This window comes from Corythoichthys intestinalis, chromosome 2 (genome assembly GCF_030265065.1).
Source record: "Corythoichthys intestinalis isolate RoL2023-P3 chromosome 2, ASM3026506v1, whole genome shotgun sequence".
NCBI classification, from domain to species: Eukaryota; Metazoa; Chordata; class Actinopteri; order Syngnathiformes; family Syngnathidae; genus Corythoichthys; species Corythoichthys intestinalis.
The window spans coordinates 50634154-50754089 of record NC_080396.1 but is presented as its reverse complement, the minus strand read 5'-3'; the positions used below and the strand labels follow the sequence as shown (position 1 = coordinate 50754089).

General features: G+C 39.5%; 4 protein-coding genes across 5 annotated transcripts; 2 read left to right on the top strand and 2 right to left on the bottom strand.

The window, feature by feature from the left end:
• Window positions 1-4156: 4156 nt before the first annotated feature.
• Window positions 4157-33022, top strand: LOC130912208 (dynein axonemal heavy chain 12-like). The gene is made up of 73 exons (XM_057830114.1): window positions 4157-4282; window positions 4374-4464; window positions 5395-5521; window positions 5645-5671; window positions 5776-5965; window positions 6091-6160; window positions 6260-6418; window positions 6503-6698; window positions 6918-7106; window positions 7209-7362; window positions 7444-7535; window positions 7614-7792; window positions 9543-9678; window positions 9766-9891; window positions 9976-10110; window positions 10191-10384; window positions 10460-10700; window positions 10775-11227; window positions 11307-11501; window positions 11612-11733; window positions 11826-11961; window positions 12045-12191; window positions 13107-13226; window positions 16318-16474; window positions 16596-16768; window positions 16857-17009; window positions 17088-17327; window positions 19074-19319; window positions 19411-19530; window positions 19639-19748; window positions 19875-20058; window positions 20141-20281; window positions 20366-20449; window positions 20605-20793; window positions 20898-21017; window positions 21102-21290; window positions 21372-21523; window positions 21605-21743; window positions 21816-21982; window positions 22060-22315; window positions 22410-22706; window positions 22892-23070; window positions 23258-23450; window positions 23532-23693; window positions 23879-24073; window positions 24164-24297; window positions 24509-24671; window positions 24745-24825; window positions 24904-25080; window positions 25160-25291; window positions 25363-25452; window positions 25526-25666; window positions 25743-25984; window positions 26070-26217; window positions 26319-26464; window positions 26648-26862; window positions 26958-27150; window positions 27246-27438; window positions 27526-27698; window positions 28049-28189; window positions 28283-28441; window positions 28540-28835; window positions 28906-29159; window positions 29236-29376; window positions 29465-29602; window positions 29740-29973; window positions 30056-30244; window positions 31315-31418; window positions 31505-31709; window positions 31777-31914; window positions 32037-32128; window positions 32266-32333; window positions 32491-33022. The coding sequence occupies exons 2-73, from the start codon at window positions 4376-4378 to the stop codon at window positions 32679-32681; spliced, it is 11901 nt and encodes a 3966-aa protein (XP_057686097.1). The 5' UTR covers window positions 4157-4282; window positions 4374-4375; the 3' UTR covers window positions 32682-33022.
• A 2670-nt stretch (window positions 33023-35692) lies between these two features.
• On the bottom strand, window positions 35693-48384 carry asb14b (ankyrin repeat and SOCS box containing 14b). The gene is made up of 10 exons (XM_057829692.1): window positions 48330-48384; window positions 47792-47976; window positions 47659-47711; window positions 41490-41621; window positions 41244-41402; window positions 40908-41153; window positions 40573-40741; window positions 39963-40497; window positions 39707-39860; window positions 35693-37064 (listed from the first exon to the last, which is right to left on the bottom strand). Exons 2-10 carry the CDS (start codon window positions 47944-47946, stop codon window positions 36874-36876), a joined length of 1794 nt encoding a protein of 597 aa, XP_057685675.1. The 5' UTR covers window positions 47947-47976; window positions 48330-48384; the 3' UTR covers window positions 35693-36873.
• Window positions 48385-49097: 713 nt separating this feature from the next.
• LOC130911988 (dynein axonemal heavy chain 12-like) lies at window positions 49098-90084 on the bottom strand. Its single transcript, XM_057829693.1, has 74 exons — window positions 89743-90084; window positions 89469-89542; window positions 89257-89383; window positions 89119-89145; window positions 88837-89026; window positions 87534-87603; window positions 87127-87285; window positions 86840-87035; window positions 86447-86635; window positions 86184-86337; window positions 86008-86099; window positions 85748-85926; window positions 85528-85663; window positions 85291-85416; window positions 85063-85197; window positions 84519-84712; window positions 84196-84439; window positions 83922-84107; window positions 83640-83840; window positions 83333-83527; window positions 83140-83261; window positions 82910-83045; window positions 82662-82808; window positions 82371-82490; window positions 81313-81469; window positions 81045-81217; window positions 80810-80962; window positions 80490-80729; window positions 80040-80285; window positions 79839-79958; window positions 79599-79708; window positions 79283-79466; window positions 79075-79215; window positions 78899-78982; window positions 78575-78763; window positions 78312-78431; window positions 78037-78225; window positions 77799-77950; window positions 76614-76752; window positions 76371-76537; window positions 76035-76290; window positions 75649-75945; window positions 75281-75459; window positions 74903-75095; window positions 74652-74813; window positions 73333-73527; window positions 72956-73089; window positions 72724-72886; window positions 72484-72564; window positions 72216-72392; window positions 72006-72137; window positions 71719-71808; window positions 66473-66613; window positions 64262-64503; window positions 64030-64177; window positions 57620-57765; window positions 57216-57430; window positions 56928-57120; window positions 56647-56839; window positions 56388-56560; window positions 55852-55992; window positions 55603-55761; window positions 55188-55483; window positions 54864-55117; window positions 54647-54787; window positions 54425-54562; window positions 54056-54289; window positions 53780-53968; window positions 51872-51975; window positions 51581-51785; window positions 51371-51508; window positions 51153-51244; window positions 50236-50303; window positions 49098-50095 (listed from the first exon to the last, which is right to left on the bottom strand). Exons 1-74 carry the CDS (start codon window positions 89896-89898, stop codon window positions 49905-49907), a joined length of 11979 nt encoding a protein of 3992 aa, XP_057685676.1. The 5' UTR covers window positions 89899-90084; the 3' UTR covers window positions 49098-49904.
• Window positions 90085-95030: 4946 nt separating this feature from the next.
• tasorb (transcription activation suppressor b) lies at window positions 95031-115813 on the top strand. Of its 2 annotated transcripts, none has more exons than XM_057830050.1 (23): window positions 95031-95478; window positions 96608-96753; window positions 96950-97042; window positions 101021-101093; window positions 101186-101277; window positions 101343-101477; window positions 101550-101674; window positions 101757-101788; window positions 102257-102362; window positions 104153-104256; window positions 104338-104447; window positions 106565-106637; window positions 106751-106825; window positions 108084-108893; window positions 110981-111291; window positions 111373-111472; window positions 111566-112428; window positions 112731-112853; window positions 113017-113176; window positions 113266-113374; window positions 113475-113653; window positions 113774-113908; window positions 114083-115813. In XM_057830050.1, exons 1-23 carry the CDS (start codon window positions 95175-95177, stop codon window positions 115327-115329), a joined length of 5505 nt encoding a protein of 1834 aa, XP_057686033.1. In that variant the 5' UTR covers window positions 95031-95174; the 3' UTR covers window positions 115330-115813. The 2 variants fall into 2 exon arrangements, with proteins under 2 accessions (XP_057686033.1, XP_057686032.1); XM_057830049.1 differs by having other exon boundaries at window positions 114080-115812.
• Window positions 115814-119936: the final 4123 nt, after the last annotated feature.

The window sequence follows — 119936 nt, the reverse complement described above, 5'->3', positions numbered from 1 at the left end:
GTAATGTCCTTTAAATAAGACAAAATGAAGCTTAGTAGTGTGTTTGATCTCCATGCAACACCTGGGCATGCTCCTGATGAGGTGGCAGGTGTTCTCCTGAGGGATTTCCACCCAGATCTGGACCAGCCTGTCATCCTGTAGTAGATACCAGGAGACAGGTAGTTACTCCAGGAGAGCTGGACAGGGCCGTAGAAGATCCTTAAACCCTCAGCAGGATCGTATCCACTCCTTTGTTCAAGGAGGAACAGGATGAACACTGTCAGAGCCTTACAAAATGACCTCCAGCAGGCCACTGTTGTGAATGTTTCTGACCAAACAATCAGAAACAGGCTCCATGAGGATGGCCTGAGGACCTGGCATCCTCTAGTGAGCCCTGTGCTTACTGCCAATCACCATAGAACTTGATTGGCATTTGCCATAGAACACCAGAATTTGCAACCATGCCACTGGCTCTGTGCTCTTCACCGACGAAAGCAGGTTCAACCTGAGCTCATGCGACAGACATGAAAGGGTCCTGAGAACCAATGGAGAAAGTTATGCTGCCTGCAACATTATTCAGCATGTGAGTGTGGTGGTGGGTCAGTGATGGTCATGAAGGCATATCACTGAAAGGACACACAGACCTCTACAGGTTAGATGATGGCACCCTGACTACTATTAGGTATCCGGATGAAATCCTTGGACTCATTGTCATGAGCTACACTTGTGCAGTGGGACCTGGGTTCCTCCTGGTCCATGACAATGCCCAACTTCATGTGGCTCTAGTATGCAACAGTTCCTGAAGGAAGAAGGAATTGATAACATTGACTGGCCCCTACGTTCGCCTGACCTAAATCCAATAGAACACCTCTGGGACATTGTGTTTAGGTCCATCTGGCAAAGCCAGGTTGCTTCTCAGACTATCGAGGAGCTCAGTGATGCCCTGGTCCAGATCTGGGAGGAGATTCCCTAGGACACCCTCCGTACTCTCATTAGGAGCATGTCCAGGGGTGCAGGGAGGTCATCCAGGCACGTGGAGATCACATACACTACTGTGCCTCATTTTGACTTGTTTACATGAAAGTTGAAATAGCCTGTAGTGTGTTTTTCCACTTTCATTTTGAGTATAACTCCAAATCCAGACCTCCTTGATTTGATTTTTTTCATTGATAATTTTTGTGTGATTCTGTTGTCAGCATATTCAACTATAGAACGAACAAAGTATTTAATAAAAACATTTCATTCATTAATATCTACAATGTGTTATGTTCCTTTTATTTTTTTGAGCAGTATAATGAGTTCAGTTATATAGGTAATTTAGATGATCTTCCCATATGTTGTAAGGTTAGAATATGTTCAGACTTACATTTACCCCTTTTCACTTGCTAAATGTGCCGGTGCCCATTTTTTTTCTCCTCAAACGCACGTTTGATTGGCTGATGACTAGACCCTGCAGACACACACGCACGCTCACATAACCTCGACAGATATACATGTCAACATGACGCCTTCTCCGCCCCCTTCAAAGAGGAGGGATATTAGAAGTTGTGTTTTTTTTTTTTCCGGCAGCAGCAGCCACTGTAACTAATGTAAAAAGACGTCAATGTTAAGGTGGTGGGGACACGCTAATATTTTGCTAAGGAAAGTCCAACCCGCGTCAGAGTTAGCATTAAAAACTGTGAACTTCCTAGGGGGAGCAGGAAGCTGCTTAAAGAGAAGTGTCTTCCTGTATTTGTTTTAGTGTTAAAGTTAATTAAAATCTATTGAAATGTATGAAATGTATTGAACTCTGCTGGAAACTATGGAACCAGCAAAACTTGAGCAAGAAGCTGCTTAGAGAGACAGCTCCCATTCTATGTTTCACAGGAAAGTGTTGGGGGGAAAAAAAAGAAATAAAAATATACTTGATGCTGCTTTTCTACTTGTAAATTTGCCTGGCTCTGCCAGACTGTTCTCCCTGTATTTTTCAAACACTGAGAGTATGGTCTGGGAACCAGCCCATTAACGGCCTCTTGAGTAGGTACAAAATCAATCGACAAATCAGATTCGTTTATCTGCGTGACGTGTTCTTAACGAGCAACGTCACTCTTGCGCGTCGAAAGTCGTCTCCACAACACAGATGGTGAACGGGAGAGCTGAGAATATGTTCCAATCCATGGTAAAATCAGTTTTATATTACCAAAAACACATGGACACGAGTCATTGACAACAGTCTGTCTCGCGCTGGCCATGTTGAATAAACTCCGCTCTCTTCGTATGTTTACTTACGCGCGCAAGTCCCTCGTCATTTTACTAACGTCACGTCTGCCCGTCGCTGATTGGTCCACTCCGCTGTCTGTTTGCTGTGGCTTGCTCCGCCCTGGAAATTGTATCCACGGAATGGTGGCCAGACTCAATAGCTGGAACAGCGGTGAGTCTGGTGTACCAGGCAACTTGTAAATGGCCTAGTTTAGAAGGAAAAAAAGGGTAGAGCATGTTGTGACTTTACACTTTTGAAACTAAATACCTATAAGAGCATTTATTCATTAATTAAAATGTTTTTATTTTTTACGTTATTTATTAAAAAAAAAAAAAAATGCAGCCTAAGCAGACATTTTCAGACCATCATATATTAATTGTTATGGAGGTAAAAAATTTAATTAGTCCCGATTTAGATTTTTTTTCCAGAATTGCTCAACCCACTAATGCACTTTAGAGATGAAAATAAGGGGAAAGTAGATGAAAGGGACAACCAATTAAATCAATATACTAGCATTGTCCTTGTGGAAGGACAATGTAAGCTAACATGTATAGTTCGATGTATAGGTTAACAGGTTAAGTTAAAATGACTCTCTGCATGAAAATAACAACTTTTTTCATTTTTAGGTAGGAAACACATCAGCAAATTCAGGAGAAATGTCTTATTAATGTCTCGTCCCCTGCAAAAAGTGTACATGCAGGTTATGCCGTTATAGCGGCCCTACCAATGTTGAGACCAAACTTACGCCCTTGCTAACAAACTTGGGACATTGTGTAACGACTTGATGCCTTGAATTAAAATAAAAAAGCACTGGGGGAACACATAAGTAAATGATTATGATAATGAAAAATATTTATAGAGAAAATTAAACTGTAAAAATAAAATTAAAAAGTGGGTTGGGGGCCTTAATCTAAAAAAATCTGTATTTTTAAGCTTAATAAAATAGAAGACAATAGGGGAAATCAATTTAAAATTAAAATGAAGAAAAAAAACTAAATAACAATTAAAAAAACAAAAAACAAAACAAACAAAAAAAGAATGAAGAAAATAGATGCTGTTGCATGTTCTTCTTTGGACTCCTATAAAACCCCAAGATTTTAACCTGTTTAATTAAAAATGTCAACCTGTGTAATTTCTTTCTCCTTCTTTTTTTAAATTGTTCTTATGTTGACGAGGTTAAAACAAGTAACGTCAATTTTTTGTTCAAGTTTTATGTATCTATTTATTTCGATTTATTTATTTTACAAAGCAAGTACAGCAGTCAAAAAAATATATGTTCATTTTCATTGGGGCAAGTAAGTACAAATACAGGTATCTTTAAAAAAAAAAAAACATCTGATATAAAGTATGAGTATTTGTACTTTGATTTTGGACACCAAGTGTGACATACTCCACCTTTTAAGTAGAAGTAACGCTAATATAATACTGCACTATAGTCTATAAATATATACAGTATTTCTACTGCATATACTGTACTGCGTAAATTTACCATATATGGCCTATGAACATGAACAAAGTATTTGAGCTTTATTGTATTTATTTCATTATTATTTTTGCCCAGACGGGATATAGCAAATCACCAGCATTGTATTTACATTTCGTTTGTATATTTACATTAAAGAGCATTCAATTCGTAGCCTATACAGCAGTTGTGCTGTCCACGACTGTATGAGACTCCAAAATTTAAATGCAAAAATGCATGCATGTTTGAGGACCCCTGCTGTTAGCAATGTGTAAGACAACAAATTGTGCAACTCTTAAATTGTGTTGTGTAAACAAAAGTCCCATTTCGTTGCTGCAATGACAATCTAGGAAATAGCATGTCATTAATTTTCACAAAAACGTTCTGAAGTGGTGAACGCACAGGGAAAAGGCTGGGGAAAAGACGACAAGCTCCGCCTTTTTCCTGAGTTTTCAGTGGTGCTGTGTCTATGGAAACGACGCGAGAAAACATGCCGCAAAATTTTTAATGGGGACGCAGCAAATACAGGATTCCATTAGAAGAAATAAAATAGTCAAACGGTGCAAGGATTGCACGGACAAAAAGGCGCAATATATCAAATGGTAAGTAGATGTTTGACAAACGTTTTCATTTGACATCATGTTTAGTCATCTATTTTAAATAATAATAATAATAATATTAAATTGTTGACAGAAATGTCGGCCAAGCAGAAACATACAAACCATGATCATCTTTTGGAACAACGTTGGAGGAAAGTGCAACAACAGCGACTACACTTACCAATGTACTGTATGTTTTGTTTTCTGCTCTGTAATGAGATCAGCAGCCGAAAGTTAAAGTAAAAATACTTGTATGGATTAAAAAAAAAAAAAAAAAAAAAGTGTATAATAGTTTTGAGTACTGTCATGGGATATGGGATAAAATTCATGCCAGAAAAAGCTCATGGTCACAAAAAAAAAAAAAAAAAAAAAGAAAGAAAGAAAAGAAAATCATAAAAACTCACTTGTAATAAAATTGTTTTGTATAAAACCATTGCGCTCCTATAGAAATATATGCACCACCCCCACCCAAAAAGGGATTGTTGTATGGTCTGTCAATTCTGATAAACTGGCCAAAAAAAATCTATGAACAAAAAATTTAGATATTTTTATTAGTGTCCTGGCATGAGTAAAAAAAAAAAAAAAAAAAAAAAAAAAAAGCTAGTCAAAAGGAAATACATTTGTTTCTTTTTTTAGATACAACTATTTTTCTTTTTAAATCTGTGAAAAAATACATTAGATTAAATTAAATTAAACACTAACATGTTTTTTTAGATAATTTTTCAACAGCACACAAAACAGCTTTTCAGAATATGTTACCATTTATCAAATCAATCAATCAATCAATCAATCAATCAATCAATCAATCAATCAATCAATCAATCAATCAATCAATCAATCAATCAATCAAAATTTTAATACTTTACTTTTTCAGATTGCTGTCTTTTTGGCATCTCAATAGGCAAAGATTGTACAACAAATATTCAGATATTGCAAAAAGTTACAAAATGATACTGTTGGTGACTGTTTTCAAATGAAGAGACTATAAAACTCTTGCCAAATAAATGCAGGAGTAAAGTAGAGATACCTGAAAAATACTGTTAGTAGCAGAAACATGCCGAACATGTAAAAAAAAACTACAAGTATTGAGTCGTTGTTCTGCAAACATTTTGCAGGCCAATTGGCTTTCTGCAAAGTGGCAACTCCATGGCTGTGTCCCAAGCAGTGGACGCCTACAAACAGAACATAGAGAGGGCTAAAGTTGTTCACAGCACATCACCAGAGCCCAACTTCCCTCTATCTGTAAGTCAAATCTCCCTGTCACATTCTTACAATGTACCAGTGTTCACACAACTTTAACAAATTATGAATAAAAATAAATAAAATGGCAATTTATAATGTTGTGGTGTAAAATTTTCATTATAGATGCAAAGTGATGATCGGAAGCAAAGAGTGAGTTTAATTTTAAACTTTGAGGATTAAGAATTTGTTAGGGAAATTTTGATGCCTTTTTTTCTCCATGCCATTCCATTTTTTCCAATTTTTTTTTTTTTCAGATGAATTACATCTTTTTGAAGCAGTGTGTCGAAAGCCGCCCAGTCACTCCATTCCCCCAGGAGTGGATTAACTCCATAAATGGTCAAATCCCTTCTTATCTAAAAGACAACCCAAAGAAAGCTAAACTGCTGAAAGATCTATTCACAGAAGTCAGTGACAACTTCCATGATGTCATTATCAAACATACAGGTACAGTTTTGACATTTATCAGTCTTTGTGGTGTGTGTGCATGCATGTGTGTGTTTGTGTGTATGTGTGCTGTATACCAACACTTGAATGTTTACATTTGATAACACTTCATTTATTCTTTTAAGTGTACATGTTCCTAAAAGATCCAGAACATGAAGAACCTCCCCTGGAAACACAAAAATCTCTTCCACCTGAGTGAGTGTTTTATGTCGGCATACGATTTTTCTTTTATGAGTATAACATGTATATATGTAAGTTTATTTGGCTTGTCTGTAAAATCATCATTTGTTGTAGTATTCATAAATTTTCCCAAGCACGATGTGAAACCTTTGTCAAAAATCGTAACTTGATGGAGGCAAATTTACACATTCTACACCCCACAATGCAAACCCTTTTGGAAATTGGCCACACAACCTTCTCTTCAATGGACTTGATTGATCTTACAGGATATAGGTAAGTAAACTGGCTAGAATAATCCTCAAAAAAGTACGCACCCTTGCTGCTGTCAGAAATGAAAAAATGTGCACAATTTTTTAGGGCTTTCGACAATGTTGATAGTAAAGAGTTGCAGAAAAAACTGGCTTTAAAATGTGAGACAACAGAAGAACAAATCATGAAGACCTGGTTCCCTAAAGTCATCAATTTATTGACAAGTCCAAAAACATTGGGCTCAGTTAAAGAAGATGTACTAGATGCCTTCTATAAATCTGCATGTACACTCATCTCCAATCAGGTGAAGTCTAACCACTGTGGATAATCCAACACACTTTTCTTTTTCTTTTTACAGTTATCATTAGACTTAGGTGTTACGTGTATTCATTATTTACTCAACTGACATAGTAAAACAGAACTGACATAAAAACAAAAACGAATGGAATATAAATTATTCATGAAAGCATAACTTTCATGACAAATTTATATTCCATTTGTTTTTGTTTTTTCCAATTCACAGCTGAAAGCCTTAAATCAGAGGAGTGTGGAGGCATTTGTCTATCCATTTCAAAAGAAAAACCACCACTTTTTACCCAGCTTTCATATGGCTCTTACATTTGATGATGGAAAAATGGGAATAAACCCCACCTTACTGGAACTTGAGGAAGATGTTTTTGAAATTCTCAATACAATAACAAATACACTGCAGGTGGGATCATATGAAATATTTTCTCTTGCCATGTCCACTCCCTCTCCCTGTTTTCGATATGGTAAATGCAGACGCAATTGATATCTTCAATATGATCCACAGAAAGTGCAGACAGTTCAGTCATGGCTAGCAGAATCCACAACTGCATTTGTGGATGCCAAGGCCCCTGATCACACGCTTGCTTGGGCTCATGCCACTGTAAGGGCAACTGTTCGCACAAATCTAGAAGAACCTGCTCGGTACTTTCAAAATTATGGTAATGGCCAAGTTTTCTGAAATGACTTCATCATAAACCCAAATGTGTTGGATGTTTTTCTAACATCCCATTATTTTGTAGTGGAGAACTATGACTGGCTGGTCAATGGAACTGCCCAGACTAGAGTTGAGGCCTTTGTGGAGGAAACCCACTCATTTGCTGAATACATTAAGGTAAGAATGCACAACTTCAGATGTAAGCTGGGTCGCATTTTCTAGTGATTATTGGTGTGTGATCTGACTGTTTTTCAGCAAGTGGAGGAGTTTAGTAGCTTGTCAAGGGAGCTTGAAAAACTCCCATCCAAAGTTCTCTTTCCAATGGTCCAGTTGTATTGTGAGCAGCTGAACCACGGACTGGCTAAAAAAGCCAAAGATTATGCAGAAATACTTATCAGGAACATGAAAACCAAGCACAGTGAACAAAATCTACAGTGAGTCTCATTTTGAAGGTGCACTTGCCTTTGATCTTTTTTTAAATTTTACATTATTTTTCACAACATTTGATGCCATTTTACCAGGTTTTGCGTTGAAAGTGCCTAGAATGTCATTTTCTAAGCCATTTTATGTGATCCTTTTCTGGCTTCTCTGCAAAAATTCTGTTTCTCAATAATATGCAATTGACTGGAGCTAATTTGCATACTCTTTGCTCTGATTAGCCCTTGGTCAAGAAGGAGTGTCGGTTGAGTCGTTCATGGGCCATGGTAATGCATCCGGTGATTTACATATCATGGAGGCAAGGACTACAATCTTCTGAGAACTGACACCAAACTTTGCTATTTCACAATTATACAAAAGTCAAATATTTACTCACTTTACACTCCTGGTTTCAACGGGATTCTGTGTGCGCATGTGCGCAGGGAGCATACGCGGAGTTTAAGGGGGGGAGGCTAGGGAGGCATGCCCATCCCGGTGGCCAAAAAGTGTTATTGCATGTTATTGAATTTCCTATATATGATTTTAAAATTAAGATTTTTCCAGTATAATGTTGTCTATAAAAGTTGTACAGCAATAAAACAAACAACAAAAATGAATGAAATGAACAAAAAAAGTTTTTTCATAATGGGTCAAAATTGTTTTTCGAACAGATCATATGATTAATACTCTAGACGGTCATTTGCTTTGGTTAGCCAAAACCACATGAGGACCGAAAAGGCAAGATGGATATACATTACATAATTTTTTTCAAACCTAAGCTTTCAAAAGCAACAACAACTACCGAGCAGGAACAAAGGATTGAAAATGTGGACCATGAAACGCCAGAGAGCACCGCCAAAATGGTGAGTGGAGTTTCAATTTGCCCCACTAAAGACACTTCAATGGATGAAGGTCTTGGCGAAAATTATAGCTGTCCTAAGCAGTCTGATTTAGAATTCCCCTAAAAAATGATGGGATATAAAAAAAAATGCTCATTTTCAATTTGTTATTATAAATATTCTTGTAAGATAATTGTACTGCTGACACTGCGTTTCGAGTTCATCAAGATTTTGTGCCCCCCCCCAATTCATTATTGTCTTACAAGTGTAGTGAGACAACGAACAGAAGTATGGAGTCACAGGAGTGCCACATTGAATAAGTACAGAAGATGGGGGTGTTAAATGGAATGGCAACTTTTGGTGGTGAACAGAAGTGCCTTTTAGCCGGCTAAACCATGACGAGCATTGCGGAGGGAAAACCATCGCGCGAGAACCATTTGAGGAGGCCCACTTTAGGTGGTGAACAAGCCGGCAAAGGTGCCTCTCAGCCATGTAAACAGAGAGCGTTGCGAGATGGCGCTCGATACCATATCAAGGAACTGACAACCTCCAGACGGCTCAGTGCTCAGCACTCCTGATAATAGTAGGCGTGAAAGATGAATGAAGAGGGCGGGTACTTGCCTAAATGTCTTAAGTGTGATGTAGGACTTCACACAATTTCAAATCCTACCGTCTGCAGGAATATTTACCTTTTTTTTTTTTTTTTTAAAATAAGAATTTAACTAACCAAACACGATTGCAACCAAAAAAAAAACACACTTGGATAACACACTCCAACCAAGGGTAGACTTCCATTTTTACCTATTATATACATGAAACAGTTAAAAACTATTCAAAATTGAGTATAGTGCCTCTTTAAGTGGAAAAGTCTCTTCTTGGTGAGCAGAGCTACATGCAACATGTTTAATTGTTTTGTTTCTTTTGAAAGGATCTGTTCAGAATTTGAAACCATTCAAGAAACAGCTTTACATGTGCCAGAGACTACGGAGGACATGGCCAAAATGATTGACTACATTGAAATAACTAAGACACAGAATATTGCACTTCTTCATGAAAAGATAAAGGTGCAATTGACTGATGACTTTTCCAATGCCTTAAGCATTTTTATTTAATTTAGATCTTCTGATGTTGTTGCTCTTATGATTTCATAGAAATCCCACCAAAGACTGAGCTACCTTCTTGATGTCCACATATTTGAACCTGAGGATCTAGACCTTAATTCAACTGTTTTAACTTGGCCATTGAAAATCCAAGAGGTCTTTGAAATTAGCGACGAGGTAATGCTACTGGCTAATCCAACACGTGTGTTATGAAGGTTCTGTTTGTTTTGAAAAAGATCACAGCAGTCATGTACTATTCAGGTTTTGCAGGAGGCCAAAAGAAAAGGGGAGCAGGAGATGCTTGCTAAGAGAGAAAGGGTCACAGTTCATCTGGCCAAGTTGAAACGAAGGGTTGACGAGTTCCCGCACTGCTCTGAACTTGATATGATGCAGCAGGTACAGGGAACGTTTTAATCAACTATACAGCATTTAACATTTAAAATTAAAAAATAATAATAATAATGTTTTTTTAACAGTACTTGACAGAGGTCCGAACAGTTCAGAACTTTCTTCAGCAGGCTGAAGAAACAATTGTTGACATCCACAAAGACGAGGTGTTTCATCAATGGGAAGCAACAAATTTCCCAGAAGTGGAGGTTATGAGAGACAGTATTGAACAATACCAGAATTTGTTTGGCCTGCTACTAAAATGGCAACGTGCTCAGAGCAGGTAACACATGACTTTAGTAGTATGTTACATTTTGTAACTATTTTTAACCATACCTTCTATCTTCCCTGTGAATAGCTGGATGGATGGTTCTTTTGTGGATCTAGATGGTGATGGAATGGAGGCAAAAATAGATGAATTCTTCAGGGAGATCTTCAAAATGTTGAAATACTTCCAGCAAAAAACAGGCACGAATAAAAAGGAAGCTCAAAAGATAACTGCAATGTCCAGACGACGACACAGAGATAATGATATAAACGACGAAGAGGGTCCTTCAAAATTGTGTTCTACTGTACTCGAGCAAGTCAAAGAGTTCAAGGTTAACAATTATTTTTAAAAAATAATAATTAATAGTTTTTTGGTCTTACTTTCAAACTTTGTATTATTATCTAGGAGTACGTCCCTTTAGTCTCTGTACTGTGCAATCCGGGCATCAGAGGTCGCCACTGGGAGCAGATGTCGCAAATTGTTGGGTATGAGCTCACTCCTGATGCTGGAACAACGCTACGCAAAGTCCTCAAGCAAAACTTAACTCCTTACCTGGAAGAATTTGCATCAATCAGTGCCGCTGCTAGTAAAGCAAGTATTCTCTTACAGAAGTTTTATGTTACTGAGGAAAAACAAGTCTTTGTTTTCACCTTGCAGGAGTTCTCGATGGAAAAAGCACTGAAAAACATGGTTACTGTTTGGGATGGTATTTCTCTCAACCATCAGCCATACAGAGACACTGGTGTGTCCATTCTGACTGCTTTGGATGAAATTCAGGCCTTGCTAGATGACCAGATTGTGAAAACGCAGACCATGAGAAGCTCACCATTCATCAAGCCCCTTGAAAAAGAGATAAAGGTTATATAATCCATATGATAGAGAGATATAAAATCAGAACTATTATTTATGGCTTTCACAAAGCTGCTCTGTGATTTAGATTTGGGAGGAAAATCTTATTCGTATCCAAGAGACCATTGATGAGTGGTTGAAGGTGCAGGGTCAGTGGCTGTATCTTGAGCCCATATTCTGTTCTGCTGACATCATGCAGCAGATCCCAGAAGAAGCACAACTCTTCCAAATTGTTGACAAAAACTGGAAAGAGGTCATGGAGCATTGTGTTAAGGACTCAAAGGTAACACCCAAAATCATTTCTGCTAACAATGTAGCCTGTCAAATACCTTTTGTGTGTTCATGTGTGTTGTGTGTCAAGCATGACAATTTCATACTCTTTATTTGTACCAGCTTCTAGAGGCAACCTCCATGCCCGGTCTACTTGAGAAACTACAAGAGTCTAACTGCCACCTTGACACCATCATGAAAGGACTAAATGACTATTTGGAGAAAAAGCGACTCTTTTTTCCAAGGTAAACAAAAAAAAATATTTCTCTATCAATTGTTCAATTTTTATGAATCCATAATGTTGTTGATAATTATGAAATGTTTGCTTGTCATTCAGGTTTTTCTTTTTGTCCAACGATGAAATGCTGGAAATTCTTTCAGAGACCAAAGATCCTCTGCGTGTACAGCCCCATCTAAGGAAGTGCTTTGAGGGTATTGCTAAACTGGACTTCCTACCAAACCTCGACATTCAGGTAGCCATTTACACAGTGTACATGGAAGAAGTGTAATTGGTTCAGAGACTTTCCTCAGACTGACAGCCCCCCCTCCCCCACAGGCCATGTACAGCAGTGAAGGGGAGCGTATTGCCCTGATTCAACTCATCTCCACAGCTGAGGCTAAGGGAGCTGTGGAAAAGTGGCTGGTAAAAGTGGAAGACCTGATGATTCGTAGCATCCGAGATGTAGTGGATCGCTCCAGAACGGTGAGAATAACTAAAAATAAATCTCAACTAAGGGATAAATATTTCTACTACCGTAATTTTCGGACTATAAGCCGCTACTTTTTTCCTTCACTTTGAATCCTGCGGCTTATAGTCCAATGCGGCTTATTTCTTGATTTATTTGGGTTAATAGGTAACACTTTATTTGACAGCGACATCATAAGACCATCATCATTGTGACATGACACTATCATGGCCTTACCTAATCCTAATGACAGATGTCATTAGGTGTCATTCGGCAAATTATGTCACTAACTCATTTTATGTCCAGTTCGGTTATTTTCCATCCATTCAAAAGTGAGCTAAGTTGCCGGATAACACTAAATGACATCTGTTATAAGCATTCATTAATGCTCATGACAGTGTAATGTCATAATAATTATTGTCTAATGACAGTCCTATGGTGCCACTGTCAAATAAAGTGATACCAAATACCATAACTAGTAATCAATGAAACAACTGGAATAGTAACTGAATAAATAATTAGCACAGAATATGAATTTTGATTATTATTTATATCATTAGCACTGCAATGCATGCTAGGAGGCATGTTGGACAACATCAGTGTTGACAGCAGGTGGCATCAGAGGTTGACTGTCTTCCCCAAGGGAGCAATAATGACCAAATTAAGCTTCTTGAAGCAATGAAGCTTCGCATCCAATTGGTTCAAAGCTTCCTGGTGGTTCATTTGGTCTTATGACAGTTTTATGATGCCGTTGTCAAATAATGTGTTACCGGTTAATATCTTTTGGTGTAAATATCCCATAATACAGTGAGGACAGCTGCGGCTTATAGTCCGGTGCGGCTTATAGTGAGAAAATTATGGTATATTGGAATCAAATGGAGTGAATGCATGATACATACAAGTTAGATTAAGTGCAATGATCGTGTCAACAGGCCTATGCTGAAACCCCACGGAACCAGTGGGTAAAGGAATGGCCCGGTCAGGTGGTGATATGTACCTCACAAATGTTCTGGACCTCGGAGGTACATGAAGCCATTAGAGGAGGAGCTGAAGTAAGTAAAGTACTTTTAATACCCAGAAAAGATGTTGCAGATTAATTTGTGCTTTGTGTTAAATTAGGGTGAGCACCCGTCCGGTTTTAGGACGGACACTCAGCCTTTTCAGTGATGTGTCCGGCGTCTGGCACAAATCATCAGCCAGTCATTAGTCAAAAGTAGTAACAGTCATTAGCTTTTAAAGATAATGGTCGGCGGTTCAATTTATGTGACGCAAATGAGACCCACGGTTGTCACAACTGGTCTGTGATTAGCCATGAGTGGCTTCAGTTAAAAACGTCTTTTATCATTGGTTGAATAAAATGTGTGGCTATCTGACGACATCATTTCCTCGCCGAGATTTTACAACAGTGTTAGCAAACATGCTAAAAAGGCTAACACAATTTCCTCGCCGAAACAGTCGAGACTGGATTCACGGTTTCTGCACGCTTTGCCAGTGTGATGTGGACGTTTGTAGTAGGGCCAAACCAGCCGTAGAACGTCACGCGGAAAGCGCGAAACATAAAAAAATAAGACGAACAGCAGGTGTGTCGACATTGAAATTTTTTTTTGAGAACCATCATTGCCTCTGGATAACAAAATAACTGCAGCTAAACTGTGTAAAGTTGTTCCTCTTATAAAGGGTTCACTTCTTTTGAGCAGTTCAATGCTCACATTGTTTTTACGGGAAAAAATATTGTGCTCAGTGGTAGGAGTAGTTGTCCCCCAACCCAGAGGTTGTTGGTCCGATTCTCCGTCCTGATTAACGTGTCTAAGTATCCTTGAGCAAGATACTGAACCCCACGTTGCTCCTGGAGCTGTGCAGTGTTGTCACAGATTACTTAAAAAAGGTAATTTATTACTGATTACTAATTACACCTCAAAAAAGTAATCTAGTTGCTTTACTGATTACTTTATTACCAAAGTAACTAAGTTAGTTTAAAAGTAACTTTTCCTAATTTTTCTCCTTTTGCTGCCTCAACATAAAAATAACAGAATGTCATCGCTTGTAGTTGAGTTTTTCACATAAGGCTTAATCTTTGAGTTAACGGGGGTTTAATTAGTCGATGGGTTGATTTCAACCACCATTGACTCGCCCTAGCTTAGCCCTTCCGGAGCCTTAAAATTAACAAATAACTGACAAACTGCACGAAATTTGTTTAAATCAACTCCAACGACTAATTAAACCCTTGCTAACTCCAAGATTAAGCCTAATGTAAAAAAAAATCTGAACTTCCCCTTTGAAATAAAGACCTAGCCCTTAAAATGTTGTCAATAAAAGTTGTAAAGCAACAAAACAAACAACAAAAATTTATGAAATGAACAAAAATCCTACAACGTAAAGTTTTCATAATGGGTCAAAATCATTTTTTAAACAGATCATGTGACTAGCACCTTGGAGACTATCCTTTGCGTTGCTTAGCCAAAACTACACTAGAGGAGGCAAGATGGATATTTAGAATTTCTTTAAACCTAAGCTTTCAAACGCTACCAACAACAACTTGAACAGTTGATTGAACACCAACGGTGTCAAGATGTGTATACAGTATTGGCCAAAAGTTTGGAGACACCTCAAAGGTGGATACTTTGAAGAATGTAGAATACAAAACCTGTTTTCAGTTATTTCACTTTTTTTTTTTGCCATTCCACATGTTTGTTCATAGTTTTGATGTCTTAAGTGAGAATTTACAAGAGTAGTGAAAATATATAAAACGCAAAAATGATAAAGTGTGTCCCAACTTTTCACTTTTGTTTCAGCGTCTTCAACATGCTTTTCCCCCAGTCCCACAAATGTAAAACTCCGCCTATAATTACAAACTTTAACTGTAAAATGTACATAATTACACATATTATAAAGGCTGGTTACAAACTTAGTTTAGAATTTTTTCGCGTTGTGCTGTAATTCCAAGTGCTTCCTTGTTGAATTAGATGTCGAGTTTTTAGCGGTCGACAGTCTTTCTGAGCCAGCGCAGAGTTTGCAACGCGCGGATATATTTTTGTCATTTTTACTGGACGGATATGTGAAGTAATGGCTGTATCTCCAGTGAGCAAATGCAGCCGTTTGCTGTATCTCTCCGGCTCCTTTACTGTTGGCATCCTGATAGGTAGCCAGACTACGTTGTTGAGCGCCGTGGCAGACGGCACACAGCATGGTAATACACATCACCCGTTTTTTTCCGATGAGAAAACGTGAGATGTGATGTCACTCCCAAACTCAAGAACAATACATCTATTCAAATGCTCTTCGTACATGACTAAAGTATTCTTCACTCTACATACAGTATGAGGCAACAACAAAATAGTAAAGCACAGACACTGGGGAAACTAACTTTAATCAGATTACTGGCTTGGAAAAATGAACGCGTTAGATTGCTCGTTACTGAAAGAAAGAAATTACAGTAACAACACTGACAACACTGGTGCTATGTCACCAGTAGGTGAATGGCGATGTAGTGTAAAGCGCTTTGAGGGCCTAGAAAGGTGGAAAAGCGTTATACAAGTATAACACCATTTACCATTAAAGCTACCACAAGAAGACACAATGCTCAAAAGTTACCAGTGGAAAACACATGCCAAATATATTTTGAGGCAATGGAAAGGTAAAAAAAGACTCAATTAAAACAAAAAATAATAACTACTCGCTGATTTTAACTGATGTGCGCATGCGTGTGCAAGCGCACTGTGGATTAGTAGTATGTTTAGCCGTGTAGCATATTTTGGCAGAACACCGTTTCAAAATACAATTTGTTCTTGGGCACGTTGTAATTTCAAAACACAGTACTGTAAACTAAATAGATTGTCAAAAAAGGTTTGACCTTTAATTGATGTTTTTGACTATTTAGTTACACAAATATGATCTATAAACAGTGCAAAACTTTATTGTTGATGAAAATACGCTGCAGGTCTAATGTTTTTAAAATAAAAAAAAATAAAAAAAATTATTACTAATATTTTAAATATGCCGTCCATTCATTTTGACCTTATGGAAGTGGTCACCCTATGTGTAATGAAAATGATATTCAGCTTTATAAACCATGAACAATTGGTCTGACTTTCTTTATCGACAACTTTGAGATAATAAAACATCCCGTAATGTATTTTACTACAGGGTGTGAAAAATTGTCTCCATCAACTCCAAAAACAGCTCAGTGACATTGTAGGCTTGGTGAGAGGGAAATTACCCAAACAAACACGGATCACTTTGGGAGCACTGGTGACAATTGATGTCCATGCCAGGGATGTGGTTTTGGAGCTCATTGACCACGGTACCTCATGGCACAAAGCACTACATTCACTCTGCTATTAAACCACAATCACGTACTCTGTGGAATGAAAATGCACGTGCATTTACTGCAGAGGTTTCTTTTTTTCTTTCTTTTTTTCCAGGTGTAGTAAATGAAAATGATTTCCGATGGCTAGCCCAGCTTCGCTATTACTGGAGCAACGGTGATGTTCGAGTTCACATCATGAACTGTGATGTTCGGTATGCTTATGAGTATTTGGGCAACTCTCCTCGGCTGGTCATTACCCCACTGACTGACAGATGCTACAGAACTCTGGTATAAATGAAAAAGTGTTCAGGTCTTCAGTTTACATTCGTACACTTGTTTTAATTTCAGGCTGAAACTCTCCTGGATGTGTTTGCAGATTGGCGCTTTCTTTCTAAATTTGGGTGGTGCTCCTGAGGGCCCAGCTGGAACTGGAAAGACAGAAACCACTAAGGATCTCGCCAAAGCTTTAGCTGTGCAATGTGTGGTCTTCAACTGTTCTGATGGGCTGGATTACCTTGCTATGGGAAAAGTAACCTTCAACATGAAAGATACAACCTATTATGATTTCAGATTGCAACAGTTCTTTTTATGTTGTACGTTTTCTTAGTTTTTCAAAGGTTTGGCTTCATCTGGAGCTTGGGCTTGTTTCGACGAATTCAACCGCATTGAACTTGAGGTCTTGTCTGTTGTGGCCCAGCAAGTCCTCTGCATCCAGAGGGCTATTGAAATGAAATTGGAGTACTTTGACTTTGAAGGAACCATGCTTAAACTCAACCCTAACTGTTTTGTTTCAATCACAATGAATCCCGGTTATGCTGGGCGCTCTGAACTCCCTGACAACCTCAAGGTCTTCTTACTTATTTATCTCCATATTGTGTACTGTACAGTGGGGCAAATAAGTATTTAGTCAGCCACTAATTGTGCAAGTTCTCCCACTTGAAAATATTAAAGAGGTCTGTAATTGTCAACATGGGTAAACCTCAACCATGAAAGACAGAATGTGGGAAAAAAAACAGAAAATTACAGTGGAAAATAAGTATTTGGTCAATACCAAAAGTTCATCTCAATACTTTGTTATATGCCCTTTGTTGGCAATAACGTAGGCCAAACGTTTTCTGTAACTCTTCACAAGCTTTTCACACACTGTTGCTGGTATTTTGGCCCATTCCTCCATGCAGATCTCCTCTAGAGCAGTGATGGTTTGGGGCTGTCGTTGGGCAACACGGACTTTCAACTCCCTCCGCAGATTTTCTATGGGGTTGAGATCTGGAGAATGGCCAGGCCACTCCAGGACCTTGAAATGCTTCTTACGAAGCCACTCCTTTGTTGCCCTGGCTGTGTGTTTGGGATCGTTGTCATGCTGAAAGACCCAGCCACGTCTCATCTTCAATGCCCTTGCTGATGGAAGGAGATTTTCACTCAAAATCTCTTGATACATGGCCCCATTCATTCTTTCCTTTACACAGATCAGTCGTCCTGGTCCCTTTGCAGAAAAAACAGCCCCAAAGCGTGATGTTTCCACCCCCATGCTTCACAGTGGGTATGGTGTTCTTCGGATGCAATTCAAAATTCTTTCTCCTACAAACACGAGAACCTGCGTTTCTTCCAAAAAGTTCTATTTTGGTTTCATCTGACATAACAAATTCTTCCAGTCCTCTTCTGGATCATCCAAATGCTCTCTAGCGAACCGCAGACGGGCCTGGATGTGTACTTTCTTCAGCAGGGGGACATGTCTGGCAGTGCAAGATTTGAGTCCCTGGCGGCGCATTGTGTTACTGATAGTAGCCTTTGTTACTGTGGTCCCAGCTCTCTGTAGGTCACTCACTAGGTCCACGCGTGTTGTACTGGGATTTTTGCTCACCGATCTTGTTATCATTTTGACGCCACGGGGGGAGATCTTGCACGGAGCCCCAGATCGAGGGAGATTATCAGTGGTCTTGTATGTCTTCCATTTTCTATTAATTGCTCCCAAAGTTGATTTCTTTACACCAAGCGTTTTACCTATTGCAGATTCAGTCTTCCCAGCCTGGTGCAGGTCTACAATTTTGTCTCTGGTGTCCTTCGACAGCTCTTTGGTCATGGCCATAGTGGATTTTGGAGTGTGACTGACTGAGCTTGTGGACAGGTGTCTTTTATACCGATAATAAGTTAAAACAGGTGCCATTAATACAGGTAACGAGTGGGGCCTCGTTAGACCTCGTGAGAAGAAGTTAGACCTCCTTGACAGTCAGAAATCTTGCTTGTTTGTAGGTGACCAAATACTTATTTTCCACTGTAATTTGGAAATAAATTCTTTAAAAATCAAACAATGTGATTTTCTGTTTTTTTTCCCCCATCTTCTGTCTCTCATGGTTGAGGTTTACCCATGTTGACAATTACAGGCCTCTCTAATCTTTTCAAGTAGGAGAACTTGCACAATTGGCGGGCTTTTTGTAACAATGACAATAAATATTCTGAATCTGACTAAATACTTATTTGCCCCACTGTATATGCAGTGTGCATTTGGCATTACTAACAAGAATGGGAAATTGTTCAGCATTATATGATGATCTTTTTTTTTCTTAATTTAGAAGTGTCTTTCCGCGTTCCTCAGGTGTTGTTTCGAACAGTGACCATGATGGTGCCCAATTATGCACTGATTGCAGAGATATCTCTCTATTCTTGTGGATTCCTAAATGCCAAGCCTCTGTCAGTCAAGATTGCAATGACTTACAGGCTCTGCTCTGAGCAGCTTTCCTCCCAGTTCCATTACGATTATGGCATGAGGGCTGTCAAAGCCGTTCTTGTGGCTGCAGGAAACCTCAAGCTCAAGTATCCCGATCAGAATGAGGACGTACTGGTATTTGTGCTGAGCTTTGTTCAACTGTTTTTTTTTTCTCTAAACGTCTTTGGTCTGTTTATTGATGAATGTTTTTTGTGTCAATGTTTAGCTTTTGAGGTCGATAAAAGATGTTAACGAGCCTAAGTTTCTTTCGCATGATATTCCACTGTTCAATGGAATCACCAGTGATTTGTTCCCTGGTATCTCCCTTCCTGAGGCTGACTATAAGGTAAAATGTGCCAATATCATATTTTTGGTTTTACCCATTGAAGATTCATTTCTGGCATACAACGTTTTTGTCATAAACTGCATAGTAGTTTGATCATGTCTTCTGCAGCTGTTTTTGGAAGTTGCTGAAAAGTGTTGTAAAAAGCACAATTTACAGACAACAAAGATCTTCATGGAGAAGATAATCCAGACATATGAGATGATGACTGTTCGGCATGGGTATACTTTTGAATTTATTTATTCATTTTTAGGAGTCGAGGTGATGCCATTTTTGTCTTGAGAAAGTATTCTTTACACTCAACTTAGATAAACGCAACATCGCTATTTACAACCTTTCTAATGTAGGTTCATGTTAGTGGGAGAGTCATTTGCAGGAAAAACAAAAGTGCTGCATGTTCTCGCTGACACACTGATTCTGATGAACGAGAAAGGGTATGGAGAGGAAGAAAAGGTCATCTTCAAGACATTAAACCCAAAGTCTATTACCATGGGACAGCTCTTTGGGCAGTTTGATTTTGTTTCTCATGAGGTTGGTCTACCCCTCGGATATGTATTGAATCCACATTTTATTCATGTCATTCACATTGTCGGCTGATCTTTTTCCCTTGTAGTGGACCGATGGGATTGTGGCCAATACATTTCGGGACTATGCATCATCTGTAACACTGGACCGTAAATGGGTGGTGTTTGATGGCCCAATAGATACACTGTGGATTGAAAGTATGAACACTGTGCTGGATGACAACAAAAAGGTCTATGTTTAACAAACATTACTTGTATTGTGGCACTAATTCATTTCACTTATTACTCGCAACTATTTTATACCCACACAACAGTTATGTCTCATGAGTGGAGAAATTATCCAGATGTCCAATCAGATGAGTCTAATTTTTGAAGCGATGGATTTGTCACAGGCCTCTGTAAGTTTGGAGTTACTGAATAACTTCTGAAAATGCACAACTATAATCTAATATTGTAACAACTACTATTAAGTACTATTCAATGAGAATGAGCACTCAATGTCAAGCAAGATGTAGTAACATTAAGTTCTAAAAATGCATCTCACCATTGGCAGCCTGCAACAGTCAGTCGATGTGGTATGATTTACATGGAACCTTCTCAATTGGGCTGGGAGCCTTTGGTGATTTCCTGGATGAACACACTTCCTGATGTTCTGAAGAGTCCTGAGCATAACTATCTGCTGCAAGAACTCTTTTACTGGCTGCTTCCACCTTCCTTCGGGATAGTGCGTAAACACTGCAGAGTGAGTACCAGACCCTTTAGTTTTTGAGATGGAAAAAGTATACACTGACTGAAAGCAATCACATGCAAAAATGATTTTTTTCACACTATTACTTTTCCTAACAGGAAGTTGTCCCCACAACCAACTGGAATACATCTGTGTCCTTATGTAGACTGTTTGAAATGCTGCTTACTGAACCGCTGAAGACAGAGAAAAATGATAAAACGATTCGCACCTGGATTATGGTATGAATATTTGTCTGTCATATTATTATTTACAACCTTGCACTTTCACAACACACATTATCTTTGTATTTATTATTATCGCAGGCAGCTTTTTCCTTTTCCCTAGTGTGGTCTGTGGGTGGCAGCTGTGATTCAAAAAGCAGAGAGAAGTTTAGTGAGTTCATCAGGGATATAGTGTCTGGAAAAATACCATATCATCCAGTTCCAGATGTTGTGGGCAAATGGGAGTGCCCAGTAGATGAAAAAGGCCTGGTGTATGACTATTTCTACAAGGTACCACTGAATTACATTAGTCAGAAACTTTTGTCTTTGAAATCATTCCTTTATAATCACCGAATGTGGCATTCTGTTCAGTTTGAAGGAAAGGGCAAGTGGATTCACTGGAATGATGCCATCAAAAGTGTCAGCTTAGGAGACAAAAACACCATGGTGCAGGACATCATTGTGCCTACCATCGACTCTGTTCGATACACCTACCTAATGCACATTTGTATCAGCTATGGAGTGTAAGTGTTCTAGTTCCATCTCTTGTATAATAAAAGTAGGAGTTTTTTCCAACTGTTAGTTTTCAATCTCTCGGTGTTTAGGCCTTTGCTGTTGTCTGGCCCTACTGGCACTGGAAAGTCAGTTTATGTGAAGCAGAAGTTGATGAACGGTCTGGACAAGGAACTCTTTTTACCCCTCTTAGTCAATTTTTCAGCCCGCACCACTGCCAACCAAACCCAGGTCAAGTTTAACTACTGATATCAACGTTCTTGCATCTTTGAAGGTTCTCATTCTTCACATTGTGTCCTCCAGAACATTATCATGGCAAAATTAGACAAGAGACGGAAAGGTATATTTGGTCCCCCCATTGGAAAGAAATACCTCATATTTGTAGATGATGTGAATATGCCAGCGCTGGAGCAATTTGGAGCTCAGCCTCCCGTGGAGCTTCTTCGACAGTTTATGGATCACAAAAAGTGGTATGCAACGCAACATTACCATCTCAACACTTAACAAAGATATACATTGAATGAAAGAAAATCCCATATTATGGCAGGTATGACCTGAAAGATACATCTGGCATCAAATTAGTTGACATCCAGATTATTACAGCCATGGGTCCTCCTGGTGGGGGGAGGAATGCGGTGACATCTCGTTTTCTGCGCCACTTCAATATTTTTAGCATAAATTCTTTCAGTGATGAGACAATGGTTCGGATCTTCTCCAGCATGGTGGCATTCTACCTCAAGAACAATGACTTTCCGCCAGAATATTTTACAGTTGGCACTCAAACTGTGACAGCAACAATGGAAGTGGGTATACTTACATTATTCCAAACAAATCCTTGTCTTTTAAATTAAAAAAAAAAAAAAAAAAAAAAAAAACTTTCCAAATGGCTTCTCTTAGGTCTACAAGCAAGCAGTGGAAAACTTGCTTCCGACACCAGCCAAGTCTCACTACACTTTTAATTTGCGGGATTTCTCACGTGTTATACAAGGGTGTCTGCTTGTGAAAAGCAAATCTCTGGAGAACAAACACACCATGATACGTCTGTTTGTCCACGAGGTTTTCCGTGTCTTTTACGACCGCTTGGTGGATGACCTGGATCGAGCATGGTTTTATCAGCTGATGACCAAGATCCTCAAAGATCACTTCAATGAAGCATTCAACCAGGTGTTTGATCACCTAAAACAAGGCAGTAAAGTATGTTGATTTTTGTTTTTGCTGTCTTGATTTTGTATTATTTTAATGTCAGACGTTAGAATTGCTCAGGCCTGTCCTCAGTCATGCTGGCAGAGATGAATAAAACAAAAACAAAGAAACAAGTTGAATGTCTGTAAAAATGAAACCGAAGACTGAATGCAATTTATATTTGTATTTCATGTCAGTTGGTCGAGCAAGACATGCAGAATCTACTTTTTGGAGACTACATGAACCCTGACTTCGAGGCAGATGAACGCTTGTATGCAGAGGTGCCTTCTGTAGAAAGCTTTGCTGAGGTGGTAGAGGCATGTCTTGTTGAATACAATCAGATGACCAAGAACCACATGAATCTTGTCATTTTCCGGTAAATAACAATTGTAATCCTTTCAAAGGGGAGTGTTAAGCCCAACAATTAAACAGCAATAAAATTATAAAGTAACTTTGTACATTTGCTTTTGTATGTTCAGCGTTCTTGACAAAACGTATTTTTGATAAATGCACAACCAAATGGTGTTGACTCAGCAAACTCAATTGAAATTCTGTTTTTGCAGCTATGTCTTGGAGCACCTGTCCCGTATAAGCCGTGTGTTGAAGCAGCCAGGAGGAAATGCCTTGCTAGTAGGAGTAGGAGGAAGTGGGCGCCAATCCACCACTCGTTTGGCTACGTTCATCGCTAAGATGAAACTGTTCCAACCTGAAATCTCCAAAAACTACAGCATGATTGAGTGGAGAGATGACCTTAAGGTCAGTGATGTGTTCGTCATCTCCATTTATGCATACACTACAAGTGGGTGTTTGCGTTTGACTTTAACTCATCCGTTACAGAAGCTTCTCAAGGATGCAGGAGTGAAAGGTCAAAAAATTGTTTTTTTGCTGACTGATGCTCAGATCAAGGATGAGGCTTTTCTAGAAGATATAAACAGTTTCCTAAACACAGGAGAGGTACCTAATCTGTTTGCTACTGATGAGAAACAAGATATCATTGAGGTAGGTACATAAGTGAAAGTCCTTTCAACATTTTTGCTCCGAATTTATGTAGTTATTGAGAGCTAGTTCTTCTCATCTCCATTTGCCTGATTAATTAATTGATACAGCAACAAGTGGATAATGTTTACCATCTACACACCTACATTTGTTTGGTGTTAATAATCTAATTCCTTTCCCATTTCCAGTCAATATGTCCTATCGCCCAAGCGAAGAATAAAAGTCTAGAGTTGAGCCCTTTGTCTCTGTTTGCCTATTTCCTGGCACGCTGCAAGGAGAACCTTCACATTGTTGTGGCTTTTAGTCCTATCGGGGAATCCTTCCGTACTCGCCTGCGCCAGTTTCCATCTCTAATTAACTGTTGTACCATTAACTGGTTTCAGGTACGAAATATTCATGATCAGCTGAAGTGTTGAAAATGGCATTTATTTGTTGGCAAATGGATTCAATTTTTTACATGCGCACTCTGACAGCCCTGGCCAGAGGAGGCTCTTGAGCGGGTAGCAAACTCTTTCTTAAAGCCACTGGAGTTAAAAGAAGATGAGAGGAAGGAGGTCATACTTATTTGCAAAACATTTCACACCTCTGCTTGTCAGCTTTCAGATAGGTATGACTTAACCATGAGGATTACAAGAAAAAAAAATAAAAAATTATATATATATATATATATATATATATATATATATATATATATATATATATATATATATATATATATATATATGAAATCAATAGAGAATTTAAAACAAGAGAAAATATCTCCAGTAGTAGTAGTACATACATTATAGAAGCAACTGGCTTGAACTTTTCTTTTGCAGATTCTTCTCTGAGCTTGGTCGTCATAATTATGTGACGCCCACATCCTATCTAGAGCTCATGTCAGCTTTCAGTGATCTCCTCACGATGAAAAGAGATGCCGTGATGAAGGCAAAGAAAAGATACACTAGCGGTTTGGAAAAACTTGCCTTTGCTGAGTCTGAGGTCAGTCTTTTCTTCTCTATCTCAGTATGTAATGGTTTCAAACATTTTGTTTTCTAACTTTTTCCTTCTGGAGGTTGGTGAGATGAAACTGGAACTGGTCAAATTACAGCCCAAACTGGAAGTGGCACAGATGGAAAATGATAAAATGATGGCGGTAAAGAAATGAAGTAGTATCAACGGAATCTCATAAGAATCTAAAAATGCGTGCAAATTTGACTCTGATGACCTCTAGGTGATCGCCGTGGAGTCTGTGGAGGTGGAAGCTAAAAGTAAACTAGTTCGTGTTGAGGAGGAGGCCACGGCTGTTCAAGCTACTAAAGCGCAAGCTCTCAAGGATGAGTGTGATAGTGAACTGGCTGAGGCCATACCAGCCCTAGAGGAGGCAATTGCAGCTTTAAACACCTTGAAGGTGGGAATTCTCCAAACAGCTAACTTTTCCCTTGCATGTGGCCTCCCTCTTTGATCTTTAGTTACCTTTTTGATTGCAGCCTGCTGACGTCACTGTTGTGAAGTCCATGAAAAACCCTCCTGCTGGAGTTAAGTTGGTGATGTCAGCCATATGTGTAATGAAGGGAATGCCTCCAGACAAGGTGGCAGATCCCAGTGGTTCTGGAAAAAAGGTGTGGAAAAACAACAACAACAACTGTCAAAAGCTGTTGTTTTATCATTACTTTTATTATTAATTGCCTAGGTTTTGGACTACTGGGGTCCAAGCAAGAAGCTACTTGGTGACATGAACTTTTTAAAGGATCTAAAAGAATATGATAAGGATAATATTCCAGTAAGTTTCAATAAATGATCACTTCTCAAAGAATTATGAAGCTAACGTCATCTTTTGCTTCTCTTTATTACAGGAGGACTCAATGCTAAAAATCCGTACTATCTACATGAACAATCCTGACTTCAACCCTGCTAAAGTGGCAAAAGCCTCCTCGGCAGCAGAGGGCCTGTGCAAGTGGATCAAAGCAATGGAGTCCTATGACAGAGTGGTTAAGGTGTGACTTTGCTTCTTTTGCTCCCCAAAAATTCAGTGCAATATTCTCTCAGGTGGACTAACATCAATGCATTTAGATTGTGGCACCCAAAAAGGCGAAACAAATTGAAGCTCAGACAACCCTAGCATCGGCGATGGCTGAGTTATCAGAAAAGAGAGCCCAACTAAAAGAGGTTGAGGACCGTTTAGCTGACCTGAAGAGAACATCAGAGGAAAAAAGAGAGGAAAAAGTCAAACTTGAAACCCAAAGGGATTTGTGTCAACAGAAGTTACAGAGAGCTGAAAAACTCATTGGTGGTCTGGGTGGGGAGAAAACTAGGTGATAAATAATTTGATACTGGATTTTGCAATAAGAAGAATTGCCTCATTGCAATATGTCAATAAAAATAAACAACTTTTCCCAGATGGTCGAAGGCTGCTGATGATCTGCAAAACACATATGACAACCTCACTGGAGATGTCCTTATTTCTGCTGGTGTCATTGCCTACCTGGGTGCTTTCACTTCCAGCTTCAGACAGAATTGCACCAGTCGTTGGATCAAATTGTGTCAAGTAAATATTTGGAGTCCTTTAATGAAAAAGACATTTGTCTTTTATCTGTGACATAAAGAATGTGAACATATGATCTCGTCAACATTATTTTATCTCTGTAGTCAAGGAGCATCCCATCGTCGGATGATTTCGCTCTCAGTAAGACCTTGGGAGATCCTATTAAGATTAGAGCATGGAACATTGCTGGCCTCCCCACTGACTCATTCTCGATTGACAACGGTGTCATTACCTTTAAATCACGTCGCTGGTGAGAAGCTTTCTACCGGCAATTGTAACACCGGTGTTGCTTTGCTGAGCACTTCTACCTTTAGTCACAAAGCCAGTCTGAAAGAATAGTATAAATATCCTATCCCTCACATTCTGGCGATCTGTATTAAATTTTAAAAGTACTCTGTCCCTAGATTGACCTCATTTATCCCTGCTCATATAGGCCCCTGATGATTGATCCCCAGGGACAGGCAAACAAATGGGTGAAGAATTCAGAGAAAGACAACAATTTGCACATTATCAAATTAACCGATGATGATTATATGAGAACCGTAGAAAACTGTATACAATTTGGAAGCCCAGTACTACTTGAAAATGTAGGAGAAGAATTGGACCCCTCACTGGAGCCTCTACTCCTGAAACAAACCTTCAAACAAGGTGCCAGTAATGGGGCAAGTCTGCAAAAAGGGTATATGAGTTTCTAACCTTGATGTGAAAATGATAATTGCAGCTTTGTTTTTTTTTTCGTTTAGGTGGTGTGGAATGTATAAAACTAGGGGAGAGTGTGATTGAGTACTCCTCTGAATTCCGCTTCTACATCACCACCAAGTTGAGGAATCCGCATTATTTACCAGAGCTGGCCACCAAAGTGTCTGTGCTGAATTTCATGATCACTCCTGAGGGCTTGGAGGACCAGCTGTTGGGAATTGTAGTTGCCAAGGAAAGGTGCTACTACTGTACACAAAATTGTATTGATCCTTCAGTTAGAGCTTTGGTCTCTTCATTTTATTCTATTACTCTATTCTACTTCTGGTTTGTAGGCCAGAGCTCGAAGAGGAAAGAAATGCACTCATCTTACAGTCAGCTGCAAACAACAGGCAACTAAAGGAAACTGAGGACAAGATCCTTGAGACACTTTCTTCCTCAGAGGGAAATATTTTGGAAGATGAGAGTGCAATTCAGGTCTTGGACTCTGCAAAGATCATGTCCAATGAGATTACAAAGAAACAAAAGGCATGTATTGTGTTTTAAGATGTGCAGTCTGGATTGCTGATATAATGGACTTATTCTTTGACAGCATTGTATTAATAAATTCTACAGATTGCAGAGGAGACTGAGATTATGATAGCCGAGTCGAGGGAGTGTTACAGATCGATTGCCAAACACTCCTCTGTCCTGTTCTTTACTATTGCCGATCTAACCAACATTGACCCAATGTATCAGTACTCTCTGAGCTGGTTTGTCAACCTCTACATAAACTCTATTCAAGACAGGTGAGTGATGCACACGTTAACTCTGTTAGGAACATCCTTTGATCAGATGACGGCATTCATGAGCCTGTCCAATGCTGACATTACATGATGCTTATATACTGGGGTAACATAAATTGTTATATACGTGACGTATCATAATTACTTTTGGGTGTTTGATGTTGGTGTTTGTTGGTTTTGAACATTAACACATGAATACTATTTGAACTCGAGGAATATTATGTGTTTAATTCTTAAGTTGTGTTAAGTTTGAAGAAGCCAAATGTACAATCGTTTTTTAACCAAATACATGAAAACAAGCAACACTGAACTGGGGTGTATCGTACTGAGAAGTCTCTCCTGTCTTTGATTAGTAAAAAATCCAAAATCCTGGAAAAGAGGGTCATGTACCTGGTTGATCACTTCACCTATAATTTGTTTTGCAATATCTGTCGCTCCCTATTTGAGAAAGATAAACTTCTATTCTCCTTCATCCTCTGCTGCAATCTGCTTCTGTGAGTGTCAAAAACTAAATTGGGATGGAAGAATTAGGGGGGGAAAGTCTCTTTAACTGTCCTGCCTCACATCGAGACTCACATTTCCATCAGGGCTAAAAAGGAGATTGAGTACTCTGACTTGATATTCTTGATGACTGGAGGAGTGGGCCTGCAAAATACGCTTGCAAATCCTGATCCAAGCTGGCTGCAAGACAAGAGCTGGGATGAAATTTGTCGAGCCAATGAGCTTCCTGGCTTGAAAGGATTTAAGTGAGCAAATCACGTTTTTAAATTGTTCTGAAATCTTGGCTGAAAAGTAAGCGTAATGTTCAACATTTTTATTTTTTTTTAATTCACTGATTTCACAGAGACGCTTTCATTCGGGATCCAGAACTTTTCAAGCCTATTTTTGACAGCAAAGATCCAAGCACAGTTCCTTTGCCCTCCCCTTGGGATGAAAAACTCAATGAACTGCAGAAGATGATCATTGTACGCTGTCTAAGGCCTGACAAGATTGTGCCGGCTGTGAATCGTTACGTGGTAACTAAGCTAGGGAAAAAATTTGTACAGCCCCCTCCTTTTGACCTAAGCAAGAGCTACATGGATTCTAATGCCACCATCCCACTACTGTTTGTGCTTTCTCCTGGTGCTGACCCCATGGCTAGTAGGTTCTCCCATTCACTTCTGAAACTTTATGTAACGCTGACACTCAATGAGCCATTAACTCTTCACAGGTTTACTGAAGTTTGCTGCTGACAAGAACATGGGTGGTAACAACTTCCAGTCCATTTCTCTGGGACAGGGCCAAGGACCAATTGCGAACAAAATGATATCTACGGCCATGCAGAATGGGACCTGGGTGTGTTTGCAGAATTGCCATCTGGCTGTGTCTTGGATGTCCACATTGGAAAAGATTTGTGAGGAATTCAGTCCAGCAACATGCCATCAGGACTTCAGACTTTGGCTCACAAGCTACCCTTCGCCCAAGGTAAATTGATACATGTCTTCAAAGATGATCTTGGTTTTGTTGTGTTTGGACCTGAAGCTTCCCTCTCTGAAACCAGTTTCCAGTGACCCTTCTTCAGAATGGAGTGAAAATGACAAATGAGCCCCCGACAGGACTTCGATTAAACATACTGCAGTCATACATGTCTGATCCTGTTTGTGACCAAGCCTTCTTTCATAATTGTACAAATAAGGAACTGGTGAGTTAGAGGGCATGTATAGCATGATTTGATCACACCATTGTAAGTATTCAAAGTATTCGCTTATTATTAATTCAACTGTATTTAGGTCTGGGAAAAGCTCCTGTATGGCCTGTGCTTCTTCCATGCACTTGTTCAGGAGAGAAGAAAGTTTGGCCCACTTGGCTGGAATATTCCTTATGGTTTTAATGAGACTGACCTTCACATAAGTATCAGACAGCTCCAGGTAATACTGTAGTTCTAAGATGCAATTGCAACAGCCTATTTCTGTACTTACAACCTCGAAGAGCAGAATAAGTGGTATCGAAAAAGGAGAAATGGCCATTTATTTAAAGGTGTGTCCTCTGTCTATTTTTTTTGTAGTTGTTTATCAATCAATACGAAGATGTGCCCTTCGAAGCCATAACTTACCTGACCGGAGAATGCAACTACGGGGGCCGTGTAACTGACAATTGGGATCGGCGCCTCCTCAACACCATGTTGGCTGACTTCTATAATAAAGATGTTGTGGATAAACCTTCTTATCCCTTTTCACCCAGCGGTGACTATGTTGCCCCACCTAAATTGTCCTATGATGAATACCTTCAGTTTATCAGAGTGAGTATTAAACCATGAATAGCAATTACTTAGTTTGTAAGAACTTCAACTCAACAGAGTTACAATGCCTCACTGCTTCCAGGATCTTCCACTCAGCCAGCATCCAGAAATATTTGGGATGCACGAAAATGTGAGCATTTCAAAGGACCTGCAGCAGACCAAGGTGTTGTTTGATTCACTGCTTCTCACCCAGGGAGGAGGTGCTAAGGGAGGAGGTAGCTCTGGGAATGACAGTGCGGTGTTTGACATAGCAAATGACATCCTCACTAAGGTACGGTAGGAAACTAACTGATATATGGCGGAAAACACTCAGGTGACTTGACGTTCCGCTCTGAGACCTCTGATTTGGCCAAACTCAAAATTGTCCGATATGCATGTGTGATACATTATTGGAAAGCTGAAACCCTCAATTTTCTAAATTTTTAACAGGAGGGCATTTAAAAAAAAAAAAAAAAAAAAAGCAAAACCCTAACTGGAGGTGAGAGCATGGGAGAGCATAATTAAAAACGTCACGATTTTAACGAGATATTATCACGTACTTTCCTCTTTTTGATCAAAAAACTCCCTGTAACTAGCATGTATCACAGAGTGTGATGACACAGCTGTGAATGGGCACAGATGGAATTTTGGGGGATTTTATGGGTGAAACATGGTAATATAACAAGGGTCGCGATGCAGAAATCACAGACATAAAGGAGTGGTCGAGATTTTCTATTTCATATATTTACCCTTTTAAACGTTTTATTTTTTTTTTATTTTCCTTTGTTTGCATTGATTATTTATCATCAAAAATACAATTAAGCAATAATTATGAGGTAAATATCCGTGACTTTTTTTATAGAAGCCATTTTTTTCATTGTGACATAATTTGTTTAAAAAGTTAAAATATGCGAGTAAATATTTTTTTAAAGTCTTTTTTTTCTAAACAAAATATTAGACATCAATTAAAGATTCTAAGCTAAAACCGACAGGCATTTTGAATAATGAATATAATTACGTACCTTCTTTTTACGGCTAGGTTGAAACAAAAGCGGTTGCGCGACGTCTGTAAATGGGGGTTCCAGGGTAAAACGGACAATTATTAATTAAAAACAGTTCGGGGGCTTAATGTGCCATGAATCTGCAATGGCAGCATATAGACATATTGTTCTATCAAACACAACAGTTCTTTTAGCTTAAAATACAGCAGTTTATTTTAAAGAGGAGTGCAAGAGCAGAAACTGCTTTTTCAGTCTTGTCTGTATTATCCGCCATATATTACTTTAATGGACAGATATAGATTGAAAAAAATAACTTGAAAAATATTGAATGCTTTTTGTTATAATTAATTCATCTCATCAGCTTCCAAACAATTTTGACCTTGAAATATCGCTCAATAAGTACCCAGTGCTTTACAACGAGAGTATGAACACTGTACTTGTCCAAGAAATGGAGCGCTACAACCAGTATGTAAAAATACATTTTATATAGAATTTAATATTAAAGTTGAGCACAAATAAACCAGTTTATCCGACTTGTTTTCCTTTCTCAGTCTGAGCACTGCCATCCGTGTGAGTCTTCAGAACCTGCTTAAGTCCCTCAAAGGCTTAGTGGTTATGGATGCTGAGTTGGAGGGAATTGCAAATAGTCTGGCAGTGGGCAGGGTTCCAGAACAATGGGCCAAACGCTCATACCCCAGCCTCAAGCCCCTTGGCAGTTACATTAATGATTTTCTCTCAAGGCTTGGGTTTTTGCAGGTGAGTCACAATTGCCTCGACATGATGATATCCAATCCACTGTCACTTGTTTTCTGTGCGGCTACAGGAATGGTTCAATTTCGGTAAGCCCAGTGTGTTCTGGCTGTCGGGATTCTTCTTCACCCAAGCCTTTCTAACAGGGGCTACACAGAACTACGCCAGGAAATACAACATTCCCATTGACTTGTTGGGCTTTGACTTTGAGGTCAATAAACACCATTTACAGTTTTTCAAAATCAATGTCTTTTAGTTAGCTAATATGATTTTTTTTTTTCTCAACAATATTTATAGCCATTTGATATGTGATTTTGTGATTGTATTCGACAGGTTTTACCTATTGATCAGTCTGACATGCCTCCAGAAGATGGTGTCTTTATTAATGGTTTGTTTCTTGATGGAGCTCGATGGGACAAGCAAAGGTAACGTTGCTTATGGAAGAGTGTTTTACACTAATAATTATTATTTAAAGTCCATGATGACCATTTAAACGCCCCCCCCCCCCCCCCCAAAAAAAAAAAAAAAAAAAAAAAATTACTGGTATTGCTTCTGTTCTCAGTGGAGTATTAGTGGAGCAGCATCCTAAAATCCTCTTCGATACAGTGCCCATTATCTGGATAAAACCTAGTAAGTATGTATCGATGCATTTAGTCAATACACTGGCATTGGAACCACACTCACATTTATGACACCACAATATTTACTGAGTTTCCAAGATTATTATTATTGCTTCACTTACAGTATTTTGTCGAAATGTCTTTTACTCTTTTTCTGTACCCTGCAGCAAAGGACATACCAGATGAATCTGACGATCGCTACGTCTCTCCTCTCTACAAGACCAGTGAGAGGAGGGGCACTCTTTCTACAACAGGACACTCCACCAATTTTGTTGTTCCAATGTTGTTGCCCACTACCAAGCGCCCTCAACACTGGATCAAGCGTGGTGTCGCGCTACTCTGTCAGCTAGATGACTGAAATTGTCCAAAGTTTTTGCAAAATAATTTTTCTGGCCATCCATTCAATATGAATTGAATCCAAATGGCATGCAAACAGTTGACCCACGTGTTTATCGTAACTTTCCCACTTAACACTGTTACTGTTTTTAAGAATGGTAAAAGTTACTGTAATTTCCGCATGCTAGGTCACTTCTGACTAAAAGCAGCACAGCTTAATTTTACAAAAAATAAATAAATAAATAAAAATCCTGATACACTGCACCTGACGATAGGCCACATGTGTTTATGTCTTAGTATAGAATATTTACTTAGGGCGGAAAACACTCAGGTGATTTGAAGTTCCACTCAGGGACCCCCAATTTAGCCAACTTTCAAAATTGTCCGATATGCATTTGTACATACATACGCATACATCATTGGAAAGCTTAAAATCTCACATTTCTGGGGGAAGAAAATTTTTGAACTGGAGGGCATTTTCTGAAAAAAAAATGTTTTTTAAACAACAAAACCCTATCTGGAGGTGAGAGCATGCGAGAACAGAATTACAGACGCCATGACTTTAACGAGATATTATCATGTCCTTACTTAGTTTCGATCCAAAAACTCCATGTAGCATGTATCACTGAGTGTCAAGACACAGCTGTGAATGGCCACAGTTGGATTTTGGGGGGATTTTATGAGTGAAACACGGTAATATAACAAGGGTCGCGATGCAGAAATCGCAGACGTCAAGGAGTGGTCGAGATTTTCTTTTTCATATATTTACCCTTTTAAACTTTTTTTTTTTCAACTTTTTGTGTGTGGGTCGATTATTTATCATCTAACATATCGGAGAAAATGCGACGGTAACAAAAAAATACAATTAAGCGATAGTTATGAGGTAGATATCCGTGACTTTTTTACAGACGCCATTTTTTTCATTGTGACATAATTTGCCTAAAAGTTTAAAATATGTGAGTGAATAATTTTTTAAAGTCATTTTTTTTTAAAACCCAATATGGGACATCATTTAATGATTATGATCTAAAAACGACATATATTTTGAATAATAAATATAATTAATTACCTTCGTTTTATGGCTGGGTTGAAACAAAAGCAGTTGCGGGTAAAACGGACAAATTAAAAACAGTTCGGGGGCTTAATGCGCCATGAATCTGCTATGGCAGCATATAGACATATTGTTCTGTCAAACACAACAGTTGTTTTAGATTAAAATACAGCAGTTTCTTTTAAAGAGGAGTGCAAGATCAGAAACTGCTTTTTCAGTCGTTTCTGTGTTTTCCGCCTTAGAGAGATGCTACACAGAAACGTGATTGATCAAAAGTATAATTATAGCTATTATTAACACGCTGAGTTCGTACTCCACATACAGCAATGCAATGCAAGAGAGATATGCTACCCACTTTCTGTCTAAACTTTGATTGAGGACAATGTACAACTTTGGCCTTGATGTCATCACACCCTTTGATCATGAATGAACTTTTGATTTGATGATTTTCCCCAGACGTGTCGTTGACCCAGTGCCATTTACCCGGTATTTTCCTTGAATTTGCTGGATGTGGTATTGTCATTCACCTTAATTGGGTACAGCTTTCGTCACTCAAATATTTAAAAGAGGATGGATTTCTTTTGTTCTTAGTGTTTGACTGGTTTTGTAGTTTTTGCAACAAAAGAATATAAAGGGTTATAGATGGTTTTGATTGGTGGAAAGTTTGGAATGGATGGTTTTTAAATGGAAAAAAAAAAATCCACCAGGTGTGTAGAAATCCTGTTTTTTTTTTTACACTGTAGGGATAAAATCAGGGGAGGTGCATGATGACATAATGAAAGTGCAGTAACCTACCACATTAAATGGCAAACACAAGCCAAAGGTTTGTACGAGCATTATTTTTCAACATGAAGTTTAAAAATATGTTATGCATTGTTTTTAAATATATATATATATATATATATATAAATAAAATATAAAAATATAAATATAAATTGGCACGTTCTTTTTTAATCACCCTGTATTTCTAATCTAAATGATCAATCTATTCCATGAAATGTTTAAACTGTATCATGATTCTGTTTAAAAAAAGGTTTCCCATAACCTCTTTCCCGGGAAAATCTGTTCAGCCTACTGCGTGAGTTTGTAATTTCATGATTGAATTGGGAGATATGACCAATATATATACAGTGGGGAGAACAAGTATTTGATACACAGTCAATGGGAAAACCCATTGGCAGTGTATATTTTTATTCTTTGTAATGGTATTCAAAATAATGACTGCCATCTATGTGTTGTGGTAGATAGGAAGAGGTTAGCTGCGAGTAGGAGGTTTTTCATGTCGTCGATGCGGCACAGTGACGTCATTCAACAAACCTTTGACAATTTTACAGCTCGAACTTGGTATATAGCCCAAGACCAAAGCCATCCACCAAAAATATTTGACTGAAAGTGGTTTCATAACCAACAAACATGCCAAGACGATTACATTCAATTACAAGACCATTAAAAGACCTTACATTCTTGAGTGACAACTGCTGGTCTCAACTAAGGTGAATGACGGTACCACTTCCTGGAAATCCAAGGTCAATGCTGAGTCAACAGCACTTCAAAGAAAGGTCAACCAAGATCAAAGTGGGTGATGATCATTAAGGTCAAAGGCGTAAGCATCAAATTTTGACAGAAAGTGGATAGTATATTTCTTATCCAATTGCGCCAAATGAGTTTTCATTTGTCGCTGACGACCCTTGAGACTGACTATTTCTTCCTATTAAAAAAAAGTATGCTGCATTAAAAAAGTATGCTACTGTATTATTTCAAAACAGAAACAACAGACAATTTTATAATAATAATAATACATTTATTGTATATTCTTCATATCTGGGTGTTGTTTTGCTGTAAAATTTCCACTCTAACCATCTGATATTACAAATCACGTCATATTGCATTTACATCTACAAAACAAAAATGAGCAAGTTTAACAAATACCGTAATTTCCCGAATATAACGCACACTTCCCCCCCCCCCAAAATCAACCTGTAAAATCATGGTGCACATTATAAATGGGTACATGGATGGAGACAGAAATATACATATATATAGTATATAAACCGATTTTTTTTTTTTATTGACATAGCCAGGTTGTGTTGAAGAAACGTATGCGGCGATCCTTTGCCGACCATTACGGTACGTGATGTCACCATTTTGTTTTGGTAATACTTCACTCTGATCGGCCGAATGATTTCGTCTGTGTTAAATTCTGCTTTTTTCACTCTTCATAAAGCGTAGAATTTAGTTTCTTGAACTCATTTGAGGCAATGTTTATTGCAGCTCCGCAACTCGGACCATAACAAACGTAACAACAGACTTCCTGTGTGTGTCCGTCAACTATATCTGTCCCTCGGGAAACTCAAACCCAAATAACAATTGTTCCTATTGTTACTGTCGTGTCGACATCGATGAGCGCTCTCAGATTTCCGACTTACGTTCTCACTTTCATTTTACCGTATCAATCCATGGAAGAAACATTTATTCATCATGATGAAACGAGCAAGTTATACAGCAGCCTTTAAAAGAAAAGTCACATCTGTTTTGTTTTCTCCTAGATTCTGGTGAGTTGGAGAAGTTGTCAAATCATATTATTACCGTAAATATTGTCAGTTTATGGTAATGTTTTGAACTACCAATATGCTATGCTTGTGCTGTGTTTCACCATTCAGTAAAATGACATTTCTGTATCTGTACACGAGCTCTGTTTTCTTGTGCTCTTCTATTTATTGGTGCTAAAATTAGGGTGCGCGTTATAAACAGGTAGGCTACAATAATATTCCCTAGATTTTACAAGTAAGTTTGGGGTGCGCATTATACACGGGTGCGCCTTATATTCGGGAAATTACGGTATTACTCGGTCAAGAGTTCTAATTAAAAGGGATAAATGATGTGTTCTTTGTTAAAAGTGTAAATGATGAAAAAGTGGCGGCACGGAGGCTCGATTTCGCGATATGTAGGCAAAAAAATACTAGAAATTATGCATAATGTTAGTGGTTTGTACTTTTAAAACCCCGGACATTAGCAGTATTTGAATAGCCAGTTCTGTGAGTGTGTTTCAATGTGGTAAATTTTAAGAACCATTGGTATAGAGGGAACATTTTCTAAGACACATTGAACCGCACTGGGAATGATAATGTCACGCAAATTACAATAAAAACATGTTCCGAAACACTTATGATATTACAGAATAAACAGTCTCTATGCTGCCCCTGTTGTACACATCAAACTCTTTGTAACGCAGGTACTCTTTCAGTCTGGGTGGAAGAGGGAGATAGCTGATGAAAACAGGCGCTCTCAAACGTAGTCCATTAAGGTGCTCTCGAATCTGAAGCCGGCACAGGTGCTTTAAGCTCCGAACATTTCCTGCCAGACAATCAAATCAGGATGGTCACGGGACGTACAGTGGGGCAAATAAGTATTTAGTCAACCACTAATTGTGCAAGTTCTCCCACTTGAAAATATTAGAGAGGCCTGTAATTGTCAACATGGGTAAACCTCAACCATGAGAGACAGAATGTGGAAAAAAAAACCTAAAAAATCACATTGTTTGATTTTTAAAGAATTTATTTGCAAATCATGGTGGAAAATAAGTGATCAATACCAAAAGTTCATCTCAATACTTTGTTATGTACCCTTTGTTGGCAATAACGGAGGCCAAACGTTTTCTGTAACTCTTCACAAGCTTTTCACACACTGTTGCTGCTGGTATTTTGGCCCATTCCTCCATGCAGATATCCTCTAGAGCAGTGATTAGTGATGGGTCCAGTGACACTCATGCGCCGGCGCGCTCGCCGAGCTCATGGAGCAACCCCTGCGTTGGTACGCGTATCGCTACAAGAAAATCACGTGACCGATGCATGAACTCATTGAACTGTGTTGACACAGTCATGACGCGGCAAACTGGTTCAAAAGGAAGACCATCTGTCAACGCGATGGAGCTGCTGAAACAATCCACATCTCACGGTTACTTCCTCGTTGTCTACATGCTGTGCAAATGGACGTAACACAGGGAAAACGCACTTGTCATCTTCCATTCCAAATACAATTAATTTTAAGTTAACTCTTAGTGTTTTAGTGTGACGGTTACACGCGGGTCCTTCATTTGCGGTGCGTGGAAATATGCCTTTTGATGCCTTCAAGAGAAACCGATGGCCATCAACCTCCAAGCATAGTGGTCAGAGCACTCGCCTTTCGTCCTCGACGCGTCGCGCGCGCAATTACCAGTCCTGGTCTAAACGTGATGAATGGATCACGTTGCACGGCGCGGCTCGAAAAATACCGGATATTTTATTAACGTTATTTTGCAGGTGAAATGTCGCATTTGTACGATCAACCTGTCATATACAAACAGTAGCCACCTCCTCAATGCTGAAGCATTATTGGGCCAAGCATGAAAATGAAGTTTCTGATAATCCCAAGTCAACACAGGCATAGAGCCATTCCTTTACTTTCCCACAGTAGCTTTTTTGGTAATTTATTATAAATCGGTAATTAAGCTATAATTTATTTATTTTCCACTTCAGTTTTTTTCTGATGGGCTATGGTAGCACTTAGATGACAAAGTGGGGAGTCAAGGAGGCAATGCAACTGTAGATGAAATTGCAAAAGTGCAACGATGAATGACTGAGCCGAACATGGCATGCAATGCAGATTTTCTTCAATACTGGAGGAGCCAATGGACATCTTACCCAAACCTCTTTCAGCTGGCTAAGAAATTCTTGTGCATGCTGGCATGGTTGGTTCCATGCAAGTATGTGTTGTCCACAGAAGGTGAATTTGAGATTGAAATTGAGATCTGGAGACTGGCTAGGCCACTCCAGGACCTTGAAATGCTTCTTACGAAGCCACGCCTTTGTTGCTCTGGCTGTGTGTTTGGGATCGTTGTCATGCTGACAGACCCAGCAACATCTCATCTTCAATGCCCTTGCTGATGGAAGGAGATTTTCACTCAAAATCTCTTAATACATGGCACCATTCATTCTTTCCTTTACACAGATCAGTCGTCCTGGTCCCTTTGCATAAAAACAGCCCCAACGTATGATGTTTCCACCCCCAATGCTTCACAGTGGGTATGGTGTTCTTATGATCCAATTCAGTATTCTTTCTACTCCGAACACGAGAACCTGTGTTTCTACCAAAAAGTTCTATTTTAGTTTCATCTGACCATAACACATCCTCCCAGTCCTCTTCCGGATCATCCAAATGCTCTCTAGCGAACCGCAGATGGGCCTGGACGTGTACTTTCTTCAGCAGGGGGACACGTCTGGCAGTGCAGGATTTGAGTTCCTGGCGGCGCATTGTGTTACTGATAGTAGCCTTTGTTACTGTGGTCCCAGCTCTCTGTGGGTCATTCACTAGGTCCCTGCGTGTGGTTCCGGGATTTTTGCTCACCGTTCTTGTTATCATTTCGACGCCACGGGGTGAGCTCTTGCATGGAGCCCCAGATCGAGGGAGATTATCAGTGGTCTTGTATGTCTTCCATTTTCTTATAATTGCTCCCACAGTGGAGTTCTTTACACCAAGCGTTTTACCAATTGCAGATTTAGTCTTCCCAGCCTGGTGCAGGTCTACAATTTTGTCTCTGGTGTCCTTTGACAGCTCTTTGGTCTTGGCCATAGTGGAGTTTGGAGTGTGACTGAGATTGTGGACAGGTGTCTTTTACTTAATGAGTTATAACAGGTGCCATTAATACAGGTAACGAGAGGAGCCTCGTTATACCTTGTTAGAAGAAGTTAGACCTCTTTGACAACCAGAAATCTTGCTTGTTTGTAGGTGACCAAATACATATTTTCCAATCTAATTTGGAAATAAATTCTTTAAAAATCAAACAATGTGATTTTCTGGTTTTTTTTCCACATTCTGTCTCTCATGGTTGAAGTTTACTCATGATGACAATTACAGGCCTCTCTAGGAGAACTTGCACAATTGGTGGTTGACTAAATACTTATTTTCCCCACTGTATATATTGTATAACATGACTGAGGAGGCAACAAAGAAGGGCAAACTTTGGATGTGGCAGATCTCCAGCCATTGCTTTTGATCCTGTAAGGCATCCCTCAGTTTGGCGCAGAGGGAGACATTGTTGGTGTAGTCAAGCATGATTCGCACCACCTGAGCAGATAAGTGCTTGAGCCAGGATACAGTTATCACATCACAGAACTATGCGGGGGGAAAAAACAACAACAAAAAAAGCTACTAGCATTGAAGCATTCAGAAAATGTGTTTTCTGACTTGTAATTGACTATTTATGATGGGTCTTACCACCATATCTTTGATGACTGACGTTGTCCAGGGAGCCACGTCATGGCAACTGTCACCGTATGGACAGTCGAAGCAACGTTTGACATCATAGCCATGGTTCAGAATCATTCTCAGCATGACTTCATCTTTTAATGCATACTGCAGGGCTGAGGGAAAGTGTGTGGTGTTGACTCGAGAGTAGTAGTTGACGTTCGCCCCAAACCTCAGTAAAATATTGATAAGCTCATAGTTGCCCTGTCTCATTGCTACTTGTAAACAACTGATAGGGTCCTGGTTCACCATTGCCCCAGCCTCAAGCAGCAGGCGAGTACACTGAATATCATTGTTGGACACGGCAAAAAAAAGGGCAGACTTGCGTTCATCATCATAGTTGCGGCGCACCCTTGGGTGTAGCATTTGGTTCGGGTCAAAGTCTGCTTTGAGCAGCAACTCCAAGCAATGTGCATGTCCCCCGGCAGCTGCAGAGTGAAGAGGACTCATCCCACTTTCCTTTATTGTACACAATTTAGTCACAGGTATTAGGTGCTGCAAGGATCTATCGAAAAAGAAGTGAGGTTAGAACAAAGTAGTGGGTTCAACAGAAGAAAGCTTAATTGTGGACATTTCTTACAGTATGTGGCCATGATATGCCGCACGATGAATTGGCAGATGACCACTGTGAAAGGGCAAGTTGGCATCTGCTCCGTGTTCCAACAATAGGGATATGACATCAGGGTTTCCTGATTTTGCTGCATCAAACAAGATACTGCCAGACTCTGATTCACATTCAACATTTGCTCCTGCAAATCAAAGATTCATTTTCATTATAAATGGACAAAATATAAGAGAATTCATAAGGGAATTAATAATCGAAACAATTGCATAAACACTGACAAAAGGGGCATTAAATACATTTAAAACATCTTCAAATTCAGATCCTGTAGTGAGCCTCATCTAGTACAGTACCTTTCTGTATCAAATGCTCCACCACATTTAGATGTCCATTTTCTGCAGCCAGAGCAAGTGGTGTTTTCTTTCTTATGTCACATGCATTTGGGTTGGCACCAGACTCAAGAAGCAGATAGACAAAGTTCTCCAGTCCAAGGAAGGCAGCCTCATGGAGTGCGGTCCTACTTAGTGGGCCAAGCTGATCTACTTGAGCGCCATGGCGAATCAATAATGTTGCCATGTCATACTGGTCATTAAGAATAGCTTTGAAAGAATAAGCAAAAGAAAAATTCAGAATATATATAGTATATTTTTTAAATGTTTTTTTTATCTATGGGAATTATGTACACTTACCAGCCATTAATGGGGAATCTTGCTCATCATCCTGGATATTAGGGTTGCAGCCATTCTGTAAAAGAAATATGGAGTTTTGTCGGCGGCCATAAACTACAGCTAAAAACAATGGTGTCTCCCCTTTGAATGTACGACACTGGGCAGCCCCAAAAGGTGATGCTGCAACACAAACAACAGTTGTTATCAGAACAACAGTTTTTACGGTCCAACATTAGAGACATACTTGTCTAAAGAGCATAAGTATACCTGAAAAAATTATTTCAAGTATCTGTTTGCTCTCTTGCACTGCAGCTGCATGCAATGGAATCCATCCATGCTCGTTAATTCTAGACAGGGTCTCTGGTTGAGCAGTCAGTCGCTCAAGTGCACCCTCATCACCTGTACAAAGATATTTAAAACATTTATAGATACTGTATGTATGAAGAAACAGCATTAAAATCATCCTCCTGTGATTTGATACATTCTGTATAGACGTTTTGACACAGTATAGAGACCCAAATTATATGTAAAGCCAAAAAATTCACAAATTCTTGATGAGAGATGATAAGCAGGTATTGTAAGTGAAAGAATGGCCATTTCCTCAACTCATCGACTGCCATTGACAGCGCTAGTGAATGACTGTTTCTTGCCCTCCCTGTCAAAATGGATTGGCCTTCTAGTGCTGTCAATGAAATGAAAGATGAGCATTCACAGCCAGTCCTCCCATTTTAAATGAATTCGACATCCATCGTTTTCAATGGCAAGCAATGACTAAATGACCTTTAATTTCCCAGACCTAAAACTGATCGAGCACCATTGCTGCATTGATGTCCGGGTTCACATTTGAGTGGGGATGTGCCAGAATTATTTTACCAATGTTCACTTGTTTCATATTCAATGATGATTATGAAAATATTTTGTTGAAAAACAATTTTTTTATGACGATGACCAGACGATAAGCTAGAAACGTGTTTTGGGAGAGTAAAACATAACCAGTGACAGTTTCTGTCATATATTCAAAATATGTGACATTTTTTATTGTACGTGTACAGTAAACGTGTTTTACTGTCTCACTGCCCCGCCGCCGTTGCGCTCAATTAGTTCATGGCTTCATGCACAACATATGTGGATGCTGCCGCGTTGTCTGTCATTGTTGCCAGTGGAGAGACACAAAACCTATATGGGGAGAAAGTGGCGCTCCCGGAAGTAGTTTGATAGCCTAGCTAGTAGGCACATGATACACACATTATCCTTAGGCACATTATATGTCTTGATCCCTGATTTAAGAACTGCAACCTGTGTTAATTTTCCATTGATTATCTTATTTCGCTGGAAGGAATGACCTGTTGGGAGAATGTTGTTCCAGGGACCAGCTTAAGTCTCGCTAGTCCATGAATCAGTTCATGATTCAGCTGCTGATGTCTGATTAAGCCCTTGCTTGCTAATAAACCAATTACATCAGGATATCAAGCCAATAGTCCTCAAGTAAGCATTCAAATTGGGAAGGTTTTAAACTCCTAGTTTTAAACTTCCTTGAATTTGTTTTATTTTATTGCATTTTTGCATTACTTTTTATCAGAGGGTTTTGGGTGCAAACATAAACAGCTGATGTTGTGTGTCTGTTTTATTTTGTTTACATATGCAATTTCTGAGAAATAAAACCAGTTGTTAACCTAAGTGTGCACTTGTCTGTCAATGTTCATTTGGAATTGTTAGAAACCTTTTTCACGGACAAAAACCTGTGAAATTTTCAGTTAGGGCTGTCAAAATTATCGCGTTAACGGGCGTTATTTATTTTTTTAAATTAATCACGTTAAAATATTTGATTATTGACAATTAACCCAGATGTCCCGCTCAGACAGATTTAAATGACAGTACACTGAAACGCTCACTTGTTGTTATGGAGTTTTGCCGCCCTCTGCTGGCGCTTGGGTGAATGACCATCTCGCATATTGCCTCAAACAGATTACAATGAGGCCGTTTATGGACATTAAGAGTGAAGAGAATGCCACCGGCCGCTTGGGGGCAGCGCCGTTCCATACAAATTTTATTAAAACAAAAACATGAAGAGGGGTTTTAATATAAAATTACTATAACTTGTAACTATAACATTTATCGTTTAAGAACTACAAGTCTTTCTATCCGTGGATCACTTTAACAGAAAGAACGTTAATGCCATTTGTGGATTTATTGTTACAATAAACAAATACAGTACTTATGTACAGTATATTGTATGTATATGTCCGTCGTGTGTCTTATGTTTCCATTCCAACAATAATTTACAGAAAAATATGGCATATTTTAGAGATGGTTTGGATTGCGATTAATTGCGATTAATTACGATTAATTAATTTTTAAGCTGTAATTAACTCGATTAAAAATTTTAATCGTTTGACAGCCCTAATTTCAGTTGAACGTTTTTAAAAATTATCGTCGTCTAAAACGACACTTAAACCGGACAAATTTTCAATTTTTTGATCATGCTAAAACTTACTTTGGCTACTTTACTATGTTGAGGCAGCGTGACAAGCGTGAACCTGACTGGCTGCTTGGCGCGACTCATTATGGTTGTTTCCGAACATGTTTGAATGAAAGTACAGCAATAAACCTACTGGCGCTTATGGCAGCTGTCGCCGCCGCCCGAGGCGGGCACAAGCACTTTATCAGGCAAAACGTAACTTTCCTTTTTAGCCCAAAATGTAGCACTCTGAGGTGGATTGTGGCATTTACTGTCATTTATTGAGCTGCAATTCACACATAAACTAAATGAAAGTGTAGAATAAAAGAAAGTACGTTTTTGAGCACCAAAAGAACCTCCAGCATGGAGGCTCCAGGCACTTCATGCTTTTGTTGCAGCTGCCCCAAACTCATTATTTTTGGTTACAAAGACACGGAGGTTTGGCGTGAAAGCCACGTTCTCAGGCAAAACATGACTTTGGCATTTTAACCCAAAATATGGCGCTCTGAGGTGGATTGGCGGGCGTGAACCCACCTGAAATGCACAAATGAAGTGTATACTGTAAGTGCTTGGGAGACAGCCGTTTTGGTGAGTTCAATCATTTTGTCTTTCACATTTCATTTTTATTGTAAAAAAAGAATTGATGTTTAATTAATCTTTACAAGAGTTAAGTTGCCTAACTCGTTTCTAATTGGGCTTAAATTTGAATTATGTAAGTTAAGCACATTGGTCAATTCCTGTGCTAATAAGTGTATTTAAAAATCATATATTATATATATTGTATTTAAAAATATATAATAATTTTTGCATTGTTAAAAAATGCTATTACCGTAATTTCTGGACTATTGGGCGCCCCTGATTACAAGCCTCACCCAGTATATTTTTAAAGGAAATTCCATTTTGTACATACATAAGCCTATAAGCCGCGTGTGCCCACTTAGTAACAAGAGACATTGACAAGATACAGTTTTCAAAATTTTAATAACACACCTTAACTTTTCATTCCAAACAGCACCAGCAAACACGGCAGTTATATAGCAGCGGCACGGAAGTTACATAGCATCAGCATGGCGGTGCAGCACTAATTGTGCTGGTTAATAAAAACATAAAAGTCTTTGTTAGCAATCTTCATCTTCCTCCTGTGCATTCAAACCATGGAAGTCTTCACCCTCAGTGTCGGATATGAAGACGCTCAGATGCACTTCGTCACGCACCTATTCAGTATGGTATATCCATAACTCAGTCCCTCCTTCGCTGTCGCCTTCAATGTCTCCCATAGTGAGGCAAATTCACTCCTAGCCCGTGCTGTCCTCGTCACGCAGCAGAATGGCCCCTTTGAATCCCGTTGGTGATGGCGGACTCTTTCACAGCGCTTCACGCTGCCAGGCTCCCCCGGCAAACCTGTGCAAAAGCTGCTCTTTGCATGCGGCGAGTGTTGGCAAACGATCTCTCGCCGCTCGTCATCAAAGCTTCCCATACAACTCGGATGGCCAATTTAATTTCTTCGAGCATTTTCCATGATGCAGGTATGCTAATTCTACTCGTGCACAAAGGCGGATGCACAACGCACAGTTAAACTACCGGTAATAGTGCAAACTAGCGTCTTCCTTCACACATATATTCCACGTGTCTCACTCCCACATTCCATGCTCGAGCGCCTCTGGCGGCCGTCAGAAAAATACACAAATTGGCCGCATCGTTGCACACGCCGCAGGACCCAAAATGAGGGAAAAAAGTAGCGGCCTGTAGTCTGGAAATTACGGTAATCTTAAATTAGCTATGGACAGCATGCGATTAATTGCGAGTTAACTATGAATAGCATGCGATTAACTGTGATTTTAAAAAATTTCAGCACAATTATAATTACATTATTCCAGTACAGTAGGTATGATATGAAGGGTGGGCTGGTCTGTGGTATGAAACTCCAGGGCTGAAAATGAGTCCCACTCCAGCACTGCTCAACATATAACTACACTGGCAAAGAAATATCCCACTTGGTAATACGTTGATCAGTATGCCCAAAGACAATCTTTTTCCATTTTCCATTTTTTTCCCATCCATTTTAATTTGGATTACATGGCTATGCAAGAAGATAGCACCGTCAGTTTGTTATGGAATCCTGAAATCAAAATACTATAACAGAGATCCCTTGGCAATTCACGCTTCGAAATGTGCGGTTTCCACTGTAGTCTAATGTGTTATTTTATTTTAAAATGTTAAGATATGCATGTATACATGTACAAATCATTGTTTTCTTTGGATTAGATGGGTGGGTGTCCCTCATTAACTGCAAAAAATGAGGGATCACTGTATTCTACTGAGACATCATCTAGTGGAAGGGGCACAGAATTGCAGTTAAAAAATCATTTGTCATGTTTTTTTAACCCTGGCAAAAGGTTAGTTATTCTCAAGAGCAACACCCGAGGGCGAAGCCGTGTTTTGCTGGCACATTACACTACTCACATCACACTTGGAAGTGACGTAATTTCCTGTTTTAACGCTGGCACTTCAGACCTTAAGTGGGTGAAATTCAAGCTCGTTCATAAAATAAAAATATAAAAATCAGACTTAACAGAGAAACCAACTGCTGCTGTAGGGTAGTGCTCTTTTGTTGAAATTTAAGGTGAATTCTGTGGAATCTTGTTGGAAAAAAATTCCAAGCAAAAACCACTTGTGCATTATGTGAAAAAGACACACGCTAATCAGCTAATGCTAAATGTTTAACATGTGGCTAACAACTATACGAGCAACCTGTTTATGCAGGCCAACCCTTGTCTGAGCGGTGGTGGTCCAGATGTTGACATTTCAATATCTGAATGCAATTCGACGAGATATTTTTGTTGTTAAAATGGGCTGTTTTGTCAAGTAATTAGTGCCATTTGTGCTGTATTATAACAAAACGCAATATTTATTTTGTTGTGCACTAAATTGTTCAACAAGATATTGTCATGATTGTTTGTATTCTCAGTTCATTTTCCTGTATTCAGCACCTGATTGAGCCAGCTGGGCGGGGTAACGTGACACACCTGTGCTGCATTAGGAAGGCTCAATATTTAAGGAAGCCTGTCACCATCTGCAAGTGTCGGATTAATGCTTGCTACTTGCCTTGCTTACCGCCTGTGTGTTCATCGTCAGCCTTCGAGTTTCCCGACGTTCTACGGTCGTATTTTGGTTTGGTCATCTTTACGTTAGTGCTCTTTTGGGCTTTGTAGTTAGATTCTTGTACTCTGTTATATTCATGCATTCTAGCGTGCTCTCTTAGTTGTACTTGTTAAACTCGCGTTTGTTAGCGTGCTCTCTTAGTTGTACTTGTTAAACTCGCGTTTGTTAGCGTGCTCTCTTAGTTGTACTTGTTAAACTCGCGTTTGTTAGCGTGCTCCCTTTGTTGTACTTGTTAAACTCGCGTTTGTTAGCGTGCTCCCTTTGTTGTACTTATTAAATACAAACATTTACTCTACTGATCTCCTGGTCTGTGTTTTGGATCCACATTAACGGCTTGCCGTTCATAACAGATATAGGCTAAAAAATATGATAAACAAATGGGGGAAAATGGAGTTCTAATTTTTTCTTTGAGTAACTGCAGGTTCAACTCTGTAGATTTTTTGAAAAATGAAAAGTACAACTGATAGAACTATAAAATGTCATTTTTATTACTTTCTCCTTTTATCTTGCATGAATGATTAAATTGTACATAGTTTGACAATTTCAGTTTGCTCAAAACAATTGCACTGCACTCTTATTTTTCTATTTTTAATTGAAGTTTTTGGTTGTGGTTGTGTGGATTGTTTACAAAAAAAAAAATAGCTTCCTATTTGCCACAGATGGGTGAGGTGGTCCTTCAGTCTGAACTTTTGCCTGGGGCACCAATCACCCAGGGCGGCACTACTAGTACACGTCCAACGTCTTGGAAGCAATTTTCTAAAACAACGGAGGATTGATTTAAGGCACTGGAATATTTAAGCGTAAATAGCAACTTACCTTCTGCAATGGCTTTGAATATATCATCAGTGTCGTCAGTGACTTTCACATAACTGGAGCAAAAAAAAAAAAAAAGTGATTTTAGTAAAAAAGTTTGTAAACAATAAATAATTAACCCTGCACCAACAGTCACCTTGGATGCAGTCCCTTGAGCTTTCTGTATTCAATTAGACTTAGCTCTATGATATTTTGGGTAGCCTCATCTTCGTCTGAGTCATCCTCAGATTGAAAAATGTTGTTTTGCAATATGTCTTTTGCTTCACTTGTCATCCGTCCAGGAAGAGTCATGTTGAATTTGTTGTCATTGGAAGGTATAACCTGCAAGTAAGCATATGCCATCACAAACTTGCAGTCACACGGGGAATGACCCTTTACCGAAGTCAAAGAGGCTATTATTGCTCACAATTTAAGTTCCTGCTAGTAGGATAGATTACATACGTACATACTACACCACAAAAACCTTCCATAACAATCAATAATGAAAAGTGGGTCAAATGAACACATGCACCATTTCATGAGTTCAGCATAAGTCAACAGAGATAAGCATGTCTCCTCTAAAATTCATGTACACTATACGGTATTTTGCGATTAATGTTAGTATGACAATGGCATTCAACAGAAAACATTGTTCCATAATGATCGTGTTATTCTCTAGATCGAGTTGTGTTTACCTTCTGTCAAATGGTGGTGCTTCTTCTGGGGCTTGAAACAGCAGTGTAGTTGGACACCCTTGCACCCACACACTGACGCTATTTATAGCTTCTCTATTATAAATAACATCATGGAGCCTACCATGTAGATTGCATCTGGTTTTGAGGCATTGCTGAGGTGAAAACTCAAATCAGGATTTGCTATTCTAACAAAGTAAAATAAATTAGGGGCCTATCATTTTGCACACCAGTGTTCTAAGATATTTGTAATCTATGGTCTTTTTTAGGGTCAACAAATGGGAGCTAAATATAAAAGCTCACAACCTCCTAACGACAATCACTACAATTAATTTGGATAACAATTTATCTGAATGCTTATGACATTGTCATAAGACTGACATAAGCTAACATGACACCTGTCATGAACGTGAATACTTACGACTGACTCAGACATTTGAATCAATGTCAAGTTTGCATCAAAAATGAAATCATTTACTGAATGACACTTAATAACATGTATCATAAGCCTTCGTTTATATCCATGACTGGTGAAAAAAATATAAAATATGAATTGTGATGCAAGTAAAATAACAGCTAGGAAGTTTACTAAAGTTAGCGTTACATCAACAGCATTGGATGCAATATTGCAGTCCCTTGAGCTTTAAGTTGTCAAATAAAATGTAAACTTAATTTGTAATTGATTGCTACACCAAACCTTGCAGAGGGAAAACTACCACTGAGCATGAAGTGGTTTTAATTTACAAATTTAATTTGATCCCTGGCCATACTCTTGATTCAAAACACTTGTAGCGAAAACATTTTTTCCCATTGATATGAATATACTACAATTACAATTAATCCATATCACACCCAAAACATGGCAACAAAAAAAGTAGTAAATGTTTAATGATAAAACAGTGCTTAAAAGTATTGCACTTGATAAAGCACACAGTGGTCACATTGTTAAAAATGTAAAGATTATGTAGTTCAGTCACATCTAAATATAATCTTCCCAGGGCCTCCAGAACCTTGAGGTTGGGTCATTTGATATACAGTACGCACTATAATGGTAACTGATTAACAATCAAATTTTTAAATTAACTAGTCGCCCAACTTCACTTGGGTTTAGACAGATTCACATTTTCCAGTCCTCTGGTTGGTTGTACAAAATAAGACTTTTTGTGTGTAATTCTAGGATCTTGATTTATTGGGAGAGGGGTGCAATGTCAGACACAAAAAATGAAAATGACATTTCATGGAGGACTTTCAAGAGAAACAGGAAATTGTGGGGATAGGTCAGCTGACAGCATTGCTGGCCGCCTGTTTTTTAACCCGTTGGGATTCATCCCGCACTTTCAGTGTGACTATGACAGCTATCTTAAAGGCGGGACAAAAAGACATGTACACAGTAATATGGTCAATCAGTATCTCTATTGTCTTATCATGTTGGAATTATTCACCACTGAGGGCCCAGTTTCCAATTACACTGCACACCAATGCCTTACACAAAATTTGCCAAATCTTGTGTGACAACAGAACTTGTATTGGCTTTTTCATATTGTTGAAATACATAACCCATAGTGGCCTGTGCCACTCTCAGTCATCTAGCTGACACAGTAACGCCACACCACGCTTGATCCAGTGTTGAGGGCGCTTGTTGGTGGGCAATAACATTGGGATGACAAAATTGGTGGAGTGTCCTGTTGTAGAGAGAGTGCCCCTCCTCTCACTGGTTTTGTAGAGAGGAGAAACATAGCGACCATCAGATTCATCTGGGATGTCTTTTGCTGCATGGAAAGGAGGCAAATAAATTTACATGACATAAATAAAGCAGGAATAGTGAACATTAATAACTCAGTAAAGATTCTGAAGTCATGAAAACATGGTTGGAATGCCAGTTTATGATCCCATCAAAATGCATACGTACTAGGTTTTATCCAGATAATGGGCACTGTGTCAAATAGGACTTTGGGATGCTGCTCCACTAAAACTCCACTGAGAATAGAAGTAACACCAGTGATTTGTTGTTTTACGGCTTTAAAGTGGTCATTCTAGACTCAGAAAAATAAGACCAATAATAACACTGGGGAACACAATTTTTGTTGACTTAGGTCTAACAGCTTTTTGTAAACAAAAATGTTGGTATGGAATGCATGACTGAGTCCTGGTTTTCTCTTTCACGTAAAGTTCTTGAACTATAGCAGGGTATCTGCGGGGTCGTAATAAGTGCAAAAATGTCTTAAATCCAATAATTTGAATTTAAGGCCTTAAAATGTCTCAAATTCTCCTCAAATCTCACAAGAGGTCTTAAATACATTTTTGAAAGGTCTTAAAAATCTATTGATGTTACTTTTATTTAGAAAATGCATATATTTCAGTCTCGCTTTTAAATGTTTCTATTTTTGACGACGCCAAAACGTAACTGCAAAGTCGAACGAACTGTGCTGCTTAGTTTCCTTCAAGTTTTTTTTTTTTTTTTTTGGGGGGGGGGGCGGTATTGATGTCAAATGGGTCTTTAACTGTATTCAACATGGTCTTAAAAAGTCTTAAATTCGGCCTGTTGAAACCTGAAGAGACCCTGTATAGATCCCTTTTTTTTTTTTTTTTGTATTATAAAAAAACCCTGTTCTCAAAAATGGGGTTATTTTATTTATTTATTTATTTTAAATCTAATATTGACATTTAATGAAATATGAAAGAAACACAACACGAACACTTTTATGTCTTTACTGTGGATATTGATTTTTTGTTTTAATCAGCATATAAGTCAAATCTACCCAATTTTTCTCCAACTTGTTTCCCAGTGTAATTATTGAAAAAATACTTTTCTGTGTACCATGCTACCTTTGCTTGTCCCATCGAGCTCCATCAAGAAACAAACCATAAGTGTAGACACCATCTTCTGGAGGTGTGTCTGACTGATCAATCGGTAAAACCTGAGGGATCATATCACAACGTCACATGAAATGGCTTTTAAGATTGATGAAAGATAAAGTCTAAAAGCAACTGAGCTAAATAAAAGGCTGATTGTGTTAAAAATACTGTAAAAGATGTGGATTGACCTCAAAGTCAAAGCCCAGCAGGTCAATGGGAATATTGTATTTCCTGGCATAGTTCTGTGTAGCCCCTGTTAAGAAGGCCTGGGTGAAGAAGAATCCCGACAGCCAGAACACACTGGGCTTACCGACATTGAACCATACCTTTAGGCATAGAGAGATCATGTGAAAAACTAAGTGGAAGAACTTCTCCATGTCGAGACAATTGTGACTCACCTGCAAAAACCTAAGCCTTGAGAGAAAATCATTAATGTAACTGCCAAGGGGCTTGAGGCTGGGGTATGAGCGTTTGGCCCATCGTTCTGGAACCTTGCCCACTGCCAAACTATTTGCAATTCCCTCCAGCTCGGCATCCATAACTACTAAGCCTTTGAGGGCCTTTAGCAGGTTCTGAAGACTTACACGGATGGCAGTGCTCAGACTGAGAAAGGAAAACAAGTCGGATAAACTGGTTTATTTGTGCTCAACTTTAATATTAAATTCTATATAAAATGTGTTTTTACATACTGGTTGTAGCGCTCCATTTCTTGGACAAGTACAGTGTTCATACTCTCTTTGTAGCGCACTGGGTACTTATTGAGCGATACTTCGAGGTCAAAATTATTTGGAAGCTGGTGAGGTGAAATAAACTCTTTAGTTATGACAAAAAGCATTCAACGGTGTTCAATATACTGTGGTTGTTTCAATACATACAGTGCCTTGCAAAAGTATTCGGCCCCCTTGAATCTTGCAACCTTTCGCCACATTTCAGGCTTCAAACATAAAGATATGAAATTAAATTTTTTTGTCAAGAATCAACAACAAGTGGGACACAATCGTGAAGTGGAACAACATTTATTGGATAATTTAAACTTTTTCAATAAATAAAAAACTGAAAAGTGGGGCGTGCAATATTATTCGGCCCCCTTGCGTTAATACTTTGTAGCGCCACCTTTTGCTCCAATTACAGCTGGAAGTCGCTTGGGGTATGTTTCTATCAGTTTTGCACATCGAGAGACTGACATTCTTGCCCATTCTTCCTTGCAAAACAGCTCGAGCTCAGTGAGGTTGGATGGAGAGTGTTTGTGAACAGCAGTCTTCAGCTCTTTCCACAGATTCTCGAGTGGATTCAGGTCTGGACTTTGACTTGGCCATTCTAACACCTGGATACGTTTATTTTTGAACCATTCCATTGTAGATTTGGCTTTATGTTTTGGATCATTGTCCTGTTGGAAGATAAATCTCCGTCCCAGTCTCAGGTCTTGTGCAGATACCAACAGGTTTTCTTCCAGAATGTTCCTGTATTTGGCTGCATCCATCTTCCCGTCAATTTTAACCATCTTCCCTGTCCCTGCTGAAGAAAAGCAGGCCCAAACCATGATGCTGCCACCACCATGTTTGACAGTGGGGATGGTGTGTTCAGGGTGATGAGCTGTGTTGCTTTTACGCCAAACATATCGTTTTGCATTGTGGCCAAAAAGTTCAATTTTGGTTTCATCTGACCAGAGCACCTTCTTCCACATGTTTGGTGTGTCTCCCAGGTGGCTTGTGGCAAACTTTAAACGAGACTTTTTATGGATATCTTTGAGAAATGGCTTTCTTCTTGCCACTCTTCCATAAAGGCCAGATTTGTGCAGTGTACGACTGATTGTTGTCCTATGGACAGACTCCCACCTCAGCTGTAGATATCTGCAGTTCATCCAGAGTGATCATGGGCCTCTTGGCTGCATCTCTGATCAGTTTTCTCCTTCTTTGAGAAGAAAGTTTGGAAGGACGGCCGGGTCTTGGTAGATTTGCAGTGGTCTGATGCTCCTTCCATTTCAATATGATGGCTTGCACAGTGCTCCTTGAGATGTTTAAAGCTTGGGAAATCTTTTTGTATCCAAATCCGGCTTTAAACTTCTCCACAACAGTATCTCGGACCTGCCTGGTGTGTTCCTTGGTTTTCATAATGCTCTCTGCACTTTAAACAGAACCCTGAGACTATCACAGAGCAGGTGCATTTATACGGAGACTTGATTACGCAACGGTGGATTCTATTTATCATCATCGGTCATTTAGGACAACATTGGATCATTCAGAGATCCTCACTGAACTTCTGGAGTGAGTTTGCTGCACTGAAAGTAAAGGGGCCGAATAATATTGCACACCCCACTTTTCAGTTTTTTATTTGTTAAAAAAGTTTAAATTATCCAATAAATGTTGTTCCACTTCACGATTGTGTCCCACTTGTTGTTGATTCTTGACAAAAAAATTAAATTTCATATCTTCATGTTTGAAGCCTGAAATGTGGCGAAAGGTTGCAAGATTCAAGGGGGCCGAATACTTTTGCAAGGCACTGTATCTAATCCTTTAAATAATACATAACAGTTAATGAGATATCTGCCCAGCATCAATCTTGAAAATGAACAAAGTACAACATATTTTCCTTCATACCTTAGTGAGAATGTCATTTGCTATGTCATACAGTGCATTGTCACTCCCAGAGCTACCTCCTCCCTTAGAGCCTCCTCCTTGGGTGAGAAGCAGGGAATCAAACAACACTTTGGTCTGCTGCAGGTCCTTTGAAATGTCCACATTTTCATGCATCCCAAATATTTCCGGGTGCTGGCTGAATGGAAGATCCTGGCATGCAGTGGGATGTATTGTCACTCTATTAAGTTGAAATTCTTACAAACTAAGTTGTTAAAACTTTAATGGAGTCACGCTTACTCTGATGAATTCAAGGTATTCATCATAGGACAATTTAGGTGGGGCAACATAGTCACCGCTGGGTGAAAAAGGATAAGAAGGCTTATCCACAACATCTTTATTGTAGAAGTCAGCCAACATAGTGTTGAGGAGGCGCCGATCCCAATTGTCAGTTACGCGACCCCCGTAGTTGCATTCTCCGGTCAGGTAAGTTATGGCTTCGAAGGGCACATCTTCGTATTGATTAATAAACAACTATAAAAAAATATAGACAGTGGACACACCTTTAAATGAATGGCCATTTATCCATTTTCGATACCACTTATTCTGCTCTTCAAGGTTACAGGTACATGAATATGATGCAGCAATTGCGTGTCTTAGAACTATTACCTGGAGCTGTCTGATACTTATATGAAGGTCTGTTTCATTGAAACCATAAGGAATATTCCACCCTAGTGGGCCAAACTTTCTTCTCTCTTGAACAAGTGCATGGAAGAAGCAAAGGCCATACAGGAGCTTTTCCCAGACCTAAATAGTTGAATTCACTCAAGAAAATGAACCTGTACGGACAATGGTGTGAACAAATCATGCCATCAATGCTTTCTGACTCACCGATTCCTTATTTGTACAATTATGAAAGAAGGTTTGGTCACAAACAGGATCGGACATGTATGACTGCAGTATGTTTAATCGAAGTCCTGTCGGGGGCTCATTTGTCATTTTCACTCCATTCTGAAGAAGGGTCACTGGAAACTGGTTTCAGAGAGAGGGCGGCTTCAGGTCCAAACAAGACAAAACCAAGATCATTTTAGAAGACATATCAATTTACCTTGGGCGAAGGGTAGCTTGTGAGCCAAAGTCTGAAGTCCTGATGGCATGTTGCTGGACTGAATTCCTCACAAATCTTTTCCAATGTGGACATCCAAGACACAGCCAGATGGCAATTCTGCAAACACACCCAGGTCCCATTTTGCATTGCTGTGCATATCATTTTGTAAGCAATGGGGCCTTGGCCCTGTCCTAGAGAAATGGACTGGAAATTGTTACCACCCATGTCCTTGTCACCCGCAAACTTCAGTAAACCTGTGAAGAGTTAATGGTTTATTGAGCGTCAGCGTTACATGAATTTTCAGTAGTGAGCGAGATAACCTACTAGCCATGGGGTCAGCACCAGGAGAAAGCACAAACACTAGCGGGATGGTGGCATTAGAATCCAAGTAGCTCTTGCTTAGGTCAAAAGGAGGGGGCTGAACAAAATTTTTCCCGAGTTTAGCTATTACATAACCATTGACAGCCGGCACAATCTTGTCAGGCCTTAGACAGCGTACAATGATCATTTTCTGCAATTCGTTGAGATTTTCATCCCAAGGGGAGGGCAAAGGAACTGTACTAGGTTCTTTGCTGTCAAAAATAGGCTTGAAAAGTTCTGGCCCCTGAATGAAAGAATCTCTGTGAAATAAGCACAATTCAGGTAGAATAATCTCAAAAATGTTGAGCAATAGTCTTATTTTATAACTAATAGAAGTTGGAACAATTGACAAAAAAAAAAAAAACAACTAATTTCTCACTTTAGTCCTTTCAAGCCAGGAAGCTCATTGGCTCTGCAAATCTCATCCCAGCTCTTGTCCTGAAGCCAGCTAGGATCAGGATTCGCAAGCGTATTCTGCAGGCCCACACCTCCCGTCATCAAGAACATCAAGTCACCGTACTCAATCTCTTTCTGAGCACTAATGAAAAAAGGGGAGTGAATGTTTTGTTTGCATCATGTGGATCAACAAAAGAGACTTTTCTTATCCCAATTTAGTTTTGACACTCACAGAAGCAGATTGCAGCAAAGGATGAAGGAGAACAGAAGTTTATCCTTTTCAAACAGGGAGCGACAGACGTTGCAGAACAAATTATAGGTGAAGTGATCAACCAGGTAAATGACCCTCTTCTCCAGAATTTTGGACTTTTTACTAATTGAAGACAGGAGAGACTTCTCAGTACTCAGACATTTTACTAAATTAAAGCAAGACACGCTCCAGTTCAATGTTACTTGTTTTTATGTTGTAGTAAAATGTTTTTTTTTTTTAACTTTAAGTGATTTCAAAAGACATAGTTGTTGACTATTGCTTTCATTTTTTTGAGTTGTTTAATTTAATCAAATTTAAATAAATGTCCAAGACAGCGGTGTTACATCTACCAATAAAAGTTGTCCTGACACCTCACAGGCTCACACAGTCAAGCAATTTATAATACACCGGTATGGAAGCATTGTTTACTTTCAGCAGTAGCTATCAATGAAAAAGATTTATAAATGTAATAAATTGATCTCATGATGATCCTAACAGAGTAATAGTGCTTCACTCACCTGTCTTGAATAGAGTTTATGTAGAGGTTGACAAACCAGCTCAGAGAGTACTGATACATTGGGTCAATGTTGGTTAGGTCAGCAATCGTGAAGAACAGGACAGAGGAGTGTTTGGCAATAGATCTGTAACACTCCCTAGACTCAGCTATCATAATCTCAGTCTCCTCTGCAATCTGTAGAATTCATTAAAACAACTCAGTCAAAGAAGAAGTCCATTATATCAGCAATCCAGACTGCTGATGTTGAACAGAACACATGCCTTTTGTTTCTTTGTAATCTCATTGGACATTATCTTCGCAGAGTCCAAGACCTGAATGGCACTCTCATCTTCCAGAATATTTCCCTCTGAGGAGGAAAGTGTCTCAAGGATCTTGTCCTCAGTTTCCTTTAGTTGCCTGTTATTTGCAGCTGACTGCAAGATGAGTGCATTTCTTTCCTCTTCAAGCTCTGGCCTACAAACCAGATGTAGTATAAAGCTTGAATGGTGAGACCAAAGCTCTGACTAAAAAATCAATACAAGTATGTGTACAGTAGTAGCACCTTTCCTTGGCAACTACAATTCCCAAAAGCTGGTCCTCCAAGCCCTCTGGCGTGATCATGAAATTGAGCAAAGACACTTTGGTGGCCAGCTCTGGTAAATAATGAGGATTTCTCAACTTGGTGGTGATGTAGAAGCGGAACTCCTTGGAGTACTCAACCACACTTTCCCCCAGTTTTATACATTCCACACCACCTACGTACGTGAAAAAGCATTGCCACAATTATGATTTTAACATTAGGTTTGCAAACTCAGATGGCCTTTTGGCCACCTTGCCCTATTCCCGGCACCTTGTTTGAAGGTTTGCTTGAGGAGTAAAGGTTCCAAGGAGGGGTCCAGCTCTTCTGCTACATTTTCAAGCAGCAAGGGGCTCCCAAACTGTATACAATTTTCCAAGGTTCTCATGTAATCATCATCTGTTAATTTGATAATGTTCAACTTGTTGTCTTTCTCTGAATTCTTCACCCATTTGTTGGCCTGACCTTGAGGGTCAATCATCAGGGGCCTGGAAGTGCACAAATATGTGAGGACAAACATGGGACAGAATGATTTCAATATAATTCACAACACCACAATGTAAGAGAGAGAATATTTGTGCGATTCTTCTTGACTGGCTTTGCTATTGACTGATGGTAGAAGTGCAGAGCAATTACGCAGCAATACAGCAAACAATAGTTTGTTGAAAACTTCTCACCATCGACGTGAATTACTGGTAATGACACCATTGTCAATGGAGAATGAGTCAGTTGGAAGCCCAGCGATGTTCCATGCCCTAATCTTGATGGGATCTCCCAGGGTCTTACTGAGAGAGAAATCATCTGACGATGGAATATTCTTTGACTAGAAAGATAAAACAGGATACTCAACTTATGGAAATTGGAGTGAGACATATATTCAAACTTTATTCATAACACTTGGTCCAATCCACTACAATTAAAACATTATTTTACATTTTTATAAACCTCTACATATACAGTACATTCATATATGTGTACATATACAGTATACATATAAAGTGTATATTAGAGGTGTGCGAAATTTCTGATTCTTAGATTATTCGCGATTTGGCCGTGGAAGATTCGAGAACGATTCACAAACATTCAGATTCCGATTATTGAAATATGTCAAGTAAAGCTGAAGTAAAACACACTCAGCGCGCCGCGCGGTCTTCAGAACACAATGAGGAACGGAGCGAGAGAAGCTAAACATTACTGGTGTCAACAATAATCGATGCGGCGATGCATGCCGATGCGGGCCATGGACGATGCGATTGGATGCGGGCAACAAGCCGAATCGATTCAGCACATATTAAAATATATAAGACCGTTCAAAAATCTTCTGGTGATGCAATGGATTTGGTTTCCCCATTTGTATTATTATTCTCATGTTAACCTGTAGAGGGAGCTACTGTACAAGCAATGCACTTGTACTTCCTCACAGGAGTAACGTCACAGACATGCGCAATTGCGCAGTGGCACTCGAGAAAGCAGAGTGATAAGACATAACAACAATGGCTGAAGCGGAGAAAGAGGGAGCGCGAAAGATTATTGACGCACCAAAGACATTGAAAGCAGGCATATGGAGACATTTTGGCTTCTATGAGGTTGGTGGGAAACTTGACCAAACTTATGCGGTGTGTAAAAAATGAAAGGCTGCTACTGTGTGTAAAAAAAAATAAATAAAAAGAAAGCCCTGGTCTCATTCAAAGCACTAATTAAATGCTGTGATGGTTTTTTTTAATTTTTATATATATTACTATTTTCATTTGACTACAACCAGGAATGACACAAGAGCCTATAAAAAGGTGTTTAATGTCTGACCACTTGTGTTGCCTCATGATTCACGAAAAATATGCTTTGCTTTAGCATTTTAATGCATCCCAGGCATTAATGCATCGTGATGCATTGCCGAATCGAACCGAATCGAATCGTGGCCCTCTGAATCGAATCGAATCGAATCGTGAGGGCAGTGCCGATGCACACCTCTACTAAACATCATGCTTGTCATTACCCAGCCCCTCGGGTAATGCCAATGCTCAACTCACGGCTCTAGCTCAACTCATGCCGCAAGATAAAAAAAAACAACAACATACCCGACTGCTGCCGACAGCTGCTACAAAGTACGTCCACATAATGTTACGGTAGATATCATATTTATATAGGACTAGATGCAATATAGACTCGGTAGCGTTAGCAGCACATCTACAGAAAGCTAGATGCGGGCGTTAGTAAACGGCCGCTATCTTAAAGCAGTAAACTTCCCTGCAAGGCTGTTGTAGGGAACCTTCCAAGCGAACCTAATTAACTTTTTATCTAGAATACTCCTAAATCGGTAAAATATCGACTTGAATCTATCTTTAAAATAGTTTTAAAACTTTCACATGTTGAAAGTAGACAAAAGGGAAATTATGGAATAACGGGAGCAATTTTAACAACTTTAACGGTTGATTCACAACATTAAATTAATTGAATGTAGTTTAAAGCTGCTGATACAGAATGGGGATTTGAGTATTGTTTTTAACTGTTAACTTGATACTAAAATAGTCGTTTATTGAAGCCTTTTTTTTTTTTTTTTTAATACAGTTTTTGTAACTAATGTACAAAACATTAAAAGCAGCTAATATGGGGGGGGGGGGGGGGGGTCATCAATAATCGATTTATAATCGAATCGCAGCCTCTGAATCGTAATCGAATCGTTCGGTGCCCAAAGATTCCCACCTCTAGTGTATATACTGTATGTATGGCAGAAAACACAGACAAGACTGAAAAAGCAGTTTCTGCTCTTGCACCCCCTCTTAAAAATAAACCGCTGTATTTTAAGCCAAAAGAACTGTTGTGTTTAATAGAACAATATGTCTATATTGTTGCGCCAGCAGATTCCTGGCGCATTAAGCCCCGAATTATTTTTAATTTGTCCATCTTACCCTGAAAACCCCCGTTTCCAGATGTCGCGCAACCGCTTTTGTTTCAACCCAGCCATAAAAACAAGGGAAGTAATTATATTTATTATTCAAAATGTCTGTCATTTTTAGCTTAGAATCATTAACTGATGTCTAATATTTCGTTTAAAAAAAAAAAAAAAAAAAAAACACTTAAAAAAATTATTCACTCGCATATTTTAAACTTAAACAAATTATGTCACAATGGAAAAAAATGGCATCTGTGAAAAAGTCACGGATACCTACCTCATAACTATCGATTAATTGTATTTTTTGTAACTATCGCATTTTCTCCGATGTTAGATGAAATAATCGATCCAAACAAAAATTGAAAGAAAAAAAAAACGTTCAAAAGGGTAAATATATTTAAAACAACATCTCGACCACTCCTTGATGTCTGCGATTTCTGCATCACGACCTTTGTTATATTACCATGTTTCAACCATAAAATCCCCCAGAAATCCAGCTGTGGCCATTCCATTCACATCTGTTTCTTGACACTCGATGATACATGCTACATGGAGTTTTTTGGATGGGTGATGTATTGATCAATAAATCTGTTGCTGATTGGTTGTAGTGCCAGGTGACAGCAACAGAAATAGAACCATTTCCTATTTTCTTATATTTTTTAGCTTTCGAGCTCATCATAGCACTGAAACTGCATTAGTCAAAGTAATTAATGACTTGTTACTAGCTGCTGACGGTGGATTAGATCCTGGTTCTGTTGGACCTGAGTGCAGCTTTTTACAAATTCGACCATAATATCTTATTGCAGAGACTAAAATGGGACATAGGCATTAAAGGAGCAGCCCTCTGCTGGTTTAAATCCTATTTATCTAATAGGTACCAGTTTGTCAATGTAAACCAGCAATCATCACCTTATTCCAGAGTCAGTTATGGTGCGCCGCAAGGGTTGGTCCTCCGGCCCATCTTTTTATGCTGTATATGCTGCCTTTAGGCAATATCATCAGAAAACATAGCATTAATTTTCATTGTTACGCTGGCGACCCACAATTGTATTTATCAATTAAACTTAATCAGATCAGGTAAGTGGATAAAGTACCTGCATCGAGATTTAAATATCTGGTTGAGCACTAATTATCTTTTACCTAACCCTGAAAAGACAGAAGTCCTTTTAATAGGCCCTAAAAGTGTGAGAGACTCTCTAACTGCCCAGATAGTCACTCTGAACAACGTGAGAATAGCCTCCAGCACCACAGTTAAAAACCTAGGAGTTCTATTTGACCCAGACCTATCATTTAAAGCTCATATTAAACAAACCTGCAGAACAGGCTTTTTCACCTGCGCAACACAGCCAAAATTAGAAATATTCTTTCTAAAAACAATGCAGAGTAAATAATTCACGTATTCGTTACATCTAGATTGGATTGCTGTAACTCCTTACTCACAGCTTATCCTCCAAGTTCCCTAAAAGGTCTTCAGTTAGTCCAGAATGCAGCAGCAAACATGCATTTAGCTCTGAAGATTGGGAAGAAACATGGGAAGGCGGCTACGAGACTTACATCCCCGAAGGAAGAGATTTGGATAGTGTCTGTGGAACAATTATGTCATTTTCCAGCAAAAACCTTCAACTACGTATTCCTATATATATACAGTGCCTTGCAAAAGTATTCGGCCCCCTTGAACCTTGCAACCTTTCGCCACATTTCAGGCTTCAAACATAAAGATATAAAATTTTAATTTTTTGTCAATAATCAACAACAAGTGGGACACAATCGTGAAGTGGAACAACATTTATTGGATAATTTAAACTTTTTTAACAAATAAAAAACTGAAAAGTGGGGCGTGCAATATTATTCGGCCCCCTTGCGTTAATACTTTGTAGCCCCACCTTTTGCTCCAATTACAGCTGCAAGTCGCTTGGGGTATGTTTCTATCAGTTTTGCACATCGAGAGACTGACATTCTTGCCCATTCTTCCTTGCAAAACAGCTCGAGCTCAGTGAGGTTGGATGGAGAGTGTTTGTGAACAGCAGTCTTCAGCTCTTTCCACAGATTCTCGATTGGATTCAGGTCTGGACTTTGACTTGGCCATTCTAACACCTGGATACGTTTATTTTTGAACCATTCCATTGTAGATTTGGCTTTATGTTTTGGATCATTGTCCTGTTGGAAGATAAATCTCCGTCCCAGTCTCAGGTCTTGTGCAGATACCAACAGGTTTTCTTCCAGAATGTTCCTGTATTTGGCTGCATCCATCTTCCCGTCAATTTTAACCATCTTCCCTGTCCCTGCTGAAGAAAAGCAGGGCCAAACCATGATGCTGCCACCACCATGTTTGACAGTGGGGATGGTGTGTTCAGGGTGATGAGCTGTGTTGCTTATACGCCAAACATATCGTTTTGCATTGTGGCCAAAAAGTTCAATTTTGGTTTCATCTGACCAGAGCACCTTCTTCCACATGTTTGGTGTGTCTCCCAGGTGGCTTGTGGCAAACTTTAAACGAGACTTTTTAAGGATATTTTTGAGAAATGGCTTTCTTCTTGCCACTCTTCCATAAAGGCCAGATTTGTGCAGTGTACGACTGATTTTTGTCATATGGACAGACTCTCCCACCTCAGCTGTAGATCTCTGCAGTTCATCCAGAGTGATCATGGGCCTCTTGGCTGCATCTCTGATCAGTTTTCTCCTTGTTTGAGAAGAAAGTTTGGAAGGACGGCCGGGTCTTGGTAGATTTGCAGTGGTCTGATGCTCCTTCCATTTCAATATGATGCTTGCACAGTGCTCCTTGAGATGTTTAAAGCTTGGGAAATCTTTTTGTATCCAAATCCGGCTTTAAACTTCTCCACAACAGTATCTCGGACCTGCCTGGTGTGTTCCTTGGTTTTCATAATGCTCTCTGCACTTTAAACAGAACCCTGAGACTATCACAGAGCAGGTGCATTTATACGGAGACTTGATTACACACATTTGGATTCTATTTATCATCATCGGTCATTTAGGACAACATTGGATCATTCAGAGATCCTCACTGAACTTCTGGAGTGAGTTTGCTGCACTGAAAGTAAAGGGGCCGAATAATATTGCACGCCCCACTTTTCAGTTTTTTATTTGTTAAAAAAGTTTAAATTATCCAATAAATGTTGTTCCACTTCACGATTGTGTCCCACTTGTTGTTGATTCTTGACAAAAAAATTAAATTTCATATCTTTATGTTTGAAGCCTGAAATGTGGCGAAAGGTTGCAAGATTCAAGGGGCCCGAATACTTTTGCAAGGCACTGTATATATGTATATATATATATATATATATATATATATATATATATATATATATATATATGTGTGTGTATGTATATATATATATATATATATATATATATATATATATATATATATATATACATATATATATATACATACACATATATAACATATACATATATACATTTATTTATTCATTATTTTTTTAAACACAGGAACGTGTGCCACAAACTAGGTACATGGCTTGATCTTGAACTTCAGAAAATAGTTTTTAGCAGTCCATGCCTTTTTGAAAATTCTGAATTATGTATCAACTTTTTTTTTTCCTAAGATTGCCTGCCTACTCTCTGTTGGCAAGTGTGTCACATGTGAGCACATGCATATCCGTTTGGCTTTTCAAATTGAAAGCAACACATTTGTATTGCGTGTGCAGAATAAATACTTAAGAAATACAGAGTAAATTGTTCACTTTCAATTTTAAGCAAGCTACACAGAAAACCTTAGCTGACACGTACAATGGCCAGGTCTGGTGTTGGCAGACAGGTGTATTTTGTCCCACTGTATTTGCTGTCGTTTGCTATCCAAGCTAGCCATCGAGTTGTGGATGCATGCAGACTGAAAGCTGATAAAGCATCTTCTATAGATCAACAAAGGACGGCTGAGAGGAAATGTATATGGCGTGGTTGTGAGATCAGGTGACTTAAGTTTTATTTTACATTATGACCACGGTTGAGTTTTTTGTGGGCGGGAGGAATGAAAGTTGTGTTGCAGGGCATGAAAATGGTCTGAAATGCGTTAGAGACCATCTCAATCAATGTGTGAGAGTTGAGAACCCTGGATGTTATAATGTTGAAGAGAACACACAGTACGTGCCTATTGTGTATTCTTTATGTTACAGATAAAAGACAAATATTTTGTGTCAATCAAGGACTTCAAACACTTACCTGACACAGTTTGATCCAATGACTGGTGCAGTCCTGTCTGAAGCTGGCAGTGAAAGCGCCCAGGTAGGCCATGACACCAGCAGAAATGAGGACATCTCCAGTTAGGTTGTCATATGTGTTTTGCAGATCATCAGCAGCCTTAGACCACCTGAGAAAAAATATGAAATTATGGGCATATTGCTATTATTGTAAGTCTTCTGATTAAATTAAAATTGTTTGGCCATTTAATCACCTAGTTTTTTCTCCACCAAGGCCACCAATAAGTTTCTCAGCTCTCTCCAACTTCTGTTGACACAAATCCCTCTGGGCCTCTAGTTTGGCCTTCTCTTCTGTCTTCTCCGCAGATATTCTTTGCAAGTCAGCCAAACGGTCCATAACCTCTTTTAGTTGGGCTCTCTTCTCTGATAGTGTGGCCATGGCAGCAGCCAGGGTTGCCTGAGCCTCTGCTTGTTTGGCTTTTTTGGGAGCCACAATCTAAAAACATACAGGTGAAAAAACATGGAGACAATAGCCTTATAAGGCCTATTTTGGTGTGAATACGAAGCCACTCCAAAATATTCTCAACCCCGTCCAAATAATTCAATGTTTAAATATTTCAAACAACACAAAGAGTAGCCCTGCGATTAATATTGAAATTTGGGCACGCTAGCCAAATAGGCCTTGTTGGACAAACATGACATAAGCGTAGCTGGCCTGTAGCGAAGGTGTTTTGAAAACTGCAAAGTAGCAAAGTTATTACATTGTGCGGTAACGTTCCCAGACGCTACATTTGTCTGGGAAATTGTATGCTATCTCTTTCATTTGATCTCTCAATACATTGCATTTCTGCTCATTGAAGCAGTTTTGGGAGATGGAGGAACTTTACCGGATATGAGTGCGGAGTGAATGATATTGGTGATGAGGGGGACAACTGAACGAAGACAGGTTTTCAGGAGGGCAGTGAGAAGAGGATCAAGACGTCAGGTAGTGGGTTTGGATTTGGTGATGATGTCAAGGATAGCCGGGATTGAAGGAAGGGTAAATCTGGAGAGGGGGCTGATGGGAGGAACATGAAAGGGAGTTGGGTCAGTCCCAAAAACTGCAGCTTCTTTGTGAGTCAGGGATTGGTGAATGTCAGTAATTTTTGTGGAGAAAAATGACAGGTTTGCTTCACAAAAATTAGCAGAGCACATGAGGCGATGGAGTGGATAGGGGGCCTTAGTGATTTTGGTTAGGAGTGAGAAGAGGTTTTTAGAATCTTGCTGACTAGCTGTTATGAGCCCGGAATAGTAAGTTGATTTGGCTGCGTTGATTTGGTCCTTGTATAAAGTGAGTTGATAACTGTACATTTCTTTGTGTATTGATAGTCTAGTTTTCTTGTACAGACGTTTGAGCTGACGGTTTTGTGACTTAAACACGCAGAGAGTAGGGGTGAACCAGGGCATGGATCGGGTGAAGGAAGCAGAACGGGTTTTTAGGGGGGCGTGGTGGTTCAGGAGTGAGTGGAGATGGGTGTTGTAATGGGACACTAAATCGGCAGGTGAACTGGTCGAGGTTGTGACGGCAAGGTTGTTGATGTCACGAGAAAATGCTTGAGTGTTAATGATCTTGGTCTTGCGGAACAAAATTGATCTGAGGAGGATGGTCTTTGAAAAAGTGATCTTGAGAGTAAAAGTTACTTGAGAGTGGTCAGAGTATGTTAATTGGAGGGCGGGGCATGCAATCGGAAGGGGTGGCGCCAAAGCTGCAAACCAAGTCCAAAATATGTCCCTTGTTGTGAGTGGGAAAATTGATGCATTGTGTTAAACCAAGGCTATCTAGGCAGGAAATTAAATCTTTTGTGAGGGGATTATTTTGATTGTCAGGATGAATGTTGAAGTCACCAACGATGAAAATGGTTTGACAGAGAGAAGATGGATGACTAGTTGTGAAAAATCATTTAGAAAGTCCTTGTTAGGTTTCTGCAGTCAGTAGATAGTGGTAATTGTTGTGGGAGAAGGACCAGGCAAGAGTGAGATTCAAAGTATTCAAAAGAAGTGAGAATGGGGCTAGCAGGTACAGGTAGCAACCTCCAGTTATCACGGTAGATGGCTGCAATACCGCCACCCCAACCAGAGTTGCGTGGTTGACACATGTAGGTGAATCCAGGTGGCCTAGACTGGTTCAGTGGGGTGAAATCATTGGGCTGCTGCTATTTTTAGGTTAGACAGAGAATATCCAGTTTATGGTCACAGATGAGGTCATAAATAAGATGGTCTTTATTAATAATATATTGTATATTATACAATACAGTATATATTATATTATATTATATTATATTATATTATATTATATTATATTATATTATATTATATTATATTATATTATATTATGTTGTTCAATCAGTTACATTTCACTCAAAGTAATAAAAAATTGCTAAGTCATTTTGTAAGGGGAAAAAAATCAGGAAAAAAGAAAGACGAACCTTCACCACCCTATCATATGACTCCATTGCTTTGATCCACTTGCACAGGCCCTCTGCTGCTGAGGAAGCTTTTGCCACTTTAGCAGGGCTGAAATCAGGGTTAGTCATGTAGGTAGAACGGATTTGTTTCATTGATTCCTCCTGTTGGAAAAACAAAGGAAGAGATTTTTCCATCCATTCATCCTTTTGTACAGTCCTACCCATTCACCACATCGCGAATGGCAAATTAAAACGTGTGGTGACTGGTGAGGAAAATATTTTTCAATCTTGCCACACTGGCAAAGCTCAAGTTTGTCGGATGGAAGTCGCCTTGTGTCAAAACCTTCGGTCGAAAGCCCTCACTTTGAGGATTGTCCGTATTGCATGCGACTGAGTACAGTATAAATAGAACAACACCTGCCAATCCAATCATATTGCTTACAGTACATATACTGGTGGCTGAAAGGTAGCGAGAATTAGCATTTAGCCTTATGGGTATCTGAACCGCGAATGAAAAGTATGAGAGAAAACAAAACAGTATTTCAACAACCTCTAGGCCACTGAGAGATGCAAAACAGCAAACAACTGAGTTTTTCCCCACCCATGTATAAAAAAAAAGCAAAGTAGATGAACTGTCAAAATCATTCATCACTCATTTCGTCAGATAAAATATTGTGGAATGAAAAAATCACCCTAGCTATGACATGACGGGGAGATGATGCTTTGGTGTTTTAACTGTGTGAAAATGTGTGGAAAACGGTTCTTAAAACACAAAGATACTGAAGTTCACAGGTAGACATGTTACTTAATTTTGAAAATTGCTTATATGTTATCATGACTAAGACAATTACCAAAAATCAAAAGAAAAAAATACAAAACTCAATGGGCAGACTGTGATCAGGACTGAAACAAAAGTAAAAAAGTCATTATTTCCTTAATATTAAATGTCGAATTGTGCATCATAGACAATATCTGCTAGGCCCCGGACAGGACGAGTGTGTGGATGTGTCCGTCATCCCATTACAGCATAGGTGTCAAAACACTTCCACAAAGGGCCAAGAGGGTGCTGGATTTTGTTCCAACCGATACTGCGCAAACAGTTTAACCAATGAATTTTCTGTTGAAACAAGAAGCACCTGACAAAGTTTAACTGATTACCCATGTAAGAGATCAGATTGGTCAAAAGGTGTCCTCTTCATTGGTTGGAAAGAAAACCTGCACCCACTTGGCCCTTTATAGAGTCAGTTTAACACCAGTGCATTACAGGATGAGCAACTGACGGGTGGAGCAACTGCAGGTGTCAGCAATCATTGTCAACCGCCCACATAAGCCAGCCAGTACTCCACTACCTTGCCGGATTGTCTTTTTCACTTCTCACGTTGTGAATATATGTGTGCATCTGATCATCGACTGTTTCATAGGCTCTTGTATGCACCTCTTGTTTATGGTACCTTCTCCCTGGCTCTCCACCCACCCCACGGCTCTTTACCCCCGCACCTACTTCATCTCTCTGCTTGATCCACACCTTGTACCCAGGCTCGCCATGCTACATTCCCCCACGGCTTTGTAACAGTTTTACTTCCTACCCTCACCATCTCACATGCCTGTTTTGGGGTTCTCTGCCCACGATCATAACAATATCATTTATGAGGATATTTAAAGGGCTTTCTAATGCATACACAAAAAAGGGAATTAAACAATTATTTGACTAAAACATTAAACAATTTATTTATCCAAACAAGCTCCAATGACAGTTACATTGTAGACCAGGAGTGACTGAGTCCGGAACTGGAGGTCACCTATTGGTAGTGGTAGCAAGGGTCCCCGGGGGCCCCAGGCAACAAGCAACATGGGGCCCTTCGAGCGTGTGCAAGTAAGGGGGACAGTTGGACTTGGAGCAATAGCATATTTAATAAAAGTATAATAATGCCTCGGTCTCATAGAGCCCTTTTTAGGACACTCAAAGTGCCCGGCTTCTACTACATTAGGACATAAAACAACAGTAACATAGTACACTCACCGCTGTCTTGCTTCCTTTTCTCCTCTTCTGTTTTTTTTTCTTTCTTTTGTCGCTTCCAGAAGGATAACTTCTCTTCATTTTGGATATACGCCAATTTTAAAAAAAAGCCAAATGGCAGCTCACTCTCACTCTGAGTCACGTGAGGGAGGGGGGGTTGAGTGTAGAGGCCAAGTGAAGGGGCCCCTTCAGGGAACTCAGAGTCTCAGGGAGTCTTCAGGGAACTCAGAACTCATGGCTTTCACTGGCACTGTCGCACTTGTCGCTGCGACAGTGCAGTAAAGCTGCATGTGCTAAATGTGTTGGCCCTCTGGGGGCCCTTGCTGGCTGGGGGCACTAGGCAATTGCCTGGTTTGCCCAATGGGACGCGACGCCTCTGGTAGTGATGGCAGCTTGAAACTGAAACTTCGAAACGTGCTCCGAACCGATGATGTATATTTATATTGTACCACTGCTCCGGAGCTTGCTTCAAACCACGTGACATATGACATATGACACAGGAACTGTTTCAGTTCTTGAATGAAACACCCCTATCGGTCCATAATCCAATCAGTAGGGTCACAGACACTGGCTATCTGCACTCTGACAAGTGATTGGCTGAGGTGATTTGAGTTATAGTGTCTCATTATTTCATAACTGCGCTAACAAATGTTAAATTTGCGGGTCAGTGTCATCGTAGTTCGTGTGCGTTTTTGCGGTTGACTTGCTGAGAAATCTATTTTATTTGATCATTAACGAGCAGGCTAGGAATAGAGGTCGTAATGAAATGTGGGAACACAACAGTGTATGATCTGATCGCTCCTGATAAGGTACGTGCGCTGTCTATAAACACTTAACATAAGTAATGTCATTTTGAAAAGTTACATTCATTCATTGTGCTAACAAAATTAAAGTTCAGTATCGATACTCTAGCCAGAGATGAGTCTGATCCCAGGAAGGTATCAAGGAATGCCTCAGCAGATGCAACGAAGGAGGTGCAGCGATACTTTACTGATCCACCCCTGGGAAGAGCTGAAAACCCACTCATTTACTGGCAGAACTATCAGAACATGTACCCTTGTTTATTTCATTTAGCAAAACATTTTTTATGCAAACCAGCCTCATGTTGCCTGTGAGCAAGTATTTTCTAAATGTGGAGAAGCTGTAAGCAAAAAAGAAATTCACTCAATGCAAAAACTATGCTGATAATAATGTACCTCAATTAAAATCTAAATGTTCCCCATCCCACATAATGACCATAGTTACACAAGCACACTGCAATATTTCTCCCCACATCTCTCACATCAGTGACACAAAACACATTCATAACTCTGTATTTGTAAATAGCCACCCTCTTAAAATATTCGCCTATGCCACATTTGAACAAATATTTACTTTTTTCTAGGGCTGTCAAACGATTAAAATTTTTAATCGAGTTAATTACAGCTTAAAAATTAATTAATCGTAATTAATCGCAATTAATCGCAATTCAAACCATCTCTAAAATATGCCATATTTTTATGTAAATTATTGTTGGAATGGAAAGATAAGACACATGACGGATATATACATACAACATTCTGTACATCAGTACTGTATTTGTTTATTGTAACAATAAATCCACAAATGGCATTATTAACATTCTTTCTGTTAAAGTGATCCACGGATAGAAAGACTTGTCGTTCTTAAACGATAAATGTTATAGTTACAAGTTATATTAATTTTATATTAAAACCCCTCTTCATGTTTTCGTTTTAATAAAATTTGTAAAATTTTCAATCAAAAGTAGAGTTGATATAATAATAATAAGAATAAAAATAGAGTGAAAAGTTTTACGTGTATTTTGCATAGCTAAATTGATATGGAATGCCAGTTTATTTAGCATTGTTGTTTAACTGTGTGTCAGAATAGGGCCTCATTACTATAGACTGAAGTGCTTTTCTTTTTGAGAACTTTTTTTTTTTTTGAGAGAGAGATAGGAATATTATTTTTGTTGTGCTTTCACTAAACGATACTTATGTTTGTTGTGAAGGAGAAGCTTATGCCAATAAACGGCGCGCCTGTGTCCACTCGCCTTTACTGTATAACATATACAGTGGGGAGAACAAGTATTTGATACACTACCAAAACCCATTGGCAGTGTATCAAATACTTGTTCTCACCACTGTATCTGTACATATCTTACCCAAAATAAAACAAGAGACACATAATTGCCACTAAAAGAAAGAAAACTTACCGAAATATGTGTGGAGCACAAATAGCACTTTGCATTGCATTGTGAACACAGCATAAACGTCTCACAACTACTAATTCTCCCACGTTTAGAAGACATAACATGAGTATGGAACGGCGCTGCCCCCAAGCGGCCGGTGGCATTCTCTTCACTCTTAATGTCCATAAACGGCCTCATTGTAATGTTTGAGGCAATATGCCAGCGGATGCGTTAATTGCGTCAAATATTTTAACGTGATTAATTAAAAAAATTAATTAACGCCCGTTAACGCGATAATTTTGACAGCCCTACTTTTTTCCCCTCTTGAACATTTCATCAGGATGCTGGCTGGTCATCTCTGCTAAAATTGGCAACATCCAAATGGATTACTCAATTCTGCCCCTGAAATGGAATTAATCATCAATACAGTATAATGAGGATTTGGTTCAATATTTCATGTTTCCTACAATAAGAATAAAACCCAAAATAAAGTGATTTGGGCGATTACTGTAAGAGAATGACGAAATAGCACATCAAAATCAGCTTTCCTGTGTGCCTCACACTTCGGGGGAAAGGGATTGTGAGCCCCTGCAGTTCCAGATTTTGCCAGGAGATGTCACTGGTAATGAAGTTTCATGAATTGAGGCTATTTTCGAATCAATTTGGCCAAGTTTCGGAACTTCAAAAGAAGCCTTATTGGCCATCACTACCTATTGGGCCTGTTTTCCATGTCTCCCTCCTCTTACACACCTTAATCAAATGATCAGCTCATGAGCAAGCTCTGCAGGAGCCTGATAAAGACCCAGTAATGCAGTACTGCAGAAATAACAACAAAATCACAAAACAATATAATTACATTTAAAACACAAATGTTGAGTGGAATCAGAAGGCAACTACAATTTTGAACAAGTGACTTGTCAATCTAGATTTAATTAATTAGTCTGTGATTCCTTGTTGCTTAAGGGAGGAATGTTCCAAAGATTAGGTTCAACAACTGAGAAGGGATAAACTAAATGAATGTTCTTCATTCATTGAGAACAACAATTTAAAGATACTCACAGGAATATTGTCTTTGTCATATTCTTTAAGCTCTTTTAAAAAGTTCATGTCACCAAGAAGCTTCTTGCTTGGGCCCCAGTAGTCCAAAACCTAAGCAATAGAGAAAAAAAGATAATGGTAAGACAAATGCCATACGTGCAAGCAAATGCCACTTTGTGAATGAAATGTTTTATAAATATATATAAATACCAACATTTTTAAACCACAAACTGCTACCCTTTCATCTGCTTTGAACCCTGCAGTGTCTTTTTTTTTTTTTTTTTTTTTTTTTTTTTAGTAAGACCAACCTTTTTGCCAGATCCAGCCGGATCTGCCACCTTATCTGGAGCCAATCCTTTCATTACACACACAGCAGACATCACCAGCTTAACTCCAGCAGGAGGGTTTTTCATGGACTTCACAACAGTGATGTCAGCAGGCTGCAATCAAGAAGGCATCCGAACGTCAAAGAAAAGGTCATATGCAAAGCAAAAGTTGGCTGTTTAGAAAGTTCCCACCTTTAAGGTGTTTAAAGCTGCGGTCGCCTCTTCCAAGGCAGGGATGGCCTCAGCCAATTCACTATCACATTCATCCTTCAGAGCTTGTGCCTCAGCAGCTTGAATGGCTGTGGCCTCTTCTTCAATACCCACAAGTTTACTTGTAGCTTCTACCTCCACAGACTCCACTGCGATCACCTACAGGTCATCAGAGTGGAATTAGAATATTTTTGTAGATTATTTCTGCTTATAACACACTGCAATTTTGATGCTGCTCAATTTCACTAACCTTCATCATTTTTTCATTTTCTATCTGTGCCTGTGCCAGTTTGGGCTGCAACTCAACAAGCTCGAGTTTCATCTCACCAACCTTCAGAGGCATAATGTTAAAAAGGAAATGTCAGGGAAATAGACATTTTAATATTTTGTTCATAAACTTAAAAGGGAAAATTTAGTTTGGAATCATTGCATTCAGTATTAACAAGGGGGAAAATTATCAAAGAAAAGCAAATTGTAGCTAATATAGTACCTGAGATTCAGCAAAGGCCAGTTTTTCCAGACCGTTTGTGTATCTCCTCTTTGCCTTCATTACTGCATCCCTTTTCATTGTGAGGAGTTGACTGAAAGCTGCCATGAGCTCCAGATAAGATGTAGGTGTAACATAATTATGGCGCCCTAGTTCAGAGAGGAATCTGCAAAAAAAACAAGTTTAAACAGGCTAGTGGATATACATACTTTTGAATTGAATAATTAAAACACACCTCACTGAAAGTTGACTGGCAGAAGTGTGAAATGTTTTACAGATAGGTATGACCTCCTTCCTCTCATTGTCTTTCATCTCCAGGGGCTGAAGAAAAGAGTTGGCAACCCGCTCAAGGGCTTCCTCTGGCCAAGGCTGTCATCAAAATAGAAAAATGAATATAAATGTATATTTTTTTTAATTCCATTTTTAATACTTGTATGAAACCCCACATATTTACAATAAGAACAATCTAAATTTGCTAATATTGACAATTTTTCCCGAGAGCCCAAATGAAAACTGCGACACAGTACATGGTAAAGTGTTGTGTACCATGACTTTTGTTTATACAATAGTTAAGAAAAAAACAACAGCTAATTGATAGTGCCTATTTAGTACCTGAAACCAGTTAATGGTACAACAGTTAATTAGAGATGGAAATTGGCGCAGTCGATTACGGAAGGCGTCGCCAATAGGACTGAAGGCCACAACAATGTGCAGGTTCTGCTTGCACCTCGCCACAAAGTAGTTAAAAAGAGTTAAAGAGCTCAACTCAACACTCTTATTCTTTGCTTGGGCAATAGGACGTACAGTCTGAAAGTGGAAAGAGAATGGCAATATTTTTACAAAGCAAAAAACAAACACAGAAAGCAGGACAGAAAAAACAGGGAGCACTTGATGCACAGTAGATGATATAGGATATAATCTTTTAAATTTAAATAAATCATAATTTAGAAGTGTTATATTGGGTGTGGTTGTCTTTATAAGATACAGTGGTACCTCTACGTACAAAGTTAATTCGTTCCAGGACCTTGATTTTAAGTTGAAATGGTCGTATGTCGAGCAGGATTTTCCCATAAAACATTATAATTCCATTAATTAATTTAACAGCAAAACAACCTACACTAAAATCTTAATAAATACTGATGTTACTATTGCTTATATCGTTTACAAAGAGAAAAACAAATCAATTATGAATAAAAATTGGAATAATAATATAATACTGGTAATAGCAATAACAACACCTGTAATAATGTAGCAAACTGGGTTCTAATGCGGCGAATGTTTGCGTGGTGTAACTGAACGCATTGCTTGGCTGACTTGACGGAGTGAGCATTTTTACTTTTTGTTTACTTGCTGCAGGGGACACTAGGCGTGTTGTGTTGCACAAGTTGATGGAATAAATGATTAGAAACCTGATGAAGCTGGCGATTTCTTTGGCAATGTTACCACAAGAATAATTGTCACCTTAAATAATAAAGACTGGCAAACAGAGGAGGACCGCGGAGATAGACAGTCTACGGCTGTATTGTTGAGCCATATCACGGATGCGCACCCCACGCTCATATTTTTCAATCATATCCATCTTCATGTCAATGGTGAACATCACCTTTTTCCTTTTATTCACCACCTGCTCTAACATTTTTGGAACCCATGTTGATTTCTCTCACAATAAAGTATGCCGTGCGTCCATCTTGCGGGAAAACAAAGAAACTGCGGTGCTGTCATAGATCGTCGTATTTAGAGCATGTCGTCGGATGTAGAAACAAATGGCGAGTCAAATTTTACGTTGGATGTCGAAAACATCGTGTATGGAAGCAATCGTATGCCACAGTACCCCTGTATTCAAATTAATTTGACGATTTGATAATGTTTAATAAATTCAGTACATTGAACATACACTGTATATGCAGTACGTAATAATTTCAACATTATACCTCAATGATATCCTGTTTCTCATCCATAGCAAACATATTGGGCACCTCTCCCGTGTTGAGGACACTATTTACATCTTCAAGAAATGCCTCATCCTTGATCTGAGCATCAGTAAGCAAAAAAACAATTCTTTGACCCTTCACGCCTGCATTCTTGAGCAGCTTCTGTAATACGTTAAAATATGATACATCACATTCAGAACGCAAATGTTCATACACTGAAGTATTATGTAGATAACAAGCACAACACTGACCTTAAGATCTTCTCTCCACTCAACCATTCCATAGCTCTTTGATATCTCAGGCTGGAAAAGGCTCATTTGGGCGATAAATGTGGCCAAACGTGTGATGGACTGCCGCCCACTGCCTCCCACTCCGACTAATAGGGCATTTCCCCCTGGTTGCTTCAAAACACGGCTTATACGGGACAGGTGCTCCAAAACATAACTAAAATAGGACACAATTTTAATTTGCATTGCAGGATTAAAGCTACTTTGTTGTGCATTCATTACAGCCATGCACATTTTACTGAAATAAATTGATATTTAAAAACTAAATCAATGTAGTTGTTTTTAAAATACAGTCTATAATGTAAATCTTTAGGTTAAATTGACTGGCGATTCGCAATTTACCGAAAGATGACAAGATGCATACGACTCTTGTTCATCTGGTTATATTCAACAAGACATGCCTCCACCACTTCAGCAAAGCTTTCTACAGAAGGCACCTCAGCGTACAAGCGGTCATCAGGCTCAAGGTCAGGGTTCATGTAGTCTCCAAACAGTAGCATCTGCATGTCTTGCTCGACCAACTGACATAAGAAGAAGAAACAATTGCATTCACTATTCTGTTTTATTTTTAGAAACATTAACTGTTTTGTTCTTTTGTTGTTGTTGTTGTTTTTTTTTTAAACTCAAGCATGACTGGGGATCGGCTAGAGCTATCCCAACTCTTTTTGACATCAAATTAATCAGAACAACAAAACCAAAAGGCAACATACTTTACTGCCTTGTTTTAGGTGATCAAACACTTGGTTGAATGCTTCATTGAAGTGATCTTTGAGGATTTTGGTCATTAGCTGGTAGAACCATGCGCGATCCTTGTCATCCACCAAACGGTCATAAAAGACCCGGAAAACCTCGTGGACAAACAGGCGAATCATAGTGCGTTTGTTCTCCAGAGATTTGCTCTTCACAAGCAGACAGCCTTGGATAACACGTGAGAAATCCCGCAGATTAAAAGTGTAGTGAGATTTGGCTGGTGTCGGAAGCAAGTTTTCCATAGCTTGCTTGTAGACCTAAGGGAAGACATTTGGAAAGACTAAATATTGAAAAGACAAGCATGTAAAGGACAATCCTGTGTTTGAAAAAATGTAAGTATACTCACTTCCATTGTTGCTGTGACAGTTTGGGTGCCAATTGTAAAATATTCTGGTGGAAATTCATTGTTCTTGAGATAGAATGCCACCATGATAGAGAAGATGCGAACCATTGTCTCGTCACTGAAAGAATTTATGCTAAAAATATTGAAGTGGCGCAGAAAACGAGATGTCACAGCATTCCTCCCCCCACCAGGAGGACCCATGGCTGTAATGATCTGGATGTCTACTAATTTGATGCCAGATGTGTCCTTTAGGTCATACCTGCCAGAAATGAGTCATATATATTTTATCCTCTTTAGTTGCCTGTCTTTTTTGGTTGTTGAGCTGGTAATGTTATGTACCACTTTTTGTGATCCATAAACTGCCGAAGAAGCTCTACAGGAGGCTGAGCTCCAAACTGTTCCATTGCTGGCATATTCACATCATCTATGAATATGAGGTATTTCCTTCCCATTGGGGGACCAAATACACCTTTTCGTCTCTTATCTAATTTGGCCATGATGATGTTCTGGAGAACACAAAGTAAATAATGATCACCTTCATAGGTGTGAAAACATGCATACTCATCAGTGGTTTCACCTGACCTGAGTTTGGTTAGCAGTCGTGCGGGCGGAAAAATTGATTGAGAGGGGTAAGAAGAGGTCTTTGTCCAGACCGTTCATCAACTTCTCCATTACATACACTGACTTTCCAGTGCCAGTAGGACCAGCCAACAGGAGAGGCCTGATCAGAGAAAGAGATAATGAAACAGTGAACATTTCTTCTTTTCCTTTCAATTTATCCAATTAAGTGTTGTGCTGTACATCCCCCTTTTCCATGTAGGCTACTCTAAACCTAATTTCGGCATCTTCTTCTTGAAAACCAATTGCATACATTTCTTGGATTACATTACATGGCTCTAGGTCTCTTGCCTTCCAGTGCCATTGTCATCATCCCTCCAACAAAACACGATCCATCCTCCTCAGGATGTGTCCAAATCATCAAACTCTGCTTTCTCTAACATTGTCTGAAAAAATATAAAATCTCTGTTGTGCCTCTGATATGCTCATTTCTAATCCCATTTGAACTCAACATCTTCATTTCCATCAAATCCATCTTTCTGGTTTACATTGTCGTCTGGATTTTTGTCTCAAATACAAGGAGTAGAGGTGACAGCACAATTGAATACTACACACAATTAAATTATCAAACACGGAAGCAGATGGCAAATGCGGTGTGGCATTTTCTGTTTAGTTGGGTAAATTTGGATTTTTGGAGATTTAATTCTTCAATGTGAAAAATAGGCAGTAGTATTTTATTTGAAATTAAGCACCAACCAAGTGAAAAATGAGTGGGGTTTTTACATGCAGTAACAAAATTCTGTGTTCTCTGCAGCTATTTGTCGTTTACATAAATGTAACACATTTTTTGGGACTTAGCATACGATTCATACACTATACTGTACATATACTGTATATGTGTGCGTGCGTGGATGTATTTGGTGCTGGCAGAGAGATTCTAATACTTAAATGCTATAATATAGCTATGCACATCACCTTACGTTTGTTTTAGCCCCTCCCCTCACCAAAACCCACCCCCTTTATTTTGCCCGCGAACCGGGCCCCTTAGAGGCCCGAGCCTGTGTGTGCACCCCCAGCACCACCCCTAGCTCTGCACCTGTCCAAAGACGATGTGTATGGAGTTGGGATTCGTGGTGGAACAGGCGTTAACACAACTGAACAAAATATACAATCTAATTAATATGTCTATGGCAATACTAACATACTCACATCCCATAGGTGATGCAAATGTCCATTAGGAAAGTGTAGCGAACAGAGTCAATTGTTGGAACAATGATGTCCTGCACTTTGGTGGTTTTGTCCCCAAGGCTAACACTTTTTATAGCATCATTCCAGTGAATCCACTTGCCTTTTCCCTTAAACTGAACAAGATATTACATAATACTGAAATCCAATGATTAGAAACTAGCAATTTAAATGGCTTCGGAATTACATAATTCAGTTGTACCTCATAGAAATAGTCATAAACCAGCCCTTTCTCATCTACCGGACATTCCCATTTGCTCACAATAAAAGGAACTGGACTGTCTGCTATCCTTCCGGCCACTATGTCTCGAATGAATTCACTATACAGCTCCCTACTTTTATAATCACAGCTACCACCTACAGACCACACCAAGGAAAAGGAAAAAGCTGCCTGCAATCATAAGAAAGACAAAGACTGTAAATGCACCAAAGCCATGTGAAATATATTTTGAGAAACTGCTGTTCAATTATTTGTACCATGATCCAGGTTCGAATAGTTTTATCATTTGTCTCTTCCTCTAGTGGTTCCATTAGCAGCATCTCAAACAGTCTGCATAAGGACACAGATGCATTCCAGTTGGTTGTAGGGACAACTTCCTGTAAACAAAAAAGAGTAAAGACATGACAACATTAATGTTTGCTCTTAACCAGTGCAAAATTCTCTGAATGAGCTAGAATTAGTATATCAGTGACAACGACAGGGTTTTTGCATCTCATGACTCTCCAATGGTCATACTTACTCTGCATTGTTTACGCACTATTCTTAAGCAAGGTGGCAGCAGCCACTGAAAGAGTTCTTGCAGCAGATTGTGATGCTCAGGGCTCTTCAGAATCTCAGGAAGCGTGTTCATCCAGGAAATAACTAAAGGTTCCCAGCCCAACTGAGAAGGTTCCATGTAGATCATTCCACATCGACTGACTGTGGCAGGCTACCATTGAGGGATGCTTGTTTAGAATTTGCAGTTGTTACATCAGACTTCGAAGTGAGTGCTAGTTCAAACTGGACGATTTTATTTGTAACAATGTGAAAAGGTTCATAAATGATTTAGTAACTCTAAACTTACAGAGGCTTGTGACAGATCCATTGCTTCAAAAATCAGACTCATTTGATTAGACATTTGGATAATTTCTCCACTCATTAGACACAACTGTAACGCGAAAATAAAAAACAAAGATTGTTAAAATAAGCAACAATAAAGTTAAATAAAGTTCATGACATTTATTTCTTTGTATTATAAACCTTTTTGTTGTCATCCAGTACAGTGTTCATACTTTCAATCCACAATGTATCTATTGGACCATCAAACACCACCCATTTACGGTCTGGCGTCTCAGCCGATGCGTACTCGCGAAACGTGTTGGCCACAATACCGTCTGTCCACTAAGAAGAGGGTAATAAGAGTTTTTAAGGTGATATGTGCTTTAAGAATGGGGATCCAAGGTCCCACCTCATGAGAAACAAGATCAAACTGTCCAAAGAGCTGTCCCATGGTGATTGCCTTTGGGTTCAATGTCCTGAAGATAACCTTTTCTTCCTCTCCAAAGCCTTTTTCATTCATCAGAATCAGCGTGTCAGCGAGAACATGCAGTACTTTGGTCTTCCCCGAAAATGACTCTCCAACCAACATGAACCTCAATGAAAAAAGTTATTCCTTAATGCAATGCTCTGTTGACCCAGATTTTGGGAAATACTGTACTTTCTAGCCCGAAACATGAAAAAATACTTAGAAAATTAAGTCATCTGAAGTATTTAAGGTAGCATACCCGTGCCGGACTATCATCATCTCATATGTCTGGATCATCTTATCTAAGAAGATCTGTGTTGCCTGCACATTGTGTTTTTCACAGCACTCAAGAGCAGCTTCTAAAAATAACTGCAAAAGACAAGATTGTATCATGTACCACATCCTACAAATACGTATATGAACAGGCTAATAAGAATATGCAAGCTTCATGTGATTAAGAAAAATGTACGTATGTAAGTATGATAGTGACATATCTTACCTCATAGTCAGCCTCAGGAAGGGTGATGCCGGGGAACAAATCACTGGTTATTCCGTTGAACAGTGGAATATCATGCGAAAGAAATTTAGGCTCATTCACATCTTTTACAGACCTCAGAAGCTGGACGTTAACACACCAAAAAAAAAAACAATTACAAAGAGCCTAAATGGGCTTGGAACAAAACAAGGGATGCACAAATACCAGTATGTCCTCATTTTCATCAGGATACTTGAGCTTGAGGTTTCCTGCTGCCACAAGCACAGCTTTGACAGCCCTCATGCCATAATCATAATGGAACTGGGAGGAGAGCTGCTCTGAGCAGAGCCTGTAAGTCATTGCAATCTTGACTGACAGAGGCTTGGCATTTAGGAATCCATATGAATAGAGAGAGATCTCTGCTATCAGTGCATAATTGGGGACCATCATGGTCACTGTTCGAAACAACACCTGAGGAAAATAAAAAGAGGCCACTACATTAAGAAAAAACATACATACATACATACATACATACATACATACATACAACATACAATACATGACAATACATTTTGATCAAATTATGTTGATTAAACTCACTTTCATATGTTACATATGTTACAAACTACAAATACTCAATTCAGACACACAATTTAGGGATAAATGAGTGAGAACCTTGAGGTTGTCAGGGAGTTCAGAGCGCCCGGCGTAACCAGGATTCATTGTAATGGACACAAAACAGTTGGGGTTAAGTTTAAGCATGGTTCCTTCAAAGTCAAAATACTCCAGTTTCATTTCAATAGCCCTCTGGATGCAGAGGACTTGCTGGGCCACAACAGACAAGACCTCTAGTTCAATACGGTTGAATTCGTCAAAGCAAGCCCAAGCTCCAGATGAAGCCAAACCTTTGAAAAACTGAAAACATGTATCACAACGCAAACAAATTTGTTAAAACCAGAAATCATAATCGAAAACACCTGTTTCTCAGATATTACTTTGCCCATAGCAAGATAATCCAGTCCATCAGAACAGTTGAAGACCACACATTGCACAGCTAACGCTTTAGCAAGATCTTTGGTGGTTTCTGTCTTTCCAGTCCCAGCTGGACCCTCAGGAGCTCCACCCAAGTGGAGGTAAAATGCTCCAATCTGGAAAGGTATCAAATGTATTTCATACTAAAATAGAGAAAAGTACAAATAAAACCATCTCTTATCACTTTCTTAAGTATACCAGAGTTCTATAGCATCTGTCAGTGAGTGGGGTGATGACCAAACGAAAAGAGTTCCCCAGATACTCATAGGCATACTTGACATCACAATTTATAATGCGAACTCGAACATTGTCATTGCTCCAGTAGTAACGAAGCTGTGCCAGCCATCGGAAATCATTTTCATTTACTACACCTGTATGAAATTGAAATACAGTAGTATTTTATTGTACAGTTGGTGATTAAAAGTGCAAAAGCATAGTGAATGTCATCCTTTGTGCCATGAGGTACCATGCTCAATGAGTTCCATAACAACATCTCTAGCATGAACGTCAATTGTCACTAGTGCTCCCAAAGTAATGCGTGTTTGCTTGGGTAGCTTCCCTCGCACTAGTCCCACGATATCAGCCAGTTGATTCTGGAGTGTCTGGTAGTAGTTTTTCACACCCTGCAGAAGTCAGCAAAGAGACATCAATTGTTTTCATTTGAAATTATTTTCTATGTTATTATAATTATCTTTAAAAAATCACAAGGTGAAACTGTCACGGATTACACAGTATTTGGCTGGTTAAATACTGTGTCCTGTTTCCCTATTTCTAGTTCTTGTTTTGTACTGATTAGGTTTTCTTTTCCACCTTTGTTTGTCACGCCTTTCCTTTTGTTGTTGTTTTTTTTTTTTCTTTTATCGTACCAGATCAGTTTATCGTGTTCACTCTTGCCCTGTCCAGTTGTTCCTCGTTGTTTCATCACTTTGTTTTAATTACCTGCCGTGGCGCAGTTGGTAGCTCTAGTTCTCCTGGGACCGGAGGGTCTGCGGTTCGATTCCCGGCTACATCTGACCACTGTCGAAGTGCCATTGGGCAAGGCACTGAACCCTAATTTGCCTCCAATGAGTTGGAAGCGGCACCATTGCTGTATGAATGTGTGTGTGTGAAAGGGTAAATGTGTGCGAATGTAAAGTGCTTTGGGCATTGTAACAATGTAGATAATTGTTCTATATAAGTACTGTCCACCTGTTTTGATTCGGTCTTTGTCGGTTCATTATTGCTGGCACGTCTTGCTTCGTTCCTGTTTCTAGTGTTTGTTGTTATAGTAATTTTTTTTCCTCCAAGTGTCGTATTTTTCCTAGTACTGTATTTAGTTGTCTCCAAGTATTTTTGTTTTGGTGTTTTTTCGTTTGTTTCTTTTTTTGGCCCTTGCTCCTACCTCATCCAATAACACAACAGAAAAAGGCTATTTAATAGCACTTTTGAGATACATTCTGTAGAGACACTTTAACAAAAAATATTTTAAGTAATATGTCTTTATTATTCTTTATCATGAATAAAAATGATATAACTAAGGTTTACCTCGGCCCCCCCCCTGATGGCTTCATGCACCTCCAACGTCCAGAACATTTGGGAGGTACATATCACGACCTGCCCAGGCCACTCCTTCACCCACTGGTTACGTAGAGTTTCAGCATAGGCCTGCCAAAATTACCACTATGCTTATTACCCTATCAGCAGTAACTACACTAGAAAAAATAGAAAACATTGTACGAATACGGAGACGACCATTCAAACAAACAAGGATATCCTCACAAATTTTTCCAGAGTAAAAGCTATGACAGGTGTTCTATTTCAGTCGGGTTATCTCACCGTTCTGGAGCGATCTATTACATCTCTGACACTGCGAATCATCAAGTCCTCCACTTGGACCAGCCACTTCTCAACCGCTCCTTGAGCCTCAGATGTAGAGATGAGACCAATAAGAGCAACACGCTCTCCTTCACTACTATACATGGCCTGAAAGAAAAAGAAAATAAATAAGGGGAAAAAATAAGTGAGCATCAGAACAAAGTGCTTTAACTAATGCAATATAGCAGGTGCACTGTGTTAATGCCAACCTGGATATCAAGATTTGGTAGGAAGTCTAGCTTGGCAATACCCTCAAAGCACTTCCTTAGATGGGGCTGTACACGCAGTGGATCCTTGGTCTCGGAAAGAATTTCCAGCATTTCATCATTTGACAAAAAGAAGAACCTGGATGACAAGAAACGATGCAACAATTATTAAAAATTTGACTTACGGGTTTGAATAAATGCACAATTGATAGAAAAAAAATTGTTTCGTTAACCTTGGGAAAAAAAGACGCTTCTTCTCCAGATAGTCATTTAGTCCCTTCATGATGACATCCAGGTGGGCGTTGGACTCGATCAGTTTCTCTAGTAGGCCTGGCATTGAGGTTGCCTCCAGAATCTGGAAGAATTTTTTTTTAATTGTTGTATCATCACAGACAGGATACAATTTTGGTACACATTGCCATCTACCTTTGAGTCCTTGACACAGTGCCTCATGACCTCCTTCCAGTTTTTGTCAACAATTTGGAAGAGTCGTCCTTCTTCTGGGATCTGCTGCATGATGTCAGCAGAACAGAATATGGGCTCAAGGTACAACCACTGAGCCTGCACCTTCAGCCACTCATCAATGGTTTCCTGGATACGAAGAAGACGCTCCTCCCAAACCTATTACCACATAGAGTTCAATATCTTTGATAAAAGCCAGATGTAATAATTGCATGAATCAAACAAATAACTATTAATCTTGTCATTATGCTGATGCAACCCTGGAACTAACCCTAATCTCGTTTTCAAGGGGCTTTATGAATGGTGAGTTCCTCATTGTCTGTGTTTTCACAATCTGATCATCTAGCATTGCCTGGATATCATCCAAAGCAGTCAGAATTGACACACCAGTGTCTCTGTATGGCTGATGGTTGAGAGAAATACCATCCCAAACAGTAACCATGTTTTTCATGGCTTTCTCCATGGAGAACTCCTGTAACATGAAAACAAGAGGATTTATTTTTGTCAACCTCTTTGATATTCTTTAGCAATGTAAAACTGCAATAATACTTACTTTACTAGCAGCTGCACTGATTGATTCAAATTCATCCAGATAAGGATCTAAATTTTGTTTGAGGATTTTGCGAAGTGTTGTACCGGTGTCGGGAGTGAGGTCATACCCAACAATCTCTGACATTTGCTTCCAGTGGCGATCTCTGATGCCAGGATTACACAGGACAGTCAATAAAGGAGTATGTTCCTATTAACAAAAACATAATGTCTAAAAGTTAGTTAGCAAAATGACCATGTAATCTGACAACACATTCAGAGTTAAGGATAGACACTACCTTGAACTCTTTGACTTGTTCTAATACAGTGGAGCACAAAACAATTGTAGGACTCTCCGCTTTGGCTTCTTCTTCACCACGTCGTCGTCTGGTTGTTCCACTAGATATCTTCTTAGTAGCCTGTTCACTCTTACTCTTTTTCTGCTGAAAATACTTCAGCGTTTTGAAGATTTCCCTGTAGAATTCATCCACTTTCACTTCCATTCCTTCACCATCGAGTTCCAGAAAAGACCCATCCATCCAGCTGTTCAAAGAGAAAATATTAGAAGGCATCAATAGAAATTTTGTAATTAAATCACAATTAAGTACGACAAAATTCCGACCTGCTCTCTGTGCGTTGCCATCTCAGTATAAAGGAAAACAACTTTTGGAATGGCTCAATACTCTGTCTGATGATTTCAACTTCTGGGTAACATGATTGGTCCCATTCATGAAAAGTTTCATCTTTGTGGATGTCTTCAATTGACTCCTCGGCCTCCTGAAGAAGGGTCTGCACCATTTTGATATCTGACATATACTGTCCAGAAGAGAAAAAAAAAAAAAATAACCCTCAGCAATATTAATCTTACAGGTTTATAAGGCTTATACACCGAGTCTTTCAAAACACAATTTTCAATTTTTGGACGCTGTCTACTTTAGCCACACTTTACCATGTGATTTTGTTTCTCTTTATCATATATCAATCCACCAACCAACAGGTAATTCTGTTCAACTTTTTCTCTTAAAAAATGCTTTTCCTTTCCTCTGTTCCATAAATGCTCTTTCATATTGTGTTCCGTTCAGATGTCTTTTCCATGCTTACCATTGTGTGAGAAGTTCAAGTAATTATACCAAATGTACTCTGGGAGATCAAATGAGTCATTGTACCTGCTGCATCATATCAAGTTCAGAGCAGTGAGGGAACTCATCAACCCTTCGTTGCAATTTAGCCAGATGAACTGTGACTCTTTCTCTTTTAGCAACCATTTCCTTCTCTCCTTTCATCTTTGCCTCCTGGAAAACCTAAAAAAACAACAACAACAAATCGTACATACATCCACGGTCATACTCAAAGGGAACACAACCATAACACACACATTGAATCAGGACTTTTACCTCATCACTGAGTTCAAACACCTCTAAGATTTTTAATGGCCACATGAAGACAGTTGAATTCAGCTCAAGGTCTTCAGGTTCAAATATGTGAACATCTAGAAGGTAACTCAGTCTACTGTAGGCTTTCTGTATGGTCATATGAGCAAAGATTGTTAAAATTGTAACCCATTTGTGTCAACAATTTGCAAAAATGTACAATTTGCAAACATGTATGTACAATGAATATGTAAACAATACCTTTATCCTTTCATGAAGAAGTGCAATACCCGTTTTCTTAGTTTTTTCAACATATGCAATCATTGTTGCCATTTCATCTGTAGTCTCTGGTACATTCAAAGCAGTTTCTCGGATGGTTTCAAAGTCTAAGATGATCCTTTCAACCGAAAAAGAAAAATTCCAGTGACTAATGGAGACTTCTTCAACATTAAAGGTAATTTAGAAATATGACCATGCTCACTGAAGATTTTGCTCGGTGTGTTTAGCTTTCATGTTGTTGATAAGAAATTCAGCACACATTTTTGCTTTTTTAGACAGACCCTTGTTCAGATCCTCACAATATAACTGGACCATTGGAAAGTGAACTTTTGTTGGGAGGTTGCCAAGTTTTCTTGACAAGTCACGAAACTCCTCCACTTGCTGGAAAGCATTGCCAGATCACACACTGATAGTCACCAGGAAGAAATGGTCCTGTAGACTTCAGAGGTTATGCATACTCACCTTAATATATTCAGCAAATGAGTGGATTTCTTCCACAAAGGTCTCCACTCGAGTCTGGGCAGTTCCATTGACTAACCAATCATAGTTGTCAACTACAAAATATTTTTGTGTTAGAAAAGAATGCTCTAAAACATTTGAGTGGATGATGAAATTATCTGAATTAATGTTAATATCACCATAATTTTGAAAGTATTTGTCAGGTTCTTCTAGATTCTTGCGCACCGTTGTCGATACAGTGAAATGAGCCCAAGCGAGCGTGTGATCAGGGGCCTTAGCATCCACATATCCAGAAGTGGATTCCGTGAGCCATGACTCAACTGTTTGCACCTTCTGTGAATCAGCAATAATGATATTAAAAACAGTTTCTAATTATTCTTAAATGCGGTATGTAGGTAAGGAAAATGTACTTGGCGAAATAAAATACTTCATGTGAGCTCACCTGTAGTGTATTTGTTATGATATTAAGAATTTCAAAAATATCTTCCTCAAGTTCCTGTAAAGTAGGGTATGTTCCCATTTTTTCATCATTAAATGTCAGGGCCATATGAAAGATGGGCAAGAAGTGGTAGTTGTCTGGGTGAAAGGGGTAGACAAATGCCTCCACGCTCCTCTGAAGCAGGGCTTTCAGCTTGGAATTTAAAAAGACAAATGCAAAATAAATTATTTGGAATGTAACATTTTTCATAAAGGAGGAAGAATTAAAAAAAAAAAAAAAGTGTCAATGAAATAGATATTGAATCCACGGCTATTGGAAGCCAAATTATACTAGTAAAAATATTTTTTTAAAAAGAAGAAAAAAAAGATTACGTTATGTATGGTGACAGGACTTCACCTGATTGGAGATGAGGGTGCATGCGCAGTCAAAGAAGGCATCAAGTACTTCTTCTTTTACTGAGCCCAGTGTTTTTGGACTTGTTAATAAATTGATGACTTTAGGGAACCAGTTATTCATGATTTGTTCTTCTGCTGTCGCACATTCCACAGCCAGTTCTTTGTACAGTTCTTTGCTATCGACAGGTCCTAAAGCCCTAAAGAGCAATAGTGCACAACTTTTTTAATTCTGACAGAGAAGGGTATGTGCTTGCTTTGATGTTCTTTGCATTCTGTCTGTATACTTACCTATATCCTGTAAGATCCACCAAAGCCATTGATGAAAAGGTTGTGTGGCCAATTTCCAATATAGTTTGCATTACAGGATGTACAATATGCAAATATGCCTTAATCAGTTTCCGACTGATGACAAAGCTCTCGCGTCGTGTTTGTGAATATTCAAGAATACTACAAAAGATCATTACTTTACAGAAGGACTGGATAAACTCCATTGATTACCTAACTGTACACTGAAAAAATGAAACATTGTACAATGTACACAATGTGAAAAAATACATTTATTTACATTGTATTAGCAGTAAAATTTTAGGCGTGATGTATTAGCCTTTATTTTTTAAATTGAGCCAATGTTTATTTTTTTTCAGTGTATTTTCAATGACAACCAATTTAGATGTAGCTGTAAAAAAAAAACTCACTCGAGTGGAAGGGACGTCTTCCTTAGTGGAGGAGGTTCTTCATATTCTGGATCCTTTAGGAATGTGTCCACTTGAATGAATATGTGTAATGTTACCAAAAATACAGTAGTTTAGTGTATGTAACAAGTGTTTGTGTACAGGGTACACACACAAGCATGCACAAAGGGATGCGGCACCAATTTCAGCTACCCTGGCAAAAGCCTACTGGAGGGCCCCCTTTATTAAGTTAAAAAAAATATTAATACAAAGTTGTTTTACAATAGATTGTTTTTTTTTACCTTTCAACTGACATGATCTAATATCAAAGCACAGGCTTATTAATGACTCCCAAAGTACAAGAAAAACAAAACACAATCATAGTTCCTTCCTAAGGTTATGCCTTATGGTCATTTATAATTTAGTATGGACCGCTTGTATTCTTTTAACGTGTGGATTCAATTTAAACTGATTGAAACCTACTAAAGATATATATTTATGCTGTTGAACGTTAACAATAATAATCATTTAGTAATGTGTTGTGGATCTAATTTACCGGATGCTCTTTTCATTCACTACATCTTACTCCGTCACACTGGTAATGCTACACTATCCTGTGTGTTAGATGGTTGCTGACGAAGTAGGTCTTTCCCTTCATATGTCGGAGACCTTTTAGACAAAACTGTGAGGTGTAATGATTTGAAGAAGTAGTATTCGCGGCAATTTGCACACTGAACGCACTCTGAGAGCAAAGGGGTGCGCAACAAGTCGATAAGTGGCAGCAGATATCAACGGAGGGAAATAGCTGCACTGGAAACGCCAGTGAGTGGGTGTGTGTGGCTGCCTACTGTTAACCTTCTCTCCCTCTCCTGTCTTGCCTTTCTCTTCTCCCAGCCTCATTTTTTCCTTGCACCTGCGGGGAACATGATGCTATGTAGCTCAGAGACGCAGTAAAGTGGGCATATATTTTTAGCATCACCCTGTCCCTAAGGCTTTTTCCACCTGGGTGGACTGTACAGTGAACCGTTCTGCATCTTTGTCAGGTGGGACTAAGTCGTCTCAGACAGTTTTAATTTGATCAAAACAACCGGTTTGAACAATAAAAGCAACATTTATTTTATCTAAATATTTCTTGCGTCTTTTTTTTTTTTAAACTTCACTACCGCTTAAATATATAAGGCTTTTAAAATAATAATAAAATCCAGGACCCATCAAAAGATATTTTAGCCACAACCCCCACCCAACCCACTACCACCAAACTTGGGCCGCTGGTGCAAAATTCCAACTTGTCCCTCCAATGCAGGTTAAAATAGATAATTATCCATACCTGTGTATTTGGTGATAACATCATGGAAGTTGTCGCTGACCTCTGTGAGTAGCTCAAGCAGCAGTTTGGTCTTTTTTGGGTTGTCTTTTAGTTGAGAAGGAATTTTACCATCCATGGAGTTCAACCACTCCTTAGGGATTGGAATGACTGGGCGACTTTCTACGCACTGCTTCAAGAATATGTAGTTCATCTGTAGAAAGTGGCCACAAAGATAAAGCTGCCTCAATTTTCCAAGTATCCAGTTCTACACAAGTTGAATTCACTTTCAAAAACTACGCTCACCCTTTGCTTCCGATCCTCACTTTGCATCTGTAATACCAACGGTTGAAATATAACTAGTTAATATTGTTGCATTTATTTTGCATTATTGATTTGTCACAATTGAAGTGAATTGGAATACAGCATGGAGATATATCTTACAGTGGAGGGGAATTGAGGCTCTGGTGATGGGCTGCACACAACTCTTCCCCTCTCTTTGTTCTGTTTGTAAGACTCCACTGCTTGGGTCACAGCCATGGAGCTGCCACTTTGCAAAAAGCCAATTGGCCTGCAAAATGATTGACAGTCTGTGTGGCATATACTGGGCTTGCTGCAGATATGACAGAACATTTAGGATTTTGCAGAAAACTCACAATGGTAAATGGAGTCGCTGTTGTTGCACTTTCCTCCATCGTCGCTCCATAATTTTATTGTGAGATGGCGGGTACTGGTTAAACATTCATTCACAATGCAGTGATTTAAGTTAATGTCTCGGGTGAGTTATTAGTTAAGCGTTGTCATTGATAACAATTAGATTAACACCTAAACAATCTATTTACATAAATTGACACGATTATATTTACGCTATAGATATGATATTATTCCATATTTAAAAAATAAATAAATAAATAAATAAATATAACTCACCCCTTGCTCTGGCTCATCTGGTTCCATTTTTTTTTTATGGATTTGGTGTGTGTGTGCATTGAAAAATAAGGCGTTCAAGAACGTATAGCTGCACTTGGAGTGTTGCAAAACGCAATTGCTGAGAGTTTCATTACCAAAACATGTTCGAGTAAACATTGACGACGGATTAATGATTCGCGTCTACATAAAGGTACGTCTCGTGGCTCGTTGATGATGTCAGACGTAGTTGTTCTCTGATGTCGGCACTTGCGCTTGTTAAAATTGGTAATGGTTAGCTGTCTATAGTTGATACACTTCAGTTAGTGTCATATTGATTCTTAATGTCCGAAAATTATTAATGTATTTGCAATAAAACTGACCGTAATCTATTTGCTTTACCGTGTAGCGATCTGTTTTCTGCAATAGCTCTCTCTCTCTCTCTCTCTCTCTCTCTCTCTCTCTCTCTCTCTCTCTCTCTCTCTCTCTCTCTCTCTCTCTCTCTCTCTCTCTCTCTCGACAATAATCAATACCACACGCTGAAAAGTAATTTACTGGGAGGACTCTACTTACGGATTTTTCAGTTATCTTAAGTATACAGTATTCGTCTTAGTGATTAATAATCATAATAATAATTTCATTCCTATACAAGTGCTACTTTCTACTCCTAATTAATTAAAACGGGCTAGAAAAGGCAATGACGACAAAAGTATGAAGGCATTCCCGGCATTCAAAAATGACCCGGTGGAATGTACAGTATATTGCATGTGTGCGTAGACTCTATAAAGGTTAAGAAATTTGTGTTAATGTTTTGGTCCAAAACTTTGTCCAAAACGTTTAAATACAAGAACAAGTCCTTGTAAATGCATTTCTTCTGCTTTCTTGAAATTCTTTTCCTTATATTTTCCCAGGAGATCGGGGCCAGCCTCATTGGAAGTGTTAAAAACGTGTACGTACCGTACAAATTCAATGAGGGATGGTTATACTAGTCCTTCTAAAAAAATTAGCATATTGTGATAAAGTTCGTTACTTTCTGTAATGTACTGATTAACATTAGACTTTCATTTATTTTGGATTCATTACACACAACTGAAGTAGTTCAAGCCTTTTATTGTTTTAATATTGATGATTTGGGCAAAAAAGTAAAGAAAAAACAAAAATCCCTATCTAATAAAATAGCATATTTCAACCGACCAATACAAAAAAGTGTTTTTTAATACAAAAAAAGTCAACCTTCAATTAATTATATCAGCTATGCACTCAATACTTGGTTGGGATTCCTTTTGCAGAAATGACTGCTTCAATGTGGCGTGGCATGGAGGCAATCAGCCTGTGGCACTGCTGAGGTGTTATGGAGGCCCAGGATGCTTCGATAGCAGCCTTAAGCTCATCCACAGTGTTGGGTCTGGTGTTTCTCAACTTCCTCTTCACAATATCCCACAGATTCTCTATGGGGTTCAGGTCAGGAGAGTTGGCAGGCCAATTGAGCACAGAATTGCCATGATCAGTAAACCATTTACTAGTGGTTTTGGCACTGTGAGCAGGTGCCAGGTCGTGCTGAAAAATGAAATCTTCATCTCCATAAAGCTTTTCAGCAGATGGAAGCATGAAGTGCTCCAAAATCTCCTAATAGCTAACTACATTGACCCTGCCCTTGATAAAACACAGTAGACCAACACCAGCAGCTGACATGACACTGGACTTCAGTCTTCCTCCAAACTCTGGCACCTTAATTTCCGAATGACATGCAGAATTTGCTTTCATCTGAAAAAAGTACTTAGGACCACTGAGCAACAGTCCAGTGCTGCTTCTCTGTAACCCAGGTCAGGTGCTTCTGCCGCTGTTTCAGGTTCAAAAGTGGCTTGACCTGGGGAATGCAGCACCTGTAGCCAATTTCCAGCACACGTCTGTGCACGGTGGCTCTGGATGTTTCTACTGCAGACTCAGTCCACTGTTTCTGCAGGTCCCCCAAGGTCTGGAATCGGCCCTTCTCCACAATCTTTCTCAGGGTGCAGTCACCTCTTCTGGTTGTGCAGCGTTTCCTGCCACACTTTTTCCTTCCCGCTGAGGTGCCTTGATACAGCACTCTGGGAACAGCCTATTCGCTCAGAAATTTCTTTCTGTGGCTTAGCCTCTTGCTTGAGGGTGTCAGTGATGGACTTCTGGATAGCAGTCAGGTCGGCAGTCTTGCCCATGATTGCGGTTTTTAGTAATGAACAAGGCTAGGAGTTTTTAAAAGACTCAGGAATCTTTCACAGGGGTTTTGAGTTAATTTGTCGATTCAGATGATTAGGTTAGTAGCTTCTTTAGAGCACCTTTTCATGATATGCTAATTTTTGCCAAAATCATCAATATTAAAACAATAAAAGGCATGAACTACTTCAGTTGTGTGTAATGAATCTAAAATATATGAAAGTCTAATGTTTATCAGTACATTACAGAAAATAATGAACTTTATCACAATATGCTATTTTTTTTCGAAGGACCAGTGCATATTCTTTATGCGCCACCTGCAGAAGGCGGGAAGGGAAAAGCCATGTTACTTTGCAAAAAATCTGTCCAATACTTGTACGTTAAATGTAATGAAAGAAAGAAAAAAATTGCATCTCAGTTTGGTGTTATTGGTGGCAAAACATAATGTTATTAATTATATCAGTGCGCTATATGATTCAAAATGTATCTCGAACAGAAAATTAGAGGAACTTCAATTTTGAAATATCTTATAATATTATTCTTTTTATGAATAACAGTGTTTTTAAACTAAAGACTAAAGGTTTTTGTACTAATCCAAATGTATTTGTTTTATTTAGAAAAGAAAATCAAAAAAGTATCACACAATACTCAACCTCACTTTGATTTGAATGCTCTTCGTTTGTTATTTCTAGTATTATTTTTAGTATCATAAATGACTGAATGTTGTTAATTTGTATTACAATTTCCAGGATATCTAGCACTGTTAATGACATTGAAAGATTAGCATTCAAAGTCTTCTAAGTTTAAATGAACTGAAAGTCTATTGTATTCAATTGAGTAAAATACTGTACATTTTTTAAAATAGTTATTGGGGGGCATAACCAAAGTGTATTTCTGTTTTTTTATTATTTTAACTTAATTTTGTTTTTGTTAAAATGTTATCAATTCATAATTGTAGGCGGCAAGTTGGATGACGTATAGCCTCACAGTTTTGAAATCAAGTGTTTAAACCTGGGCTTGGGCTTTTCTGTCTGGAGTTTGTGTGTTCTCACCATGCCTGCATGAGTTTTCTCAGGGTACTCCAGTTCCCTCCCACAACTCAAACACATGCATGGTAGGCTAACTGAACACACCAAATTGTCCGAAGGTATGACTGTGTGCATTCTTGTGTGTTTGTCTTGTTGTTCCCTGCGATTGACAGTGTCAAAGGAGTGTGAGAATGAGTGTTCGGAAGGGCCAATGGCGCGGATTGTGTGCCCCAGGACAAACTTGGCTATAGTAGTGGGTTACCACCATCGAGTGCGGAGTGAAAGAATAATGTTATGTAAAGCGTCTTTGAGTGTAAAAAAAAAAGTGCAACTGTATATAAATCCAAGATATTATTATTATTTTTAGGTGACCAATCAGGGTGTACCCTGCCAACCCTACCCTACCATAGTTAGGTGGGATAGGCTCCAGCACGCATGTGACCCTTTTTGTTTGGATAAGTGGAATGGAAGATGAATAATTCATATTGGTTTTTGTTGTTGTTGTCTTTTTACCGGCCATGTTTAGCTGCTTAGACGCAGTGAATGGGAATCTGCGTGTCCTAATGGTCTGAACAGTTTTAATGTATCACAGAGAAGTTTGATATACTCCCATTGTGGTTGTTCTTTTTTTTTTTTTTTTTTTTATTAGGAGAAAGCTGCAAACAGGAAAGGCTATATGGGGGACAGAAAGAAAAGCTGCAAACAGGAAAGGCTATATGGGGGACAGAAAGAAAAGCAGACAGAAGAGGAAACAACAACAAAAAATATATCATTAAATGCCTATGCTACCCATGACCATAGTGGTGCCATTGTTTTCTAATTATATTTACCTGTGGACACCATGTGGGGGCCTTGATAACCAAGGAGAAAGATGAGGGAAGGTAACTCAAAAGAAAACCTGATTCGGCGAGGTGAGGGGTACACAATTCTGGCAATGCGACGTGGGGAACCCAGTACCATGAAAATCACCTGTAAGTGTTGTAAGGTCGACATCTTATTCTACGCTACCTGATGGCTAATCCTGGCACCGACAATCTCATCTACCTGAGTGTGCCTAATTGCACCGAGTCATGCGTGAACTCACTCCGACGTGTGATAGTCCTGCGGAAAAGTGGAAATGCTACGCGGGGGCTGTCACTGGGCCCCTGTACTGCCCCTAGGGGGTGAGCGCGACACATGACTGCCTCGAAAAGGGGCCGACCTCATCCTCCAAGGACCCAGGGCGGTCCCCTGGACCATCCATGCCCCAAGCCCTCAGGGAGAGGACAAGGAGAAACAGCACCATCCTCCCCAACTGCCCCCACCCAGACCCCCAGCCACTGCCACAAACTCCCGACTGGCGCAGAACACTGCGGGACCTCCACTAGGCCCGGGGCAGGAGAGAATTCCCACTTGGAGGGGGTGACACCCCACCGGTGTCCAGCCGGCAATCCGCGCCAGTGCCTAGGGTAGGGGAAGGTTGAAGCAGGAGAATGCAGAGAGGTGGGGCGGGACCAGAGCCCCAAACCCCCATCCCCTGCAACCGACAACCCAGGCGAAGAGGAGGCTCTACACTGGGAGCCCAGCCATACAGAAAAGTGCGGGACCCAGGGTCACTAACCTATCGAGGCATTAATTCAATAATAATAATAAAATATTAATATAATTTTAATAATTCAATAGAATAATTCATATTGTATTTATTCTTCAAAAAAATCTACAAAAGTACCTTATTCATCTACGCTTATCGTCATGAGGGTCCTGGGGGTGCTGGAGCATATCCCTGGTAACTATGGGCAGTCAGCATGGTACACACTGAGCTGGTTGCCAGCCAGCCGCCGGGCACACGGAAACAAACATTCATTCAGTCATATTAAGTTACAAATTTGGAGCGCTCAGTCATTCTACTATGAGCTTTTTTGACATGGGAGGAAACAGGAGAACCCGGAGAAAACCCAGCAACAGCAACCCTTGGACAGGCGGCCGGACAACGCCCCCGTGCCGATGTTCGGAGACACCGGGTCCAAAGCCTGTGGTGTCATTGTATTTCGCACTACGTCTTTCTGACGTTAGGTGGCGCAGATTTTCTGGTATGTAAACACAGTGACGCTGGCGTAATGCAGTGGAGAAGAACGTCTACGTCATTTTCACAATGGCGGAGGCAGGCTGAGGAGCAGTGTATGTGTGTAAGAGAAGCGGCTCGTACTCGTTCGAGGCTAACGTTGCATCGCCCCTAGTCGTGCACGGTGCCCTAAAATGGCCCTTAACCCCATCACAATGGGGAAAAGGGAGTCGGATTTTTCCGATAAGGGCAGCCTACACCATGAAGGCGGCGAACCTCAGAAGACTTCGGCCGCCACCTCGGCCACAGCCAACCAAAATGGCGATCAGCCTGGCTATGGAGACAGTGTAATGCCCGAGCAAGAAGCCCCTGAGCGGCACGGCAGTGTGCAAGCGGATGCCCGGAGCTGGAGCGGTTCACCCACGCCGGGCCAAAGACGAAGCGAGGAACGGCCTCGGAAATCTTTTCAAATCCCGAGGAAGAAGAAAGAACGGAAAGGTGGTGCCATATCGCTGCTATTTTTCCAACAGAGCGTGTCCTGTCTTTCGTGTTTGCTGTCGCTGCATGTTGCTAGCCTGATAGCTAGCCACCCAGCCGCCTGCCCGCGCTAATCGACAAAATGCTAGCGTTGGGAATTGAAACTGCTTTTGGTGAAAAGCTCACGTTAGCTGTGGCGCGGTGTAACCTTACAATGGCGGCCCTTATGTCTCACGTAGACAAGTTGGTGCAAAGACTAGCATCGTTGCTGTAAAGGTGCCTCAAAGTGTCTTTTTGTTGTTGTTGTTGAGAAGTGGCTTTCCACATCAACCCACTTAGTTTTGGTTGTTGACCTTCTATTGGCCTTCATGACCTGCCAGGTTAAATAATCCAACTGCAGGTGTCCGACATTGACCCAAGTGATTGGCATGAATTGGTCTCTCCAGCAAGCAATTTGTGTGTTGTCATCAATGTGCATCCCATTCCCTTTTCTCAAGTTTTTTTACCTTCCCACACCACATAGTATACACTGCCAACATATAAACATCAGGTTTCCCCACTGTTCCTACAGAATATCAAAGTGTAACTTAAGTCACAAAGCATTCTTTGAAGCAATAGCTCTTTCATATACTGCATTGCTAATACTAATGTTAATAGACATTGCCACCAAATTTTTTTGGATCTAGAAAAAATAATGATAGAGAACCTCAAGTGCTTGCTTCTTGTGTTTTGTCTAGCGCTATGTAAGAGGATAATGTTACAATTACTACTACGTAAGATAATTTTATTTGCATGGAATTTTCTAAGCTTTTGTCCTTTGGTTAAAGATGTTATACGTTACTTCTGGCAATTCCATATTAGGGGGTTAGGGTAAGGTTTTTGGGTGTTTTTTAGCGTTTTGTTCTCTTCAGGGATTAAATGTAATGTAAATGAATTTGATTTGAGATTTTCCTATACAATAACCAAGATGGAAGGCTGATTTTTCATTTCACATCTCTGCATTTGTTTAATGGAAGAGCAGGTGACCTGTGAATATAAAGACCCCACTTCACCCCAAAAATATTTTATCCTGCAAGGATAAAATTTAGGAAGATGCTGTTTACCTCACTAACTCAGTACTTATCATTTTGCTTCCTACTTATTTCCAAAGGCTTATACCAGCTTCTGCCACCTGGTAGCCGTGAGTTTGATGACCTTGTGAAGCTCATCTCGTCTTTCTACCTGGATGCATCATCTAGAGGAACTTTCACCTATTGCAAAGCCAGGCTCCTTCACAATGAGCTGCTGGAGAAGGAGGTTGGTCCATATTTGTGATAAGGTTTTACTGAAAAAACTTATCTAGTGCAAACATGCATTTTCAAATTATATGAAAAGATGTGAAAACCGAAGGGAAATCAGAATTATGAGTCTTGTAATCTAAAATTGATTTTGCATTACTTATATTGTTTTAAAGTTGTAATGTTCTGACTTATTCATCTTTTAATTATGGCAGTTCATCGAGAAACGGCGAGAGATGAAGCAAGAAGGGCGGACGGAACAAGAACTGACTGAGTCGTATTGCTTCTTATACCCAGATAAAACAAAGGTGAGTTTTGCTTCAGATCCTATTTCACACGTCGTAAGCTTCAGACTTGAGTATACTGTCACAAGAAAAGTACCATAATAGCCCAGTGTCAAAAATGAAAGATGTTTTCATTACAAATAATTACACGCAGTGTTGAGCAAACCAAGAGGCTAAATGTGCTTGCTCCAAACTGATTACTCGGTAGTCAAAATATTTATCCACAAAAAAAAAATCTAGATGATCACATTTCACTACTGTGTACAGTAGAGCAAGCGCAGACATCACGTCAAGCAGCTGTCGAAGACAAAAGTTGATTCCGTAATTAATTGCAATGTGAAATCTTGGCCATTCTAACCCACTTTACTTAGTAATGAATATTTGACTGTGGGAAGATGGCTACGATGAGTACAAGAAAAAAAGAGAAAAGACAATGACAAAAACAAGGACGTGTGTAATGCAGGGGAACACAGTGATGTGTACCGTAATTTCCCGAATATAAGGCGCACCCGTGTATAATGCGCACCCCAAATTTACTTGTAAAATTTGGGGAAAATTATTGTACCCGTTTATAACGCGCACCCTAATTTTAGCACCAATAAATAGAAGAATACAAGAAAACAGCTCGTGTACAGATACAGAGATGTCATTTTACTGACTGGTGAAACACAGCACAAGCATAGCACATTGGTAGTTCAAAACTTTACCGTAAACTGACAATATTTACGGTAATAATATGATTTGACAACTTCTCCAACTTACCAGAATCTAGGAGAAAACAAAACGGATGTGACTTTTCTTTTAAAGGCTGCTGTATAACTTGCTCGTTTCCTCATGATGAATAAATGTTTCTTCTATGGATTGATACGGTAAAACTACTGAACTATTGTTATTTGGGTTTGAGTTTCCCGAGGGACCGATATAGTTGACGGACACAGGAAGTGTGTGTCCTTACATTTGTTATGCTCCGAATTGTGGAGCTGCAATAAACGTCGACTCAAATGAGTTCAAGAAACTAAATTCTGTGCTTTATGAAGAGTGAAAAAAGCAGAATTTAACACAGACGAAATCATTCGGCCGATTAGTGTGAAGTATTACCGAAACAAAATGGTGACGTCACGTACCGTAATGGTCGGCAACGGGTCGCCGCATACGTTTCTTCAACACAACGTGGCCGTGTCAATGAAAAAAAAATCGGTTTATATATATATATATATATGTAATACATATATATTTCTGTCTCCATCCATGTACCCGTTTATAATGCGCACCATGAGTTTACAAGTTGATTTTGGGGGAAAAAAGTGCGCGTTATATTCGGGAAATTACGGTAATTGTCGTAACCCAGAAGAGGAAAGACAAAAGTAACGTAACGCAATTGAGTGAAATTAATGACAATCTCTACTGCAGAGGGCAAGGCCTGTGTTCATCATTACAATAATGTGTGGTTACTACATTTATATGACATTACTACGTTCACAAATAAAGTCGATGCCTGTGATTGTAATAGTAATTGCGACATAACAGATTATCAGTAAGTTTTTGTCTTATGCTGGCATATACATTATATTCTGACCCCCCACCCCCCAAAAAAAAAAAAAAAGAATAAAAAGAATAAAAAGTTTTGCTCCCCTTAAAGCAGGGGTTGGGAACCTTTTGGACGAGAGAGCCATGAACACCACATATTTAGAAATGTAAATCCGTGAGAGCCATACAATATGTTTAAAAATAAAATGCAAGTAATGTGTGGATTTTATGTAATTTCAACACTTTTAAAGTACAACAAGTCTCTGAATTCTTTTTAATAACATTGCTATGCTGTTGCGAATCATTTATGAGTCTTTCTTACCATTAATGCGACTTCTGGTAATGCATGGTTTTGCTGATGGCTTTGTAGTTTGGTTGATACTTAGTGGGGTTAAGCTTCATGCAGGCATTGAGAAACTTAGGATGTGTCTGTTTTCATGTTCAAGAAACAAGTTTATCAATCGGTAGATTTTTTTGTCTTTAGCGAACTCAGTGAAAGACTTCAATAAATCCTCCCCTCTTGTTGTCATTTCAGTCAAAACCTGGCAATCACGCTAAACTGGGAGAAGTTGCTTACGTCTGTTGACTCATCCAAAGCGAGAGAACAAAAACGGTGCCGCATTTATGTCCTTATGTTCTGCTGCTAAGTACGATACTCCGCGTCTATTTTTCTTTTTGCCATCTTCTCAAAAGGGTTTCTAAACTGGCTTTCTGGTCGACGGCTACCGTTGCCGTTTCGCGCAACGTGCCTTTACCAATCTGCACTGTTTTGTAATGCGGTGCTTTCAACTCCGAACCGTTGTCAGGAGTGGACTGGCGATTTCCGTGGCTCGTTCGTCGTACCTCCTTTGTCTGGTTCTTTCTTCGGAGAGGTGGCGTAGTGTATAAAAACATACAGTATAGACATGTCGGATGTTTTTTTATCGGAGACTTTATTAACACAAACAAAAACCAGCGGGGTACACCCAGCAACTCAACATAGCGCTCCAGCGCAACTCTCTGTCTATACCTGTCTCTCGCTCCCCTTGCGCTCGCCCACTATTTCTTCTGCTTTAAATTGGCTATGCCGGTCATATTGAAACGGGACATCGGCCCCCTGGGGATGCCGGTAAACAATGCAACGGGGTATCATAAAACTTGAAGCTTTCAAAAGAGCCAGATCTGGCTCGCGAGCCATAGGTTCCTGACCCCTGCCCTAAAGCAGTAATGGAGCAGACTCTAGCTAAGTTTAGCTCAATTTAAAGCAAAAATGTAGCAGCCTTTAGCTACAACGCTGCATTGATTTCAGTATCCATTAAATGTGGTATACATTTATACATTTGTTTTATAATGACAAATTGTTCTAGTAGTGAAGAAAACTTGTAATTAGGTGTTTTAACAACAAATGGGTTATAATATTTTATAACGGAAAGAAAATAATATTTACATTTTAAGCGACACGCCAGTCATATTGAGGATTTGTTTCTAAATATATAAAATATTATTTGCACACGCTAAGAAAAATTTAGCTTTGAATCTCTGAGTTGTAGCAAGAAAGCTTCTGGGATTTTTTTGGGGCAGGTCTAAAAAGAGGATAGGGCGTAGTCACCCAAAACTCTTGCTTTCTGACCCTCACAAACTACTTTATAGGAACTCTGTGCACATTTTTTACTTCGCCATCAAGGTCGGCCGCCAAGTTATGGCCCCTCATCCCTCAAGTTGATCATCTCTCGCATATACTGTATGTGTTTTATGTTGTTGTTGTTTGGGCCGCAACCAACGACCCAGAGTGGTTACCATGCAGCTGCGTCTTGTGCGGTAGCGGTCGATATTGACAGAATTTGAGCCAATCACAATGCCAATTAACCACTGAATTTCTAGCGTTACTTCTGGGGACACCAACGGAACAATTGTGACCATGAGCAGCACCACAGGGTTCCAGTGGCCGGGAAGTTGTTCCCTTGGCGCCGGCTGGCATTGGCGGCGTACAATCTACTACAATACTTTCAAGGGCCGCAGAGTATCAACCAACTTTTAGCCGAACATACTTATTTACTGATGACAACAGTTGCACGAGACGTTGCTTATATGCAGGCTTCCAAGGGCTGCTCCTTGTCATCGGCCGGCTGTTTGGCTCTTGCAAAGCGGATGAGAGAGAAGCTTGTTGCATTTACAAAGCCTCACTGGCATGGTCGATGAGTTCTAAACAAAGTAAAGACACACTTACCGTGTCTAAGACTTGATTGCCTGGCCTTGGTTTTCTCTGTTTTAAAGCCGTTTTCAACATAATTGGCATTTTTTTAATATCAAATTTGGCGGCGTTGTTAACAACACTTTGACCCAATCAAAGTATTTATTAATGGTGACATCCAAGTGAAAGTTCCATGTGAGGGTAAGCGGTACAGATTGATGTATGCGTGTTTTGTCAACTTAATGCAGGCATTGTATCAAAATGCGTGATTTGCAATTGTGACAACATGTCCTTGAATGTTTTAGCTTCAGTGGATCTGCGAGAAGGGTTTGTCAGTGGGACACTCGAGGATAACAACAGTGGGAAATCCATCAGTGGGTGAGTTCATGACTGCATTATATATAGCTGTTACAAATGACCGTTATTTGACTTTAAAAATGTTTCTCAATCCAATTCCTATTTCGTTATAGGCGTGTATGTTTCGAAGTTCTCTGATTTGTTACAAATGAATCCATTTGAAGTTGGTTCAGTTGGAGACATGATCATTTTTAAAGTTATGAGGGTAAGTGTTTCAGTTTACATCGCATCATTTTCCGTCACCTCAATGTAACTGTTTTGTCCCTTCAGGGAAGAGTGAAGCACATTCATGAGAATATGCCAAACAATGCTAAGGAACCGGCAACCAAGTTTGACTGTCATTTGTCCAAAAATGTCAATCGTGTAACATCTTTGCTGTCATACAGAGCATTTGAGCTAACGCAGGTACATTTGATCGACTAAATTCTTCAGTGACTCAGATTTTTGCATTTGTAACATAACTATTTTGTCTTTCAGCAATATTTTTTTGAGTTTGCATTTGACGAAATAAAAACACGCCCCAGGCACTTGTGCCCCTACGCTGTAGTTTCCTTTCAGTACAAAGGGAAGGATCCTGGAGCGACCTCTTTAACTACTCACAGGTAAACCTTCACGTTGTAAACAGCTGCACCAACTTGCCTTGGGTCTGTGTTTCCATTAAAATTTGGATTCGCTGTTTAACAGGCTTGGCGTTATTTCTCCTGAAGGAAATAGAGGTAAAATATTTGATATTCACGAATATGTAATCAAAATCGGTTATGTTCCGATCAGATTATTAGAACAAGTTATTTCTGATTATCTTGATGTTTAAGCATTTACTTTTGGCAATGTAATGCATCTTTAATGTAGCAGCTGTTACCAGTGTTAAACTTGAATGCGTACTGACTGTGTGTTAAATATAATTGATTCGATTAGTTGTAGATGACATTGGTTGTCCTTTCGACCAAGTGACAAAGTTTATAGAGGCTGCATGATAGGCTGCCAGTTGTGTTTTGTAAAGCAACACAATCTAGCCACACTAAGAAATGGGCTCCCTTGCTCTATATTTTTGGGGAGTGACAAATCAAATGGTCTATAATCAGCTGTTGTTGTTGATGGTAGCTTTACACGTAATACAAAAGCTAGCACCTATAAAATTCCTTTCTTCATTATTAAGCTTATCTGCATTTAATGTGATATTGCAGGGCGGCGCTGCTATTCCATCTGGAGTGGTCCACTGGTAACCAAGGGTCAGGAGTTATTTCCAATCCGTTTACGATCATCCTCGCGGTCCTACCTTCCTTTCAAACTGTGAGTATAAAGCACTTAAATACAGTGGAACCTCAATTTACACATTTAAATTAGCTTTGTGATTTCTTTTGTGAATTTACACATTCCCAAATATTTCCCATTTTAATTAACTAAAATACAGCTAATCAAATCAAGCAGCAGAGTGAATCCGTATTTACCTGATTTATCGGTGTGTTTGAAAATAACGACAAATGGTTCTAAAAGCTTAATCATGAGGCAATGACAAATTGTTTGTAAATAAATATTGCACAATACAGAAATGTTTCTAAAAACTTAATCATGAAGTAGAAGCAAAAAATAAGAGGTGTAACTCTTTCTTCGCCTTTTGATTCGATTTTTCTGGGGTCACTATTCAATTCTAAATCTTTTTTTAAATATTATTTTTCCATTTTAATTCCAAAAACATGCATGTTAGGCTGATAGAACTCTCCAAATTCTCCATAGATGTGATAGTGTGACAGGTTGGTTGTTGATATGTGCCCTGCTATTAACTGGCAACAGCCGCAAAGAGTGAAGGGTTTAAATATAGACTTTAAATATTCAAATTTTATGTATAATATGTATGTCTTATATGTATAGTAGGGCTGTATAAATTATCGCGTTAACGCGCGGTAATTAATTTTTTAAATTAATCACGTTAAAATATTTGACGCAATTAACGCACATGTCCCGCTCAGACAGTATTCTGCCTTTTGGTAAGTTTACAGCAAGGCTTTTTGTGCTGTCTAACAGCGAACTCTTGTGGTCGCTTTGCGACATGGTTTATTTTTTTCTTGCCAGTTCAATATGGCTGCACGACGTCTCGGGCTGACGCCTACGTTGTAATGTTGTGCTTATATGATCCTTGGACAAGATTTGTCCGTAAGTATGGTTGTTGTAAAGAATGTACATATTATGTTAGTAAGCGAAATGTTCTATTTTTTGTATGAGACGCTTTTTTTGTTTGTTTAGTGAACCTGTATAGCGTGCTAAGCTAACGTTGTTGCTAATGCAATGCTTGTGTACTTTTATTTTTGTATTTTTATGACAGTCTAATGAGGACAATGGTTTGAGGCTATTTTATTAATAAATCAGATGAAAAAGGAAGACGTCTGATTATTAAGGCGTCGTTCACTAGCTGTCTAGCTTTGGAAAAAGTAGACACTTCGGAGTGAGGACAGCATAGACAGATTTAAATAACAGTAGAGTGAATTGCCCACTACGTCCTTATGTACCGTATGTTGAATGTACAGTGGGGAGAACAAGTATTTGATACACTGCCAGTGGGTTTTCCCATTGGCAGTGTATCAAATACTTGTTCTCCCCACTGTATATATCCATCTTGTGTCGTATCTTTCCATTCCAACAATTTATTTTACAGAATATATATATAATTTACAGAAAACATGGCATATTTTATAGCTGGTTTGAATTGCGATTAATTGCAATTAATTACGGTTAGTTAATTTTTAAGCTGTAATTAACTCGATTAAAAATTTTAATCGTTTGACAGCCCTAATGTATAGTAATGTGAGTTACTTCTAAAAGCTAGCTGCACCCCACTATCCAATGTGGTCTTTGTGTTGCTTTTCAGGAAAGCAGATTTCTGATTTTTGGAACATAGAAAGCCCATCATGTATTATATAAATACAAACAGTGCTGTATGATTACGCAGTCAAATATGGCATGTTAACATTTATGGCATGGGGGTTCATTTAGACCACGAAGCCTAGCGAACACTATTACCATCGCAGTTTATGCAATTACCACTTCTGTCTGTAAAAATAGATTTTTGTTGTTTCATTCCACAGTCCTGAGAAGCTTGAGATGAATCAAGGCATGCAGCTTGATCAGGTGAAGAGGAAGATTCCTGCAGTGCTCTTCTCTTGGGACACCTACAGCGCATCACGGGAAGGTCAGTAAGGAAGGCTCATGAGAAATTGTGTGACAGAAAGATTACTACTTTTCATCCCGTGTTCTTTGATTTTTTTTGCAGTAATGAAGTATGGGATGTCATGCAGCATTTTTGAGGTCGTGGAAGGAAAAGGAAAACCAACCAGTGGCAGTCTGTTAGCACTGATAAACAAACTGGAAAAAGACAGAATGGTGAGCCACTGTTATCCAACTGTAAGAGCCTTTTATGCTACAAAGCACAAAAAGGGACAGCTTTAAAATCTGTTTCCAACTTAGATTATCAAGAAAATTGATAAATATTTCATAATGGATGAATTGTTAAGGGATCATCTTTTACTTAAAGTGCCTACGACAGGATAAAAAGTCTTAAATAGCATTAATATGTGAATTAGAATCATATTTTGAGCCGATTCGACTATAAACAATAATTTGGCAAAGCGCAGATGACGAGAAATTAATCTTTTAATCTTCCGGTTAGCCCCTGCCTGTCATCATAGCGCTCTAGCGTCCTCAACAGGAGGATGACGTCGGCCGGGTCATGGTTTCATCTGATTTAAAATTCAGTCCATTGAGGGGGAATTATTCAGAACGTAGAAAATGTGACAAAGAGAGCCGGAAAATGTCATTGTTTCAGTCTCTCTACTCCAATATTTTTACAGGATATTCTTTTTATCGAAGTATTTTTCCCCAATTGCTAAATAAATGGTATGGTCATGTCAAATAACAGTCTTGTGCTAAATGGTATATGAAATATTAAAAAATGCTTTTATTCAGTACGACATGGCAAAATTACTCCATAATGGTCAAAACTGTCCACTTCTTGCACCTCCCAAACTATATTTTAAGCCACCGGAGTTAGTCTGGCTTTTGTCATTTCCCTGCCCGAGGATTTGGAGAGCCTGAACAAACCAGGAAGCGTGGCAGCTAGCCGACATGCTAACCCGAAACAGAGTGATGTTTCGAAGTCTATTCTCTGCTTTCCAAGCGAAAAATCCCTCAAAACTACCCGGGATCATTTCACACGACCGCGAGGTTGTCGATTGTCTTCGCCGATTAGCAACCTACCCGGCAGCGAGCAAGTTACAGTTTGTCCCATGCTGCGGGTAGGAGAGCATGTCTGCCAGGGAAGCAGCTGGAGAATTACCGCCGGAGAAACTGGCTGACGTCGGAGGAGTGCGTCGATGCCACGTGGTCAACACGAATATGGCGTAAACTATGCAAGGGGTGGCATGGCTCAGTGGTAGAGTAGTTGTCCCCCAACCCAGAGGTTGTGGGTTCGATTCTCTGCCCTGATGAACTTGCCTAAGTATCCTTGAGCAAGATACTGAACCCCACATTGCTCCTGGTGCTGCGTCACCAGTAGGTAGATGGCAATGTAGTGTAAAGCGCTTTGAGCACCTTGAAAGGTGGAAAAGCGCTATACAAGTATAAGACCATTTACCAAGCCACCTCCGTATTAAAACGTGTGCCATGATCCCAGTATTTGACATAATACAAAACACAATGTTTACTCACTTCCTCATAAGTCCAATGGTTCCACAGTAGTAGGGCTTTTTTTGGCCAATACCCGCCGGTTAATGGAACCTTTTGAAACCCCAAAAAGGTTTTCACGCCTCTCTCCCTGGTGCAGCAACAATTTTCTGCGGCCGTTTGGCTGGCCTGATGCGAAAAATAAACGAATTAATCCGCAAAATCTGGTGAATCCACAGTCCATCTGCATTCTATAAAGCAGTGCTGTATTCTGAGATGCTGACCCGGGTGACGTCACATTCGCATTCGTCCTAAACCCGAAACTGGAGCTGGGAGTAACTCGTTTTCTTAGTGCGAGTTTCAAAAATTGAATATATAAAACAATCGCTTCCACACACATCCAAGCGGTCCATTTCATTCAGGAACATATAACCCCGAATGAAATATGAAATAAACGTGCTTTTTGGTGTCGTATGCACTTTAAAATTTCCCTATCCTTAAATTGTTTTTCACCACTTAAACAAAAAAAAATTGTAGCCCCTAAAAATCGATCGCTAAGACAAACAAATGTCACTCGTCTGTTTAACGACTGTTCTAATAAAATGGAGTGACATATGTAAATATACACATCATTGGAATAAACTACACCACATGTAAACATTTGACCAAAGATCTTTAATCAGAATAATTTTCGTAACGGAATTAGAAGTAAGTCTGCTTTTATTTGATACAAATTTATATTAGCAGAGCTTTTATCTGTTGATAATTCCATAAGGCTGCCACAAACAGTGCAGACTTTAAGCGGACCCTCAATCTCACCCTGTGTATTTTTCGCATAGGTGCTGGTGAAGTCCCTGTACGACCGGGGCTTTCTCTTTCTCCTGTCCTCTGCACAAATGGTGGAGTCCAAAGGTGAAAGCAAACCCTCTCTTTAAATGACATAATCATATTTTGTGTCAGTTTGGCTCTCAGTTGTTGCTTTCAGTGGGGGGTTACACTTTTTCAAAAGTTTGTTTATTTTGCAGAACGTCGAGGGCGCATTGAAAAGAGCCTGCAAGCAATATTCCTCTTTCACGAGTCAAGGGCGGTATTCAAATATTGTGAGTTTTTCCATTGTCATATATATATATATATTAGGGCTGTCCCAAACGACTAATTTTCTCCCGATTAGTCAGCAGACTATTTTTACGATTAGTCGACTAATCTAATAATTAAAAAAAAATTTTTTTTTTTTTTTTTTTACTAATTTAGCAATGAAATTTTTGTTGACGCTTATCAATTCACAAAAAACATATTGGAACACTCAAATTATTTATTAAAGTACAAATAAACACGTAAATAACAATAATAAATCACAAATAAACAATGAGTTCAAATGCTGATAGAATTAACTAGTGTAGCATCCCGATTGAAAAGATGGTCTCTTAAACTGATGGTTACAACTTTTATTCCATCCTTGATGTAAACACACCGTAACCGCTACGGTGCACACAAATAAAGCAACACAATTAGAAATTAACAAAAACGTTTTACCTTTTTCCTTTGAAACTTTATTTATATATCAATGAATTGCCTATATGAATTGCCTTTACCTTAATTTATTACCTTATCATTGACAATCTCTCCCTTGAGTGCAATCACTGTATATACTGTATATATTTATGACCTTTTAACCTTATATAATTTTCTATACCATAAAATAAACCATAACATGAAATAAACCTTTCAATTAGCATTAAGAACAATACTAATAGCACTTATAGGCCCATTGTCAATGAAACATTATTATTTAGTAAGGCGACAGCACCCTCTGGTGTACAAAAAATGAAAAAAACAAAAAAACAAAATTACAAACTGGGTGAAGGCGCTTGAGGTGTTTATTCAAGGCCGACGTGCAGCCAAGTTTGGCATTGAAGAGACAGGACAGAAGAGTGTACTCTCCTTTGTTTCTTTGAAATAAGTCAATGTTTTGGACACTGGTGCGCTTTTTTTGGCTTTGTGCCGCTTTCCCCGCTTGCAAACAGAGCATCCGACATTCTAACTTTCCACGCATATATTTTTTTAACCCTTCATTAACCGTCGACGGGATGTTGTGCTCGTCGACGGATTTACGTCATCGATGACGTCGACTATGTCGACTAGTCGGGACAGCTCTAATATATATATATAATATTATTTGCAGAATCTGGGGAAAGTTTAAGGAATATTTTGGTTGATGATCATGTTGACAAATGTTGTAAGATCTGTCTCGGCGATATCTGATTTTATTGGACAAAGTCCTATTTGAAACTTTGGTCCCAACTTAATGAAATATAGCCTGATTTTCTGCTTAATTATTTTTGTTTTCCTGTGTTGCAGCATCCCGACTGTCTGAGCCCGAGCCATTTACAACAGAGTCTCGCACTCATTTCCAATGTTTGGAACGATTCATCCCTGCCCTGCATTACGCCTTTTTCACTTTGCGCCCAAACCCAGGCAAGGATCCGAGTTCTAGTGTGGAGCGACAAGCAACAGACTATTTGAGTCGCGTTGACTCTGGAAGAGTGCGGCAATTCATCTTGCCTGACTACAAGTATCATGTGGACGACAGGCCGTTCACGGTTCCTTTACCAAGAGCAAAAGGGAACATAGAAGCCTTACTGCGCTCTTACATCCACAACACCTCCAACTATACTTTACCTCTGAACAAGGTAAAAGACATAATTGAACGGATAAGCAATCCCCCACCTGTAGCTGTCCCAGTCCAAGTAGAGTACAGTCCCGTTTCTGACTGGGGTGGCTCTGACCGCTCGGAGAGGCTGACTGAAAGGCCACCATCAGAACGACTTACACAGGAGAAACCAGCCTCTGACACGGACAGACAAGGGGCAGATATGGCCCATTCAAATGGTTCCCAGTTGCAGTACGAGTCCCACACTGAAACCCAGCCACAGCTGCAACCTCCGAAGATGCTGCTGTCACAAGGTGAATATGATAAAGACAAGATGAAGCAGTTACTTAAACTCATCCAACTCCATAAGAAAGCACTAGTGAAGGATCCCAATAAAGAGAAAGAGGATGCAACCTGGGAGTCCAACAACCTTAAGAGGAAATTTGAAGGTGATGAACAAGAAGACAAGAACAAACATCAACGCACAGATCTGTTAAGCAATGGTGAACCCAGCAGAGGTAAGGGAATCATTTAGGGCTGCAGTTATCGATTATTTTATTAGTTGATTAATCGATAAACCATTATTTCGAGTAATCGGATAAGGTACATGAAAAATTAAACTACCTGAGCTGAGCCTCAAACGGTTAACAGCTAAAAATAAATAAATAAATAAATGAGGATCTATGTACAACAAAAGAACAATTGGCTAACTTACATCGCGAAAGTCCGCTAGTTTAAATGCTATAAAATGCTAACTTTTTTACAATGCTCTTAACAAATGGTTCAGACACATATTCCCACAAAAATAGGCTAAATATACCTATAAACTAAATTACAAATGCATTAAAAAAAATATTAGCTCAAACAAAATTTAGCTTATGTTGGTCTTAACAGGGAGCACCTGGATTCAGCCATTTGAATTGAGGCAGACTAGAAGGCAGGGTATCCACCCAAATGAATAAAACTATAAATGCAAGCACTTTCAAAATAAACCATTACAATGTCACTTTAATTAAACGAATACTCGAAGCAGCAAAATTTAATTCGAACATTTTTTTCTAATCGAATACTCGAGTTAATCAAGTAATCATTGCAGCACTAGAATCATTGTTTATTTTGATTGACAGTGGTGTTGAACGCTGTTTGCTCCATTAATGATTTTTTTTCATGTTTGTCAAAATGTGAATAGCCACAGTTTGTTAATGATTTATCAAGAGTGGTAATCACATTTTTTCACACAGACCAAGTACATTTGAATAGGCTTTTTAATAGGCTTTTTAAAATCACCAAAACCATATACTGTACTTTGCAAAGAGGCAAATACTGTTGTGGATTGTCCCTTTTTTCACCTTGCTCCAGCTACACATAGGACACGTTTACATGTCAATGATCGTACGTAATAATGCAAAAGTGACATTTTGCCGTGATTTTAATTCTGCATTCACACGACCATTATGTGTGGGGGAAAACTACTTACACATGGAAGCGCAAAAGTGGATCAAACCTCCAAATTGCCGATATAGTATGCATTCCCAATGTGTCGGTGGCAGCGAAACCAAAACTTGATCCCTGCGTGTAACCCTTCCCGTCTGCTGTTTCCTCTTTCGCCTTGGTCAAATAACACACTAGAACTAAATAGATTCTTGAATAATGTTAAAAGCAGGGAGGCCATGTACAAGGTTTCTACTTGAAGACATGTTTTCATACACTGTCGGACTGTCTGCGTGCACTGACGTCATCAGTATCTTCACCTCCTTGATTGACAAATATATTGGGGCATTATCGCCACCTACTCTTCCGGAGTACGGAAGTCTGTTGTTACCCAAGACTTACTTTTGCATTGTGAACTGTTTAGACTGTGACGAGAAGGTGGAGCGTTATCAAGATTTCCACTCAAGCAGGCGTTTTCGAATTTTTACGTTTTCAACCAACCCCCCCAACAAATGCCGTCACCCTGTAAACGATAGGATTCTCTGGAAAAGTTTTTGTGTTGTCACCCTCGTTGCCTTCGTTGTGTAAACGGCCCCTTAGATCCAATCCATCCCACCGAACCAGGCGCCAACTTGCATGGTAGTAACCACCCATTGGTGTATAAATGCGTCTGTGAATGTGAATCCCTTTACCACTGTGGTGGTTATGTGATGAAGCGCCATATAAGTGCACTTCATTTTCCAAGTATTGATCAAGGAGAACCAAAAATACTTGAGTGGTTAGCTACTGTACACGCAGCATGGGATTGACTTTATTGCAATATTGTCAGAGCTCTGCGATGGTTGAAGTCTGATTGGGGCCATGTCTACACCTAGCAGGTTTTTTTTTTTCAGTTTTTTTTTTTTTTAAACTGAGGATCCTGCCCTAATACGTCGGGAAAAAAAATAATTGCGTCCACACCAGCACATTGGTAGAAAAAAAAAGCTTCCACAGCCAGCTGCATTCATTAATTTTTAAGTACATTCATAAAAATGCGCGAAAAAAGTAATTGTCCATAATATACCCATCTTTCACATGTGTTCTTTAATATGAAGCACTGCAAGAGTTTGGTAAGAGAAAATGGTTTTCATGTTTGTGTAAATTTGATTTCAAAGAATTGTGTTCCTCTTTACAGAGGTACCGGAGCAAGGGATACGAGAAGGTGGTGGACAGAACGAAAATCTGACCGCTGTAATGGAAAGCATGGGGATCTATGACACTGACTTGAGAGGTTGTGGCAGCACTAATACTACAGCCGTTCAAGAGACCCAGCGTCTCCTCAAGATTCTGCTATCCACTCTGAACAAAGCTGTTGCTCAGGGATCAATATCTGTGAAATCGGACCATGGGGAGCAGTCAGCCTGTCCTGAAAGGGTTGAAACTGTCGTTTCAGCTTTAGATTTTCAGAAAAAAAATGAGCCTGGATCACAAACAAACTACGCAGAGGTGAGACATGCTGTTTCAGACATTACCATACTCTAGGCTGTGATGCAAATCATGTAAGCTAATGATGTTTACTCCAATTAGGAGGATATGGACTGTAGCCCTGGAAGTCCTTTTAGTGCTGGCACTCCATTAAACCAAGCTCAAACCTCATTCAGCACTTCTGCCATACCCGCAAATGAAGGTAAAATTTATTGTAAAATATTGTAAAATGAATTGTAAAATTCTGTAGGTGACTGAATATAACTATGAACATTTTCGGTCTGCTCTTGTCCAGAAAAAATCCAGTCCCTGCCAGAGCCTGTGACGATTGAAAGCCTTGAGCCGAAGATGCCCACAACAATTAATATAAAAATGGAGCCCACAGCAATTGATATAAAAAAGGAGGCTTTATCACCAATGTTACCGTTAGCAGAGGAAGTACCTTTCAGGTCCTTGATCAGCTTGGACACCATTCTCAACCAGGAAATTCATAGCCTCGCGTCGGAGATAAAAAGCATCATGCAGAATTATAGCATCACGTATAACTTGCAGCTACCTCCGCGGCAACCTCTGCACAATTCCTGGCAGCACAGAAGCTGCTTCTCAAATTTTGTAGGACAACACATCACACCAGTCCCTGTACAGGAGCATATTGAAACACTTTGCGAGCAGTTGGAGAAATTAATCCCAGTCAGACCTGCTCCTCCAGTGTCCTCTTCCCCAGAGCCAACAGAGACAATATCTGACTCGGCGTTGCCAATGCCCATGCAAACTTCCAAACATGAAGTACAGCCCCCTTTGACGAATACTGACACATCTCAGATTAGTAAACAAGTTACTGTAGGAGAGACTATAGAAGCCAAGGCTAAATCAAATTATGTTTCAGGAGAGATTGGTGAAGAGGTCTATTCTCCCTCACAAATCCCTCCGGAGTCATCAGAGAAATCCCAAAAAGCAGCCTTGGCTACTTCCTCTGGTGCCGTTGTGAGTGCCAGTACTGGAACTGGACTCCTGCCAGGCAGCCTCATTGGTCAGCTAAAACCAGAAGTTTTTAGTAGCTTGGTGGAGATCTTTAAGGATGTCACAAAGAATACGGTGAAGTTCTACATCTACTCTGGGGATGAGGGGGAGGAGAGTACTGTCTGCAAGGAGATAAAGGTACAGTAGTTAGAAATATAGTGACAAAAATCTTGTTTTCATCACTTTACTTTGACGTAAGCCATGCTCAGTGTTGTCTGGTAACCTACTGCCTGGTGAATACATCAGTGCATACGTGGTTTAAAAATTCAGGATGATAATATGCTATAGATCGTGAAAGCAAATGTCCAGATATTCAAATCGAAGTTTAACTGTGCTAATGTGCTGTGAATGGAATAATTTATTATGCTGGTTTAAGCTTGCTTTTAAAATTTTCAATAAGAATACACGTTTCTCCTGTTTTGTTTTGTTTTTTCCTGAAGGAATACTTGAAAAGTCTTGGCAACAGTGAGTGCACCCCACAGTTGTTTTTGGAAAACAGCAGCACTCTCGACAAACTACTCATCATCATTCAGAATGAGCACATTGCTGCACATGTGCATAAGGTTATGTTACATTTTATCACATATTACCCTCTTGGTCCTACCTGGAACCTGCCTTTCATGTTTTGTTACAGCATTAATGACATTTTTTAATAGTAATCACATGTTTATCCTTAATGGACCTTACTTGTTTTCATACAAAATGCCTGTCATCTTTCACTTGCAGATTCCAGCGCTGGTGTCTTTGAAGAAGTTGCCCTCAGTGAGTTTTGCTGGGGTTGACACTCTGGACGATGTGAAGAACCATACCTACAATGAGCTGTTTGTGTGCGGAGGCTTCATTGTGTCAGATGAGTTTGTCCTTAATCCTGACCTCATAACACAGGGTGAGTTTATTTTATTCATGTATGTTTAGGGTTATATTTGCTGACATTCTTTGATCATCTGATGAAAATGGATGTTTTTCCTCCTTCAGATCGCTTGCAAGCATTGCTGAAGTTTTTGGAGGAGCAGAGTACCCCTGAACAGCCCTGGCAGTGGAAGGTACACTGCAAATCCCAGAAGAAGCTTAAAGAAATGGGCCGGTGAGTTTCAGCTTCTTGAAACTCTTCATAAAGAAACCCCTTAAGCTGCCTGAAAACATGAATTCAATGAGCAAGCTGCGGAAATTTGTGTTTGTCACAGGTTGAACACCAATGCAATGGGGTTACTAAACCTTCTAACGGCCTATCAAAAGAAACACCTTGTTGATTTCCTTCCCTACCATGATTGCGACGCCCAGTCACGTCAGGCTCCAGATCTGGAATGCCTGATCAAGCTTCAAGCTCAACACACACAACAGCGGCATCTCATCTTTGTCACCGGTATCCTTTCTTTTTATTTATTGTTTAAAAACTCAACACAAGAATTTGACTGTACATGACATCAGAGATAAATAACTTTTATTTGAAAAATTTTCTGGACAAATTCATTGTGTTTTACAGAGAGGCCCTTTGAGATGTTCCTACAGTATTCCAGAAATGGAATAATGATAGCAAGCATTGATGATATTATGAGCGCCTTTCACAGCCTGATTGGCTCCATCAATCAAAATGAGCTTCCCACACCGCCGTCTACCGGTGAGTATTACATCATTTTTCTTTTCCCTGATTATAAATATTCCTTTCTGTTCCGTTCACATCACTATATATCCACAGCTTTTACTTTGACCCGTCTTTATAATCCTATATATAACTTGTTTTGTGTCTTTTCCCTACCTTTCTATTGTCATCATCCCTCTGTCTTCTCAGTAGTGAATGATGAGTTTGAGGGAGCTGAGGACATGTCATTAGACTCCGATGACGGGGAGCCAACTATTGCCAATGATGGCAAAGGGCGGAATCCGGAGGCTCACACAGAAAATCGACAACAACCACCTCTTCCAAACACAGAAGAATTCCGTCCCCCGCTACCTGACCAGGAGGCCACTTCCGATGAAACGTCGCCACAGGCTGACTACAGTGCGCTCAAAACGGCCATCTCTCAGTTCAAAGCAACAAACCAGTTAGGCATTGGCTCCTCAGACCTAGGAAATGTGTCTCCAGGAGGTTTTCCTGTAAATCCCCACCAAAGTTTCCTTTGTCCCTCTGCCTCGTGGTCATCATATACAGGCTCGTCCAGCTACGCTGCATCCCCAGCGTATCCCTCCTCGCCATGTAGCAGCAACCAAGATCAGGAACACCGGCCCCCACTCACCGTCTCGACCGCAACTACTCTTCTTTCTGTCAGCACCACAGCAGGTCCTTTGGCCAAACTACCATCCCTCCCTATAGAGGTCAAAGCTCCTCCTCCGCCGCACCTCATGATGCTCGGTCACACGTATAGCTCAGACCACACAGGGTCTGGAGCTCCTGGGAGTCCTCCGCGCAACTCATCTCTCCCCTATGTAGACAACAGTGACACAGTCCAGCAAAGTTACATGACTGGCATTCCCTTAAATGCTAGCGGTACCCCAGCACAACATACAGAGAGCACGCTCAGCCGACATGAGGATGGAGCTTGGGGGCCGTCAGGGACCAGCACTTTCAAGACTGCAAGCAATCAGGTTGTGGTTCCACCGGGCCCAGTTGACCCCCCTGTGCCCAAGAGTGGGGAAATACTTGGTGGCAGCAACCCAGATTGTCAGAGTGGCAGGACTCAAGTAAATTGCACTGACAAACCTGGAGCTCCTGTGGGTGTTCCCACAGTAGCAGCCAGAGGGGGCTCAGGAGTCAGACCTAAATTTCCTCCACAGTCGATGAGCAGTGTGGGCTACGGTCATGTAGGTGGCAACATGCATTCACAGATGACTCATGGACCTACACGGGGTCCTATGGGTCCTGGTGTATTCCGGGGGAGAGGAGTTCCTCCAGGTGGACCTTGGCCACGACCGGGGCGAGGGCATGAACGAAGGGATGGGCCCGGTGGTGCTCAGTGTTCATGGGGTTACCCAACGGGTAGGGGTGGGGCACAAAATTACTACACGGACTACACATACTCTCATAATTATGCCCCTGAGTAGACAATCATGTTGTTGGAAGGGGCAACACAAATGTCATACTCCAGAGACTTAGAACTGGCTGAATGTATATATACTTCCTTGTCATAAAACCCTATTGATTTGCATTGGTAAATAAGAACCCTGGTTTTCTACGTTAATAAAAATTGATACAGGCGGTGCCGAGTGTCCTACTGTCGCATAAACTGTATGCACTCTTTCCATGTATGCTGTTTGACATCCACTTCAAACCACTATATTTATATTTGCCAAAAATTCTATTGGCCTTTCAGCTTAACTGAATTTAACCTGTAATTTCTGTTTGTTCTGCTTTTGAAACAGTTTGTGAGCAGGGGGAAGGGATATTTTTTTATTAAAAATAATTCTGTTGTTTTATTTTATGCATTTGGCTGTCCTAAATTCTGTGAAATAAAACATTTCAAATATTGTGTGATAAGGTTGCGTGAAAATGGAGTTTAGAAAGCCAATAAAAAATATACAGTTTTATTATAGTGATGATGCATCATTTCTGAACTCATCTGTAGCTGGAATATGGTTTGCACAATTATGTTGGAAGTATCTGGGGGGAAAAAATGAAAATGGACCAATCTTATGGTAAAAATGTTTGCGTTGGGGGGGTGTTACACCTGCCAAAATTTTTCTAATTGATCACTCAACTATTCTCGACTCGGTGATGACAGTAAAAGACAAGTCTGTATGAATTGCAGTATTTTGCGCCTGTGACAATCATTTCTGGTTATACTCATTTGCCCTTCAAATACACCAGGGGGAGCAATTTCACCCCAGAAATAGGTTACCATTTTGCTAGAGCTCATTTGGCAATACATTAATGGAACTTTGGGAAAGAAAAACAGCACTCCTTCATAAATCAACTGAAACTTGTGTCTTGTTTTCCGTTGAGACTTACTGAGCAAGAATGAAAAATGTGTGTCACTATTTTAGTTCCTGTTCTTACTGATCCTCCGAGCAAACACACCACTATTTGAATAAGGATATGTGGACTCATTTATATTGTCCCTTCACCTCCTTTGAAAATGTTTATTATCATGGGTGTAACCGGTACAAAAATCTCGGTTCGGTACGTACCTCGGTTTTGAGGTCACGGTTCGGTTCATTTTCGGTACAGTAAGAAAACAGTGCAAAATATAAACGTGCTAGTTGTTAATTACACACCTTTGTGCTTTCAACAATAGGAACATTAGCCTATACAAAGCTAGAATTCTGCTCAAAAAGTAGCGGGTATTTAAAGATAATCCAACAACAATTTGCCTTTCAGACCCCGCGTATTGGTCAGCTTTCTTTCTGAAAGAAAGAAAAAAGTCCTGTGCTAAAGAGAAAAGCAATCCCAATAACAAAGATTTTAACATGTATTTTACAAATGAAATGCCTCAATGAATCATTTTTTTTTCTTATGAACGGTTTTCAAAAGCTTTATTGGATTTTCTCAAGTTAAAGCGCCACACAGAAATTAATAAATTTAGGTGTGTAAGCAGGATCTGTATTCTTATTATTATTTAATTACAGGTGTTTTAGCTCATTTCAATTTATTTTATTTAAATGGGCTATTATTTATTTTATTATATGTTTATATTTTACAAATGTGATGTAGCATTCATTTATATTGTATATTTTATGTTGTATAACTTTAGTTCCTATGTGAATATTAGTTCCTACTTGTTTTGTTGAGGTAGTAGCGTTTTATATTGAACACAGGGCCGTGTTGGTTATTATTATAGCAGAGAAGACAGCGGTAAATCAACAAAGACAAGTCAACTGTGCCCCGATCTACCACTCAAGAGATCTGATGGACTCAAAAGGTGGGTTACGATTGCATATTAGTTTGAAAATCGACCGGATCCACCGTATTTTTACACGAGTGACTTCTGGTCTGCCCGATCCTAGCTACCGGTAGCAATATTGACACAGGAGGGTCGCGTCTCGCATCAAATAATAAACTCTGTCGTTCTTTTTGTGTGCGTCGTGTTGAGCCGCTACTGGGACGCGTCTAACATGCGGCTGCACTGCGACTGGTGTGCATTGGCTGATTGACTTACTGCGTTCTCGCGGCGGCCACTTTGTTGCTCCGTTGACGTTTCTGGGTTATACTGTCGTACCGTGTTGGTCTTCATTATAGTAGAGAAGACGGAGTAAATATAATCTACACAAAGAAACTGTAATCCGATCGACTCACAGCCTCTAAAAGTAAGGGTTACATTACGTCAGAAACTCGTTCGGTACGCCTCCGTTCCGAACCAAGCACCACGTACCGAAATGGTTCAATACAAATACATGTACCGTTACACCCTTATTTATTATTGATTGTGTTAACAAAAAACAATACCAAAGTTAAATACATATACTACTGTTTTTCTTGGATGTGTTAAATACTTTAATCATGGGCGCCTTGAATTTATTCTGGCGCGCTTGAGCATCTGTCCGACCTAAAGTCTGCACTTTCCAGCCGCCCACTCTGGGTTGCTTACTTCCACTAGGAGGCAGAAAGTACAATGAACTTCTGTATCCGACAGCTGTCAGACGTGCAGAATGCTTTGTGTTTGACTAAACGTGCCCAGATTCACACCGGACTTGATTTCACACAATTGTCTAAGTAAAACGGCACTGTATACTTGTTGTATACTTATGTAAGTATTTTCTTATGTAATATATGTTCCTAGGCACAACATACACGAAAGAAAAATACAAACACAGCAGTTTTTTTTTTTGTTCCCATTTTTTAAGTGAGATAATCTAAATTTTAGATTCTAAATGATCTAAAACCGTTTCCACATACACGAAAAATATTTTTTTCTCGAATATTGTTCATGAATCTGTGATTGTGATGACTTCTCTTCTGCTGAGATAATCCACACCACCAGGTGCGCCGTATCAAGATGCTGATTAGACAGCAGGATTATTGCACAGGTGTGGCTAAACTGGCCACAATAAAAGGCTTCTCTGAAATGTTCAGTTTTATCACACACCACAGATGTCACAATTCTTCAGGGGAGTGAGCAATTCGCATGCTGATAGTGTGGAATTTTGACCAAAGCTGTTCCTCATGTATTGAATGTGTGTTTTCCAACCATAAGCAGTCTCCAAAGGCGTTTCAGAGAAATTGGGAGTGCATCCAATAAGTCTTACAACCACACCAGCCCAGGAAATGTAAAATGATGTTTCTAAATGATTATTTCAATTACAAAGAAGGGAAAAATGACAAACCTATCTGGCCCGATAAGACATTTTAAATACCCCCCGCCCTTTGTTTAATTACTAAGTGACGTTACTAACCACAAAGGCAAAGTTGAAGTGAAATTCAATTTCACAATTTTCAATTCAATTTTACACCCAAACCTGTTCAGGTCTACCATTAGAAAGACTGGGCAAAAATGACATACATGGGAGAGTTCCCTGACAAAAACCACCACCAAAAAAGAGCGTTGTCTCACATTTGCTAAAACACATTTTGATGATCCTCAAGAAATTTGGTAAAACATTCTGTGGACTGATCAGCCAAAAAGTTTACTTTTTAGAAGGTGTGCTGTGCAGCCAGTTCCATCTGGTGTAAAAATAGCACAGCATTTGATTTAAAACAAAAACAAACAAACAAACAAACAAACAAAAAGGCGGTTTGAGGGGTGGAGCCACCTCATATTTTAATGGCCCCAGAAGTGCCCCTATTCCCATTTTAGCTCAACACATGGCAATTGGGGAATCCCTTTTTTCTGAAGTGAGAGAGAATGAGTGAATAATGTTTCTAGAGTAGGCCTGAAAGATATATCTTTTGAACATCATCATCGTGTTGTGCGGATGTGTGATACTTGCATCGCAAGGACGTGGGAGGCTTTAATTTTTTTTTGAACACGCAAACTTGTTTTTCTGCTTCATGCTCTACAGCGACACAACCTCTCACCCTCCCTCCTGCTAAGCAGTGCGACCAAACTGTTTTTCTTGGTCACCAGTGTAGCTGGCGTTTTTTACTTAAAGTTAACGATGATTGACATGTTTGTAGCTTTGATCTGGCCAGAGAAGACTCGGTAGCTCTACGATCAAAGGCACATATGTGTTAATCATCGTTAAGCCTGTTACAGACTAATGGTAGCCCAGTGGAAGATGTGGGCGGGTCAACCTGTTAGTGCTCAGACCATACGCCGCACTCTACATCAAATTGGTGTGCATGGCTGTCACCCCAGGAAGAAGACACAAGAAAGCCCGCAAACAGTTTGCTGAAGACATGTCAATAAAGCACATGGATTACTGGAACCATGTCCTATGGTCTGATGAGACAGGCTGGCTTTCTTGTGTACCGTCTTCAGAAGAGGCTTCCTCCCGGGGTGACAGCCATGCACACCAATTTGATGTAGAGTGCGGCGTATGGTCTGAGCACTAACAGGCTGACCCCCCACCTCTTCAATATCTGCAGCAATGCTGACAGCACTCCTGTAACGAGTCACATGACATTTTGAAGGGAAAATGACATGCAGTACTCAATTTGGACATTTAGGCAGGGGTGAAAGTGGACTGGAACGAGCCAGATCTCCGTACCGGCATGAGTTTTCGACCCGGAACGCCGTTCCGACGGTACTTTGATCCCAAAAATATGACCGCAACTG

What these genes read in the sequence shown, in the direction of transcription:
- tasorb (XM_057830049.1), top strand. Translation starts at nt 95,175, where the DNA reads ATGGCCCTTAACCCCATCACAATGGGGAAAAGGGAGTCGGATTTTTCC. An exon ending in AACTGGAAAAAGACAGAATG is followed by an intron (nt 104,448 to 106,564) that starts GTGAGCCACTGT and finishes TTTTTCGCATAG; the next exon opens with GTGCTGGTGAAGTCCCTGTA. An exon ending in GCATCTCATCTTTGTCACCG is followed by an intron (nt 113,654 to 113,773) that starts GTATCCTTTCTT and finishes TGTGTTTTACAG; the next exon opens with AGAGGCCCTTTGAGATGTTC.
- asb14b (XM_057829692.1), bottom strand. Translation starts at nt 47,946, where the DNA reads ATGACTCTTCCTGGACGGATGACAAGTGAAGCAAAAGACATATTGCAA. An exon ending in GGAGCATTTGATACAGAAAG is followed by an intron (nt 40,742 to 40,907) that starts GTACTGTACTAG and finishes TTTGATTTGCAG; the next exon opens with GAGCAAATGTTGAATGTGAA. An exon ending in CAGTCATCAAAGATATGGTG is followed by an intron (nt 39,861 to 39,962) that starts GTAAGACCCATC and finishes CCCCCCGCATAG; the next exon opens with TTCTGTGATGTGATAACTGT.
- LOC130912208 (XM_057830114.1), top strand. Translation starts at nt 4,376, where the DNA reads ATGTCGGCCAAGCAGAAACATACAAACCATGATCATCTTTTGGAACAA. An exon ending in TCTTTGAAATTAGCGACGAG is followed by an intron (nt 9,892 to 9,975) that starts GTAATGCTACTG and finishes TGTACTATTCAG; the next exon opens with GTTTTGCAGGAGGCCAAAAG. An exon ending in TGGTGCTGACCCCATGGCTA is followed by an intron (nt 28,836 to 28,905) that starts GTAGGTTCTCCC and finishes AACTCTTCACAG; the next exon opens with GTTTACTGAAGTTTGCTGCT.
- LOC130911988 (XM_057829693.1), bottom strand. Translation starts at nt 89,898, where the DNA reads ATGTTTACTCGAACATGTTTTGGTAATGAAACTCTCAGCAATTGCGTT. An exon ending in ATAAACTCTATTCAAGACAG is followed by an intron (nt 55,993 to 56,387) that starts GTGAGTGAAGCA and finishes GTCTTCAATTAG; the next exon opens with TAAAAAGTCCAAAATTCTGG. An exon ending in CATTATCTGGATAAAACCTA is followed by an intron (nt 50,096 to 50,235) that starts GTACGTATGCAT and finishes CTTTCCATGCAG; the next exon opens with CAAAAGACATCCCAGATGAA.